This window comes from Ovis canadensis, chromosome 8 (assembly GCF_042477335.2).
Source record: "Ovis canadensis isolate MfBH-ARS-UI-01 breed Bighorn chromosome 8, ARS-UI_OviCan_v2, whole genome shotgun sequence".
NCBI classification, from domain to species: Eukaryota; Metazoa; Chordata; class Mammalia; order Artiodactyla; family Bovidae; genus Ovis; species Ovis canadensis.
The window spans coordinates 95,259,840-95,400,553 of NC_091252.1; the positions used below are offsets into that span (position 1 = coordinate 95,259,840).

General features: G+C 45.3%; 6 protein-coding genes, 1 long non-coding RNA gene and 2 other non-coding genes across 15 annotated transcripts in view; 5 read left to right on the forward strand and 4 right to left on the reverse strand.

Moving 5' to 3' along the window:
* Window positions 1-11,197, reverse strand: part of SOD2 (superoxide dismutase 2) — a 12,540-nt gene extending 1,343 nt beyond the window's left edge. Inside the window, exons 1-5 of the mRNA XM_069598846.1 lie at window positions 10,852-11,197; window positions 10,285-10,487; window positions 5,356-5,472; window positions 3,467-3,646; window positions 1-1,485 (exon numbers count right to left, since the gene is read on the reverse strand). The exon at window positions 1-1,485 is cut by the window's left edge and continues 1,343 nt beyond it. Of these exons, the coding sequence (XP_069454947.1) occupies window positions 1,340-1,485; window positions 3,467-3,646; window positions 5,356-5,472; window positions 10,285-10,487; window positions 10,852-10,874 (669 nt within the window). The 5' untranslated portion in view covers window positions 10,875-11,197 and the 3' untranslated portion in view covers window positions 1-1,339. The remainder of the gene's footprint in view (window positions 1,486-3,466; window positions 3,647-5,355; window positions 5,473-10,284; window positions 10,488-10,851) is intronic.
* A 30,778-nt stretch (window positions 11,198-41,975) lies between these two features.
* Window positions 41,976-69,023, forward strand: WTAP (WT1 associated protein). Of its 6 annotated transcripts, none has more exons than XM_069598852.1 (9): window positions 41,976-42,889; window positions 49,115-49,277; window positions 51,029-51,066; window positions 52,831-52,886; window positions 56,204-56,262; window positions 57,539-57,666; window positions 61,154-61,332; window positions 66,242-66,396; window positions 67,765-69,023. In XM_069598852.1, the coding sequence occupies exons 2-9, from the start codon at window positions 49,157-49,159 to the stop codon at window positions 68,346-68,348; spliced, it is 1,320 nt and encodes a 439-aa protein (XP_069454953.1). In that variant the 5' UTR covers window positions 41,976-42,889; window positions 49,115-49,156; the 3' UTR covers window positions 68,349-69,023. The 6 variants fall into 6 exon arrangements, 5 of the variants coding, with proteins under 5 accessions (XP_069454953.1, XP_069454951.1, XP_069454950.1 ...); XR_011258719.1 differs by lacking the exons at window positions 41,976-42,889; window positions 49,115-49,277 and adding exons at window positions 42,952-43,188; window positions 61,550-61,891; XM_069598851.1 differs by lacking the exon at window positions 41,976-42,889 and adding an exon at window positions 42,966-43,188.
* A 4,945-nt stretch (window positions 69,024-73,968) lies between these two features.
* ACAT2 (acetyl-CoA acetyltransferase 2) lies at window positions 73,969-84,607 on the forward strand. Its single transcript, XM_069598848.1, has 9 exons — window positions 73,969-74,897; window positions 75,612-75,746; window positions 77,893-78,074; window positions 79,501-79,618; window positions 81,068-81,211; window positions 82,004-82,126; window positions 82,781-82,935; window positions 83,377-83,487; window positions 84,206-84,607. Exons 1-9 carry the CDS (start codon window positions 74,843-74,845, stop codon window positions 84,374-84,376), a joined length of 1,194 nt encoding a protein of 397 aa, XP_069454949.1. The 5' UTR covers window positions 73,969-74,842; the 3' UTR covers window positions 84,377-84,607.
* On the reverse strand, window positions 84,526-95,315 carry TCP1 (t-complex 1). The gene is made up of 12 exons (XM_069598847.1): window positions 94,868-95,315; window positions 93,452-93,537; window positions 93,120-93,248; window positions 91,960-92,057; window positions 91,474-91,584; window positions 90,993-91,174; window positions 90,479-90,605; window positions 86,435-86,610; window positions 85,985-86,108; window positions 85,511-85,703; window positions 85,253-85,416; window positions 84,526-84,810 (listed from the first exon to the last, which is right to left on the reverse strand). The coding sequence occupies exons 1-12, from the start codon at window positions 94,929-94,931 to the stop codon at window positions 84,594-84,596; spliced, it is 1,671 nt and encodes a 556-aa protein (XP_069454948.1). The 5' UTR covers window positions 94,932-95,315; the 3' UTR covers window positions 84,526-84,593.
* Window positions 85,792-85,921, reverse strand: LOC138445442 (small nucleolar RNA SNORA20). The gene has a single exon (XR_011258882.1). It is a non-coding gene; the product is annotated as a small nucleolar RNA SNORA20 (small nucleolar RNA).
* On the reverse strand, window positions 91,663-91,799 carry LOC138445443 (small nucleolar RNA SNORA29). Its single transcript, XR_011258883.1, has one exon. It is a non-coding gene; the product is annotated as a small nucleolar RNA SNORA29 (small nucleolar RNA).
* MRPL18 (mitochondrial ribosomal protein L18) lies at window positions 95,236-101,391 on the forward strand. Of its 2 annotated transcripts, none has more exons than XM_069598855.1 (4): window positions 95,236-96,161; window positions 96,689-96,875; window positions 100,246-100,477; window positions 101,027-101,391. In XM_069598855.1, the coding sequence occupies exons 1-4, from the start codon at window positions 96,110-96,112 to the stop codon at window positions 101,096-101,098; spliced, it is 543 nt and encodes a 180-aa protein (XP_069454956.1). In that variant the 5' UTR covers window positions 95,236-96,109; the 3' UTR covers window positions 101,099-101,391. The 2 variants fall into 2 exon arrangements, with proteins under 2 accessions (XP_069454956.1, XP_069454957.1); XM_069598856.1 differs by having other exon boundaries at window positions 96,019-96,161; window positions 100,246-100,328; window positions 101,027-101,195.
* Window positions 101,392-103,073: 1,682 nt separating this feature from the next.
* Window positions 103,074-125,037, forward strand: PNLDC1 (PARN like ribonuclease domain containing exonuclease 1). The gene is made up of 19 exons (XM_069598857.1): window positions 103,074-103,416; window positions 103,824-103,881; window positions 104,158-104,231; window positions 106,071-106,110; window positions 106,859-106,982; window positions 107,160-107,248; window positions 108,393-108,493; window positions 110,108-110,184; window positions 110,431-110,574; window positions 111,090-111,159; window positions 114,281-114,366; window positions 116,619-116,674; window positions 118,990-119,054; window positions 119,450-119,503; window positions 119,661-119,703; window positions 121,399-121,498; window positions 122,033-122,208; window positions 122,294-122,392; window positions 124,564-125,037. Exons 1-19 carry the CDS (start codon window positions 103,137-103,139, stop codon window positions 124,625-124,627), a joined length of 1,800 nt encoding a protein of 599 aa, XP_069454958.1. The 5' UTR covers window positions 103,074-103,136; the 3' UTR covers window positions 124,628-125,037.
* A 4,657-nt stretch (window positions 125,038-129,694) lies between these two features.
* LOC138445053 (uncharacterized) lies at window positions 129,695-133,391 on the forward strand. The gene is made up of 2 exons (XR_011258720.1): window positions 129,695-129,778; window positions 130,859-133,391. It is a non-coding gene; the product is annotated as an uncharacterized lncRNA (long non-coding RNA).
* The last annotated feature ends 7,323 nt before the right edge of the window (window positions 133,392-140,714 follow it).

Here is a 140,714-nt window from a genome sequence, read left to right on the forward strand (position 1 = left end):
TGTTACTAAATAGTTTAAGAAAAGAAACCTACAGAGAGAAAATATTCCAATAGAAAGGTAAAAGCCATGTGGACTGCCACAAATAATGGCATTATTTGTAATAACAATTAGAAATAAATCAAATCTTCAGTAACCGGACTGTAAAATATATTAGGAAGTGTCCAACTGATAAAGTATCATACAGCCATTAGTGATAAGGAGCGATATGATGGACATGGAGCACCTGAAGCCAAATACAGAAAGGACCCTGCTGCACTGAACAGCTCCAGTTGAAAAAACTAAGCAGGAATGTCATTTGCAGTGTCACTGAATTAGGGGTAGTCTTCCTTTTATTGGAAAAACCAATAAAGCAATATAAAGCTTCTATATTGATTATACCTTTTCCAAAAGGAAAAAAAAACTCAAAATGGATGAAATTACTGAAAAACAAGCCTTTGCAAATAAATGTTCTGGAGGGGGGCATGCGTCTGACTGCGTCCAGAAACCAACATGTCTTTCATCACTTGGGAGGCAGGACCTGAGCCAGCCTGGTTCTCTCGAGAGGGAGGCGTCGTGAACAGACCCAGAAGAGGGGTGAGTGCCCAGCCAGAAGTTCTGTGGCCACAGCTCTATCATTGATTTTATTAACCAGGCCATAATTTGTCCCTTTTGAGTGCTTAGACAACACACATTTCTATGTTTCAAGACAAAATTTCACAAAAGTCTTTATTTTTCTTGCTATAGAAAAATTCAGAGGCACTACTATTTCCTTCTCATAATAAAGCAATACTCAGCAATCAAGTCATATATATTTTTAATGACAAAATGGTTAATGTTAACCCTATGTAGCATGTGATCAGAAAATAATTAAAGACCACGGGGTGGTAACTATCAGAAATAATACTGGACAGAGAATTACTAACAGAGCAATTTTCAATAGAAAACTGAGCATTTCCCTTGGGAAATAAATTTAATATTCTATTATTAAGCAACTGGGGCAACAAAGATTAGATTTTCTGTAACTGCGATTGAACAGGATTGGAAAGGCTTCATGGGGATGAAGTGTTTTTTTTTGATGGTTTTATGATGACAACTACCACCTCCTAGCTAGTTTAGCTCTCCGAAAAAAATGTTCAATCAAAAGGCTAAATCATACAAAGCACTTAACATTTTCAAACAGTTGCCTAATAACAAACTTTCAAAAGAGATTATCCATAGCAGTGGATTATTTTTATCAAATTTTTGAACAAGCCACGCTCAGAAACACTACAACAGAGCAGCGTACTGGTTTATCTGGTTCTCTGCACTATTACAAAAACAGTCAGAAAGAGCTTGGTGTACTCAGTGTAAGGCTGACGGTTTACTTGCTGCAAGCCGTGTATCGTGCAGTTACATTCTCCCAGTTGATCACATTCCAAATGGCCTTCAGATAATCGGGCCTGACATTTTTATACTGAAGGTAATAAGCATGCTCCCACACGTCAATCCCCAGCAGGGGGATAAGACCTGTTGGAAAGAAACAAAAGCCACGAGATTCAATCTAAAACACTGCATCTCCTCGCTTGAACCGTCCTACGCACACACAGTTACCCTGGACCCCATCCTTGTCCACTTTCCAGTTTCTCGTATATGATACACATAGGAAATCTGCACAAGAATAAATACCCTAAAAGACTTTAAACTTTACTCTTTGGAAGAAGAAAATGTGATAAATGGGAAAAATAATTGAAATAGACTTGGGAAAAACCAACTAACCACAGTATTTAACAGGTGTTCTTAAAATCAACAGATTTATCCAAGAGCCAATTCTCAGTGGTCCTTACTAGAGGTCTCAAAAAAGGTGTGATTTGTTTGCAGGGGTGGCTATGTGCATGCTAAGTCACTCAGTTGTGTTTGACTCTTTGCGACCCCATGGACTGCAGCCCACCAGGCTCCTTTGTCCATGGGGATTCGCCCAGCGAGATTACTGGAGGGGGTTGCCATGCCCTCCTCCAGAGGATCTTCCCAACCCAGGGATCAAACCCAGGTCTCCAGCGTGTCTGAGTACCTTCCAAAGGTGCTGTGCATTTGTAGGGGGCTATGTAAAACCTGCTCTGCTCCCCTGGGCTAAGGTTGGTCACAGAGAGCACAAAGCATTTATGATGTATATGCATGTAATAATTAATAAAAGTTCTGGTACAACAGAAATTAACACAACATTGTAAACCAACTATATTTCAATAAAATGAATAAAGCAAAGTGTTTATATGAGACGTTAGTATAAGAATAAGTTAACAAGGAAAACTGAGTAAGACTTAAGGAAAAGAGGCACATTTCAGAAATTAAGTAATTCAAATGAAGACTTAGTTAAATCTACAAAACATTCATTTAAGAAACCTCTCTAGGGACTTCCCTGGAGGTCCAGTGGTTAAGAATCCACACTTCCACTGCAGAAGGCATGGGTTTGATTCCTGGTCAGGGAACTAAAATCCCACAGACCACACTGTACAGCCAAAAAAAAAAAAAGAAACCTCTCCAACTGTAAGCACTCCCCTAAGAAAACAGTCATAAACCAACGTGTCTAAATCCGTCGTGAGGTATGCCACTAATCATTTACAATTAAGGCAACAAAATTCATACATGACTTTTCCCATAAATAAACTGCGGTGACTTTCATTTATCTTTATTCCTATTGGCTTTCTTCAAGCAGGGAGAAGGCAGTGTCGCTAGGACTCACCAATCACAGCCTTCTGGGTCAGGTACCTGACTCTAGAGCACTCAGGGCTCACACATCTTTGCTTTTCCCAATTCTGTGGCTCCCAAAAGAGCAGCTTAGATTCTGGCTAAATCTGGACAGATCCGGGGCAGTGAGTCACGTAAGGAAGTCTCCTGACATGTGCAGAGGCAGAAAATATGGCTGAGACCCACTGCTAACCGATTCGATCACCTTTCATCAGAGTTCCAGCTGACCGCTGGATCCTTAGGACTACTCCCTAAAGAGCTACTAGTTCCATCTGGCTCAACATGTAAAGGAATTCATAAGCCCAGCTTTGAAGCCCAGCCTCTTCCTGCGCCAAAGCCCTTGGCAAGGCAGACTGGAAACCTGAGCTCTGGTCCCAGTTTAGCCACAGGTGCTCAGCAGAGGGGATGAGAGTCCAAGGTTTGAAGTCAGACCCAGCCTGTGTCTCTTTTCCTCCTTCATGCTATTTATCTAGTCTTAGGTTTTTAGTCTAGTGCATATAATTATTCTGTAGCCTGATATGAATTCTCTATCAAATGAAGCAGAGCTTATGTTTAAAATCTTTTTTGTTAATATATCTGTAAAATTACACATGCTAATTTTATAAAATATCAAGGACCTGGAAAGCATTTTTGCTCACACAAGACTCTGGGTATCGGCTTCTAAGATCTGCTCAAAATGTATTCAGGAAGGTTTAAACACTGCTAGTCTTCCGTTCATGATAAATGCTTTATAACAAACCATCTATCCAGAATAAAGAATTCTAACCTGTTGTTCCTTGCAGGGGATCCTGGTTAGAACAAGCAGCAATCTGTAAGCGTCCCTGCTCCTTATTGAAGCCAAGCCAACCCCAACCGGAACCTTGGACACCAACAGATACAGCAGTCAGCTTTTCCTTAAATTTGGCAAAGGAACCAAAGTCACGTTTGATGGCTTCCAGCAATTCCCCTATTAAAAACAGAAACAAAAAAAAAAGGTTACAAAAACCACCCATGAAAGAAGAGATTAGAACAATTACAATAAAATATTTTAGTACATATATCAAGTATTATTGCCATATGGCCCAAGACACAACTAGACAAAGACACAGAAGACACTCCGTAACCCAGTGAGCCTACAAAACAGTGTCATTCCTGCCCCGACACGATAGTCATCAGGTCTCAGAATTTTAATTCACGTGTGTGTTACTGAAACACGTTAGAGGGATTTTTTTCACTCACAGTGCTATTTCCACAAGGAAAGAAATAGTATTTTCCATTCGCTTTCTTTTTTCCCCTCAACAGAAGACTTTACTTTGAATCCTACCCTACCTACTCTGTCTCAATTTGGGAATGAAATGTTACGGCTGAGATTTGTATCTTCTCCAAGGCAGCCTAGATCTTTCCTATCTTAATCACTACATCATTTTAAAAAGAGTGATGTTGCCTCTTAAAGTGAACTAGGGGTACACGTTAAGGTTATCACCCTTTTTATTCCGTAGCAATACAGAACACAATTCTAGACTGAGCACATCAACCAAATCACCTAGGCCCAAAATATTACTTCTCTTATTTGAATGGTCTAAAAGTCATCATCTAGGGGCTTCCCTGGTGGTCCAGTGGCTAAGACTCCGTGCTCCCAATGCCCCGAGGCCAAGGTTTGCTGCCTGGCAGGGAACTAGATCCCACCTGCCACAGCCAAAAAGATAAATACTCAACTTCTTTTTAATTTTTAAAGTAATCATCTATTATAAGCACAAGTGATGAGATAAAGGGGCACAGATAATACAAACACGACAGACTGCCAAAACCTGTTGGATGAACATAGGTGTATCTGATAATCTGGTAACTCTCAACACCTCAAAAGTATTAAGTCATGGTCTAAAGATCTACGTCAGAAAAAATAAATTCTCCAGCTCCCCATACTTACTCCTCCAATCATCTTTACTTCCAAATGAAACTGCTTATATCAAGTGCATAAGGTGCCTTCTAGAATATGATTAAAAATGCCTCCGAAAATTAAGGGAGATGCCAGAAGACCAGAGACAAAGGTGGAGAGCTCTGTTTATGCCCCATACCTGCCCTGGGGTGGGAAGGATAAAGTTACGGGACTCCATGCACCATACAGGAAGTCAAGTGAACAAGCAGAGCGAACAAGTCCATCGGCTGTGGACTCCCTTGTTACCTGCAGCTGTCCTGGAAAATCTATCTTTCTGGGACAATTTAATTTTTTATCAGTTAGACAGAGTAAAAGAGTGAAATAATAGCAAAGAGTACTATTCTATAATGGCCTAATTTTTAAAACAACCCTATAATTATTCCCGTATCATACAGATGAAGAAAACTAAGATATGAAATGGTTAATATCTTATCCCAGGGCCTAGAGCCAGTAAATGAAAATTCATCTCTCCTAAAAACTCAGTCTTCCCCTGATGCACAGTGCATTTCAACCAGGAGATGACACCGTATGTGGTATTATGTGTGTGCGTGTGTGCATAATTCCCTGGATGTATTCTGCACTCTCACACGAGCCCCTCTGAAAGTTACAACTCTGTCATACTCTCTGCTATGAGAGAGATGCCATCATGATACCTCAGGGAGAATGAAGGCAACTTAAGGAAATCAAGTCTTTCCTACTGTGCGCAAAATGAAGCCAAGGTTGCCCCAGTTTAAACCAACCTTTGGGTTCTCCACCACCGTTGGGGCTCAGATTTGTCCAGAAGATGCTGTGATTGATATGGCCCCCACCGTTGAACTTTAACGCAGGCTGCAGAGCTATCTGAGCTGTGACATCACCTGAAAGGTTAAAATACGAACACATTTTCTTTAAATTCTTGCTCTTTATGGCAACCCACTCCAGTATTCTTGCCTGGAGAATCCCACGGACAAAGGAGCCTGGTGGGCTACAATCCATGGGGTCGCAAAGAGGTGGACATGACTGAGTGACTGAACAAGGAGTCCCAAAACTTCACCATTTCGATATTTTACCAAAAAAAAAAAGCCCTCCCCAAAGTGTGTGTCCCAGTGGATTTTCAGTTCAATCAATAATGTAGCAAACAGCTAGTGAGCAAGAGTGGCAAAGCTAGCAGAAAATTCACTCCTGGGCTTCAAAGAACTCGGTTTTCTCGGATAGAAAAGATTTCAGTAAATGACCTAACAAAGAAAACAAGGACAGAAGATAGTGGAGTGCTATAAAATAGATGGCTCCATATACAGGCTATATGGAAAATGTTCAACGCTCATTCTCTAGATACACAACCACCTACCAGCATGGTTATACTCCCAAAAAGCTCAACTTATTCAGAACTGAACCGCTGATCTTCAACCCCAAACTCATTCGTCCAAAGGCCTCCCCCATCTCAGCGTTTGCTCAGGGCATTTTTGATGACTTGGTGATTTGTAATTCCTTTCCTCTCACACCCCACATCCAACCCAGCAGCAAAGCCAGAGACCGTCCAGAGAACATCCAGCGCCCCATCCCTTCCTCCAGCCTCCATGTCTCCCACTGTCTGCTGCCTCCACACCCACCCCTATGGTCTATTCTCAACACAGTGGTCAGAGGGCTTCTCTAAACCTCAAACTGATCATGGTACACCTGGGGTCAAACCCCTCCGCAGGCTGCTCTTCTCAGAGTGAACCCCAAGTCCTCACAATCGGTACAGGGGTCCGCGTCATACAGCCCTCTGTATCTCCCTGCTGGCCCAGCTCAGGCCACAAGGGGCCCTCCTGGCACTTAGATAGCCGGCCTGGCATGCAGCCAGCTTAGGGCTTCCACTGACCGCTGCAGCCTTTGCTGGAACACTCTTCCTGGAGACAGCCTCTGGGTTCACCCCCGCCCCATTCCCTCTCAAGTCTCCACTGAAGCATCAACCACATTAGAAGGCTTCTCTAACCACAATATGAAATGGGCAACGCCCACCCGCCTCCAGACCACTTCCCCTACTCTCTCTTCCTCGACAGGACTTCAGCCCCGACATACTGCACATTTTCTTATCCCCATCTCTCCATGCGAGGAAAGCTCCAATGAAGACATGGACTTCTGTGCACTGCTGCGTCTGAGGCTCAGTGTATCACCTTACAACATATCAGGCACTCATGACACTAAATGGAGTTTCTACAGAAAAAGAATTCTGACCTCTGTACTTTAAAAAGAATGGCATATGTGGAGCTGTGTTTTTCTGCCTTGCCAAACATGGAGGCAAAATATTTTTTTCTATGCCTTGAAGAAGGTACAGACTAACAAAACTATTATGAAACATGGGAATTTCAAGTTCTTATGACTCATAAGATCCCCAAGTGAAGGACACAGAGAACCAAGCAGAACTCTGCCCTTGAGGAGCTTACATAACAAAGTTTTCTATTTCTGTTGTTAGTTCATTCACTCAGTCGTGTCCGACTCTTTGCAACCCCATGAACCGCAGCACACCAGGCCTCCCTGTCCATCACCAACTCCCGGAGTTCACCCAAACCCATGTTCATCGAGTCGGTGATGCCATCCAACCATCTCATCCTCTGTCATCCCCTTCTCCTCCTGCCCTCAGTCTTTCCCAGCATGAGGGCCTTTTCCAACGAGACAGTTCTTTGCATCAGGCGGCCAAAATATTGGAGTTTCAGCTTCAAAATCAGTCCTATCAATGAATACCCAGGACTGAACGCCTTTAGGATGGACTGGTTGGATCTCCTTGCAGTCCAAAGGACTCTTAAGAGTCTTCACCAACACCACAGTTCAAAAGCATCAATTCTTCGGTGCTCAGCTTTCTTTATAGTCCAACTCTCACATCCATACATGACCGCTAGAAAAACCATAGCCTTGACTAGACAGACCTTTGTTGGCAAAGTAATGTCTCTGCTTTTCAATATGCTATCTAGGTTGGTCATTTCTGTTGTTAGGATGCATGCTAAGAACACACATAAGAAATGGCGCTGTCTGAAACAATAAAGCCTCCCGTTTTTAGCAATTCAGAAAGGAGAAGGCCAATGATATCTAAATACACAGATAATCTTTGAGAGTTCTGTTTAAGATACCAACTTTTGTCGCTACGTTTACAAAATAATTTTCTGACAGATCAGTGTTTCCCTTACTAATTTTTCTTGGAGAATCACTCTAAAAATAAATACAGAATTTATATTGTTTTTTTAATGCCAACAGTAACTATTTCTAATGGAAAAGAAACTTGCTTACTGAGAACTAGTTTCATCACAATCTCCTAAAGTTTACATAAGCATTTTTTAAATTTTAATAGAAATTTGGGGGACTTGATATCTGCTTTTGAGAACATTTTCCTGCTGCTCAACGTTTTCTTTGGCTTCACAGTAGTTTTTTTTTCCCCTCTGTTTAATACAAGTATATACTTTTGTTTGAAAAGTATTTATGATACTTACCTGTGATAAAATTGGTGATGTTATTTTCCTGCACTTTTTTCCCCAGATTTTCAAACATGAAAATGTAACTTCTTAATGGTTTTTAAAATATAATTGTTTAAATAAACAAAAGTGCCACAGATACTTATAGGCAACACAGTAGAATATATTGTGATAAAGTAGAGCTTTTTCCCCAGAAGCTTTCATTAAACAAGCAAAGCTTCTATTGCACAAGGACTGACATTTAAGCTGCTTTTAATCACTGCTGGGCATACACACCGAGGAAACCAGAACTGAAAGAGACGTGTATCCCAATGTTCATCGCAGCACTGTTTATAATAGCCAGGACATGGAAGCAACCTAGATGTCCATCAGCAGATGAATGGATAAGAAAGCTGTGGTACATATACACAATGGAGTATTACTCAGCCATTAAAAAGAATACATTTGAATCAGTTCTAATGAGGTGGGTGAAACTGGAGCCGATTATACAGAGTGAAGTAAGCCAGAAAGAAAAACACCAATACGGTATACTAACGCATATATGTGGAATTTAGAAAGAAGGTAACGATAACCTTGTATGCGAGACAGCAAAAGAGACACAAATGTATAGAACGGTCTTTTGGACTCTGTGGGAGAGGGTGAGGGTGGGATGATTTGGGAGAATGGCATTGAAACATGTATAATATCATATAAGAAATGAATCGCCAGTCTAGGTTCGATGCAGGATACAGGATGTTTGGGGCTGTTGCCCTGGGATGACCCAGAGGGATGGTACAAGGAGGGAGGTGGGAGGGGGGGTTCGGGATTGGGAACACGTGTAAACCCGTGGCGGATTCATGTTGATGTGTGGCAGAACCAATACACTATTGTAAAGTAAAAAAAAATAATAATAAATAATAAAATAAAAAATAAAAATGGAAAAAATAAAATAAAAAATAAATAAAATAAAACATTGAGGCATTCATAGGTGTCATGTGTTGTCTTGCAGGAAATAAGTTTCACAACTGGGATTTACCCCAGCCTCTCCCCATTACCACATTCTTCCCGAAGTTGTTTTTTCCCTAAATCGTAGAACCTCTTTCTTTCCTCAGACCATCCCTCTGATGTCACAAGTAAATCTTCCAGAATGTGGTAACTTCCTCCTTTTTGTTTACCTAATAAACTCACACATGACCAGACTGAAATGCTGCCTTTTCCCACTAGATGTCCCCAGTCAACAAGCAGTCACTGCCTAAAATACAATCAACCAATTTCTCAGGACTGAAATTAAATTCGCAGATATATGAAATCTAGAAAACTGGTACTGATGAACCATGTGCAGGGCAAGAATAGAGACGCAGATGTAAAGAAGGAATGGACTCGTGGGCAGGGCGGGTGGGAAGGAGAGCGGGGGAGGAATTGAGAGAGGAGCACTGAGGTACATACGCTCCCATATCTGCAATAGCTAGCTAGTGGGAAGCTCCCTGTATCGCACAAGGAGCTCAGCTGGGTGCTCTGTGAGGACCTACAGGGGTGGGTTGAGAGGGAGGGTGGGGAGGGCTCAAGAGGGAGGGGATATATGTATACCCATAGCTGATTCATGGAGAAGGAAATGGCAACCCACTCCAGTATTCTTGCCTGGAGAATCCCATGGACAGAGGAGCCTGGGGGGCTACAGTCCAGGGGTTTGCAAAGAGTCGGACACGACCGAGCGACTAACAACAACATAGCTGATTCATGTCCTTGCACAGCAGAAACTAACACAACATTGTAGCAATTATACTCCAAATTAAAATAAGACATTTAGGGAAAAAAAGACATTTAGAAAAAAATGCACTTTTAACTGTGTTGCTTCAGCCACACGTACAGCGTAGTTTCCCTCATGCAAAAATGTAATAACTATTCTGTATAGAAACGTTAAGACATCGTACTCCCATAGACAGCCCCAGACGCAAAACACAAAATAAAGTTCACGCATTACGGGTTTTGTCAGCTGAGCTCCTCTAAAAAAAGAAAAATACCAACTCCGTACTACATTTTCACTCAAAAGAGTGGCATATAAAAGAAAACAAAGAGTGGCAAACAAATGCAAGCCTGGGTTCCCCACGAAACGGCTGTTCTCCCTGTGAATTCCGCCCCCAGGTCCACGCGCGACCGCGCGCATTGGTTCTGCGCGACGCCGGGGGGCACCGGTCTTTACCAGGCACGCCTCGCAGCGTAGCGCCTCGCCACCCGCTTCCCAGAGCCCGGCCGCCCGGCACCCACCCTTCTCCAGCGCCTCCCGGTACTTCTCCTCGGCGACGTTGAGGTTGTTCACGTAGGCCGCGTGGTGCTTGCTGTGGTGCAGCTGCATGATCTGCGCGTTGATGTGCGGCTCCAGGGCGCCGTAGTCGTACGGCAGGTCGGGGAGGCTGTGCTTCTGCCGGGAGCCCAGCAGGCCCAGGGCCGGCACCAGTTTCCTGCTCGTGCTGCAGAGAGAGCACACCCAGCGCGATCGGGCCCCGCGCGCAGCCACCTTTCCCCCGCGAGCGCGTCTCCGCAGCCCGGAGAGAGGACCCGAGCGCCGGGGAGGAGGAGCGGGGGGGTGGGGGGGTGTGCTGGCCCTTGGGACCGTCGGCCAGCCGGCCGTCCAGTCTCCAGCCTGAAACTCAAGCTGCAGTGCAGCGGACCCGGCGGCACCTAGATGCGCTCGGCCCACCACCTGCCCGCAGGCCGGTGTCCTGGAGCCCGCGGGGCCGGCGCGAGCGGGCCAGTGGGGGGCAGCAGCGCCAAGCCACCGAGGCCCCCGCCGGGGCCTTGACTGGCAGCCGCGCCCGCCGTCCGGAGCCTCACCTGCACGCCGCCCGGGACAACATGGTGGACGCTGCCCGTGGGCCTCTCAGAGCTCGAGTAGCCACGCCGCGCTGACCTGCGACGATGCGCTCGTGTCCCGGGCTGCGCCGCAAGGACACCACGGCCGCGGCCCCGCCCCCTGCGCGCCCCGCGGCCCCGCCCCTCGCGCGCCCCGCGGCCCCGCCCTCCTGCGCCCGCCGCTCCCAACTCCGGGGAAGTGGGGTGCGGGGCTCTGGGGTCGGCCCCGCCCGTGCTCCGGGCCTAGCGCAGGCGAGAAAGAGAGGCCCGGCAGTCTCCCCGGCGGGTGCGCGAGCCGCGGGGTCCGCACTGCGACTGCGCGCCTCCGTGCGCGTCGCCAAAGGGAGGGCCGCTGTTTTCCCTCCCCCCGGCCCCCGAAAGAGATGGTACGGCTCTGGGTTCCGCCCCCGTGAAGGCACCGCCCAGCGCGGCCCGCGGATGGGGGACCTAGCCCCCGCGGGTGTGCCCGGGAATTGCCCGCGGCTCCGTTCCTGCTCCTTCCCGGACGCCGCCGGGGTGGGGTCGGGTCGGGTCAGGGTAGCCTCGGGGTCCCGGGCCCTTCGCCCAGAGGGAAGAGTAGTGTTTCTGGGAGCCGCTTCGGAGCGCAGCCGGGAGCCGACGCGGCCTCGCAGGAAAGCGGGCCCTGGCCCTGGGACGGTGTAGGGCCGGTGCCTCTCCAACTACTGCCGGGAGTGAGCGTTCTTTCCGAGTGAACCGACCTTGGGACCTCCGCCAGGCCTGATAATAGTGTTACTGTGTACCCGCCACGTGCCAGGGACTGCGCTGCAGAGTTTACATACATTTATCTTTGTTTCACCCCTAGGATAGGCATCATTGATTCCCGCTTAATGAACCGCTTGCCCCGGTCACACCGTTAATAAGTGAAAGATCAGGATTAGAACCCAAAGTTCATACATTGATTACCAGGCCTTAGCAGTCAAGTCTTGAGTGTTTGCTGGGAGAATATAAAAGACGTACAACAGAGGAGTCTTTCCTGCTGTGTCCTATTTCTAATGAGCTGTAAGTATCAGGTACTTTCTCAACAACTGGGGGGAAAAAAAAATCCTGAATTCTGTAAAGAAATTCAAAAGTTTTACACTTACTGGCCTGAGTTGGGCCTTTCCTGAATAGAATAATACAGTAATAAACAGACAAATAATAGGTGCTGAATAGTGTTTCAGTTACTTTCCTCCACCTCCTTCACAATTTCCACCCCACCTCTGTGCCGAGGATGACTAGGGGAACCGAAAGGGGAACCACTGAGCACGGCTTCACAGAAAGGGTAGGGCTTGCTGGCAGTCAAGGTGAATGTAAGGGCATGCTACCAGATGGAGGAAATTCAAGTTGGAACCAGGTGATGAATGTCCTTAAAACTCAGACACGTAATTGGTAACCGGAAACTGAAAAGCATTTTAGCTGACATGAGGCATATTTAAAGTAGTTTTCCAGGCAAAGGAGTCTGCCATTGATTTAAGGCGCAGGCTAGTTAAAAAACTGTTGTATAAATTCTAGCATGAGATACTAAGAACTGCTTTTAAGGTACTAGCTATGGGAACTGGAATAAAAGCATTTGGAAGAATGAAATAACAATTCAGTGATAGGTCAGTGGCTAATAAAAAGGCTTGTTCTAGTGAGAACAAAATATCTCTAGAAGGAGATTGAGCCCAGTCAAACCAAATCGATGTACTTCTTTTTTGTACAAGCGATGCTTTGATATTTAAATTGAATTCCCACCCCATCCCCTCAGCAGGGCATGCCCCTTTGAGCAAGCAACAAAGGCTGGGGTGTGGGGAAATGAGATTAGTATCTCTAACATCATATCTGCCATCAGCTACACCCTTCCAGAAGACACCCCAACTCCGAGAGTGACCAGGATTGAGACCAGGGCTTGGGGGCTGCAGGAGGTAATGAGAATGTCTTACATCCAGTAAGCAGGCCTCTTTTTCTTTTATAGTTGACCATTATCAGTTCAGTTCAGTTCAGTGGCTCAGTCCTGTCCAACTGTTTGTGACCCCATGGAATGCAGCATGCTAGGCCTCCCTGTCCATCACCAACTCCCAGAGCTTGCTCAAGCTCATATCCATCCAGTCGGTGATGCCATCCAACCATCTCATCCTCTGTCATCCCCTTCTCCCGCCTTCAGTCTTTCCCAGCATCAGGGAATGAGTCAGTTCCAATGAGTCAGTTCTTCGCATCAGGTGGCCAAAGTATTGGAGTTTCAGCTTCAGCATCAGTCCTTCCAATGAATCTTCAGGACTGGTTTCCTTTAGGATGGCCTGGTTGGATCTCCTTGCTGTCCAAGGGACTCTCAAGAGTCTTCTCCAACACCACAGTTCAAAAGCATCGATTCTTCAGTGCTCAGTTTTCTTTATAGTCCAACTCTCACATCCACACATGACTACTGGAAAAAACATAGCTTTGACTAGATGGGCCTTTGTCAGCAAAGTAATGTCTCTGCTTTTTAATATGCCATCTAGGTGGGTCACAGCTTTTCTTCCAAGGAGCAAGTGTCTTTAATTTCACAGCAGCAATCACCACTATAAGACGTACTCATTCAACTGTCCCAGGGAGTTAGATTACAGTTGACTGGAGTCTGTCCCAAATTCCTCCAGCCAGCTCAGGATGTCATCTGCCACATCAGGGCACCATAATTGTGGATTTCCCATCAACAAACTTCGCGAGGCTACTTCACAGACATCTCAGACCCACCAGAGTCTAGATCAACATATTGGCTGAAGAAGGAAAAATGTAGGTTGAGATGAAATCCTTTGGAGTCAGTTATTAAACAGATCCAGCCACAGTGTCTCAAACCCAGAAGTGTGTATTCCCTCCTGTAAAAGAGATCTGGAGTGGGTAGTCCAGGGCTGGGATGACAGTGGCATGAAGTCCTCAAGGAACCAGGTTCCTCTGTCCTCAGAGTTGCCTCATGATCCATGATAGCTTCTAGAACACCAGCCATCTCACCCCCTCTCCATGAAGAGGGAGGGACAAAAGTTTGGCCCCAGCTGTCTCCTTTCAAGGATTCTCCATGGTAGGTTCACCCAACAAATTCCAATCTGAATTTCAGTAGAAGCCTGCACCTAACTATAGAGGAGTCTGGGAAACATTCATTTAGCTATGGCCATTCCCAGTGTTAAAAAATGTGGAATTCCTTAACAACAGAGAAAATGCTACAATCCTTCTGCTGCTGCTCCTAAGTCGCTTCAGTCGTGTCCAGCTCTGTGCGACCCCATAGACGGCAGCCCACCAGGCTTCCCCGTCCCTGGGATTCTCCAGGCAAGAACACTGGAGTGGGTCGCCATTTCCTTCTCCAACTACAAGACATATTTTCACATGCTGAGTAATGAACTCGGACTATTTATGGAATGTCTTTAGCTACATTCTCTCCTTTGTCTCTCTCACTCTTCCTTTTCACCCCTTGTACCACAAACGTTACCCAGACAGGAATCTCAGTGAGAACTGCTCCACCAGCTTTCCTTTTGCATAAATGAGATTGCTAACAGGATCAAGTTGTTGCTGTTTTATTGTTGTTTAGTCGCTCGGTCGTGTCCGACTCTTTGCGACGCCATGGACTGTAGCCCACCAGGCTCCTCTGTCCCTGGGATTCTCCAGGCAAGAATACTGGGAGTGGGTTGCCATTTCCTTCTCCAGGAATAGGACCAAGAGTAGTACTTAAACTGTTAAAATGAAACCAGTGATCTAGGCAAAGAGAGAAAATGATGGGAAAGATAGAATATCATTAACAAAAGTTTCAAAGTGAGCTCCCCACCCCACAACATCAGGCTGATTATAATTAAATTGGATCCTCCATGAATGCATTATCTCCTGGAAAGGAAAGGGGAAGGTTGGCTCAGAACAGAAGTGTTTTATTGAACAAGACAGGTAGCCAGAGACCCCAGTTCAATTCCTGGGTCGGGAGGCTCCCCTGGAGAAGGGATAGGCTACCCACTCAGTATTCTTGGGCTTCTCTTGTAGCTCAGCTGGTAAAGAATCCACCTGCAATGCAGGAGACCTGGGTTCGATCCCTGGGTCAGGAAGATCCCCTGGAGAAGGGAAGGGCAACCCACTCCAGTATTCTTGCCTGGGAAATCCCATAGACAGAGGAGCCTGGTGGGCTACAGTCCAGGGGGTCTCAAAGAGTTGGACACGACTGCGCAACCAACATAAAGGAAGAAAGGAACTGACGTAATTGAGCAGATCCTCGGTTCTGGTACTGTCAGACCCTGTTCTGGTGCTGGGTCTGATGCTCCACATCATGTCTTAATTCACAGCATCTCTGTAAAGTGGCTTAGTATTTCTCTTTTGCACAAAGGTAGTAAGTGACTTCGGCTTCCCTGGTGGCTCAGCGGTAAAGACTCTGCCTGCAATACAGGAGACCCAGGTTCGATCCCTGGGTTGGGAAGATCCCTTGGAGGAGGGCATGCAACCCACTTCAGTAATCGTGTCTGGAGAATCCCCACGGACAGAGGAGCCTGGCGGGCTACAGTCCATAGGGTCGCACAGAGTCGGATACGACTGAAGCCACTTAGCACACACACAGTAAGTGACTTGACCAAGGTCACACAGAGCCAGTCAATAGTAGAGCTCAGCTTTGAGTGTACCACTCTCCCTGTTAACCCTAACATCACTGTGCCTTTAAACAGCCGCCACACCCCCTGCCCACCACATTCCTTGCACCCAGTAAAACAGCTCAACCCTATTTTGTTTGTAGTTCACTGTTTGAAACTTGCCCCTCCTATGCTGTGTCCCAGCTTATTCCTGTCTTCTCAACTCCTGATTGATCTCCAGCCTCTTCTCTTGCATATGATTCAGGTCCTAGCTCTTGAACCTGAAGCTTGAACTGGTCCTCTCTTCTCCCTTGCCCCCTCTCATTTGCCCCTTCGACCACATTTGCCCCTTAGTCTCAGTGAAGACCCAGCTTCCTGGAGCTTCCCTTGACCCTGACCCACCTGGCTGACTTTCCTACCCTTGTCTATGGAATTAGACTCACTAGCCATGAACCTGGGAAACCAGAACAGAATGGGGGAAGGGTGAAGAGAAAAGTGGTCCCATATTTAGAATCCAGGTGATGCCTCCGTAAGATCCCTCTGTAAAAACTAGGCAACATCTGCCCCTTTAGGGGAATCAACAGTCCACCATCATCACCACTCCTGGTGTGTACGCCAGAGAAACAAGGCTACTAAGATGTGTACATGCAGAGAAAGAGATGTATTATAAGGAAGTGGCTCATGCGATTACGGAGGCTGGATATCCAAAATCTATAGTGTGAACTGGCAGGCTTGAGACCCAGGCAAGCCAGTGGTGCAGTTCCAGTGTGAAGGCAATCTGATAGAGGATTCTCTCTCACTTAACGGAAGGCAGTTTCTGTTTTACTTAGAACTTCAACTGATTGGATGAAGCCCACAAACATTATAGAGGAAAATCTGCTTTACCCAGAAATTCACCAACTTAAATGTTAATCTCATCCAAAACATCTTCCAGGTTAACACCTAAAACTAACCACCACACAGGTAAAACACAGGGAGGGCAACGCATTCGATGTGAGCGGTGGGGAGATTTGTTAGTCATTACACCGCAGAATTCCATTTAACAGCCCAGGATTTATCATGGAGTGAGGCTGAGTTCATGGCATTGTTCTAAGAATAACTCTCAAGAGCTGCTCACAATGAATTGACCCTGACCACAGAGGGCAATGACCACGCAGAAGGAGCTCAGGCTGGCTATGTCTCCTGGTCAGCATTTGTTAGGAGCTGCCCTCCCACCAGAGAAGGCAATGGCACCCCACTCCAGTACTCTTGCCTGGAAAATCCATGGATGGAGGAGCCTGGTGGGCTGCAGTCCACAGGGTCGCTAAGAGTCAGACATGACTGAGCGACTCCACTTTCACTTTTCACTTTCATGCATTGGAAAAGGAAATGGCAACCCACTCCAGTATTCTTGCCTGGAGAATCCCAGGGACAGCAGAGGCTGGTGGGCTGCTGTCTATGGGGTCACACAGAGTTGGACATGACTGAAGCAACTTAGCAGCAGCAGCAGCAGCCCTCCCACCAGAGGTCCACTCTAGAGAACCAGAGTGGATACACAGGAGGCGTGGCCTCTTATACCAGGGAGGTTCATTCCAGAACTTGGTCCATGAGAAGAGGATGGACCCTGGGTCCCATCTCAGGCGTGTCCCAGAATATTCTCCATCCTGGTCTGCATCACCCTATCCTAGGGCCCGCTTACATCTGCACTGGCCCTTTGGTGGGAAACTGGATAAAATCCTGTCAAATAAGCCTAGAGGAATCTTTAACCTTTGATTTAGTGTCAGGAACTAGTCAGCTATGTGTTGGGATAAGATGCTCTGTTTATGAAAGACGGCTGATCAGTTCCTCTTGTAAGGAGTTTGAAGAATAGCCTCTCAGTGATGGACAAACCAGCAGCTCCCTTATGCTCCACATTCAGCCTAAACATTCCAGTCCCCCCGAGCAGACATCTTAGTCCTGTTCCAGACGAGTTTAACACTTAATCCAGTTGTCGAGGACTGTGTTTGTCCCCCAGATTCATACGATGAAATCCTGACCCCCAGTACCTTAGAATGTGACTGTATCCAGAGACAGAGCTTTTTTTTTTTTTAGTATCAGACACTTTTACTTTTTTTTTTAATTAACTTATTTCCCTTTTTATTTTCTTTTGGAGTATGGTTGATTGAGATGGCATCACCGACTCAATGGACATGAGTTTGAGCAAACTCCAGGAGCGAGTGAAGGACAGGGAAGCCTGGCGTGCTGCAGTCCATGGGGTCACAAAGAGTCGGACGCGACTTGGCAACTAAACAACAGCAACGATGGTCGCTTTACAGTATTGGATTAGTTTCAGGGGTACAGTAAAGTGATTCAGTTATACATATATGTTTATCCATTCTTTTTCAGATTCTTTTTCCATATGGCTTATTGCTGAAAATTGAGTAGAGTTCCCTGTGCTATCCAGTACACCCTTGTTGTTTAGTTTACATACAGTAGTGTGTATATATTAACCCCAAACTCCTAATTTATCCCTCCCCGCACCATAGTACGTCAGACGAGCAAAGACAAATATCATATGATTCCGCTTATATGTGGAATTTTTAAAAATGAGAAAAATGAACTTATTGACAAAAATTAGAAGCAGACTCACAGAATCTAAGAAAACAAACTTATGGAGACAGAGCCTTTTAAAAGGTAATTAAGTGAAAAAGTTGGCTTAAAGATCAACATTCAGAAAACGAAGATCATGGCATCTGGTCCCATCACTTCATGGGAAATAGATGGGGAAACAGTGGAAACAGTGTCAGACTTTATTTTGGGGCTCCAAAATCACTGCAGATGGTGACTGCAGCCATGAAATTAAAAGACACTTACTCCTTGGAAGAAAAGTTATGACCAACCTAGATAGTATATTCAAAAGCAGAGACATTACTTTGCCGACTAAGGTCCGTCTAGTCAAAGCTACGGTTTTTCCTGTGGTCATGTATGGATGTGAGAGTTGGACTGTGAAGAAGGCTGAGCACCGAAGAATTGATGCTTTTGAACTGTGGTGTTGGAGAAGACCCTTGAGAGTCCCCTGGACTGCAAGGAGATCCAACCAGTCCATTCTGAAGGAGATCAGCCCTGGGATTTCTTTGGAAGGAGTGATGCTGAAGGTGAAACTCCAGTACTTTGGCCACCTCATGCGAAGAATTGACTCATTGGAAAAGACTCTGATGCTGGGAGGGATTGGGGGCAGGAGGAGAAGGGGACGACAGAGGATGAAATGGCTGGATGGCATCACTGACTCGATGGACGTGGGTCTGAGTGAACTCCGGGAGTTGGTGATGGACAGGGAGGCCTGGCGTGCTGCGATTCATGGGCTCGCAAAGAGTCAGACATGACTGAGCTACTGAACTGAACTGAAGGTACAATGAGAGCACTAACCCCCCCTTATAAAAAGGGGGCAAGGCCAGGGACACACAGGCCAAGGGGTGACCATGTGAGGACATGGGGCATCGAAGAGCCCGGGAGACAGACCTAAGAAGAGGCCAGCCTCACCCACAGCTTGCTCTCAGACTCCTAGGGGTGAGGGGCAAGCAGAATGGAGAAGAGTCAACCCCAACACTCTGTTAAAGCCCGAGACAGCTCTTTTATATCTCTCCAGTGCCACCCCACTGCGCCCTCCCCCCACCACCACCATTTCCTGATGGGAAAAGCTGCCAAATCTGTGCAGCCTGCCCAGAACAGTAGCATCCCCACCTCTGGTCCAGGCTCGGAGATCTCATAACCTTGCTTTGAGTAACAGCTGACTCCATTAGCTGGGGTTGGAGGGTGGATGAGAAAGCATTTCCGTGGGTGCTTGAAGCTTCAGGTTCTACTCCCTGCATGGACCGCCCTCTGGTGCTAAGCCCGCTACGAGCTGGGATGGAACCAGCCATGTCCCCACCCTCAGGTGCCTTGTCATAGTCCTGCAGAGCCTGTTACCCTGGAAGATCCGCGGCTCTGGGGGTGCGGCAGCAAAGGCCTGAGGCTACCCAGAGACTGGAGTCTGGGGTCAAAGGCCGGAACCCAGAGAGCTGGGGCTTCAATCTCAACCTCCACACTGCTGACAATTCAGACCAGGCAACTCTCCCGCTAGGGGGCTGTCCTGTGTATGCAGGATGTTCAGCTGCCTCCCTGGCCACTACCCACTTGATGCTGGTGGTCCTCACCCACCTACAGCCGTGACAACCAAAGATGCCTCAGTCTGCTCATTGCCCATGTTCAAGTCTTCTCAGCCTCCATACCGTCCTGGCCTGAAGCTTGGTTGCATGAGCTTACAATTAGTAGCAAGACAAATAACCTCTAAGAGAGATGAAAGTTCTTGGTAACTGTTATGAAGAAACAAACAAAAAAACAACTGGAGAAAACCTATACATTGGAACAAAGTTATGCTGAATGATGACAACTATCTGGAAAAATCAGTACCTGCAAAAAAAGAAAAAGATGCTAACATCATCATCCACAAGTTTCTCCATTTAAAGGGTAAACACAGTTGTGGAAGATTACTAATGTCCTTTGGGAGGTATGATTTGAGCAGCTGTGAGCAAAACACTGAGGCATTGGGCAAACTGGTAAACAGGACAGTGAATCAGAGTTTCTTTTCCTTTTTTGAGACATCAGTGGTTTGATGAAAGAGGGAGCTTGCACACACCCCCACCACCCCTTCAATAAGAACAATCACTAGCTGGGGCCTGGGGCAGCTACAGAGGACAGTCAGTCATGTGAGTTGGTGTATGTGAAGCAGGCCCTGGTCCCACAGGGGACAGACAGAGAGCCAGAGAACAGCCATCTTGAGTGGCCTGGTCATACATGCCACCCTGACATACCCTGCATGACCCTACACTCTTGATCCACCCCTCTTCCGGAACCTTCCTGGGGTCAGGTATGTAGGGGGCACTGCAACCACATACAACAAATACAGCACAGACAGACGCAACCAAAGAGAACTAAGGAGTAAGAGACCAAGCGTGCTCAGAACTCACGTGCCAGGATGTGCGCAGATTTTGGAGCCAAGCGCTTACTGGGTCAATGGAAAGGGAGTCAATAGCAGCAATATCCTGTCCAGTTATAAGGAAGGTAAGGGCCACCTGTGGTTTTCACCAACCCCCATGTAGAGGGGCAGGCCGGCTTGAAAAGAAACATTCTGGGACTGCCCTGGTGGTACAGTGGCTAAGACCCTTCACTCCCAAAGACAGGGGGCCCGGGTTCAATCCCTGATCAGGGAACTAGTTCCCACATGCCATGCTAAAGATTCCACATGCCACAGTGAAGGTCCTGCATGATGCTACTAAGACCTGGTACAGCCAAGTAAATATTTTTTAAAGGACAAATAAAAAAAAAAGAAACCTTCTGCTGTGAGGCACAGCCAAAATAAATCGATAAAGAAACCTCTGGTGGTCCAGCAGGAGTCAGCACAGTACCGTTCTACCACCCTAGCTGTGTTGTGTGCCGCTAGAGGTGGACCCCCCAGCAGGTCTTTCCAAACGAGAAGCAGTGAATCCCACCAGTTGGACACATGTGTCCAGAAGCCAGCCTGCTGCACTCCACATAGCACAGCCTGGGGGCTCATGGGCATCAGTTATACAGTAAGCCTTACCCACGGGATTCCTTCCGATGTATTGGCGTGAAGGACAGGAAGATGGGGAGAGTCTTTCCCCTCCATAGGGAAAATGTATATATATTATATTTATATTTTATATATTATATAAAATAATATATATTATAAAATATTATATAATATAATATATTATTATAAATTATATAATAGATATATTTCGGTAATATATTAATATTATTATATATTGTATGTTATTAATATATAATATATTATATGTTATTATTATATAATTATACTGTACAATATACAGTATATATTATTATATATTATATAAAATATGTATAATATATTTGTTATATATATATAATTCTTTCCTATTATAGGTGGGCCCAAGATATTGAATATAGTTCCTTGTGCCATACAGTAGGTCCTTGTTGTTTATCTATTTCATTTATAGTAATGTATATCTGTTAATCCCAAACTCCTAATTCATCCCCCCTCCCAACTTTGTCCTTTAGTAACCATAAGTTTTCTTCTATGTCTGTGTGTCTCCAACTTTTCATTTTTTTCAGTTCGTCTCCAACTTTTCATTTTTTTCAGTTCAGTTCAGTTTAGTCGCTCAGTCGTGTCCAACTCTTTGAGACCCCATGGAGTGCAGCACGCCAGGCCTCCCTGTCCATCACCAACTCCTGGAGCTTGCTCAAACTCATGTCCATTGAGCTGGTGATGCCATCCAACCGTCTCATTTGTCGTCCCCTTCTCCTGCCTTCAATCTTTCCCAGCATCAGGGTCTTTTCTGGTGAGTCAGTTCTTCGCATCAGGTGGCCAAAGTACTGGAGTTTCAGCTTCATTTTTTTTACATATGTATTTACTTGGCTGCATCAGGTTTTAGCTGTAGCAAAGGGAATCTTTGCTGTATCATGCAGGATCCTTAGATTGAATGCATGGACTCTCTAATTGCAGCAGGTGGGTTTAGTTGCTCCAAGGCATGTGGGATCTTGGTTCCCCAACCAGAGACAGAACCCGGGTCCCCATGCATTGTAAGGCACATTCTTAATCACTGGATCACCAGGGAAGTCCCATGACTCTAGCTTTTTAGGTCTCATGGAGTAAGAAGACATTTACCTCTTAGTGCTAAACGAAGAACACATTATCTCTGTGATCACACTTTGGAAGTTGTTTTTAAAGATTCCGGTCTTTGGAACATAATATCCATGCTGTTGAAATTGGACTTTCCATTGGCCTGGTTTCCTCGCAGGTTCAAGCCTAAACTTTTCAAGTTCAAGACAGAGATTTGTGTTTCTTTTCTCATTTCCCTGGAACAGGATGCCATCCCTCAGGTTTCAGACCGAATTCCAGGGGAGAAATCCTCAGCAACAGGATGGTCTCCAAAACCAGGAGAGAAAAGAGTCTGCTTTAAACAACTGCCAGGCAAGACAGTGGTGGTCAGGTAGCAGCCTCACCCCCACCAGCACGAATCTCCCACACCACCACCACGAACAGTACCAGAACCTCCACACTCCTGCAGCTCAGTCCCTGGAGAAGTCAGAAGCCGCAAAGAGCTTACTGGAAGAGGAGGAACACAAGAACAAGGCTGGAAACTTAACCTCCAGCAACTTCCCACCTCTTTCTCCCACTGCAGGCTTGCTAGCTTCCTACAGGTTTGTGCTGAAAGAATAGAGTTCCAACCTTAAACCAGAGTTTTGTAACATAGGCCTGGACACTTAAAGGTTGTGCCTGTGTAAGAGAACCCTCCTGCACTGTTGGTGGGAATATAGATTGACACGACCTCTATGGAGTACAATATGGAGGGTCCTTAAAAAACTAAAAATAGAACTGCCATATGACCCAGCAATCCCACTACTGGGCATATACACCGAGAAAGCTGTAATTCAAAAAGACACGTATACCCCCGTGTTCACTGCAGCACTGTTTGCAATAGCCAGGACACGGAAGCAACCTAGATGTCTATCAACAGAAGCATGGATAAAGAAGATGTGGTCCAAATATATACAATGGAATTTTACTCAGCTAGAAAGAGGAATGAAATTGGATCACTTGTAGTGATGTGGATGTACCTAGAGTCTGTCATACAGAGGAAAGTAAGTCAGAAAGAGAAACACAAAATATCGTACGGTAACGTATAAGGAATCTAGAAAGATGGTATGGATAAGCTTATTTGCAGATCAGGAAAAGAGACACAGACGTACAGAATGGATATGTGGACACAGAGGGGGAAGAGGAGGGTGAGAGAGATTGGGAGAGTAAGACTGACAATATATACACTGCTGCTGCTGCTGCTGCTGAGTCGCGTCAGTCGTGTCCGACTCTGTGCGATCCCATAGATGGAAGCCCACCAGGCTCCTCTGTCCCTGAGATTCTCCAGGCAAGAACACTGGAGTGGGTTGCCATTTCCTTCTCCAATGCATGAAAGTGAAAATTAAAAGTGAAGTCGCTCAGTCGTGTCTGACTCTTAGCGACCCCATGGACTGTAGCCCACCAGGCTCCTCCGTCCATGGGATTTCCCAGGCAAGAGTACTGGAGTGGGGTGCCATTGCCTTCTCCGAATATATATACTACTGTGTGTAAAATAGATAGCTGATGGGAAGCTGCTGTATACCATAGGGAGCTTAGCTCGTGCTCTGTGATGACGTAGGGGTGGATGGAGCGGGTGGAAGGGAGGTTCATGAGGGAGGAGACGTATGTATACATACAATGATCCACTTCATTGTAGAGCAGAAACTAACACAACATTATAAAGCAATTATACTCCAATAAAGAAGGGAGAGAAAGATTGTGCCTGTGTTCTGACTTAAAATGATTATATGACTTTTTATTATCTAAGAAGTTTAAAAAAAAAATGGCAATGGGGCCGGCATTTTGGTCCAGGGGCAGAGAAAAGATCAAGCCCCCAGGCCGATGTAATGACACAGCTGGGGACAAAAAGAAAGTCACTTTATTGTCACATCCCATGAGTCATTGTTACTCAATGTTTTGAGTAGTCAAACAGTGAGCAGCACTCAATGTACTGCTACATTGACCAGAAATCCTCCCATGTTTCTAGAGGATCTTCGAGTGATTTCCAGCTCTAATTTGGATATTTTTCCCATGAATCATTTTGGTGGGGATTTTAGAGAAGAAACTTTGCTCATGCCAGCATTTTGCCTAAGAGTATCCATCCCAGGGATTTCCCCAGCAGTCTAGTGGTTAAGACTCCACCTTGCAATGCAGAAAGCATGGGTTTGATTCCCTGGTTAGGGAAATAAGATTCAACATGGTGCACAATAAAAAAGGAAAAAAAAAAAAAGACTATCCATATCCAATCAGTCCAAATGTGACCTTAGAATTTAGAAAGGAGAATGGTGGCTCGGATGGTAAAGAATCTGCCTGCAATGCAGGAGATCTGCATTCTGATCACTAGGTCTGGAAGATCCTCTGGAGAAGGGAATGACAAACCACTCCAGTATCCTTGCCTGAATTATTCCATGGACAGAAGAGCCAGGCAGGCTACAGCCCATGGGATTGCAAAGAGTCGGACACAACTGAGCAACTTTCACTTTGTGCAAAATTACAACTTAGATTCTTCTAGACATTTAATGACTTCCCGAGTTGTTTTCAAACTTTTCACCAATTCCTTTAGAAAAGTATTAGTAAGAGTAGCTGCTCTGACAGATAAGCTCCCACTTCCCCAGGGCTGACGTTATATATTGCAGCATTGGTGTATATATTCCAGGGTTCGTGTCCCCAGCCTCCTCTCCATTGGTGGGCAGGTGAGAAAGAGAATGACAAAGGTGTTAACCGGCCCAGCCTGGAAATGCCATACACCCCCTGCCCACAAACCATTTTCTGGAATTCAGTCTTGCAGCTGCGTCTGACTGTAAGAGAAGCAGAACCAAGTAGCTGACTTCCGTGATGAGGAAGAGGAGGAAATGGGCTTGATGAGTGTCTAACAGGTGACTGTCACACACACAAATATACATATTAAGGTGTAATAAATGTGAAGATGTCAGTTAAGGAACTTCTCTGGTGGTCCCATGGGTAAGACTTCCCACGTAGGGGACACAGTTTCGATCCCTGGTCGAGGACCGAAGATCCCACATGCCTCGCAGCTAAAAAACCAAAACATCAAGCAGAAGCGATAATGTAACAAATTCAATAAAGACTTTAAAAACATATATTTGATAAATAAAAAGGATGCAGTTAATATTCACAGGATACCAAGAAATATGATGATAATTCTACTAGTCACATTCTAAAGATCTGAGTACTGCAACCAGCACACACTTCAGTTGAATGCCTAAATTAGCCAATTGTTATTGTCAAAGTTTGATCGAAGACAAACAGCACCCTCACAGAATGAACCTTTGAAATTCAAGAATAAATCCGAAGTTTCATTAAAAGTAAATAAAATTATCCTCTTATTAAGACAAGCAGGATTTCCCTGGTGGTACAGTGGATGGATTTCCCTGGTGGTACAGTGGATAAGAATCTGCCCGCCAACACAGGGGACAACACAGTTCGATCCCTGGCTCGGGGAAGATTCCACATGCCTCAGAGCAACTAAGCCTCTGAACCACAGTTACTGAGCCTCTGCTCTAGAGCTGGTGCTCCGAAACAAGAGAAGACATCACAAGGAAGAGTAGCCCCGCTCACCAAAACTAGAGGAAAGCCTACACGGCAACGAAGACCCAGTGCAGCCAAAAATAAATAAATAAATCTTTAAAAAAAAAAAAAGAATATTGAGTATGAAGTAGGTAACTTTAGGAAGACAATTATATTCTCTTGAGTCACTAAATGTTTATTAGAATTTAAGTAATGATAGTAAATAAGGGAGTTGTATTTAGCTCCTGTAACATTTTTATATAATGAATATACGTTTATACAACTGACTGATAAAATTTCAGTGAACACAGAACCTAGGATGATTGTCAGCCCACGCCACATCTAGGCACTCGCTAGAGTTTGAAATTAATCTGAAAAACACGCCTTGGTAATATGACCGACGTCATTACTGCAGTTGAATATGGCGGTAATCTAAGCTCTTACACAATCACTCCTCCAGCATGAGGTCAGGGATGGCCCAAATGACCCTGTAGACAGCTCTTGACTCCAGTTTTCCAAAGGCCAAGGATGAAGCCAAGTACATAGTGGAGTGTAGATAAATACCTAGGTCAAAGTCATACCATGGTTTATCCCTTAAAAACTTATTAAATTCTTGCCTCTCTCTAATGCCTTCTAGTAAGATTCCTATTCGGAGCAAGCACATGGATCTGCAGGCTTTGATCATGTACGTATTGTTCATTCGCTGTTTCCAGTGTCAGAGGCCTGTAAACGCTTCTTACCCTCACCCGTCCCCTTCATCTAGAGGCTCGGTCCTCTTCTCAGCATCGGCACTTCTGCCTGGGCCCTACTTGGATGTAACTAGCGGGTACCACCACTTGTCTCCCCCTCAGCTCTGGGCCTCTGACAACACTTGTTCATCTAAACACATCTCCGTTTCCCATGCTTTCTGGACATGACCTTGGACAGCCTAGTGTTCCTCATTAATAAAGACTCTGGGGGACTCTCCTGGTGGTCCAGTGGTTAAGAATCTGGCTGCTGATGCAGCGGACATGGGTTCGATCCCTGGTCTGGGAAGATCCCACATGCCGCGGAGCAACTGAGCCTGTGCCCCACAACCACTGAGGCTGCACTCTGTCCTCCACAACAAGGGAAGCCACCGCAATGCAAAGCCCACGCACCACAACTAGAGAAAGCCTGCGTGCAGCAACCAAGACCCAGTGTAGCCGAAAATTAAATAAATAAGTAAATACTTAAAGAAAAAAAAAGACTGGGGCCACTGCAACCCCTCTTACCTTGCCTCATACCCAAACCTGCTCTCACTACCACGCGGCTATTCCTCCAGTGGGACAGAAGCACGACTCAAACTTACTGGATTGTTTGGCTATATTCAGCGTTTATTTCCTAGGGAGCAAAAAGAAAACCTTCCTCTGTATCTAAGGTTTCTCCTACTGAGAGGGAGGCTTATTATTCGGCTCAAGGGTTTACAGGCAGAACATAAGGAATTTCCAAGTTTGGGGCCCTTCATCATAATATCCACCAGATGAAGTTAAACATCCAACACAGGTCTGTCTAGTGAAGGCTATGGTTTTCCAGTAGTCATGTATGGATGTGAGAGTTGGACTATAAAGAAAGCTGAGCACAGAAGAACTGATGCTTTTGAACTGTGGTGTTGGAGAAGACTCTTGAGAGTCCTTCGGACTGCAAGGAGATCCAAGCAGTCCATCCTAAAGGAAATCAGTCCTGAATGTTCATTGAAAGGACTGATGCTGAAGCTGAAACTCCAATACTTTGGCTGCCTAATGCGAAGAGCTGACTACTTAAAAAAGACCCTGATGCTGGGAAAGATTGAGGCCGAGAAGAGAAGGGGACGACAGAGGATGAGATGGTTGGATGGTATCACCAACTCAATGGACATGAGTTTGAGTAAACTCTGGGAGGCCTGGTGTGCTGCAGTCCATGGGATCGCAAAGAGTTGGACACGACTGAGAAACTGAACTGAACTGAGTTACATGCTTTGCAGTAGCTGGGCTATTACTTTGCTAATGGTTTCTATTTTTGCATATGTCCCTAAAGGGAAGCCTGTTGCGTAGGTTTGGGTGGACTCTGAAATCAACTTAAATTCATCCAAGCTGGTCACCCCTCGATATCGGTGTTAATTATTGACTCTCTGTGCCTTAGCTGTCCCACCTGTGAAATGGGACAAGCACAGGCCCTTACCTCACTAGATGTCTGGCTGTGAGGAATAGAGAAACGCCATGTGGAAACATCCAGCAGAGCATTAGGAAGTTTCCCAGCTCTCTTTCTACCTATACCCTCCCCCCACCCCCGTATTCTTTTTCTCTCCAGAAACCCAGCCAGACCTTGAGCTTCCCTGAGTCCCCCACCGGGTGACGAGTCCCATTCAGACTTTCCCCATCCTAAGAAGGATGAGCCTGGCTTTGAACTGGAACATTCTAGCACATTCCATCTGGGCTTCACCAGTCCCTTCTCCTGACTGCACACACTCAACTGCGCCTGCCCTGGCTGGGCCTGGGTAGTGATTTGGCCTTGACTTGACTTTGACCAGAGGGCTTGGAGGCACAGTATTTCCATTCTTGCTTTTGGTTCCTCACTAGGTGGTGTTCTTTCCCAGAAAACTCTGAAGCATTTCCTGTTCTGCAGTCTGTTGAAAAATTGTATCAGATGACTGATTCCAGTGCCCAGGTGGTGGGGTAAGCCAGCCCTGGTGCGACTCCAGTTAACCACGTCCAGGCTTGTTGGGGTTCAGATCAGAAGCCTGTGCAGGAGTGAATGGAAGAGAGAGTGGTTGCTGTCCACAGGGTCTCTGTCTTGCTGGGCTGCCCCTTCCCAGGTCCTGGTTACAGGGAACAGGCTTTTGTTGGGGGTTGAGGGGGGCATGTTTTGTCTATACTTTCCAGAGTGCCTGCTTCTGGGGTTTATGTGTATTTCTGTGTACTCAGTCAAGTCCGATTCTTTGCAACCCCATGGACTGTAGCCCACCAGGATCCTCTGCCCAAGGGGATTCTCCAGGCAAGAATATTGGTGTGGGTTGCCATTTCCCTCTCCAGGGGAATCTTCCTGACCCAGGGATCAAACCCCCATCTCTTGCATCTCCTGCATTGGCAGGTGGATTCTTTACCACTAGCGCCACCTGGGAAGCCCCTGGGGTTTATGAAGTCAGAGCAAAGCCAAGGGTCCTGAGATCCCCAACCAATGTGTCTGACTGTGGTTGATTCACATGCAACATCTGGGATTTTTAGTTGTGCTTACTGAGAGTAACATGGAAATGTGTGTCTACTCTATTTCCCCAGGGATGGAACTCTCCTGGAATTGTAGACCAAATCTCCCGAAAACTGACTTCTCTTGCTGAGTTCATGATTAACCTCTATCCAAACCTTGATTGCCTTGCTTGTCTCCTCTAATTTCAATCCTGTGCTGACTGAATGCTAACCAACCAGAGTCAGATGGCTGAGTTGGTTGTGTCGATGACATCACTAAAATGGTAGCGTGTCTGCTGTTGTAGATCTTGTCACTGATGGACACACTCGGGTTGTCTCTCTGGGGCAAGGTGAGTTCACAGACCCTGGAGCCATGGACCACCTAGTCAGAGAATGGTAAACTGGAGACATTCTGATCTCCAAAACCACGATTTAGAAATGTCACAAGAGGGACGTCCCTGGTGGTCCAATGGTTAAGATTCCGTGCAGCACAAGGGGTGCAGGGTCCATCCCAGGTCAGGGGGGCTAAGATCCCAAATGCCTCACAAAAAAAAGGGCAGAGAAAAAGGGCATTTGCATGATAAACAAGTTAGAGAAAATGGAAAGTTACCAACAAAGTAGGTTTTTCTCAGGATAAAAATATGTATGTGTGTATATGTATATACATACATATATGTATATAATTCCTTTGTATATATAATATATATAAGGTGATACAGGAATTCATCAAATGTGACCAAAAAAAAAAAAGAGAGAGAGAGAGAGAAATGTCGCAAGAGGACGATTAACCCGGGTTTCTTTAAAACACCCCTAACTCACAGACCAAGGTGGAGTGGATCTGAGACTTGTCTCCCATGATTCCCTGCAAATTAACCCTTACATTGCTGCAAACACCCTCTGCTAGAGTTTGGCTTTCTGCACTGTGGCCACATGAACCCTTGCTCAATTATATTAGAAGAGCAAGATGGTTTTGATGGGTGTCCGGGAACCAACTAGGAGAAAATGTGAAGGTCTGGACTTGACTGGCAGACACAGATGAGTGGGATGCAGGAGAATAGTTCGGAGGTTAATAAAGGCAGGAAAGAGCAATGAAAATAAATCTGATATTGGTCCTAACAGACCTCTGTAGCAGGTGGTCAGCACGGTCAGTATTAGAACAACTGCCCAGAGTCCAGCACGATTGTCTTGACAGAAGAACAGACTGGCGGTTTGTCCTGGGGAATCAGGCATATGGTTTCCACGTGGACTGTCTCCTGAGCTGGTAGGTCTTTAATCTAAAAAGGAAATAAATCTTTCCTTTTAAAAAACTGGGGTTCTGTGGTAGCTCAGTTGGCAAAGAATCTTCGAAGAGGTTTCACTGAGTGTTTGACCCAACAGAATTTATCTATTGCTCCCATGGGTTAAACCCAGTTGGTGAGACTAAACAGAATACTATTTTGAAAAGTTCTGGAAATAAGGTTCTCCAAGCCTCTTATATTTTTAATGTACTGAGGTCTGTATGAGTTTGATTTTTTGAAAGTGAATAATGGGATTTAAACGTCTGCTTTACCACACTGCTGAACAATGAGGACTTGTAGTCATGCTGTCAAAACAATAATAATAAAGCAAAATGCCACTGGAAGGTCAATTATTTTGATGTGTGGGTAAAGGAAACACAGTTCATATCTTAAGACTTTGAATAGTCAGCTCTCTACAGGTGAATTCCTGTATCACCTTATATATATTATATATATAAAGGAATTATTATATACATATACGTATGTATATACATATACACACATACATATTTTTATCCTGAGAAAAACCTACTTTGTTGGTAACTTTCCATTTTCTTTAACTTGTTTATCATGCAAATGCCCTTTTTCTCTGTGTAAGCCAGCATGTGTTTTGCAATGGGTAACAGGAATCCTGACGGACAGTGGTTTAAAGCATTCAGGAGATTTTCATTTTACTTCATGGAAAGCCCGTCGGCTGGCAGTCCCTGCTTTAGTTTGGAAGCTTACCAACGTCATCCAGGATCCAGGGACTTTCCACCCTGTTTTCCCACTTGGCCCTCAGGCTCAGGGTCATAAGACGGTTTCTACAGAGGCGGGCATCGCGGCCCCTCCCAGCCTGTCGTGAGAAGGGGCGGGGGTGGAGAGGGGGAACGGACACTTTTTCTCCTCAGACTCGTCTCTCTTGTCAGAGGGCAAAGTCTTTCTCAGAAGCCCCAGAAGACATCCTCTGGTCTTGGCCAGAACTGGTCAACTGGCCACGTTGCCTGCAAGAAAGCGGGTGTCACTGTGTTATGAAGACCACAATGCCCACAACTGATGGGTTCTTAGCAGGGGCACCCTGCTCCTCTGGAGGTACTGGAAATATAGAAGGGGCACTTTTGGTCATCACAGTAAAAAAAAGAGGTGCTACTGGCATGTCATGGATTAGTTTAAGGATGCTAAATGTTCTAAAATGCACAGACCCCTTCTACACATCAAACAAGATTTGTCTTACTCAAAATACCAATAGCAGTGCTATTAAGAAACACTGGGCTCATACCAATGATCATTCACCCCATGGGCTGAAGGTATCACGACTCAAACACAGTCTGGGGGCCGAGAGCAAGAAGGAGAACACGGCTCCCCGCAGAGGTGCCCTGGTACCCTCGTGGGGGTCAGGAGGAGGGTGTTTAATCATGCTGGCATGTTGAATCCTTTTCAGAAAGTACTGTTACTTACAACGAACGGAGAGCAAGGCAGGGAAATCAACTCCAAGGGCCGCCTTTATTTTTCCTAATGAAGAGATTTCCCCGTAACTGGACAAGCCTGTTTCCAAGAACAAGTGAGTCTGAGTTTCCCCTGCCTCTAATATCTCTGCTCCTTGCTCCCACCAAGGATTCAGAATGACTAAAACCCAACTGTATAGCCACTATTTCAAAGATAAAAATCTCCTTTGAAGACTGTGTACCTAGTACAATAGTGGCAGGTATCTAATAAATATTTCTAGGGTATATGACAAAATAAAGTGAAAGTGTTAGTCGCTCAGTCATGTCCAATTCTTTGCGACCCTGTGGATTGTAGCTCACCAGGCCCCTCTGTCCATGAAATTCTCCAGGCAAGGATACTGGACTGGGTTACTGTTTCTTTCTGATTGGGATCTTCCCAACCCAGGGATCAGAACCTGGACCTCCTGCATTGCAGGCAGATTCTTTACCATCTAAGCCACTAGGGAAGCCCTATATGACAAATATGTTGATTCAAATCAATACAAGGAAGCAAAGCCTGGAAAAGCATTCAGCATTATGTTCAAGGAGATAGATACAATGAAATAGAATTTGAAAAATTGTACTAGTAAAAAAATATGATAGAAACCTAATTATTATTTTATTTATATATATATATATATATATGTATATATATATATATATGAATACCAGCGGAGTTCTTTGTGGTCTGCAAAGACAATGAAGACTAAATATCATTAGCTTTAATGGTGGTTACAAAATGTGTCGACTAAGACTGAAGGATTAGATTGGGTTGGCATACTGCAATGCGGCTCACAGAAAAATTGTGAGCAAGTCAATGTAGAACCCACTAGCTTAGAAAATTCATCTACAAAGCTTCATTTAGCTCCTCTAGGTGTAAAACCTCAAACCTCTATATTTGAGCCCACAATTAGTTAAAGTAAATAATGTGTTTAAAGCTGATTGCTAGTGAGGAATGGCAGATAATCTGCTAAAGAGGAGTGGAAAGAGCACTGAAGACAGAAAGGATGGGCGAAGCTAAGGAACTGACTCACAGAAGAGCATGATGTGCTCATGGTGAAGGCCACATGAGCTCTGAGCTCAGGAGTGCTTCTGCGAATCGCTGCTGCTACTTCTCCAAGGACTAACTCTGCTACATCTCCAGGCTCCCTAGACTTCTTGGGTGCAAAGATAAAAAGCCACACTTACTGCAAATACCTCTTTCCATATAATATTGATTTATTTATTTGGCTGCACCGGGTCTCAGTTGTAGAAGAAGGGATCTTTTATTTGAGGCAAGCAGCACGTGGGATCTAGTTCTCTGACCAGGGATGGAACCCTGGCCATGTGCATCGGGACTGCAGAGTCTTAGCTAGTGGACCACCAGGGAAGTCCCACAAATACCTTTTCCATTTCTTCTTCTGGTTTCCCTATTAATACTTTATTAGGTGGCTCCTAAATCAAAGTATTGTTTTTGCTTTGTCTCCATCCCTTCATTATTTCTGGAGTTATTTCTTCACTGATCTTCAGTAGCATATTGGGCACCTACTGACCTGGGGAGTTCCTCTTTCAGTATCCTATCATTTTGCCTTTTCATACTGTTCATGGGGTTCTCAAGGCAAGAATACTGAAGTGGCTTGCCAGTCCCTTCTCCAGTGGACCACACTTTGTCAGACCTCTCCACCATGACCCTCCCGACTTGGGTGGCCCTACGGGCATGGCTTAGTTTCATTGAGTTAGACAAGGCTGTGGTCCTAGTGTGATTAGATTGACTAGTTTTCTGTGAGTATGGTTTCAATGTGTCTGCCCTCTGATGCCCTCTTGCAACACCTACCGTCTTACTTGGGTTTCTCTTACCTTGGGCATGGGGTATCTCTTCAAGGCTGCTCCAGCAAAGCGCAGCCGCTGCTCCTTACCTTGGACAGGGGTATCTCCTCGCCGCCACCCCACCTGACCTTGAACATGGAATAGCTCCTCTCAGCCCTCCTGCACCCGCGCAGCCACCGCTCCTTGGACGTGGGGTAGCTCCTCCCGGCCACCGCCCCTGGCCTCGGGCGTGGGGCAAATTGGAAGTGGTCAAACGAGAGATGGCAAGAGTGAACGTCGACATTCTAGGAATCAGCGAACTAAAATGGACTGGAATGGATGAATTTAACTCAGATGACCATTATATCTACTACTGTGGGCAGGAATCCTTCAGAAGAAATGAGTAGCCATCATGGTCAACAAAAGAGTCCGAAATGCAGTACTTGGATGCAATCCTATTCGTTTCCAAGGCAAACCATTCAATATCACAGTAATCCAAGTCTATGCCCCAACTAGTAATGCTGAAGAAGCTGAAGTGGAATGGTTCTGTGAAGACCTACAAGACCTTTTAGAACTAACACCCAAAAAAGATGTCCTTTTCATTATAGGGGACTGGAGTGCAAAAGAAGGAAGTCAAGAAACACCTGGAGTAACAGGCAAATTTGGCCTTGGAATACGGAATGAAGCAGGGCAAAGACTAATAGAGTTTTGCCAAGAAAATGCGCTGGTCATAGCAAACACCCTCTTCCAACAACACAAGAGAAGACTCTACACATGGACATCACCAGATAGTCAACACCGAAATCAGATTGGTTATATTCTTTGCAGCCAAAGATGAAGAAGCTCTATACAGTCAACAAAAACAAGACCAGGAGCTGACTGTGGCTCAGATCATGAACTCCTTATTGCCAAATTCAGACTGAAATTGAAGAAAGTATGGAAAACCACTAGACCATTCAGATATGACCTAAATCAAATCCCTTATGATTATACAGTAGAAGTGGGAAATAGATTTAAGAGACTAGATCTGATAGATAGAGTGCCTGATGAACTATGGAATGAGGTTCGTGACATTGTACAGGAGACAGGGATCAAGACCATCCCCAGGGAAAAGAAATGCAAAAAAGCAAAATGGCTGTCTGGGGAGGCCTTACAAATAGCTGTGAAAAGAAGAGAAGTGAAAAGCAAAGGAGAAAAGGAAAGATATAAGCATCCGAATGCAGAGTTCCAAAGAATAGCAAGAAGAGATAAGAAAGCCTTTCTCAGTGATCAATGCAAAGAAAACAACAGAAGGGGAAAGACTAGAGATCTCTTCAAGAAAATTAGAGATACCAAGGGAATATTTCATGCAAAGATGGGCTCGATAAAGGACAGAAATGGTCTGGACCTAACAGAAGCAGAAGATATTAAGAAGAGGTGGCAAGAATACACGGAAGAACTGTACAAAAAAGATCTTCACAACCCAGATAATCACGATGGTGTGATCACTCACCTAGAGCCAGACATCCTGGAATGTGAAGGCAAGTGGGTCTTAGAAAGCATCACTATGAACAAAGCTAGTGGAGGGGATGGAATTCCAGTTGAGCTGTTTCAAATCCTGAAAGATGATGCTGTGAAAGTGCTGCAGTCAATATGCCAGCAAATTTGGAAAACTCAGCAGTGGCCACAGGACTGGAAAAGGTCAGTTTTCATTCCAATCCCAAAGAAAGGCAATGCCAAAGAATGCTCAAAATACTGCACAATTGCACTCATCTCACATGCTAGTAAAGTAATGCTCAAAATTCTCCAAGCCAGGCTTCAGCAATACATGAACCGTGAACTTCCTGATGTTCAAGCTGGTTTTAGAAAAGGCAGAGGAACCAGAGATCAAATTGCCAACATCCGCTGGATCATGGAAAAAGCAAGAGAGTTCCAGAAAAACATCTCCTTCTGCTTTACTGACTATGCCAAAGCCTTTGACTGTGTGGATCACAATAAACTGTGGAAAATTCTGAAAGAGATGGGAATACCAGACCACCAGCCCTGCCTCTTGAGAAATCTATATGTAGGTCAGGAAGCAGCAGTTAGAACTGGACATGGAACAACAGACTGGTTCCAAATAGGAAAAGGAGTACGTCAACACTGTATATTGTCACCGGCTTATTTAACCTATACGCAGAGTACATCATGAGAAACACTGGGCTGCAAGAAACACAAGCTGGAATCAAGATTGCCAGGAGAAATATCAATATCCTGAGATATGCAGATGACACCACCCTTATGGCAGAAAGTGAAGAGGAACTAAAAAGCCTCTTGATGAAAGTGAAAGTGGAGAGTGAAAAAGTTGGCTTAAAGCTCAACATTCAGAAAATGAAGATCATGGCTTCTGGTCCTATCACTTCATGGGAAATAGATGGGGGAAACAGTGGAAACAGTGTCAGACTTTATTGTTTTGGGCTTCAAAATCACTGCAGATGGTGACTGCAGCCATGAAATTAAGACACTTACTCCTTGGAAGAAAAGTTATGACCAACCTAGACAGCATATTCAAAAGCAGAGACATTACTTTGCCAACAAAGGTCTGTCTAGTCAAGGCTGGTTTTTCCAGTAGTCATTTATGGATGTGAGAGTTGGACTGTGAAGAAAGCTGAGCGCCAAAGAATTGACCCTTTTGAACTGTGGTGTTGGAGAAGACTCTTGAGAGTCCCTTGGACTGCAAGGAGATCCAACCAGTCCATTCTGAAGGAGATCAGCCCTGGGGTTTCTTTGGAAGGAATGATACTAAAGCTGAAACTCCAGTACTTTGGCCACCTCAAGAGAAAAGTTGACTCATTGGAAAAGACTCTGATGCTGGGAGGGATTGGGGGCAGGAGAAGGGGCTGACAGAGGATGAGATGGCTGGATGCCATCACTGACTCGATGGACGTGAGTCTGAGTGAACTCCGGGAGTTGATGATGGACAGGGAGGCCTGGCGTGCTGCGATTCATGGAGTTGCAGAGAATTGGGCACAACTGAGCGACTGAACTGAAGTGAGCTAAAATCAAAGTAGCAGGGTTCTAGGTTATGGGCTGAGTAGTAGGCTGATGGGAAAGAAGTGACCACTTTACTTTAACCAATCTAAATCGATCACATGTGCCATTTAAAACAATAATATGTAAGTAACTTTCTTCATGGATTTCCCTTGTGGCTCAGTAGGTAAAGAATCTGCCTGCAACCCAGGAGACCTGGGTCCAATCCCTGGGATGGGAAGATCTGCTGGAGAAGGGAAAGGCTACCCGTGCCAGTCTTCTGGCCTGGAGAATTCCATAGATTGCATAGTCCACGGGGTCGCAGAGAGTCGGACACGACTAAGCGGCTTTCACTCACTTACTCAACCTTCTTCATTCTTTGACATCTCATTTGAAATTGCAGCTTGAAGCTGGCTGCATAGTGACACTTTACTAGGTTAACTCGGGTGCTCAATAAAAAATTTATTGTTTATAGTTTCACAAAGGTTTTTTTGGGGAATAATTAATTTGGTAGCACCGTTAAACTTGTACTACCACTACTCTTTCTCCTGTGTTTCCTGTAAATTGGAGCTTGTCCCACCATTTCAGATTCAGAATTTGACCAGTTCAGGCGGTGACCACCAGGTGGCACCACTATACAAGCGCATTCCTTTTGCAACTAGATCACCTGTGAGGTGATCCTTCCGTGCCACATGAATCCTCCTATTTCCCAGCAATCTGTCGTCTAAAGGCTTTATTTTCTTTTAATATCTTACCGTTTTATCTGTCAGTTATATATCTCATTAAGGCTGAGTGTGGGAGGAAATTTTTCAGCTGGTTTTAAAGGCACAAGATTCAAATTCTTATTCCATGAATGCAAGTGCTTTATCTTCAGAAAAATTCAAATTTTATTTTTTCCTGGGACCTCCTTGGTGGTCCAATGGTTAAGACTCTGCACTTCAGGCTCAATCCCTGGTCAGGGAACTAAGATCCTGCATGCTACTTGGCATGACCAAAAAAATTTTTTTTTAATTTGGACCTTTTTTTTTTTTTTGGTCCACTGGGTCTTCATTGCTTTGTGTGGGCTCTTCATTGTGGTTCTCAGACCTCCAGCTGTGACGCACAGGCTGGGTTGCTCTGCAGCACGTGGGATCTTAGTTCCCTGACCAGGGATCAAACCTGCATCCTCTGCCTTGGCAGGTAGATGCTTAAGCCCTCGACCGCCGGGGAAGGCTCAGATCCTGCTGTTCTTGATCTAGACTTTGAGAGATGCCACCAAAGTAACACAAGAGAAGATTGTTTTAATAACATGCAGTTTCATTCAGTCAACAAAAGTACACCTAAGCATCAATAATGCAGCAGGCCCTGACCTGGGCAGTTGAGCTCTAACTTCACAGAAGAAATGGTCCCCTGTTTAAAGCGGGAATGCACCTGCCTCATCTGACTGGAATATGGCCAGGAATTAGCCATGATTTGCAGAGGGAAGTCCTGTCAACACATAAAGGTTTTAAAGTCCATTGATAAACTTTCCTGAATCATTTCTTTTTTTAACACTTATATTTGGCTGTGCCAGGTCTTAGTTGCGGCATATGGGATCCAGTTTCCTGACCAGGGATGGAGCCTGAGCCCCCTACATCGGGAGTGCAAAATCTTAGCCACTGGACCACCAGGGAAGTCCCCAAAGATTTCTTAATTGCATAACAGTTATCTCCTGATTACCTCATTTATTCTTTATTTATTTGCTAGTACCCTATTGTAAGGAAGAGTTTCTTCTCATCCACCCAGAGTGAACCACACTAGTCCTTAAAAAAAAAAAAAAGGCAGGGCAAATACTATTTTTACTTTTAATAACTAATTTTCATAAGAAGCTGGTGTAAGTCATTTCCAATGATGGAAAACCAGCCCCTACCCCCTTTGTCTCTTATCAAGTGTAACTGCAGAGTCATAGATTTTTATTTGTTCAGTACTTACAATCAATTCCAGTCATTTTCTTTTATTGTTCATTCATTCATCTGGCTACATAGGGTCTTGGGTATGGCAGGCAGGATCTTTGTTCGATCTTCGTCCTGGCATCAGGGATCTTCAGCTGTGGCATGTGGGGTTTAGCTCCCTGACCTGGGCTCTAAACTGGCTCCCCCAGCATCGGGAGTGCAGTCTTAGCCACTGGACCACCAGAGAAGTCCCTGTAGTCTTCCCCTGATGCTAAATTTGCCTTAAACTTGGCCTGTGGGAGATCCATCAAGCTAGTTCGTGTCTTTTAAAAATTTAATTCTGAAGATTGAATATACCAAAGGCCATGGCCTGACCAAATATGAAAAAAGAAACTCTGACCCACAACCTGCAGCCGCCTGCCCCGGGAAACCAATCCCCTTATCTCTGATAACCAGCCCCAGAAGCCAGCCAGCTGTAAGTCACAATTGGAGGAAGTCAGGCTGCTATCACAGGTAACAATCCAGGAAGGTAAATAATAATGTATGACAATCAGCTCAAAATGGCCCTGACCTACTTAAAAACCGATAGCTTCTCTAATATTTGTCCCCACTTCCAACTTGGAACCAACCAGAGAAAGCCAAATAAGCACCCCTCAACAATCAGACAGGTAACCTTGCTTCCGGATACCTGCTTCCAGCTTCTCTGTGCCAACAGCCTCCAGCAGGGCATACCTGAAGCCATTCTTTCTTTGCACTATGAAGCCCTCTGCCTGCCTCTGCCAAAATGCAAGAGATGGTGGTTGACTTGACTCTGACTCTGGAGAAATAAGACTTTGCTTTTCTCATTTGGCTGGTCTTCATTTATTTCCACACATCACTGAAGGACAATTTACATACGCATGAGGATAAAGTTTCTATCAGGTATGGTTTACATTCAGTGCACCCATCTTAGCTGTACTGTTGGATGAATATTGACAAACTTGCATACTTAGCTGTGCATGCACACTCAGTCACTCAGCACGTCTGACTCTTTGCGACCCCATGGACTGAAGCCTGCTAGGCTTTCCAGTGCTTGGAATTTTTCCAGGCAAGAATACTGGAATGGGTTGCCATTTCCTTCTCTAGGGGATCTTCCCAACCCAAGGATCAAACTTGCATCTCCTTCGTTTCCTGTATCACAGGCAGGTTATTTACCACTGTGCCACCAGGGAAGCCCTATGTATTGAATTATCACCACTGTAATCATGATTTAGAATATTTTCATCACCCCCAAAATTCCCCCGTGTTCCTTTCCAACCAATTCCTGCTCTGTTCCACTCGGAGCCAAGCATGGATTTGACGTCTGTCCCTATCAGTTAGTTTTGCCTGTTCTCCTAAGTCCTGTTGACATCTTTATTAGCCTAAGCAACACCTTTACTAAGCAACACCTTTTCATGCAGGCATAATGTAATGTCTCATTCATCTTGCACTTTCCCTGCTCCATCAGGCATTAGCCAATTCTCCAAGGAGTTCTGGTTCTATTTAGTGGAAATGGAATTTAGAAGCCACGAGAGGAAGTTCCCTCAGCGTTACTCTGAAGTGGCCTGTGCTTGCCTGGGACACTTTCTGCTTTAACACAAAGTGCAACATCCTGGCAAATCCCCTCAGTCTCTGGGAAACTGGGACAGTTGGTCATGGACCAGTGCTCCTAGGCCCTTTGGGGGCACAAAAGTAGTAAATCTATTTTTTAAATCATGTGCTCAAGTTGATATATCCAATTTAAATATATGTGTTGTGTGTTTAGTGTGTTTAGTCACTAAGTCGTGTCCAATTCTTTGCGAGCCCATGGACTGTAATCTGTCAGGCTCCTCGGTCAGTGGGATTCTCCAGGCCAGAAAACTGGAGTGGGCTGACCATTCCCTTCTCCAGGGGATCTTCCCAACCCAGGGATCGAACCTGAGTCTCCTGCATTGTAGGCAGGTGGGTCTCCTGCATTGTAGGTGGATGAGTCTCCTGCATTGTAGGTAGATTCATTACCACTGAGCCACCAGGGAAGACCCTTACAGGTTTTTTCCGAACTTCTTTGATCTTATATTTGTATCTCATTTTCTCTTACAAAGTCTTATACATGAGAACATTAAAATATTTGTATTATCCAATATACGTAGTTTCAAAACCACAGAAACAATATTACTGTTAATTATAAACATCTGATTGAAACTGAAGATTCCTTTGCAGTTTTTTTTCTTATCCTAAGCATCCCACCACAGATAATTCTCTTAAAGTACTGTGTCCAGAAGATCTGTGCAGTTCTTTTCTCCGTGTAACAACATAGTTACGTTATCAATATGACTTAGAGTTAAGCTTATTTTAATGTGCTATCAACTTTGGGTTCTTTTTAATGTTTATGGGACAAGCTTCCAATTTTCCAAATAGCCTGGCACATATTTCAAGGTAACAGATATCACCCTCATTCTGTTTTTCTGGCGGCATTGTATTCCATGATATGGATATATCATGTCTAACCAGTTCCCTATTAATGGACATTTATTTCCAAACTTTTGTGATGACACTGTCACAAGTAACCTTGCCCACATGTTCTTTCTGTATGTGAAGGTGTCTTTTCAGAGTAAGGTTAGGGTTAGACTTGAAACTGCAAGACCTAAGAATGAGTGCATACATAATTTTGGCACTCCATAGGGCTTGAATCATTTTCCCATTCCCACCAGAAAACGCATAAGCACTGTTTCTCCACAGCCTTGTCATTTCAGTGGGCATTTCCATTATAAGTGAGCATGAACAGTTCTTTCCTGTTTACCAGTCATTGCTGTTCTTCTGCGGGAAATGTCTACTCATGTCTTTGCCCATTTTTCCCTTCAAATTTTGGTCTTTGACCATCTAGAGTATACTTTGTTGTCTCTCAGTTGCTAAATCGTGTCCTACTCTTAGCAACCCCATGGACGGCAGCACGCCAGGCTTCCCTATCCTTTCACTCTCTCTCAGAGTTTGCTCAAACTCTTGTCCATTGGGTCAGTGATGCCATCCAACTGTCTCATCCTCTGTTGTCGCCTTCTCCTCCTGCCCTCAATCGTTCCCAGCCACAGGGTCTTTTCCAAAGAGTCGGTTCTTTGCATCAGGTGGCCAAAATACTGGAGCTTCAGTTATCAGTCCTTCCTGTGACCATTTGGTTGATTCCTTGTAGGATTGACTGGTTTGATCTCCTTATTGTCTAAGGGACTCTTAAGAGACTTCTCCAGCACCACAATTCAAAAGCATCTAAGCGTATACTGTACTTTTATCCTTATAAATCACCTCATTCCAGAACACCTCCTTTGGGGATAAACGGTTTTGGTGAAGCTGGATAAGGGGAGCCCAATGCAAAGACTATCTGACTCCTCCAGTAAGTTTAAGAGTCTAACATCCGCCAGACAACACTATGGTTCTGTGATAGACCAGTTGATCGTGTAAGGGAGGGTATCCGAATTAAAATTTGTATTATAGGGTTCTTTAGGGGCTATTTATTGTCTCTCATCTCTTACTCAACTATCCTGTATGATGACAGGGAGGCCGGTGACTTAAATGCAGCGTCTCTGGACCAAAAGGAGCCCCCACCGTGCCCTGATACACATAATACCTTAACGTTTCAGACAGTGAGCCTGTTGCTAGGCCTGGAATGAAGTGGACTTTGTAGTCTCTTGCAGTGAGGGAGCGAAGGCAATGGTACCCCATTCCAGTACTCTAGCCTGGAAAATCCCATGGACGGAGGAGCCTGGTAGGCTGCAGTCCATAACGTCACTAAGAGTCGGACACGACTGAGCGACTTCACTTTCACTTTTCACTTTCATGCATTGGAGAAAGAAACGGCAACCCACTCAAATGTTCTTGCCTGGAGAATCCCAGAGCCTGGTGGGCTGTTGTCTATGGGGTCGCACAGAGTCGGACACGACTGAAGCGACTTACCCGCAGCAGCAGCAGCAGCAGAGGGTAGAGTAAGCCATGGAACATAAGTCATGTTAAGAAAAATTGTTTATTATTGCTCGCCACTCATGGCAAGATACTTTCTGAAACAAACGAAACAAGACAAAAAGAACTCAGGAGGTTGAGTTAGCAAGGTGCCCCCAGAGCAGCAGACAGAAGTACAATCTCCACCTCCCAGACAATAGCTCCCAGGTTTCGCCTCGAGATTTCAAGGAGCAGTCGAACCAAGCGTCCACTTCCAGAATGAAGAGAGGGCATCGGTTTCTAAAGTATCAAAACCTAGAGCAGCGACGGTTCGCGACATCTAGACTGACCGCATTCGCTGCCTAAAGCCGTCCTCAGGAGACTTGCACCTGGCCCGCCAGCACGCGGAAGCATCATCGCTGGGCGCTGCACCAAAGGGCAGCCAATCACGCACTGCCTTCGTCCAGATTCCTCCGCCGGAGGCCGCGCCGCAGCCGCAGGTGGCCCTGCGAGCGCGTCCACCCAGCGCCGCCAATCGCGACCCCCGCCGCCCTTCCCGTGATGCCCCGCGGCTGACCTGCGACCTCGCGGCTCGCCTTTCCCTGAGGCCGGTTTTTCTCCCCGCCCCCCTCCCCTCCCCTCCGGCGAGCTTGCAAGGGCTCTAGCGGCCGCGGGGCGTGCCGCCGGGCGCAGCTCCTCCCTGAGCGACTGCAGGCCTCCCGGCAGGCGCCTTCCCTTAGCCTCTCCTCCTCGCGGCGGGGCCCAGCGGGCGGGTAGCCGCGACTGCGTCCGGGAAGCACTACCCGTCGGTGAGTGGGCCGGGCGCGAACTCCGCGGGGCGGAGAAGCGGGCGGGCGCCAGCGGCGGCGCGGGGCGGGGCGGCGGGAGGAGCGGGAAGGGGGTGGGGCGTCGGGGCCTCGCTTCCTCCCTCAGCGCCATTTTGTGGTAGCGAGACCCGCAAATAAAGGGGAGCGCCGGGGTTGCGGCGCGGAGGAGGAGCGCGGGGGCCGGCGGCGGCAGCGCGGTCGGGCGGCCTGGGCGGCGAGAGGACAGCGCGGGGTCGGCCTATGTGACTGGGCGGGCGCCGGCGCGGCCTCCGTTTGGAGAGGTAGGTGCGGGCCGCCGCCGGCTGCAGCGGAGGCGAGGACCTCCGAGTCCCCAGGCGGCTGAGGTGCGGCCGCCCGGCCCCGGAAGGGGCCAACTGAGCGCAGGAGGCGGACTCGGGGTTCCCGGGCCCCCCGGCCTCCCGTTAGCCCCGCCGTCTGCCCGCTGGCAGGGACGACACTTCCGCCGTCTCGAGGCCATTTTACCTCGGTTCTCAGGGAGCCGGGGGCGAGGTGGGCGCTCCCGCGGGGCCGGCAACGCCGGGAGGCCGTCCCCTCGGAGCGCGCGTCCCGTCACCCTCTTGGCGTCGCGGGCTCCCCCACCTCCCTCGGCAGGATCGTGAGGACCGGCGGCACCGACGAGCCGAAGGGAGGAAAGCCGCGTCCGTGAAGCACATTTCACGTCGCGCAGTAGCTTCCTACTGCAGCTGCGTTGTCTTGTAGGCTTCCATTTTTAAATGAGTGCATGCCTTCTAACTAAAATAAATACTGACTGAATTCAAGGTTTTCGTGAAATTTTAAAATCTCGCCTTGGATCTCTCTAAACCGCATTTCTCTAGTCAGTGGGGAACACGTAGTGGAAAAATGTCCACGTTTGTTTTGATGAAGTCAGGTTGGATATTTGATCCCAAAGGACTAGGTTAAAATCCGTAATAACCGTGTTCATAAGGGAAGCAATGATTCTTTTGCCGAGATTAGAGAAAGGTAGAAAAATATTTCCAGGAGCATGTTATGGTCCTGAGTTCATATAGTTTTCTACTTAAGAATTTGGTTCCATCACTAAGGAGGATAAGTGGAAGTCACAGGTCTGTCACCACAAATTTCTTCAAAAAGAAAAGTATTGTGAAAATCTTTCCACGATGCCTGTTACACATTTACATATGTCATTTATTTATTTTTTATATATGTCATTTAGTATCATCTGATTAGGCAAGTTGGGGAAAGAAAATGCGGCGTGTGATAAAGATGAGGTTAAATTTCAATGATTTGTTTCGCTGTATTCCTACAGTTCTTTCATATCTTACATTATCTTCAGTAGTTAGCTATAGCTAAGTGATCAGTATTTTCACTTCCCAGTAGCAGAACTTAGGCAAACTACCTAAATTTCTAAGTCCCAACTGACAAAAGTAATGATGATCAAGTGTATCCCAGGCACAGCTAGTTTTTTTACTTAACTCATCTAACTTATAGAACTTCACCGGTTTGAATTTTGAGTATTTGTCAGAAATGAGTTGGTATACAGAAAATTCATAGCCTTGTGGCATGGAGAGGAGAGTTGTAATAATTATATTTGTCCAGTCCGTTACAGCACTCAGAGTCCCTTACGTTCATCTAAGTATGTATATATGTAATACACAGTTCCCCTGGAAATATTGTTTATTTTAGAGTCTCGATCATTTTCATACAATAGAACATTATCTTGCTGTTGAAAAAGATTTTTCTTAAAAATTTTCTGTGGGATCCTTTAGCAAAACAAGACCTAAACAGTATTTGGTTTTATTTTTGTTTTTATTAATTATCTCCCATTATTCTGCCTCTAAAAGTCCTGTCTGGCTCTTCTGCTACCCGGTGGGCTGTAACCCACCAGGCTTCTCTGTCCATGGAGTTTCCCAAGCAAGAATACTGGAGTGGCTTACCATTTCCTTCTCCAGGGAATCTTCCTGACCCAGGGGTTGAACCCGTGTCTCCAGCTTTGCAGGTAGATGAGCCACCTGGGGCTTAAATATATTCTAGTACTAAGCTTACTAGAACAAAACTTCTCAATATTCCTCTAACACTATATCCCATTAGATATAAAGGTGGTGCATCAGGCTAGAACTCCGTGCTATAAAGAAACGGTCTTAAGTCTTGAAATGTAGTTGGTGGAATTTAATTTTTTCTAAGTGCTCTTATGCTAATATTAGTATTTTATTTGAAATATATTTGTTTGTAAAGCATCTTTATGGTACTTAAAGCACTGAGATTTGTAGCATTTGGTGAGGCAGGCAAAATTGGCATCCTCTTTGCTGATTTAGAGGCTGCAATCTAAAGAAAATGACTTGCTCAATATCACATGACTGATTATTACGAAGTTAAGAAAAGCTGGTCTTCCAATTCCTAGCTAGTACCCTTTCTGCTGTTGTGCCTTGATTAGTACAGTGTCAGATTATTAGTTTCTTGCATTTAGTTACGATTAGTTTCAGCAAGGTACTGGTTTGTTACTGAAGTTGTGTCATCTGGTACGTGCTAAGTCGCTTCAGTCTTGTCTGACTTCTTGCGACCCTATGAACTGCAGCCTGCCAGGTTCCTCTGTCCATGGGATTCTCCAGACAAGAATACTGGAGTGGGTTGCCATGCCCTCCTCCAGGGGATCTTCCCCACCCAGGGATGGAACCTGTGTCTCTTCTGTCTACCTGCATTGGCAGGCGGGTTCTTTACCACTATCGCCACCTTGGAAGCCCACACCATCTAGTGAAAGTCGCTTAGTCCTGTCCGACTCTTTGCAGCCGCATGGACTGTACAGACCATGGAATTCTCCAGGCCAGGATACTGGAATGGGTAGCCTTTCCCTTCTCCAGGGGATCTTCCCAGCCTACAGATTGAAGTCAGGTATCCCACATTGCAGGCAGATTCTTTACCAGCTGAGCTACAAGGGAAGCCCAAGAATACTGGAGTGGGTAGCCCCTCTCTTCTCCAGTGGATCTTCCTGATACAGGATTTCATGACTTAGGATCATAATGCTAAAAGCTGGGAAGCCCTGGGATATGGGATGCTAGGCACCTAACCAACCAGAACTGAACTTAACATCATAATGTCATTTCTCAGTGTAAAGGCATCAAGAGTAGAAGGTACTTTTGACATTCTACACTTTAACTGTATTATCTGTGTTATCCACATGGATAACAAACCTTTACATAAAACTTAAAACCATGTTTTAGCCAGTCTTTTTCAACTTGCTAAGGGCAGCTAAATTGGTTTTTTCTGTTTTGCTTTTCTGCATTCTCCAGTTTGCAAAGCTTGATCATCATTAAGGATGGAGGAATGGAAGAATTACCTGTCCTCATTGGTACCAACTTTTAAGAAGCACTAAATTTGGGATCCTAACCCCCTAGTTTTTAAATTAATAGCTGTTATAATCTGAGCTGATTAGCTAGTGATTCATAGCTTTAGGTATATATTCTTTTTTTTTTCCCCTTCAAGATTCAACCCCAAATAATATTTCCAGTCATTCTGTTTTTCTGATAGATTGTTCTGAGAACCTGGTATATCCATTGTCTTTATGAATCTAGAATTAACTTTAGGTTAATTTAGGTGGTTATTGTGCTTGTCACTTGTGCTAAAAAAAAGTGCCTTGGGGAGTAATAAGTTTTATAGTGCATGTAATGTGAAAAGTTGTAATTGAGAATCATGGTCTGTTTTGATTAAATAGTTGAATGTTGATTCTTTTAAATTTTAAGCCTGTTTCTAATTTGCCTTTTGTCACACTGTCCATTTAACTATTGTGGTATATCATGGAATCTCAAGCCAAGATTAACTTTTCATCAGCTAAAGATAAGGAAGCAATTTCTTACTAAATGCTAATGCTTTGATTTCCCAAGTCATTTATTCCGTAACATGTGAAATGATAGGTGATTGAGAGTCAACATACAAAACACAAACATACGTACGAACTTTTATTTATCCCTGACTTATATTACAAATTTAGATATTTATTTTTATAAAGAAAATCTAGATATCCTTTAAACAATGTGTAATTAAATTCTACTGAGTGTCAAACTTTTTAAAAAAGAACATAAGCTAGTGTTAGAAGTGTAAATTATTGTTTAGAATTCTAAAAATCGGAGGTCACCAAGTAGGGGCTGCAGTGGGGCTTAGAAACAGGAGTGTGATCCTTGTCGATTTTCTCCTCAGAATCTTTAAGAAGGAGTTGAGTCTTTTTTGTGGTGACTTTTCTTTCTCCAGTGGGAAGAAGGAAACTAACAAAATGCTTACTTTGTGTGTGTTACTATACTAAAGACTAATGTATGTCTTCAAAAATAGCACAGTAATTCTGAGCTTTGGCAGTGGTAATCCTTTTTGAGATGGGGAAAGTGAGGCTCAGAGGTTCTGCTGTTTTTTGTTTTCAAAGTTTGTACCCTCTTCAAAAAAGTGGAGTTACTAGAACTTTCTTGATGTGTTTACCAGCCCTTTAAATATCCTTTAAAAAACAGATTAGCTTATTTGTTGCTAATTAAGCTCATGGTTTTAAGAAAAGAATGAACAAATAAACCTGGGGGAAGTGTCAGGTTGTACAAGCATATACTAGTTTATTAAACTGTAATTTATATTGAATATCATCCATGAAACTTTGTTTTATAACCAAAATTCTGAGTAGCTAGGGTGCCTAGTAACCAGATAGGTAAACTACCTGTCCATAGTGGTAAATTAAGCTGTTTTCAAGCTGTCAGTCATAGAACTCACAGTACGTGTTATATTGAGTTTATTCTCAAAATTTTACAGTATGGTCATCTTGGGTAATTTGGGGGGAAAATTAGGTTGTCTTATTTAGTTCACTTTTACCATTTAAATAGTAAATGAAGCTGATTCATTTGTTCATATTTACATTTACCATATATTTGAGTGCATACTATGTATTGAGACATCAGCAGTGAATGAAACAGTTCTTTCATGGAACTTATTCTATTCCTGGGATAGACAGATAAGTATACAAAATGTCAGCTTGTGATAAGAGTTGAGAAGAAAAATAAAGCCTGATATGAGGAGATAGCAAGGGATTGGTATGCACAATTTTTGGTTTTTGTCTTTTATTGGAGTATAGTTAATTTACAATGCTGTGTTTCTGCTGTACAGTAAAAAGGATCAGTTACACATATACCACTTTTTAAAAGTGCTTTTCCCATGTAGGTTATTACAGAGTATTGAGTTGAGTTCCCTGTCCTATATGGTAGTTTCTTACACCTGTTTTATATATAGTACTGTGTATATTACTATATATACAGAATAGGGACATATAAATAAGTACACATTTATATACTGTTGTTGTTCAGTCCCTAAGTCATGTGCAGCTCTTTGTGACTCCATGAACTGCAGCATGCCAGGCTTCCCTGTCCTTCACTATTTCCCTGAGTTTGTTCAAACTCATGTCCATTGAGTCTGTGATGCCATCCAATCATTTCATCCTCTTTCCCTCCCTTCTTCTCTTGCCCTCAATCTTTCCCAGCATCAGGGTCATTTCCAGTGAGGCAGCTTTTTGCATCAGGTGGCCAAAGTATTGGAGCTTCAGTATCAGTCCTTCCTATGAATATTCAGTTAATTTCTTTTAGGATTGATTGGTTTGATCTCCTTGTTGTCCAAGGGACTCTCAAGAGTCTTCTCCAGTGCCACAGTTCGAAAGCATCAATTCATCGGTGCTCAACCTTAAGTTCAGTCCAGTCACTCAGTCGTGTCTGACTCTTTGCGACCCGATGGACTGCAGTACGCCAGGCTTTCCTGTCTATCACCAACTCCTGGAGGTTACTCAAACTCATGCCCATTGAGTTGGTGATGCCATCCAATCATCTCATCCTCTGTCATCTCATTCTCTTCCTGCCTTCAGTCTTTCCCAGCATCAGGGTCTTTTCCAGTGAGTCAGTTCTTCGCATCAGGTGGCCAAAGTATTGGAGTTTCAGCTTCAGCATCAGTCCTTCCAATGAATATTCAGGACTGATATCCTTTATGATGGACTGGGTTTATCTCTTTGCAGCCCAAGGGACTCTCAAGAGTATTCTCCAATACCACAGTTCAAAAGCATCAATTCTTCGGTGCTCAGCTTTCTTTATGGTCCAACTCTCAGATCTGTACATGACTACTGGAAAAACCATAGCTTTGACTATATACTAGTGAAGTTCAAATGGCACAATTTTTCTTGAATTTTTAAATTAAATGTGTTATTGATATTTACCTACTGTTTAGCTCTGGACGAATGGGGAGTTCCAAGGAAATGTTCAACTTGACATGTGGATTCCAAGAGATTGCAGTCTAGTGAGTGAAGTGAAGTTGCTCAGTCGTGCCCGACTCTTTGCGACCCCATGGACAGTGGCCTGCACCAAGCTCCTCCGTCCATGGGATTTTCCAGGCAAGAGTACTGGAGTGGATTGCCATTTCCTTCTCCAGGGAATCTTCCTGACCTAGGGATCGAACCCAGGTCTCCCGCATTGTAGACAGACACTTTACCATCTGAGCCACCAGGGAAGTCTAGTAATTGCACATTAAAGTCAGGCCTCTGGAGTTAAACACAGTGAGGGTTTATTTCTCAGATGATTGGATTTATTAGAATCATATTAGGATAGTCCCTAAGCAGCTATCTATAACTTGCAACAGAGACTATAAACTGGGTGATAAGGGGCCTAAAGTAGGCAGAGGCCAGTTTAAAGAGGAAAAAGTACTGATTTTTAAAAAGTAGAAATACAGCCATGTCTTCAGTAGATATTAGTTGGTCAGAGAGACCTGATCAGCTACATCAGCTCAGAAGCAAATGATACATACTCAGGTTTTTGTTCATTACATCCAATGACAAGATCATCAAAGAGGGAAGAATTAAACCAGTTAATTGAAGGCATAATCAATATATAGTTGTTTTTTATTTTCCTCTAAAATGTACTGATTTCTTCAACTCAGTGTGCTGAGTTGAAGATCAGGGTTCTGAAAATCAGGGTTTAATGACAGTATGATTAAAATATTTGATGTTTGAGTTGGGATTGTATGTAATATAAAAAATGGTATTAAAGATCATCTACTTTTGAGGAATCTCAGATATTCACTAAAAGTCACGTAGCTTTTAAAACTCAGTTTTATACTCTAGATTCTTCGGTTATTTTTTATTCAGGTACTGACATGTGACGTATTGTTGACGTACATTATTTTCAGGTGTACAACATAATGATTTGATGTTTATATACATTGCAAGAGAAGCACTCATAAATCTAGATACCATCCGTCACCATGCATAGTTACAAAATTTTTTTCTTGCGATGAAGCCTTTCAAGTTGACTCTTAGCAGCTTTCAAATACATAAGATGTTACTGACTATAGTCCCTGTGCTGTACATCACATCGCTGTAACTTGCTTATTTCTCTTTGGTTAACTTTTTAATAGTTACAGAGTTTGTAATAAGTATGGGTAAGTAAAATAAACTAAAAAGAAAGTTTAAGATATAAGGAGACATAAATGACTTTGCTACTAGAAGGGATATCTAGGAATAACAAAGAAGCTAATTTTGAGATACAGATTATTCTGTGACATAAAGTTAAATAATGTCTGTAATGTAGGAATATTTTATTAAGGTGTAAATACCTTCATTCCTGCATTGTATAGTGGTGAATCATGACAGTGATAAACTTGACCTTAACTGTAACAATATTAATTCTGTAAAAGGCAAGGCTTAGCAACTGGTGTTACTACCTGAGGCCAGTATCTGACTTCAGCACAGATCTGTCCTTTCTGCTGCGAGATAATGTCTTTCACAGGGCAGTTGTAAGAATGCATTGAAAAATTGTATTTCTTTCAATCCTTTGTGGGAGTATTACAAAGAATGATCAACTTTTTTATGAGAGAATTCTTAAAAAAAAAAAAAAACCTAATGACAATCATAATGTAAGATGTTCACAAAGGAGAACCTGGGTGCGCAGTATACTGGAACCCTGCGATACCTTTGTAACTTTTCTGTAAATCTAAAACTAGTCTGAAAGGTGTGTTTTAATTAGAATAACCTAATGAATTGGTCATACCTGAGTTCAGTAATAAATTCTTTTGCAAAAGCCAGTATATTTTGTTCTACCTTAACTGGAGGAAAATCAGTTGACGTTCTTCTCTTTATTCCTTTTCTAGGATTCAAGATGACCAACGAAGAACCTCTTCCCAAAAAGGTTTGCTTTCTTAGCACTTTTTAAGCACTTTATTTGAATAATAGAGTTGAAGGGACTGTCCATATTGTTTGCTTGTTTTCCCGCTTGCTATCAGTTACATAGCATTGTGGGTATATAATGTGTGAGACATCATATCTATTATGTAATGTAGATTAAGAACATTTTCAGCCTTTGGAAAACTTGTAGTATCCCCATGATCTACTTGTAATCTTTATCATATGACTGTCTCCAGCTACGTAGCTACAAATAATGTCAAAATAGGAAAGTATTTTATAAGGTCCTCTAAGTTACTTATTTTCTTTTTCTTCCTAACTTAAATCCCTTTGGTTTTAATGCAGAACCACTTTTATATTTAAAAAAAAATACAGCTAAATTCTACCTTTTCTGGTGAAGTTTTATTTTCTACTATCACTTTCTTTGTTTTGTTTTCCTATGTTAATTCAGTTTAGGCACTGTGACACACACAAAAGGGGTTACAAAAGGAATAACATTTTCTCAGAGGAATTTATAATGCATTTGGGAAAACAGGAATATGTGCTTTCTAACCAGTGAGTATTTAAGTGAACTATTTATTGGATAGTAAACGTTATGGAAATTTTTATCCTAAAAAGTCAAGTGCTTTAATAATCTGAGAGTTACTGGGTGCTTTCAGTTAGGCTTAGTAATATATTCTGCTGCTACAGTGTTTTTCCCTCTTTTGTTTCTGATAGTAACACTTACATTGTGGCAAATGCTACTATTTGAACCGTTTTTATCAAGAAAAATGTTTTAATAAGGAAAATTAATAAGAATTTTATATTAGGATTGGTTCTTCAGTTTTATAGTCTTCTTTACTTACAGAAAACAATATTTCTCAATTTACAAAGCAGTTTCATCTTATTAGAATATCCTCATCTTTAAAAACTTCACTTTGAAATAATTGTTAATTCATAGTAAGCGGCAAAGACAGGCACAGGGAGGTCTTGTGTACTCTTCACCCAGCCTCCTTTGACGTTAACATCCTGTGTAACATCAAAACCAGCAGGCACAGTCTACATGCTCACATTTCATCAGTTACCTGTACATTCTGTGTGTGTATAGTTCTGTGCAAGTTTATCATTTGTAACTTACTGTAAATACCAGTGCAACCAAAACAGTTACCTGAACCATCACCACAAGCCTCTCTATGCCACTCCTTTCTTTATAGCCACATCCATCCTCTCCCACTCTATCCTCAACTCCTGGCAACCACTAATCATTTCTTCATTTACGTAATTATGCTACTTCACAGATGTTGTATACATGCAATTATGCTGTATTAAGTGTCCTTTCAGTTTTCTCTCAGCATCATTTCCTTGCGCTTTCTCCAAGTTGTATTTGCTGGCGGTCTGTTTCTTTTTATTGCTGAATCATACTTCATGGTATCATAGTCTACCATTCACCTGTTGAAGGACATTTGGGTGGTTTCCAGTTTCTGGCTATTATAAGTAAAGCTGCTGTTAACATTTTTATACAACTTTCTGTGTGAAAATAAATTTCCATTTCTTTGGAATATGTGCTTAAGAGTACAAATGTTGGGTTGTGTAGAACATCCATTTTTAGTTTTAAAAGAAACCACCAAATTACCTCCAGAGCAGCTGTATCATTTTACATTCTCAGCAGCAACATATGAACACTGTTTCTCTGCATCTTCACTCCATATTTGGTATTGCCACTATTTTTTTATTTACTTATTTTAAAACTTTTAGAAAGAGCACTTAGTTTATATCTTAATTCTCTTCGTAGGTTCGACTGAGTGAAACAGACTTCAAAGTTATGGCACGAGATGAATTAATTCTAAGGTAAAATATTCTTTTATCAAAAATATAAAATCTTTCTATAGAGCATTACGTTGTGATTTTATACTATACTGTTTATATCAGATACTGTTGCATTTTTAATGTTAACACATCTTCAAATCATTTAATGTACTTTTTTCTATGGCCTGTTTCTTCGTTGTGTAAACATTGGGGAAAGCATAACACTTGAAAGAACTAAAGCACTAGCTTGGGTAACTTGTAGGCTGACAAGTAACCTGAATTTTTTTCCTGTAGAGGGCACATATTCAGAACTCTAACTAGAGAAGCATTTGTACTTCATGTATATAACTTGGTATGGGGAAAGACACTGCTCTCAGAAAGCTTTCAGTTTAACAAATGAATAGACTTGTTTTGATGTTTCTGTTTTTTTTTTTTCCCCCTTTTCCATGTAACATGTGGAAAAGTTGTAGCCTTCAAGGATATTTTTCTCATGAAAGAAATACATTATTAAAAAAAAAAAAGAAATACATTATTTACTGATGAAGCGAAGTTACTGTCTTGTGACTGTGACTTTAGACACCATTATATCCTTCATTTTTTTATCTGCAAGTTTAAAGAGTTGGATTTAATTACTTTTAAAGACGACATCCAGCTCCGAATTTCTATGGTTGTCTTAAAAATGTCTTACTAAAGCAGACAGTCAGGTACAGCATTATATTACTCATTTTTTAAATGTGAGAAATCAGAAAATGGGATCACACATTTGTGTTTTACAACTTAAATGTATTCTTTCTGCATTTTATCACTGTCGTAAGTTTTTTATGAAATAACTTTTAGATACAAATTAATGCTTTTCAGGGTAGGCTGCAAGTTTATTGAGCTTTTTCCTCTAGAAATTTCAGGGAATGTTTACTTGCTGAACTGAGTAAATGTAACGGGTTAGAAGTGGGGGGAGAGTAAAGGTGGTTTGGGCTCAGTGGTAGAAAATCTGCCTGCCAGGGCGGGAGGTGTGGGGTCGATCCCCAGGTCGGGAGCATCCGCAGAGGAGGAAATGGCAGCCTACTGTAGTACTTTTTCCTGGGAAATCCCATGGACAGAGGAGTCTGGCAGCCTACAGTCGATGGGGTTGCGAAGAGTCAGACGCAACTTAGTGACCTAGCACACACGCATACACAACAGGGAGACACAGATGGCGTGCTCCATTGTTAGTTAAGAGTCTGGTACGTGCTCCATTGTTAGTTAAGAGTCTGGTAGCTAGTTCTGCTTAGCGCCTCTATTGTGGACGTGCTCTTTCTCTTTCTTTGCCATCGTCTCATGCATAGGATAGTTTTCCTATTGCATACCTTTATATTCCTGCACATAAAATTTAAATACTTAGCATTTTAAATCACTCTCGCCGTTTTTGCTGATGTAGATGCTTGTGACACACTGCTCATGACACACTGCTCGTGTGTTGGTGTTCTCTTTCTGTCTCTGGTATGGTTATGACTTTTAAGTAGTTTTTTTCCTATCTTCTCGATAAGGATGTTTGAGGTTGAGCTTTTGTATTTGTCTTTTCTTCTAAAATCTTTAACCTTCATAGAACATCTTTTTTCATCCCGAAACGTTGAATGAACTCCTGTTTGTGACCTTTGTTGTAGATGCCATAAAAATAAGCATGCCCTTGGCTTTGTCTTTATATAGAATGGATTAGTTTGATATTATGGAATGTTTTTGTTCATTATGTTATAATGTTTATGAATCTCGTAACTCGTCAAAGGTTTTAAAAATTATAAAAATATTTTCTAAAATCTAAATTTTGATTAGGTGTAACTGAAGAGCAGCTTGAAAACATATTTCTTCAGCAAGCAAGGTAGCAGACAGCTTACTGTCCGGAGCAATTGCTTAAACATAAGATTAGGGAAGGTTTGTTATCTGCAGTAGTTGCCTAGATCAACTAGTTGTGTGTGTGTGTGTGTATGTATGTGTGTGTGTGCATGCACGCTCAGTCGTATCCGACCCCATAGATTGTAGTCCACCAGGCTCCTCTTTCCATGGGATTATCCCGGCAAGAATACTGGATGGGTTGCCATTTCCTTCGCCAGAAGATCTTCAGATCTTCCTGACCCAGGGATGGAACTTCAAACTCCTGCATTTGCAGGCGGATTCTTCACCACTGAGCTACCTGGGAAGCCCTGAGAGGTTGTTTTTTTTTTTTTAATGGCTACACTGGGTCTTTGTTGCTTCATGCAGGCTTTCTCTAGTTGAGGAGAGCGGGGGCTACTCGCTGTTTTGGTACACAGGCTTCTCATTGCAGTGTCTTCTGTCATGTAGAGCACGGGCTCTAGGCGAGTGCAGCACGTGGGTTCTAGAGCGTGAGCTCAGTAGTTGCGGCCCATGGGCTTAGTTGCTCTGAGGTGGTGGGATCTTCATGGATCTGGAATCAAACTCGTGTCCCCTGCATTGGTAGGCAGATTCTTACCCACTGCGCCACCAAGGAAGTCCTAAAGCCTATATATTGAAGGTAGAGGAATGCAATGAAGAAAGATCCAGATAGCGTATGGCACTTAATGCAAGTTGTTTCTGCCAGTTAGATATGCTTTTGAAAAACAGTATGTTCTGTTTTTTATAATGTACAAAAAGGACAGACCCCCTTTTTTATTACTTTGAGAGAAATCACATACTACTTTCATGTAAGAGCTGAGATCACCTTCAGTCCCTTAGAATTAGGCACATTTTTAAAATGCCTTTTGTTTGAGGTGGACAGCATATCTGAAAAGTGGTGGTAAGTTTTTCGTTTACCTTTTATCATCCAGGCATCATGCTGAACATCAGTGATACACTGTCCTGTATGGTGTGTGATCTGACTCATGGGAACACCTCTTGTTATATACTCAGCAGAGAACACTTTTCTCTATATTTCCATTTATCTAACGCCTATAAGGTCAAGAAGGAATAATTTTAAAGTGACTAATTTATTATGGTTTATTATGGGTTAAACTAGATTTATAATTATCTTAAAATAATATGTGTGCATGTACACTCATTCATGTCTGATTCTTTGCAGCCCCATGGACTGTAAGTCTGCCAGGCTTCTCTGTCCCTGAGATTTCCCAGGCAAAAATACTGAAATGGGTTGCCATTTCCCACGGCAAGGGATCTTCCTGACCGAGGGATTGAACAGGAGTCTCTTGTGTCTCCTACATTGACAGGCGGGTTGTTTACACTAGTGCCACCTGGGAAGCCCCTGTTAAAATGAGAGAGACATTAAAATCCGCACAGTGGAGTTCTTCATAAAATATAAAGTTAATGGATGTGATTTTCTAGTGTATTTAGTAAAAGCAGTTTAAACGTAACTAATGTGGCTTTATTTTTATTAGGTGGAAACAGTATGAAGCATATGTGCAAGCTTTGGAGGGCAAGTACACAGATCTCAACTGTAAGTTAGAGCTTCAGCTTCCTAAGGACTATGTGAATATTCCCTTTTAGATTGTTGTTATAAGCACAGGATAGTTGGTTTTGCTAAGTAATTTTTATTCGAGGATTTTATTAAGGACCTATGTCCAGGCACTGAGTTTGGTGCTAGGAAGTAGAATGATGAAGGAGACGTGATCTCTCTTTTAGTTAACAGTCATTGGAGAAGACTGACATATAGTAACATCACTTAACAGTAGCATGACTTCAAACTGAACGACAAGGTTCTGAGAGTGCACAGATAGGGAAATTCACAACTACTTGACACTTTGCTTAATGTAGCCCTTCCACAGAAAAATTTGAAGTGAAGCATGAGTTATTACTCTAGCAGGGGGGAATGTAGAAGCAACCGGTATTACATTTATGATAGCTTAAATTGTAACAATAGGATATAGCTGTGTATTTATGGATTTTTCAAAAATCTACTGAAAATAATAAAGTTTATAATTTTAGACCATTTTAGTCTTTGTCACTTTTCACTGAGTTTTAGAGTAACATATTATTTGCGAGTGTAAAAACCAGTACAGTTTTCCAAGTTCAGAAAGATTAATATTTTAAGATCTCAATTATTGTATAATTACAGTATAATCCATAGAAGTTGTGAATGGTGTTGTTTAATGGCTGAGTCATGTCTGATTCGTTTGTGACTGCATGGACTGTAGCCCTCCAGGCGCTTTCTGTCAGTGAGATTTCCCAGGCAAGAATACTGGAGTGGGTTGCCATTTCCTACTCCAGGAAATCTTCCCAACCCAGGGATTGAACCCGCATCGCCTGCATTGGCAGGTGGATTCTTTACCAGTGAGCCAACCAGGGAAACCCCTGTGAAAGCTTAAAATTAATAATTAGCTGTGCAGTTATGGGCATGTTTATATTGATTAGGTTAAACAATACTAATCAGGACTTTGTGAATACTTGGTAGTGTAAACAAACGCAAATAATGGAATTTCCTGTCTTTTTTGGGAACAGATTAGACTGTAACAGCATAATTCCATCTAGCGTTAAGTGGTTGTGGACCCGTTTAACACCACTAACTCTTGAAAAAACACTCATGATCAAGAACGAAGTTTGTTGTCATAAAAGTTTAGGATAGAAACTAAAGACTTGAACTTCTTTGCCTTGACAGTTTTTTAACCTTATTTTCCTTGACAAAGGGAGTCAGAACTTTAATTTGGTTAATTCAGTTTGATCTTCAAATTATGTTTCATGATGTTTGGGATTTTTTTTTTCCTTTTAATCATCAGCTAATGATGTAACTGGCTTAAGGGAATCTGAAGAAAAACTAAAGCAGCAGCAGCAAGAATCTGCACGCAGGGAAAACATTCTTGTAATGCGACTAGCAACCAAGGAGCAAGAAATGCAAGAGTGTACTGTAAGTGTTTCAGATGTTTCAAGCCTTTATCAGGGTTTGGGTTTTGGTTCACATTATTTTATGTGTTAACTCACATTAATTTTAATAATTAATACTAATTATACATGCACATTTTGTTAAGGTAGATATGTTTTGAGCTTCAATGTGCTAAATGTAAAATTCTGATAGATAACTTCTCATCATTGGATTTAAAGTAGTTTTTGTGGCCAAGAAGTCAGAAGTTTAAGTTATTCTCTGAAATCTCTATGAGAATTAGTATATTGGTTCATATATCTTGAAGTAACATAATACCTGAGGGTATAAGCACCATTTACTCATTTTACTTGGCAGGCTTTCTTGTTAATTTCTCCTTTTCTGTCTTTACCTCTTTCTACAGAAAACTAAGTATCAACTTCTACTGTGTCTTCTTTTAATTGTTAACACCTTTCATTTGTACTGTTTGCCATGTCTACATATATCTGAAACCTAGTGACATATTTGATCCTTTAACCCTGGTTGAATTTAGACTCAGTTTTGTCTTCAATAGCCTTAGCCCTTGTTTTAGTGTTTGTATATGTAAGTTACATAAGATAGAGGCAGCTCTATCCCTGTTGTTTTTTATTACTTTTTTTTTTTTCCCCCATTTTCGGGCCATGCCACGCAGCTTGTGGAATCAGACTTCCCTGATAGCTCAGTTGCTAGAGAATCTGCCTGCAGTGCAGGAGTCCCCGGTTTGATTCCTGGGTTGGGAAGATCCCCTGGAGAAGGGATGGGCTACCCCCTCGAGTATTCTTGGGCTTCACTGGTGGCTCAGCTGGTAAAGAATCCGCCTGCAATGTGGGAGACCTGGGTTCAATCCCTGGGTTTGGAAGATCCCCTGGAGAAGGGAAAGGCTACCCACTCCAATATTCTGGCCTGAAGAAGTCCATGGACTATATAGTCCATGGGGTCACAAAGAGTTGGACACAACTGAGCAACTTTCACTTTAAACCAGGAACTGAACCCAGGCCTCTGCAGTGAAAACGTTGAGTCTTAACCTCTGTGCCACAAAGGAATTCCCTGTTGTTTCTTATCTTAAAAGCTGTAGTTTTCTTGAATAATTTTGTGTAATCTCCATTTGATAGATAGTTATTAAAATATAATGCATAAGGCAGTATTCTGGTCATTGGAGGTTAATAATCTATGGGGCACACTTCTATTTCTTTTCCTTCTCTCACCAATAAAATGTTCTTTAGGACTTAGTCACAGTCTTTATTCTTCCTGTGTCCACATTTGCACAAGTCTTCAGTCCTTTCTTCACTTTTTCGAAATGACTTTACCTGTTACTTTGCTAAAGAAAAGAGTAGCCTCTTTTATTGTCTGTATCTTCTCAGTGCTTCTTTTGTTTCTACCAGTTACTTTCCACCTTCACTGCCACTACATTTTTTCTGTAAGGTCATTGTATTAAGAAAATTCTCTTTCTCATCACTTTAATGTCTTCACTTTCCCCAGCTTTGGCTTTTGGCATTCCTTCTTTTGATTTTTTTTTTTAACTTGGGTACTTGGTTCAAAGAAGTCTTAACAACATTCTTGTATAAGGGGTTTTGTTTTGTTTTCTGTAACACCCCTCCAATTTTTTTCCTCTTGGGATTTTCATATCTAGTGGTATGAGTAGTACTACTCAAGTGCTGAGTCCCAAAACCAGTTAATTCTTTCTTTTCATGATATTTAGGATTCTAGGTTCAACCCTTCACTCACTGTTAGTTTTAGGTTTCCCTGTTGACATGGCACTGTGCTAGATGCTAACACATGTAAAGGATGGATCTTAACTTCCAGATGCAGGCACCTGGTAGGTAATGTGAGTGGGTGGTGCCAATGATAGTGTCTCACAAAACCAGTGTGTCTTGATTTCTGCCTCTTGAGTCCTCCCTACTCTTGACATCCTAGTCCAGGCACTTCTGAACCACTTAACCTGGACAGTATGTGCTGTTGATTCACCTCAGCGATTCTACAGCCATCCCACATACACTGGCGGTTTTGATCATTTTATTCCTAATCTAAGCCTTTGGTGCTGCCTCTTCACCCTTCTGTCATCTCAACAGAGATTTAAGATTTTTTTTCCAAGTAGAACCTAACTTACCAGCCACATTTTTTTTTTAATAACTCTTCTCTGCACATCTCAGCCGAAGCACTTACTGATCTTTCAGTTAGAACACAGTGAGGTTTTGCAGAAAGGGCAGCAGGAGCAAAAATCACAAGGAAGTGGCAAGCTTATAGTAGCAGATGAGGGCATTTCATTTTGTGAACTTTTAAAATTCCTTAAGCTAAAAGAAAGAAAATTAGTTCTGTTTGCTTGATGAAGTAGTAATTAAATATAGCCTAATCCTCTTAGTATATTTGTATCTTTTACTAAATTCATATTAGACATTAATAGCTGTTTTGGAAATGTTATTTTTAATCCTATTTAAGGTTTAGAATGGAGTAGGATCTTGAACCTGATCTACTTGGGTGCGAAGAAAGTGATGCATTTAATGCTAATAAACTGTATTTCCTATTTTAAAACTGTGCTGACAGTACAACCAGAGTTGAAATTGAAGGTTTCATATATAAGTAGACGGATTTGGTGTGGTGGGAAAAGCCTTAGACTGGGAGTCAGGAAGCTTGAGAATAAGAATTCTAGTTCCAGTACTGGCATTGAACTAACTGTGTCCTTGAACAATTGGCTTCTTTAATCTCTCAAAACTAAGCAGTTTGGACCAGGTCAGTCACCTTTCAGCTTTACAATGCTGTGATTCAAATCTGCTTGGAGGGAAAAAAGTGAATATATGCTTAATTTTGGGTTAAGGTGCTATTTATAAAGCTGTAATGCCAGCTCATGTAAATATGTAAGTACTATGTATTTTTAAATTTAGAAATGCAAATATGTTTTAAGTTGTAATCTTGTACTTGGTATAATGTTAGGGAATAGTTTCCCAAAAGCACAGATTTGTATGAGTAAATCACTATACTCTTATTAAATAATTAATATTTTAAACTTTGCCCTTTTTTTCCCCCAGTGGGCATCAGCATTTTAAATAAATACAGCAGCGGGGTTTTTTTGCTTGTTTTTTTGTACTGTTTTGATTGCCAACATGTAGTCTCCTTATATTTAAAGTTTCCAAATATGGAATGCAGTCAAATGGCCTTTTTTCCTACGTGGATAACTTTAAATAGTTTTGTGAGTGTTCTTTTTTGTGTTTTTTTTTGCTGTGTTTTGGGAGGTTTTTTTTGCTGCAAGTCTTCTGGTATATTACTTCCCTGACCAGGTATTGAAATCAAGCGCTGGCAGTGAGAGCAACTGAGTCCTAACCGCTAGATTGCCAGGGAATTCCTAAATAGTTCTTTGTACTTTTTTTTAGAGGATTTTTAGATAGAAGGGAGAGGGGCTTAGTAAGCAAGTTGGTAAACCAGTGAAAAAGGGATTTTATCTCATCATCTTAGGTATGTTTCCTTTGATTTGGTAGTAATGGGGTCTTTTTGCTTTGCACAGACTCAGATCCAGTACCTCAAGCAAGTCCAGCAGCCTAGCGTTGCACAACTGAGATCAACAATGGTGGACCCAGCGATCAACTTGTTATTCCTAAAAATGAAAAGTGAACTGGAACAGACTAAAGACAAACTGGAACAAGCCCAAAATGAACTGAGTGCCTGGAAGTTTACGCCTGATAGGTAAACAAATCATACTCCCCAGTCAAGACTTCCCTGACAGTCCCACTGCGAGAAAGCTGTGGTGGGACAGCCACGTACTCGTTTCCACACCAAGACTCAGACTTTTTGAGCCAAAAAGCCACATTCTTATACTATCCAGCTTGTAAAGGTTAATGTAAAACTTACCAGATGAACCTTGTGTTTCAGCTTTTTTCTCTTCCCCTTCCCCTTGCTTCAGAGGCTGATGGCGTCGGACTATTCCGAAGAAGTGGCCACCTCCGAAAAATTCCCCTTCTAGAACATGTAGACACTTGAGAAATGTTTCTGTTTGAAGAAAATACAGGGAGAAACAGAAGTCTTAAGTCTGTGGCACACTGTGTCTTCAGACAGTTTGGAGGAATGAAAACCTAGAGATTTAAAACCATGAATTGAACATGTAAAATTCCAGTAAATGTAAAGATGGAATATGCATCGCTCTTAACCTTGAGCATAGTGACTTAGAGACACTGTATATCAGTTTTGCCAATAAGACCGTGGACTTCGTGATTGTTGTTGAACTTCTGGGTCACACTCAAATGAGGTGAATTTTGCCTTTAAAGGGTTTATTTGCTAAGAACCAACTTAATAGTCATGAGTGAATCAAATAATAGATGTCAGTACAAGTAGTTCATCTATTTAACCATTTCGTTTGGGGCTCTATATTACTTGATTGAGCCTTAAATCAGTGTGGTTTTACTCAATGATTTGTTCTTTGAATGGTTGCTAATACTGTAGATAATCTTACCGAGGACTGTACAAACATGAAGGTGTGGTGTCAAACTTCAGGTTTTAAACTGTTTGAAGCGTTATAAACATTCATTTCACAACTAGATTGTATAAGGATATTGGCTGTGATGAGACTCACTGCGTTATTTTTTTCAGTAGTGAAATTGATTAAATCCCCATTCCATTCAACAGGCACATGTTGAAAGAGCATTGTCGTTGGTGTTAATGGGGGAATGTGTTCCTTCATTGTATTTGGGCCTTTTGTATTGCACTTTTGATATTAAATTAAATGTGCCTTGAAATAGTTGTTTTTTTTTTTTTTTTTTAAGTTCAAGGATTACTATGATGATTTTGTTGTACTTTTAACATTTTGATTGGGGGGCGCTGTGGAGAGCAGATTGATTCGAAAAAATTGTTGGTGTGCTCTTCAAAGTGAAGGAGAAAGCTCTGTGTCTCATTTTTTAAAGACCTACTTTTTTCCAGCTGGTATCATAAAAAAACAAAGAGACTTGACACTTGTTGCTTTTTGACACCTTGTCCCAGGATATTGCAGTAGAAATTAATGTGGGACAGCTTTACAGGGTGCCTGCCAGAAGATTGGGGACAGAATATATTGGAACTGTGGGCTGGCCTAAGTGAGACATTTTATGAATTGAAAAAAAAAGTATAGTGATCATTTCTAGCAAATTCATTTGCTCATTTAGATAAATGAGGCATTATTTTCTTCATGCTTCCATCCAATCCTGGAGGTGAATTTTTCCGTCAGATCATTCTATAAGTCACCAGTTCGAATTTTCACTTGGTGATAATGGAGTCTAAGATGAGTGAAGATAAAATGTTCCAGATTTTCCCAGCGTTTAAGTGCAGTTTTAACAAGGGTGACTTAAGTTCTCTCTTAAATCATTCCAATCAATTGTAAGTATCTCGTATGTCTGTACTTGAGGGAACTGATTGTGGGGCAGAGGGCGGGTTGAAGAAGTGGTTTGTGTGACTTCACAGCAAGAAATCCGCTTCTAAGATTCTCACTGTGGGGGTTGGAGGGTAAGTAACCACATCTATTTGAAATTAGCTTATTGTACCCGAATTAAGGCTTTTGTATATATTTTATGCCATTAAAGATCACAGTAGAAATGGGCTACATATTTTCAGTAGGTCGAGATAATTCATAAAAGGCATTATGTACTCAGATTTAGCCAAGCATTTTTCTTTTGCCACTTAAGTAACAGTCACATTGAGGTGGGTTTTTTTCTTCTTATTGTTAAAAAATGTTTAATAAGATAACACATGCTCATGTATAAGATTGAAACAGCGAAAAGTCGAGGTGTAAAATAAGGTTTATTCCTGGGTGACCTTCCCCTTCCCCTTTCTGTTCCCCAGGAATAGTGACCATTTTTAAATTTCTTGGGTATCAAGATAATTTGTATGCATTTACAGTAATCATATGTGTATTGGTTTTAAACAAATGCGGACATGCATATGTATATACAGATGATTTGTAGCATGACTTTCCCCAGGCCCCCTTTATCCTTGGACTTTTTCTCCATTTCTTAGTATATTTAGGTTACTTACCATTTTTAATGGTTGTATAATATTTTCATTGTATTATTTTAACCACCTATAAATGGAATTTTGTAAAAAGTGAATTATAAGCTAGAGTTCATTGGGTGGTACAACTGCATCATTAATTTGAAACAAACAGTGCTCCGTCAATACTCTGTCTGCAATAATTCAAATAGAATGGGTTGTGTGGGTTTTGTTTTTCACTTTTTCATTGTTTAAATTTTGAGAGAATGATCCCCTGAATTATGTTGTCCACTTTAGTTAAAATATTTCATACCCTGATAGTGTGTATATTTTAGAATAGTTACAGGGAGATGTTGCAGAATTTTGATAGTTTTCAGCTTGCATTTATAAACAGTTGTGTGTGTATACTTTCAGAATACCCTCATCCCTTCCCCTTGATAACAAAGCAGTGTACAGTATCTGTTCCTTCTCTTAAATTACTTGCTACTTTTTTCTTTGTGAGTTATTTGATTTTTAGCAATAGGTTAGAATATTTTTTAATTAAAAAAAAATTACTCCAGAGCCGAGTTCCTTGAAATTGGATTCTTACCATTTTTTGTGATACAATGAACACAACACAAATTTTATACAACAGTAAAGTGGCATAAAATTAAAGAATGTTTAAAGAAAAGATTCAGTGAAGATTTGTTTTAATTATTTTAGAAGTGATAGGATTCTTTTAGAACATTTATTAAAAGGCGTGACTTCATAAATGAAATATTTTTTCATTAGTATTTGGTACTTTCTATGAGGTTAAGTCAGGTCACAAATTGCTGTATTGATTTTGCAATTGTTCGTGTTTGAAAAATTGACATAAAAGACTTCTCAGGGTAGTTGGTAAACTGGCGTCTTCACAAGAAAGCCGAGTTGGGGGAAGCATAGGCAGTGACGTGGAGGGAGGGCCCCTGCCTGTGATGACAGTGCCTGTCTCTCAGTTCCTCATTCGGTTTCTAAGCTCTTACTCAGCAGAGGCCGAAGTCTGAGGATGCTAATAGGAAATACAGGAAATCTGGAGCTGTGATGACAGCAGACAGATACCAGCTGATAAAGTTGCCATGTCGAGAGAGAACCCTTCCCACATGCTAACTCATTTTCATATGAGGCTTCTTTGTGCAATAGTAAGCCAGGTTTTGGGCTTCCCTGGTGGCTCAATGGTAAAGAATCCCCTGCCAATGCAAGAGATGCGGATTCGATCCCTGGGTGGGGAAGATCCCCTGAAGAAGGAAATGGCAACCCACTCCAGCTTTCTCGCCTGGAAAACCCCATGGACAGGGGAGCCTCGTGGGCTACAGTCCATGGGGTCACAAAAGAGTCAGATACGGCTTAGTGACTAAACACCACCAACAACCACCACCAGGTTTTACTTCAGATTTGTGTAAGGAAAATATATCACAAACGTTCACTTGAATCACATTGGGTTAAAACGTGCTATTGATAAAAGAACCTTCCATCACAAACCCCAATAACAGTGTCTCAGTAAAACTTTACTGCTTTTGTTTAGTGTCAGCATTAACAATAGAAATGATCACTTTTTTAAAGAGTTCTGATTTAAGCATACAATTGTGATGTTACCTTAGAGACTTGGAAAGGGACAGTTTGATATTCTTACCATAAAGTTGAGAATGATCTTACTGATTAAAATTTTTTTTGCTGACACTGTTCTTTTAATGGGCTTTGATTTGGCCGATACATTACTTCACAATACATCTTCTCCTTATTAGTAATATATAGAGGATGAACCTTGATTGATTTTTGCAATTGCTGTATATATGTATGTAGAAAGTATGGCAGTCCTAATTTGGCAGATATTCACATATTTGCATTATTTATGCTAAGTAACCCCAATCTTATTTTTGTGTCCTAATTAAGGATAATCTTTTCAACATGAATAAAATCTTCACCGTATATCAGCATTAAAATTTCAAAAACATATCCCAGTTTAAGACAGCTCAAATATATATATATATACATATATATATCATATAAAGTTAATTGCGGGATTGATAAATAAAAATAGTCTTGAGTCTTTTTAAAAACAATTACTGAACAGGCCTCTCTTAATGCGATAAACATTCTTGTGGGAACTGCCTATTAACAGGTATCCTTACAATGGTCTAGCAAGAATTTACTCTCATCTGTGTATTTATAGGTACTGATTTTATATATTAGGTAGAAGTTTACATTTGGGGTTGATGTTGCATTTACCCTTTCAAGAACTTTTCTGTTTCATAAAACTAAGTACCTTAGAGTTGTATTAATATTGATATATTTGAAATGTGTGTCAAATAACTGGCCTGTTTCTATTTCAAATTATAATTTGGGATAAAAGTAGATTTCAGAATCAATTATAATGTAATAGAAACAGAAAGTAGTCACTTAGGTACTTTTTCTTCAGGTTTTATCTTTGCCGCTGTATTGGCAAAATACTGAAATGTACAAGATGGATGTGTCCGGAAAAGAAGATGGTAACTGTAGGCAGGCGTCTGCTGTGACATAGAGTTATGTTCTGTATGTGTTTTATCTGTTGCTGTGATAATTTCAAACAAAGAAGGTTGTCAAGAATTTGTCTTCATTTTGTGATGAATGGCTCTTTCCCTTGCAGCCAAACAGGCAAAAAGTTAATGGCGAAGTGTCGAATGCTTATCCAGGAGAATCAAGAGCTTGGAAGGCAGCTGTCCCAGGGACGTATTGCGCAACTTGAAGCAGAGTTGGCTTTACAGAAGAAATATAGTGAGGAGCTTAAAAGCAGTCAGGATGGTAAGGGGTTTTTTGAAAAGTTTGGTTAACTTTGCCCTGGCTTTAAAATACTGCCAGGCATGAGTATTATAGATTAGAGTCTGTATGTGCTAATCTCTACCAATGGTTCTATGAAATTATAAGTGAAATATTTCCAGTTGAGTCAACAAACGAAGCCATTTAATTTAGTGGTGGTTCCCCCCTCCCCCCCAGTTGTTTGTTGTGCAAATTTTGTAAGTTTTTTATTTTTTAGGGGTGGGGTTTGGAAAGACAGGAGGGCTTTTGTATTAATAAGGCATTACGTAGCTATGTAAATTTATATTCAGTGCTTAAAAGGATATATTCAGTGCTTAATATCTTCACTTAACTGATTTCTCTAAGTGTAGATCTTGGAAATATTTGGCCATGTCCAGGGATTTAAAAATATATGATTGATTACGGAAGAATTCCCTAGTGGTCCAGTGGTGTGGAGTCAGTGCTTTCAGCTCCTGGGCCAGGTTCCATCCCTGGTCAAGTAACTCAAATTCCTGCAAGCTGCGAGGCATGGCCAAAAATAAGAAATAACTACAGAGTCTCTGTTTAGTGAATAAGATGTAATATTTATTTGCCCAAAGAAATGGAACTTATCAGCCACCATGCTGGCTAGTATAGCTGCATACATGCTCTTTCTCCTTTGTGAAGAAAATTAGTAAGAAAAACACCCAGTCTCTCTAAAGATTAAATTAATTGCAACTTTGTAGTTAACTGCAAAGAAGGTCCGCCATAGTCAGTATCTTTAAAACTGCCTCTTCAAAGTGGTGGTTTTTAGCTCTTACTATTTGTAAATACAGTAAATAGGAGTCTTTTTGTATAGTAGTGAAGGAACTCCCTCACCCCAAGCCCTTTTTAGAACATAGACATCTGTATTTTTATCAGTTTCAAGAGTTACTTTTTTCTGAATTTTGTTCTTGAATGTGAAATAATCTTTGCTGACAGCATGGCTTCTTTGGAGTGTTGGAATCAAGGGCTTCCCCAGGGACTACACCTGCTGTGGAGCTGAACATTGGCTAGGAGGGTGAGGAGTAAGGGGCCAGGCTTGTAGGCCCATAGGCAAACAAACATGGAACACATTTTGTGGGCTGAAACCAGTTTTATGTGGCCAGATAGCTTGGATCATTGTAAACTTGCTTGCTTTTATATATTCAGGCTTTTGCTTTCTCTCACAAATGAACTTGTTGAATGGCTAATTTAAAATTCCAAGCAAAATTTTGAAATAGTCTTTTGTGATTTTAGAATTGTATTTGTTTACTTAGACATTTATTGACTGCCTAGCTTTGTGCAGGCACTAAGAAGTATTTTTAAATATATTGTAAGAGATATTAAAAGTAGGTTTGACTCTCCTTTGCACAGAACTGAATGACTTCATCATTCAACTTGACGAAGAAGTAGAGGGTATGCAGAGTACCATACTAGTTCTTCAGCAACAACTGAAGGAGACGCGCCAGCAGTTGGCTCAGTACCAACAGCAGCAGTCTCAAGCCCCAGGCCCGAGTACGAGCAGGACTACATCTTCTGAGCCTGTAGGACAGGCAGAGGCCACAGGTAAAGACTGCAGTCGTCTGGCCAACGGACCAAGTAATGGCAGTTCCTCCCGGCAGAGGACGTCTGGGTCTGGATTTCACAGGGAGGGGGACACAGCCGAAGATGACTTTGCTCCTTCTCCAGGGAATGGGAATAAGGCCTCCAGCAGCTCAGAGGAGAGAACTGGCAGAGGAGGTAGTAGTTACGTAAACCAACTCAGTGCGGGGTATGAAAGTGTAGACTCTCCCACGGGCAGTGAAAACTCTCTCACACACCACTCAAATGACACAGACTCCAGTCATGACCCGCAAGAGGAGAAAAGCGTGAGTGGGAAAGGCAACCGAACTGCGGCTTCCCGCCACGTGCAGAATGGCCTGGACTCGAGTGTAAGTGTACAGGGCTCCGTTTTGTAAAACAAAAAAATTTCCAGCAAATTTTTATACAGTGTCATTTAATTTGGAAGAGGATACTGTCCAGTTAATTAACGCATTCTTTTGTCACAATTTGCCTTTTTTTGTGGGTGGTTTTTTTTTTTCCTTTTTCCTTTTTTCTTTGCTTCAATACCTCTGCCACTTTGGAAATTGTAACAGTTAATTACTTTGAATGTTGCTAAAAGGACATTTTGTGTAGGGTCAGGTTATTTTTATATGAGTTAATGTGAAGTTGTAAATGGAACTCTTTCCTTAAAGTATAACACAGTGCTGTCTGTGTGAATCTGTGTCTACCCTAGAACCTGTGCTGTGTGAGGGCATTCTTACTCATGCTGTTACTATGCTTATACACCATTCAGACTTGTCAGAGTAGATGTGGGTTTATGACTGCCGTTTGCCCAGTACAGTAGTTTTATCACTAAAAGTTGGACTTGTTGAAGGAGTCCTATAGTAGTTTCAGTGTTAGATACAGTTTTTCCCACCATACATCTGTGCATTTTCTCTTTAGGTGATTGAATGTTTAAGAAATTTGTGTGCATAGTTACTCAGTTTTTATGAATTGTTGTATCCTGTTAATGCATATTGCTCTGTGACTCCAGTATATCTTACCTGTACTGACCAAACTTAAAAAATAAAGATTTTTATTGTAACTCCTTACATTAGTTGTTTTTCTTGTTTGTGCGTGTTTAGCATTTGTCATTTATTCTCATTGAATAGCTGACTGTCTACTCCATTTTTCCACAAACCACAAAGGTGGAACTTAAGTCCATGCATAAATTTAATTGTGCAGTTTGTTTTTTTCCTGCCTTATACAAACAATTGTTAAAATATTTGAAAATTTAGAAAAGTGTAAAGAAGGAAATGGTCACCTAAGTATTTGTTAGGTTATAATTGAAAAAGTAGGCTTTGTGAAACAATATCAGGTAATAAGTTATCGTGTAGTCAGTGATGTTTTAAAATCTTGTCCACTTATGTGGATTTGTACTAATAACATCTGCTAATATTATGTAATAACTGTGTGGAGTGTTAGAATGAAGGCGAAATGTTTTAAAGAGGTAAGACAGTTTGCTTCATTTCCTGTCACATTTTGAACACTAAATATCAAGGTCCAGTTGGGGGTGGGAGGTAATCTCAAGAGGGAGGGGATATATGTATACTTGGGATGTATGTATACTTAATAGCTAATTCATGTACACCAGAAACCAATACAAATTGTAAAGCAATTATCCTCCAATTAAAGTATCAAGGTCTGTGGAATGGAATGGCTCTAAAATAGCTTTTCATATGTGTGGTTAAGATGAAGTATGATTTTTGCTAAAAGCTAAATATTTTGTTTTATATTTTATCTGTAATATAATCAGGGAACCTCAGACGGAGAGTTAATGGCATTTGAAACTGAGGAACAACTTGAAAATCACTCCTTTGGTTTTGCTTAACTGGCATACAAATACATCTGGTCTTCATGGTATAGTAAAATACTGAACTTGTCTTTTGATTAACCTTTTGTGCAGTCTTCAAGTGTTGAAAAAGATCCTACACAATTTTAAATGAATTTGCTTATACACATTTTGGTATGTACTGAAATAACTGTTTCCTTGGTGTATTAAGTACTGTGGACTTTGGCTTTAATTGTATATACTTTTAACTTGCTGAATTTAAACAAACGGAATTTCTCTTTTCTTTTTGTGGTGTGTAATCATTGGTGTGTGCAGGAAATAGAATTGTATGACTAAATTTAATAGGCCTATTATGTATCATTACCAATTTTCAGATTTCTGTTGAATCTGCGTTAATGGATGAATGACTTGGCCAGAGAGAACTCAAGGTTGTTCAGTTGGTATTTTTCATTTCTGGAGTTGGATGCTTTATTTGCCTGGTGTGCCTGATTAAAGAGATGGTAAATCATAATGGAGGTTGAGAGTGACCTAGATTTTAATGGGTTCGAATCCTGGCTTTACCATTTATCTACTTCATGACTTAAGTGAACTACTTTATCTCTGTGGCTCCAGTGTTTCCCGGTAAAGAGCAATAAATGAGTTAATACATGTAAAATGCTCACAACAGCACCAAGCATCTAGTGACTGCACACTAAATGTTCACATGACTATTACCTTGAAGTTCCAGTCTTGATAACAGACCATCTCCTTTGGTCATACTCCACATAGAAATTTTTATTGTTTGGGTAGTTTCCACTGATGAAACAGGACAATAGCTTTAATGTATTGTTGTATCTTGGAGGGAAAAGTCAAAAGCCGCCTGTGTTTATTATTTCATTCCTGAGTTTCAAGTGTCTTACTTAATGCTGGACAAGTGCAGGTGCCTAAGCATTCTTGAAAATGGAGAACCCAGCTTTTGACAAAAAGCTTGCCGAGTACTGCCAAAGAAGGGTAATTTATGGGCAGACAACTTAGTTAAAGCCCAAGACGATGATAAAGTTTCTGTGTCTCTACTTGAACATTATTTTCAGTGTGTTTACTATGAAGGTAGCAAAAAAAAAGGTCTTAACATTTTTTGACATGTTTTAAGTACTTACATGCCAGAAACTCCACAGGTATTTTATATGCATTATAATTTTTATCATCACTCCATGAGACAGGCACTTGTTATCCCCACCTACACAGTAGTAAATGTGCTTAAAAGGATCCTGTAAAAAGCAAAGGGATGGCAAACGTTCGGGCTGCCCTTCAGGTGCTGTTATTAAAGCTGTCTGGACATACCAACCTCAAAATTCGCCGCTGACCCAGGTCTGATGCCAAGAGCTGATTCTTGACACTGCCATTCTGCTTCCCTTCATCCTTTAGAGTAAGGAGAACAGTGTACCTGAGCTTCTAAGGAGGACACTTGACCAGCCGCCTGGATGGTCACTGTGGTAAACGGGTCGGAAACAGTCCCCAAAAGGCAATGCAGTATGGCAAAAATGCAAACCATGATTCTGAGTATATAGTTCAAGATGCTAGCTAAGGTGAGAGGATTTAGTTAATCTCAGAAGTAGTTAATTTTAGCCCTTGAAGGAAATGATACTAGTTTGTGGACCAAAGGATTGAGACTGTTTCACAGCATCTGAAATTACTAGGGGATATACCAGTTGCCATCTCTTCACAGAAGATGTAGTGGGTACCACTGCTGGGACGATTTTAATGAGAAAAAAATGTAGAAGTGCTTGTTACATAGGGCTCACTAGACTAGTTCTCTTGACCTCTCAGCTATGTTTGATGCAACAGAGCACTCAGGTTTCTGGGACACTTTTGCAAACATAATGTAAAGTCATTCTGGCAGTTTTCGCTCAGATGTTTCTTACTGCTCACTAATAGCAGTTTGTTCCCTGTGCCCAACCGTAGCCTACTGCTCTTCTCTGCTGCCACTTCCCTATTTGGCCCATATATAGCTTTAGGGACAGAACTGTGAGGACTTCCCTGAGGATAGATGCTGAGTGGCCACTCAACAAAATGTCTTCTCAACTTTTGCTGTTAGGTTGGTGGGTTCTGAATAGAGCCTCCAGGTGGGAAACAAGTGAATACATTCCTTGCATTCAGAAGAATATAGTCATTCCGATGTATAAGGCCCTGGGCTTAAAGAATGTATTAGTATTCATTTATATTTAATTATATGTGCCGGGGCTGCGCATAAGGCAGTACAGCAAGATCTTGCGAAGACAGAAGTAGAAAGTTTAATACAGTAAGTAGAAAGACAAAGATAGAACATGCTCAGAGGTACTAAATAGGAAGTCTTCCTGGAGGAAGAGATGTCTAGGTGGAGTACTACATGGTAGGCTGGTAAACAGAAACTCAGATTTGAATAGAGAGAAGACTTGAAGAGGTGGGTAAAATGGGTTTGGTTTAGGCATGTTAAATTTGATGTGCTTATGGCAAATTTTCACAGGGTCTGTCGGCTCAGAAGACAAATTAGAGATTTCCAAGCAGTCAGTAAAGGGGCAAAGTAAGCCTGGCTGAGAGTGGCCAGAGATGTAAGGGGACGCTGGTATAGAACAGAGCGTGAAATCGAAGGACAGGTTCCTTAAATTCCTTAGAGACTCATGTTTCAGGACAGAACACATTCCAGTCAGAAGACTGCTGATTCCATCAGGATTCCAGACGCTGAGGATTCTCCTGACCACCGTTATCCAAGCATTTCCTTCTCCACAGGGCCTGTGCTTTAGTGCATATCTCTGCAACGTCTTAATGTGGGTTCCCAGGAGCTAATGAATTTTCAATCTACTTGAAAGCTCTTCAGGAGGATTCCCCCCTGTCTTGTCAACAGTTTTCCCTCCACTACCTGTAACTAAATTTTCTTCCTCCAATGTTCTCAACAAGTTGCACTGCCTGCCTGGAAACTCTATGCTTCCTAGTATATTAGGCATTTCTCTCTGATTTACCGCACAGAGTAACTTCCTTCTAGGGAGTTAGCCTGGATGAATCAGGATGCTTTCAGTCACATTTAACAGAACAGCTTACCTAAGACGGGCTTAAACAATAGTATGCGTTAGTCGTTCAGTCGTGTCTGACTTTGCGACCAAATGGACTATAGTCTGCCAGGCTCCTCTGTCCATGGGATTTCCCAGGCAAGAATACTGGAGTAGGGTTGTCATCCCATTCTCCAGGGGATCTTCCCAACGCAGGGACTGAACCCAGGTCTCTTGCATTGCAGGCAGATTCTTTACCAGCTGAGCCATTAGGGAAGCCAGGACTTAAACAATAAGGAAAACTTTTCTCACACGGTTGGAAGATCAGAGGTTGAGTGAAGTCTGGAGTTGCTCTCAAAGATGTCCTCCAAAGGCCATAGTTCTGTTCATCTCTGCTCAGATCTTCAGAGAGTTGGCCTTGCAATCACGCTGGCTCTTCTCGTGATCAAAATGTGGGTGCAGTTCCAGGCTTCACACCCAGACACCATAATGTCCACAGGGAAAAAGGATCCATCTCAATCTCTCAGAAGTGAGAATACCTTTCCCAGAGCGACCCAGCAAGTTTCCTTTCACATTTTTGTGGCTGAGATTAGGCCACTATACATTCCAAAACCACTGGCCAGGGCTAAGACTATTTAGAGTAAAATGAATGCTTAGGATCTAATCCCTATGAAACTGGGCTCATGGGAAAAAGGTGAAAAATATCATCTTTTTTAATAGTTTAAACAGGATAAGTCTATTCAGCTTGGAAATCCCAGCCATCACTGATTACCCCACCAGTACCCTTTACTCAAATACCTTGTTAATACAGAAAATTAATGGTGGTTTAGTGTTAATTATTACACAAATACTTGTAAAACTCCGTGTCTATTGCCAACTCTAACCTCTTTGTATGCGACCCTTGGGCATGGGTAAAGCTCTCGGATAATACCATGAAAAAGCATTAATATCTATTTGACAAGCATTAAGTAAGCCCTTATCGTGTGTCCAACACTGTTCTATTGCTAGAGAGAATAAGACAAAGCAAGACTTCTCTCGGGAGACTAAATTTTTGGAGTGAGTCCAGGGCAAAATCGCCAGAGCTGAGGCTGGAAAGTGGGGCCAGGTACTGAGGTTCCTAGAACTCTGAAGGATTTTGAACTTTGCCCAACAACGGATAGGAAGTTGGAAAGGGTTTAAAACAGATGTCATCCAACTGTTGTTATTGTACATGCTCCTTGCCTTTCAGACTGTCTACACGGTCAACTAGGGGAAATCCTTTTGATCTCTAGGGCAGAAATACTTTGCTCACACACTCGCTGCTATGGTTGATCCTCCAGGATAAGAAAGGCAAGGGGGCCAACCCCACAGAAGGGCATGGAGTCCTCCCACTGTTTGCAGAGAGGAGCCAAGCTAACCCCCTACGTAAATGAATGATGGATTATGGATGCCCAGACAAAAACAAAGAGGAACTTGAGAAGCCCAGAGAGCAAAAACCACGCATCAGAGAGGTCCGCAGGCCTGCAGCTGGTTGGATTCGCACCGAATTCTCACTGCAGAGATCCAGAGCGTGGGCTGAACGCGGGATACGCCTGCCGCCTCACTTGTCAGTGACTCCAAAAAACCCTTAAATTCAAAAAAAGACAACCTTCCTGAGTCGGGACGATCCCCTGGAGAAGGAAATGGCAATCCACCCAGGTATTCTTGCGAGGGAAATCCCACGGACAGAGGAGCCTGGCAGTCTACAGTCCACGGGGTCGGAAGAGTCGGACACGGCTTGCGACTAAACCACCACCACCATCCCCCAAGACAAAAATGGTCAAGGCAGAAACGACAGCTCTGTGGGTATCCAGATAAAAGGTGGTCGGCTGCTTCCGGGCCCAGAGGCTCCGCCCTCCGGTCCAGGCCCGGCCGCCAGCAACCCTCAGCCCCACCCCACCCCCGCCTCGCGCATGCGCACCGGCGGCCGCCGAGGCAGTGGGCGGGGCTTCCAGAGGCCCCGCCCCGCAGCGCGTTATATCTGCGGCGGGGCTGGGCCTCTTCGCTCACTAAGCTTTGGGGCCCACAGGAGCTGCTCGAGAGGCCGTAGTGCGGCAGGATGAGTGCAGACTCGGACCCGGTAGTCATCGTCTCGGCGGCGCGCACCATCATAGGTGAGTGGAAAGACGAACCTGGCGTGGGGTTTGAGCCGTGAGCTAGGCCTGGGGACCCCCGCCCCCCCCAACCCACCCACCACAGGACCTCCCGGGCGCTCAGAACCCCGCGCCTCGCGCCTCTGAGGCCGGCCTGCCTTCCCCGTCCATTCCTCGCTCTCTCTCACCTGAGTGTTCTGATTGGCGTCTTGGGTAGAGCCACCGCGCCTCCCTGGCTTCCTATTCGTTGGCGGGGAGAGACGCTTTGCCGCGAGCACCCTGATTGGCCAGCCTTGGAAGGCACCACCTCAGCCTTGTGGCTACCGGGGGTGGGGTCGCTGGGTGGTCTGAGTTGCAGGGTAGGGGCACGCCGGGCGAGGGGGTCGCGTAGCTTAAAAGGAGAGTTAGAGAGAATTGCTCGAATGTCCTTAGCGGTATATAGATTTCAGAGGCCCTGGGCACGCTGGAGTCGGCACCCTCTTTTGTTAGGGAAGCTTTTGGCCGCGCCCATCAAGCTCGGATTTGGGGGAGTGAATGTATAGGTTTCCTGCGGGTCCGCAGTCGCCCCGCACACAATGGGGACTGCCTGCCTGGGGTTCGACTGCTGCACGTCCCCTGCGCTCCTCTCTGTGCCCGTAGTGGGGCGTCTTTTCCGGGGGAAAGAGCACCGGCCCGCCGGCTTCTCCACCGCCCCGGGCTCCCTCTCCATTGACCTCGTCTTCCCTTCTGTTCTAGGCTCCTTCAATGGTGCCTTATCCACCGTTCCTGTCCATGACCTGGGTTCAACTGTCATCAGAGAGGTCCTGAAAAGGGCCGCTGTGGCTCCCGAAGAGGTCTCGGAGGTCATATTTGGACACGTTTTGGCAGCAGGTAACTCCACAGTGACCCCCAGCCTAGATCAGGATTATTGGAAGCAATAACCTCTCCTACCCCTGCTCCCCACTTCACACACAGAAACATGTGTTCTTGCCTCCCTGCATTTCCCCATCAGTAGCTTCTCTCCAACTTAACCGTGAGCGCCTTTAATATACGTTTCCTGATCGATCCTACATCTCCGTCCTCCGCTGCCTTTTCATTCTTTAGAGGCAGGACCAGCCTGAGGTATGGGAGAGGATGCAGAGCCTTCTGTATTTCCCTAAAGTTTCTCACGTTCAATAAAAATGCATTGAGTTCTTCTGTGTCCCGCTCTGTTCTGGGTGCTGGGACAGGGCTTCACCAACACAAGTCAGTCCTTGGCCTGCACTGGGCTCACTTCTGTGCTGGCATGGTGGGTGGCTCCCAGAGAAGGGCGCATCACCCCTGGAGGGGCTGCTGTAGATGAATCTCAGGAGTGTTCCAACTCACTTCTGATTCCCACTAGGTTTACAGGCCCACACCCACTGACAGTTCCAAGTTAGTTATCCATAACTAGTTTCAAGATCATTCAGGAGCATGATAAACCCTAATTATCCCTAGTGATAATGGTGTCACACTCACTTACTGCCACCTTTTGTCTTTACTGTATCTGAGACCCGACCCATTTTTCTGTACATTGACTTTGTAGTTTTGTAGTTCCTCTTCCTAGTTCTCCTTTTTCACTTTGTCCTCATGGGCTTCAAGGTTGAAGCACATTACTTTTCTCCTAACTGTCCAAGGCTTTGAAGTGTTTGAGTCATACCCTCAGGTGTTAACTAATCTTTTGGAACACTCCCTCCTTTCTTCCCAGACCCAAGGCTCAGACTTGCGGGAGGATCCTCCACTCTGGGTTTCCCTGTTACCTCTTCCACATCACTGTTCTCCTCTTGAGAGGCTGAGTGACGAATACAGGATCACAGCCTTGAACCCACATCTGTCCTACTCTTTAAGCCCTGTCCCCTCCACGATTGTGTAACTAATAAATATTTACTGAGCAACTGCTGCACCCCAGACATTTTTCTATCAGCTGACAAACAATGTTCATGTTAGATGGAAATCCTCAATTCTCATTGAGTTCACTTTCTGCTAAATGCAGACCATTAATTAATTTTGTTTGGCACTCATTTCTTAACTCTAAGTCAGCAAGATCCCCTGGAGTAGGAAAGAGCTAGCCATTCCAGTATTCTTGCATGGAAAATCCCATGGACAGAGCCTGGTGGGCTACAGTCCACGGGATTGGAAAGAGTCAGACACCGCTGAGCAACTGAGCATGCATGCACCTGAAGATGGGGATTATGAATAAATGCATACTTATTTATACATACTTATGTATGAACAAATAGTGCCCACAATTGAATTATGGAAAAGTATTTGTCAGTTCTGATTTTGTACGTCTTGTTATATAACCAGCATGGTGTGATCAATATTAAGCAAGGAAAGAGGGCTTCATAGCAGAGGTTTCCTCTTTGAATTAACCGTCTTAATCCTCCCAGGCTTCCCAGGAGGCTCAGTGGGTAAAGAATTCGCCTGCAATGCAGGAGACGCAAGTTCAATTCCTGGGTTGGGAAGATCCCCTGGTAGAGGGTAGGTGGGTTACTCTAGTATTCTTGTCTGGAGAATCCTATGGACAGAGGAGCCTGGTGGGCTACAGGCCATAGGCTCGGAAAGAGCTGGACACAACTGACGCAACTGAGCATGCATGCACGCTTATCCTCCCAGGTATCTTAAGCCATGATCAAGAAAGCAAATAGTCCTAGTGAAAAACAGGAATAATGGCAAATTTCTGCCCTATTTTTTTTTCATGTGTGCTCATTCAAGTACACACTTGATCAAAAGATCAAGCAAAAGATCAAGAAGACAGTTCCTTCTTACAGTATTAATAACTTCTTTGTGGAGGAGAAAGCGTATATTCATGAAGTTTCTATGGAACAGCACAAGATAATATGTATTCAAGGGTCAGGCCAGGACAGGTCCACACAATTCTCTGCCTGTTTCAGGAACTTGACTTGACTGGGAAGTGGCGGGAGACGCAGTTGGCAGCCTCTTGAACTTTGCATGCACTTTCATCCCAACATGCTATCTTTCTCTTTGGCTGCTGAGAGGCCTCTGATTCTTCTTCCAGGCTGTGGGCAGAACCCTGTTCGACAGGCCAGTGTGGGTGCAGGAATCCCCTACTCTGTTCCTGCGTGGAGCTGCCAAATGATCTGCGGGTCAGGCCTGAAAGCCGTGTGCCTCGCAGCCCAGTCGATAAGGATAGGAGACTCCAGCATTGTTGTTGCAGGAGGCATGGAAAATATGAGCAAGGTAAGGCCTCTGAAGAGATGGCGCTCCCTGACCACTCCTGTCCATTGCCACAGCAGGGTTGACTGATGGTCAACCTGAGAGCTGGAACCAAACAGGGAACAAGGAAAATTTGGATCGAACCTTGATCCCTGCGTGCATGTTAATTATTCACAGTGATTGGGAAGTTCAAGTTAAAGAAAAAGCCGGTCAACCAGTGTGATGTCCTTAGTTTTACATTTCTTTCTCATTGTGAGGAAAAGTCAAAAACCAGATGTTGCACTCACCTTCCTGCACGGGACAAAGGGTATTCCTGGGGACCACAGCCTGTCGACCTTTTGTAGGTACACAGTGTGGAAGAGAGGACCCACTGAGCGGTGCCCATCTCCAGTGGGCTTGCCAGGTGGGATTGGCTTCGTCAGGTTCCATCCCTCCCGCTGACACAGTAGGGAAAAAGGAAAACGTGTAACCCCTGCTTCCTGCAGCAATTCAAGGTCTCCCCTGGGGAACCCCTGGGCAGAGGCCGGTTCAGCCCTCCTTGCTCAGGCTTGGGAGGAGACAGGGCGAGAGTAGCAAGCACAGAGATTCCAGTGGGGCCGTAGCACCACCTGTGTGGTGCTTGATGGGGTGCTTTCACACAGGCAGTCATAACAGCCCTGGGTTTGGGTTTTATTCCCAATTTACAGGTAGGGAAACTGAGGCCCAGAGCCAGGATTCAAAATAGAGATCTTCAGGCTCTTCAGTCTTTCCTTTCTAGCTGCTGTTGAGTTGGTAGGAGTTGAGAGGGGGCTTCCCTGATAGTTGAGTTTGCAAAGAATCCCCCTGCAGTGCAAGAGACCCCGGTTTGATTCCTAGGTTGGGAAGATTCCCTGGAGAAGGGATAGGCTACCCACTCCAGTATTCTAGCCTAGAGAATTCCATGGACTGTATAGTCCATGAGGTTGCAAAGAGTCAGACACGACTGAGCGACTTTCACTTTCAAGAGGAAATCCCTCCACTGAGAAATCTCTTCCCATCGGTTAATCAGGCAACCTGATTATTCTCACTCTAGGCATTGTACGTCCCATTAAAATAAGGAACACATTGTTAGCATCACTTAGGCCCATTGATGAGCCCTTTGTGTAACAGATTGCTGGTTGCTTTGGAAAGAATAAATGAGCTTTTTAAAGAAATAGGACAAAATTCACAGGATTATTTGATGGAAAGCTGCAAGTGCATAGGGAAGAGTTACAGGTGGGTTTCCAAGGGCAGGTAGGGTGCAGTAGCCTATTAATTCCAGGGGTCTTCAGGCCCTGGGCCCTGGTGATGAGGAAGATGAGCTGGGATGGAGGAGAAGGGTCACAAGGGGGACTCAGTGAAGACTGAGGAACCACTGGATGGTTTTGAGTGGGAGCCTAAGCAGAGGACTAGTTGCAACCACGCCTGGTCCATCTGTATTTCTTGTTTCCAGGCTCCTCATTTGGTTCACTTGAGGACGGGAGTCAAGGTTGGGGAAAAGCCCCTGGCTGACAGTATACTCTGCGACGGGCTCACTGACGCATTCCACAACTACCACATGGGCATTACAGGTGAGGCGGACATGGCTGAGAACATACCGACTGTGAAAAGGTTAGAAGGTCTGTAACAGCTGGTTTTGCAGGTGCTTTTCCTCTTTAAGGGTAGGGACTGAGTCCTCATCACTTTGTATCCGTGATGACGGGGATAGTTCCCATTTGATGAAGCCAAGTTGAGAAAATATTCCCTTTCTCCTTTGTGACTCCTTGATTGTCAGGGAAGTTGGTGGTGGGAGGAACCTCAGAGTTCCTCTGGGTCAATCTCTCATTTCATCATATGAAGAAACAGGGCTCACAAATAGTGGCTTTTGTGGCAAAGGCAAGATCAGAGATAAGCTAGTACTTCTGGTATCGAACTCTATTCGTTACACTACACAATCAGGTTTTCATCCACCCACAAGGCTTGCAGTATTTCAACTGCCTTTTCATTATTGTATTCATTATGGTGATCTGAATAACCATTTGACCTAGAATAAGCCAAAACAATTTCGACAAAGCAAGAAACAGAGGGAGCTTTGATCTTTGGTATTACCACTGTAGCTTGCTCCGAGGCTCAGATGATGGTTAGCATGTTTTTCGCAATAAGGTATTTTTAAATTAAGGTATGTACATTGTTTTTTTAGATATAGTGCTACTGCACACTTAATACACTGCACATACTTTACAGTGTACAAATATAGTGGATATCACTTTAATTAAGTGAGCAAAGTTGACATAACCTGAGATAAACTCCAACATGTATCCTGATAAGATTCAGTGAAAAATTATCATCATCAACATCCGATGCTTTCCCACATTATACTCTAATGCATTAGAAGGATTGGTGACATCTGACAAAGGAACTGGCCCCTACCCTTCAAAAATACCAAGGTTAAGAAACATGGACCTAGGCTAAGGACTAGTTGCAAATAAAAACTGAAGAGATTGACAGTGAAATGCAGTGTGTGGTCATGGATTGGATGATACTGAACAAACAAATTAGCTATAAAGGGCATCCCTGGGACAACAGGTGGACCTTGACTGTTGACTGAACGTGGAGATAACAGTATTTTATCAGTGTTGCATTTCCTGATTTTGGTAGCTGTGGTTATGTAAGAAGCTGGCCTTTCTTGCGGGAAATATACACTGACATTAAAATTTAGAGATAAAGGGGCATGATACCTACAACTTTCCAAAAATGGTTCAGAAACCGAATGAGAAAGCAGATGGGGCCAAAAAATAGGAACAATTGGTGGAGCAGCGGAAAGGAAATTTCTGAGAGGTATTTTGTAGAAGGGAAAAGAGAAGGAAGGCAGCAAAGAAAGAAAACGGCTCCTTAAGAATCCTTGCAACCTTTCCACACCCGGTGGGAGGCAGGAGTGCCACAAACAACTGTCGCGGGCCCGCCGGTGTTGGCCATCAGCGCTTGAGCCACCTCCAGAAGCCATCTGAAAATGTTTGGGTTTTGTTTTTTTTCTTTCACAGCTGAAAATGTGGCCAAACAATGGCAAGTGAGTCGAGAAGACCAGGACAAGGTTGCAGTTCTGTCCCAAAACAGGACAGAGAATGCACAGAAGGCGGGTCATTTTGACAAAGAGATCGTACCAGTTTTTGTATCTTCTAAAAAAGGTGGGTGTGTCAGTTGTAAAGGTTTAAAGGTCAACAGGGCTGTCTATAAGGCAGTCATTACTAGTCTATAAGGATATCATTAATAGTCCAAAGGACACCATACAGGAATGTTTGTGCGTTGTCATCTTAGTTATCTCTCTCGGGATGCAAAGAAAAGCTGTGTTCAGGGTCGATCTGAACATGAGGTGGGGAGGAGGCTCTCCTGGCCCGCGGTCTCCAGCGGCTGTGTAGGTACAGCGTTTAGTGAGACAGGCGTGCTGGCCCCCGGGTGTTGGAAGGCAGCAAGCCCACCTTTCTGCCCCTACCAGTTCTCTCTTCAGAAGCGACTGTCCGTTCATTTCTGTTGCTTCTGTGTGCGCTTCATATTTCTTGAGGGTGTCATCTTTTGGGGTTACTTAGCTCTTCTCCAGTATGGAACACAACGGTCAAGTTCTTTTACTGACTGACATCAATTATGTCCGGCCTTTGTGAGAGATTGGCTTTGACACCCTGGACCCAATCAGCTGTAACCAGTCAAGACCTATACCCCAAACCTTAGCAACCTCTTACACGAATTCCCTGTGACTGCCTTCCTCGGAAAGGGCTGTACTGAGATGGAAAATACTGAAGATGGTGCTAATATAATGTCACAATAATTTGTATTACTGTGGACTTTCCTCCTATTACAAGTATTTCATAATAAATTTTTCTTCCAAATGTGAACTTTCTGTATCACATTTGAGGAATCCATCGTTTCTAGTACCCTGACTGCCATTTCTGTACTAACCTTGGGTCATTTATTTTCCTTTTCAGGTCTTACTGAAGTTAAAACAGACGAGTTTCCTCGCCATGGGAGCAACATGGAGGCTGTGTCTAAGCTAAAGCCTTGCTTCCTTATGGATGGAACGGGGACTGTCACCCCAGCTAATGCTTCAGGTTAGATCATCTGAAGGGCAGTTTGGGGAATACCATCTTCTGCAAGGACTACCATGTACTGAGATGATTCTTCTTTTTTTTGGGTGGGGGTGGGAAGGCTGTGCCTGTGGCCCGTGGGATCTTAGTTCCCTAAGCAGGGATCAAACCCATGCCCCCTGCATTGGGAGCACCGAGTCCTGACTACTGGACCACCAAGGTTTCTGTACAGGTTATTCTAAAAACTTGTTTCAGTTGCTTTAGGGAAAAATATAGTCTTGACCATTTGTTTCTTTATATTAGACTCATGTAATATACCAAAAAATGGATTTGGCTTCCCTGAAGTATCCTAACGGGACATACAAGTGAAAAGAGCCAGTCAGATTTTATCTACTACCTTTGTGCTTTTCCAAAACCAGAAACTCCGATTACCTTCTGTGATGTCGGGGCTACTTCTTCCAATGCATTGATGTCCTCCACTGCTTTCATCTTCCTGTTCTCTCATAGAAATGTTCTGTAGTCGGTTATATCAGATTGTCAAACCTACTGTCTCTAATTACACTGTAAAGCCTAAACACTAAATGACTTTGCCAGGATGTATTAAGGTTTACTTAACTCATGTCTGCTGGTGGTAAAGTAGACACAGGTACTTAACGAAGACGGTTTCCTATTTTACAGGAATGAATGACGGTGCTGCAGCAGTGGTTCTCATGAAGAAGTCGGAAGCTGGCAACCGTGGGCTCACACCCTTAGCACAGATAGTTTCCTGGGCACAAGCAGGTGTGGAGCCTTCCATTATGGGAATAGGACCAATTCCAGCAATAAAGCAAGCTGTGAGTTTAATTTTGAATGTTGGTACCTGTCCTTTGTCGCCAAAACCTCTATGGGAGCACACCCATAACTTGTAAATGCTTTATTTCTGCCTTCAAACCTTTGCTCAGATCCTTCCCACTCCAAAACACTAAGATGAGGCTTGATTTTGTTTTCATCTTTATTCCTATCAGGTTTCACCTGCGTGTCTCTGAGCCTTTCCATTAGCCTTAAATGAGCTTATTCATCTAGTTTTCGCTGTTCTTTACTAAAAGAGCAGGCAACATTTGGATCACATGCTCTATAACTTCATGTGGATCTAATAAATGTAACTGGTTCAGATTGTGGGCGGTTTTTAAGAGATCCTTCAACATCATACAGTATCTATCCTGCTTTTACATCTACAACAAAGAATGGTTCCGCCTGAGTTCTTAAACCTCTGTTCCATTTCACCTTTCCTTTAGGTGGCAAAAGCAGGGTGGTCACTGGAGGATGTTGATGTATTTGAAATCAATGAAGCCTTTGCAGCCCTCTCTGTTGCAATAGCTAAAGAACTTGGATTAAACCCAGACAAGGTAAGCGTAAGCAAGCCATCCTGAGAACTTGCAAATGAATGTTCACAGTGCAAGGAACTGCATGTGACTGTGTGAACATGCATGCTCAGTTGGGTCTGATTTTTTGTGACCCCATGGACTGTAGCCCACTAGACTCCTCTGGCCATGGGATTCCCCAGGCAGGAATACTGGAGTGGTTGCCACACCCTCTTCCAGGGGATCTTCCCCAGGTCTCTGGCATTCTACTGCAGTGCAGGTGGATTCTTTACCACCACCTGGGAAGCCCCAGTTTTAAGGCTGTCAATACCAAAATACAGGCTATGCCCCAAGTCTTGGCCATACAGTAATGGGTGGGCACTGGGTGGGTTCCTACTGGGACTCTCAGGGAAGGTGACATTTTTTTGTTTCCTAAGGCAAAAGACTTCATCTGCGTTAGTTCACTTCCCTCAGAAACAAGTGCATTTTAAATCTTTGTTGCGGGATCTTAAGTCCTTCACCAGGGACTGAAACCAGCAACCCCCTGCAGTGAAAGGGGAAGTCTTAACCACTGGAGTGCCAAAGAAATCCCATATTTTAAATCCTTTAAACTAGTCAGAATGGATGTTACGAGGGTAAAATCACTTCCTAAGCAACTGAAGTAAAAACAGATTTTGAGAAGGTAGTTTATGATACGACATTAATGATTTTAACTCTATGTCCAGAGAAAACTGTAAATGATACAAATCTTTCTGCCCCTCAGGTCAACACTGAAGGAGGAGCCATAGCCCTGGGCCATCCTCTTGGGGCATCTGGCTGTCGGATCCTCGTCACCCTGTTACACACACTGGAGCGCAAGGGTGGACATCGTGGTGTTGCTGCCCTATGCATTGGGGGTGGGATGGGAATAGCAATGTGTATTCAGAGAGGGTGAAACTGCTGCCCAACAGCGAATTAGGCTGAGTTAAACTAAGCCACAACTGCATTATTTACTAATAATACTAAGTCATGTGAAACCAGAGGACCAAAGTGAAGGTGGGAACGATCTCCCCCTTCACAAGAAACACAAGACTGGGCAGCCTGTTGCACTTTAATGTGTAATATTCGAGGTACAAGCAAGCTGCATCTAACATTGTTATAAATAAAACAGCTCAGTCATCAAGGGCTCCAGAGTGAACAGCATCTTCATAACCTCCATGCTTATCATCTTTGCTTTCTGGGTGTAATTTAATAAGATCATCAATTCGAAGAATGGTAATTGCAGCTTCAGTTGCAAATTTCAAGCTCTTAACTTTAACTATGGTTGGTTCAAACACCCCTGCTTGTTTGTTGTCACGGGGTTTACCATTGACCAAGTCAAGACCAATCCTGCAATTTAGGAAAAAAACAATTAAATGGCCTCTTCTGTAATTCATATCCATCCCATTTTACCCCTCTAAAAGCTGGCTTACAAATGCCAGCTATTCCATTAAAATGTTAACCTTGGGAAACCTGAGGGCAGATCCCTTTAAGTAACTTAATTATGGATATACAAATTCATCACTGAAAGAGGTATAGAAAGCCTGGGTGTAGTAAAATATTTCTAAATGCCACTTAGTATCTTAAAGGGAGGTTGCTTAAAAATAGGCATGGACCACCCAAAAGTAATATCCTCTCTCTGGGGAACCTTCCAACTATACGTAAATGACTACCTAGAGAGAGACACACCAATGCTAGTAATCACTAGTCATCCCCTTAATGAGTTAAGAAGAAAAACCAAACTACCGTACGTGATACACAAATGACAGTGAAAAGGGGAACATATGCTTACCATTTTAGATTTTTTCGTTCTGGGTTAACCTGAGCCTCATTATGAAAAGCTCTTAATTTTGCAACCAGATCTGTGGAGTCTTGGGCAGCATTAACTGCCAGAGTATTAGGAATGACAAGAAGAGATCTTGCAAACTCCGCAATAGCGAGCTGTTCCCGGGAGCCCTACGGAGAAAGACAGTGAGGTGCCTTCACAAAACAAGAAAGAAAACCCAGAGCAGCAGCTTATGAACCAGAACAGGCTTCAGGGTGCTCTCACCATGCTGGTGGCGTAGTTCTCAAGGTAAATGGAAAGGGCCGCCTCGACAGCACCCCCACCTGGGACCACAGACTTTGACTCCAAAACTCTCTTCACCACACAAAGGGCATCGTGTAAGGAGCGCTCCATCTCGTCACACATGAAATCATTTGCCCCACGTAAGATGACCGATGCAGAGGTACGAGCCTTAGTGCTATTTAAAACAATAGCGATTGTCTTTAACAGTAGAAAGTCCATGAAGAAATTCACTTCTACTTACACAGGACATTTAGACAGGGAAGCAATGTCTAGACCATGGAGAAGAGATGAAATGGCAACTTCACCTCCATTTACAAGGGCCCAGTATTGTTTTATCCCATGCGTATAACTGCTCATATCACCGAAGGACTATAGCAGCAAATAAATGGGAAGGTGGTCTGTTTTTACTCAATAATAAAATCTGTACAGCCTTATAATTTAGAAAGTAGCTCTTACTTTTTAATCAAGATCAGTTCATCATCACAAATTCTCTCCTGTACCACTTCTTCTGCTTGTCCCAACATTGAAGCTTCAAAAGTTTCTTCGCCTTCTAAGTTGGCCAGCGTTGACAGAATAGTTGCTATTAAAAATAATTATAAACATCTGTAAGCACTGTTCTCTCATGAATATTTTCAACCCTGCTTTAAACATTCAGAAACATGGAATTTACCATAGAAGTGACACATAATCTCAAGTTTAAGGCTTACAGTTGGACATTCAAGGAACCGCCCTATCCTAACTGAACTATGTTACTTCGAGGTGAAGAACGCTGAAGAACTGTCCCAGTTACAAATGCACAAAAAGGATTTCACACAGGTATTTGTACACAAAACATTAAGGAAGTTTTCCGGATCTGCTTATTTTACCATCCAACATAAGGAACGTGACAGCTGGCAGGAGACATACCTCCGGAAGCTTTAGCAATGCGTTTAAGGTCCCTTTTTAAAACTCTTCGAACTGCCATAGCACCAGCCTCCACAAAATACTTCAGACACATGTCGTCAATTCCACCAGTGGTTAGGATAACGTTGGCACCAGTTGCCAGGATCTTCTGGATTCGCTCCTTGGTGATGTCAGATTCTCTACAAAAATGCAGTACTTGAGTAGTAACCCAAAGTTATCTTCTGTATTTTTACTATTACACAGAGCTTGAACTTCCATTAAGTATTTTTCATAAAATAACCACAGATTAAATGATACTAACAAGTCTTTCCTTTCTATGAGCAGAACTTACATCAGTCCAGTTTACAGAAAAGTTCAAGGAATTAAATACCAGTTAGCTCTCCCGACCCCAACTTTAGTTTCTAACCAAGAATGGCGCCTAAGAAGGAAGCTTGACGGAGCTGGTGGCGAGACAGACCGTTAACCAAACTCGAAGGCGAGTGTCACCACAGTGCAGTGCAGAGGGGACGAGCACATGAGGCCACGGGTCCAGGCTGGCAGGTGGGGCAAGGAAAGCCTGAAGGTCTGGAGTTGAGAGAGGGGCCCAGAGTTGGAACTCCAGGTATAAACAGAAAATGAAGAACCCTGTAGCAATGTCAGAGTCTGAATAGAGAAGTTTTTTTTTTCTTTTTAATATTTTAAAGTGAGAGTAGTATTAATCTGTGTTTTCAAAGGATCAAAGAATGAAGACACTCTGAGGCAATAACTGGAGATGAGTCTATCTGATGTGAACAGATGGCCTTAACAGAGAAGGCAAAGCTTATGGCTTGGGTGACTGGGAGATTCAGCAATTGATTTCTGGAGTGAAATAAATACTAACAGGTTGGGGGCAAGATGAGAAATAAAAGAGCTCCGTTTTCAACAAGGTGAATCTGAAGCCCCCATGATATCCAGGTGAAGCTGCACGTGAATTACAGGCAACCTACGGGATACACAGATCTGAAAAAGAGTCTATTTACTTATTCAAAGAACAGTAGATAAGATCAAAGAATCTTTTTTTTTTTTCTTCTGCCACACCGTGCAGCATGTGGACTTTTAGTTCACTGACCAGGGATCAAACCCGAGTCCCCTGTATTAGAGGCTTGGAGTCTTAATCACCGGACCACTCCAAGTCTCAAGATCAAAGAATCTTTATAAATTGAAATGAGTTAAAGATGAACCTCACAAAAAACCTCTCTACATACTAGACAAATACTGTATGTATGTCAAAGCCATGAAACTAAGTCATTCAGCCTCTACCTTTATAGAGCTTACACTTAGTATTAATACGTAGTTAGAAAATGTGGTAAGCCCCAGAAGACAAACTGCAGTAACTCAAGGGACAGCATAATTCAGACTGAGGGGGAAAGAGAAGCATCTCTGAAAGTTACCAACTGAAAAACAAGTAAAAAAATTAGCCAGTCAAAACAAGCAGGCAGAGAATGCTCTGGGCAGAGGAAGGAACATTCTACTCTTAGGCACTGAAGCTCTTCGAGAAGGAGCTTGATGGATTCTGGTTTCGGCTGTGCTAGACCACAGTGCAGAGCAGGTAAGGAATTGAACTAACCCAGAGTGATGGGAAATCTCCAAAAGGCTCTGGCCTTGCAAGGGGTGAGATTAACTTGGCTGCTGTGTAGAAAACAGCCTTGGAGGTGATGAGACTGGAACCAAGATGACCAGCTTGACGCCCCTGCAACAGCTTGGGCAAGAAAATGGAAACGAAAAGTGGGTGAGTCTGAGATTTTATTTATAGAGAGATATCAAGTGGTCTTGCAGAGAAAAGAAAAAAAAGGAGTTAAGGACATTTCCTAGTTGTCTTCCTCAGTAGAGAGGTACTAAAGCAGCAGAGAGCAGATTTGTGGGTATCATCACAAGTTCAATTTTAGACATAATGACTTTGAGATGCTTAAGAAGCATTCAATCAATTCAAGCTCCAAGACAAGACTCCAAGTCTCCAGCACAGAGGATGCCGTGGCCCAGGCACAGGAGGACAGATGGTGCAGAAGCAAAAGCTGCTCCATCCTCCAAGTCTTTCAAAAAGTAGCCAAAGGCTTGATAAAGGTCAAGTGAAACTGGATGTGTGTAATGAGCTTCACAGTGGTGGTCACCAGTGACCTTAGCAAGAGGTTCTCCACTGGAGGAGCTGAAGAGGGCATAAGGAATAAAACACCAAAAAGTTTTTGTGCCAACCACTCTTCTAACATCTGGCTATACAGAAATGAGGAAGGACAGGGAGTACCTGCAACAGGATGTGTACACAAGAGGCTTTTTATTGTATTTAAGGATAAAAGAGCTACAAATGAAGTAAAAGTGTTAGTTGCTCAGTCATGTCCAACTCTTTGCGACCCCATGGACTATATGTAGCCCATCAGGCTCCTCTGTCCATGAGATTCTCCAGGCAAGAAAACTGGAGAGAGTAACCAATCCCTTCTCTAGGGGATCTTCCCAATCTGGGTATTGAATCCAGGTTTCCTGCACTGCAGGCAGATTCAAGAGGCTTTTATAATATTTAAGGATAAGAGAGCTACAAGAGGAATCTAGAAAGGAATGAAGAGTAGTCAGTATTGAACATGCAATTGAGCAAGAATCATCAATGAAGCAAGACTGCAAAAGCAGAAGGGAACAGGATCTCACACACTTATTCCAAAGGGACTTGCCTTTCAAGGAAAAAAGGACACCTTTGGTTATTAAAAGGAAGGAAAGAGCACACGTGCAGATACCAGAGGAGAAACCATCGCAATGTCGGGGCACTGCAATGAAGACCCAGCACAGCAAAAAAATTTTAAAAAAAGGTACACCTTCACAACTAGCTCTCTAGCATGTCAACCAGTAGTTTAGGCCATATGCACTGCCTAGTACCTGGCAGTCAATACTATATGCTTGGTTCTTACACTGTTTGAGGAAATGCATTCCTGGACATATCTCAAAGACCTAATTACTATACTCATAAAACGAAAATTTCACAAAATGTCAGTTTTCATGTATTACCCCAATCTCTCTTAAGACAGTCACATTTTCTAATTTTCCTGGCAGTTTAGGTAACATAATTAGACTTTGGTTAGAAATGTTAATTTTTAAAGTCCTCTAAGACACTCAGATATGCAGATGACACGACCCTTATGGCAGAAAGTGAAGAGGAACTAAAAAGCCTCTTGAGGAAAGTGAAAGAGGAGAGTGAAAAAGTTGGCTTAAAGCTCAACATTCAGAAAACGAAGATCATGGCATCTGGTCCCATCACTTCATGGGAAATAGATGGGGAAACAGTGGAAACAGTGTCAGACTTTATTTTTTGGGGCTCCAAAATCACTGCAGATGGTGATTACAGCCATGAAATTAAAAGACGCTTACTCCTTGGAAGAAAAGTTATGACCAACCTAGATAGCATAGTCAAAAGCAGAGACATTACTTTGCCGACGAAGGTCCGTCTAGTCAAGGCTATGGTTTTTCCCGTGGTCATGTATGGATGTGAGAGTTGGACTGTGAAGAAGGCTGAGTGCCAAAGAATTGATGCTTTTGAGCTGTGGCGTTGGAGAAGACTCTTGAGAGTCCCTCGGACTGCAAGGAGATCCAACCAGTCCATTCTGAAGGAGATCAGCCCTGGGATTTCTTTGGAAGGAATGATGCTAAAACTGAAGCTCCAGTACTTTGACCACTTCATGTGAAGAGTTGACTCATTGGAAAAGACTGATGCTGGGAGGGATTGGGGGCAGGAGGAGAAGGGGCTGACAGAGGATGAGATGGCTGGATGGCATCACTGACTCGATGGACGTGAGTCTGAGTGAACTCTGGGAGTTGGTGATGGACAGGGAGGCCTGGTGTGCTGTGATTCTTGGGGTCGCAAAGAGGTGGACACGACTGAGTGACTAAACTGAACTGAAGACACTCACAGTTGGGAATAAAAAAGTCCAATTGCATAATCCATCACACCCTGCTACCCATTAGACTTTTTAGCTTACTGTCACCTGCTCTAAAAAAGGGCAATTTACAAACTCGCCTTTCCCAAGGTCAAATATGAATCTCTCAACATACCTCTGTCTAATCTGGTCCAGTTTTTCAGGGTCTGTAATAATCACTTGTACACCAAGCTTCATTTTTGTTTTCTGCAGGCTGAAGTCAAGGCAAGCAATTTTTGCATTAACTATTCTCTTGGGCATGCCTAAAATTGAACATAGCATTAAGTACCTTTACAATTAACAATGCTATATTTTATAAAACATACCTATCCTTATAAAGAATTGCACAGAGATTTAAAATTATCGGTAAACACACAAATTTAGATTTTATTGCTTTTAACATTATAAACTAACACTCATGGCATTAGACACATGTGCTTTCTTTTAATTTGTCTGTCTTAATCATATGCAATTACATTACAAAGAAACTGGCAACACGATGTACCATTTCCTTTATCTCTGGACTTCACTAAAGAACAAAAGTGCACATGTTGGATAGTTCATCTGAAGATGGAGTAGATAATCCACAAATAGCTAGCTATATCCTTTAGCACTCTGGTTATATGACCAAGTGAAATCACAAGCCTTACCCTGGGATCCCACCACACAGTTGAGAGCATAGCCATTGATGAGCATACTCTCCATCTGACTTCTCCCGTGGGCTTTCAGAACGTTAATGGAGTTGACTGGATAGCGAGGCTGGCCTCTGATATCTGTGTATTTAATAGCAAGCACTGCATCTACCACCAGGTTAGCGAAGAAATCACCATTTCTAAGCCAGCAGATAAGGAAAACAGGCGACTTGGGATGGAGAGCGGGTGCACATGAAAATCAAGGGTAACACAGAGGCACTTCCCTTTAGCAATCTCACCAAAGAAACACGCATTACATATGCCACTGAATGTTAGAAAACTGTTTATCACTATCTGCACACTACTTTCACAATACTTTGTATTACCCTTCCCTGCGGAAAAAGGAAAATAGGCAACTTCAATACAGTATCATCTGGCACAAAAACACAGGGTTCTACTTTTGAAAAGCCTAAACTTTACTGGACCATCACAAGGATACATTCCAATGATTTTGGAAGACATCGATGTCTTAGCAGCATTAATCAGGCAATCCCTTCCAAGCTCATCGGTGTTAATAATCAGATTTTCACTGATGTAACGCACTGCTTCCCTGTTAGAAGTGTGGGGGAGGAAACAACTGACCACTCAGAATCTTGTTTTATCAGTGTGTCACGATATTTAGGGCATCGATGCTCTGTTCAGCCATTTCATATAGGAGGAGGACACGAGCAAACCCTCCCTCTTCAGATCACGGCAGTTCTCATCTATCCCATAAGCATAGCCACTAAAATCTATCAGGAGATAATGTGGTAGTCAAATGGGAAAAAAGGGATACTGGCCCTAGTTCTTATTTCAAGTGTTATTACATATACACTAAAACACAGCTTTATCAAAGTATAGTCATCAACTGGAAAATTTAAAGAATACAGACTCAACTATTACATCAAACAGCAAATAAAATTTTTTCTGAATGTAACGATCTTACTTGCAAGCAAGTCGATAGCCACTAATAACTGATGTGGGATGAATTTTCTGTTTGACTAGTTCATCTGCATTTTTTAGAAGTTCTGCTGCAATAATAACCTGCAGAGAAAACATCCATTGCTCTCATGTTAGCCTGACATTATGGGCAACACATATGTACAAATACAAACACGCATCAGATAACAATAATCAGAATGATAAGGGTGATGAGATTAACTCCTTACTAGAAATCAGAAAAAGACAACCCTACACAATATTTCATATGGAAATGGATCAAGCCAGATAGGAGTCAGCAAAGTGTTCTGGCTCTTAACTAGAATAAGCTAGTTCTGCAGTAGAACAGTAGAGACGATACATTCACTCCTTTTGAAGATGAAGTGCTCACCAAGCTTTCAACATAAGCTAAATGAAGAGCCTGATGATTCAATGATCTGTACTGTTTTATTATTTATTTATTTTGGACACTCCACTCAGCATCTGGGATCTTAGTTTTCGGACCAGGGACTGAACTCAGGCTCTCAGCAGCGAAAGCTTGGAGTCCTAAACACTAGAATACCAGGGAATGCCTGATCTGTACTATTTTAGATTGTTATTTAGAAAACCATCCTTTTACAGAGACCAAAAATTATATCAAAAAGACTTTAAAATTCTTGCCTGCATCTTTGGGGGGAAAATTAATTGTATTTAAAAAACTTTGCTTTCATGAACAAGTGACTTAGCAAAGATCATTCTTTCAGAAGAGGTGGATTCTATTCTTCCATGGCTTAGAGATTAAACATTTCCCCACAAACCACTGCTTTTTTTTTTTAAGAGAGCAAATTATTTTTTCCCCTCATCAAATAATAAGTATTTCTACCACATCAGTGTGCTGGGTGATCTTCGAGTTTATATCATGTTACCGATCATGTTTACCAACTCTCTCAAACTCCCATTTGAACTCATGAGTTCACTTGTCAGCATTTAAAATATAGAAATATCTTGTTGTTTTTTTTAACACTTGGTAAGGTTTTAGGAATTTCTTCTGAGCCTCAGGTTGTGAGAGAAAAAGAAAACATTTTCTTTTTCCTTTAAATGACTTACTTATGGTTAGGGCTTCATTTTCCAAAACCTTGATTTTAGGGGGGAAGAAACACTAGTTCTCAGCTAGCAGTCTTTACCTACCACGGAGGTGGTCCCATCTCCCACTTCTTTGTCTTGCAGATCCGCTAGCTCACAGAGAACTTTGGCTGCAGGATGTTCTACCTCCAGCAGCTTCAGGATGGTTGCACCATCATTAGTAATGGTTACATCCTAAGAAATTTCCAGGGGAGAAAAAAATGACATAATCACCCACAGAAACAGACTATCCCCTAAATTAGCCCAACCCTGTTATGATACATTCACCTTCTATATACCTTCCAATACCAGCACTCTGACAAACAGAATTTACAAAGTGAGATTTATGAATTTTAATTCTTTAAAGTAACGAACATTACGTGCAAACATATACTTACACCAATGTCATCCACCAACATCTTATCCAAGCCAACTGGACCAAGAGAACTTTTCACAATATTGGCAATTGAAGCTGCAGCCATGACTGTAGACACAAAAAAATTTTGAAAACTCAAGATCCCAAGAGACAATCATTTCAGTTCAAAAGAAGTAAATGACAGCCTCTGGATTTTCAAATTTATCTAATCTGTCCTAATCTGAAAAGTCAACCAAAAGTCCAACGTAAGGAGAGAGTGCACCTAGTAATATACAGTTTTAATTAAACTGCAGACAGACACCAAGTGTTATTAAGAGTACTCACTTCATTGCTTTAAAGAAAAAACAATCACCTACTAGTCCTCATCTGGTCCCATCACTTCCTGGCAAACAGATGAGGAACAATGGAAACAGTGACAAACTTTATTCTTTGGGGCTCCCAGATCACTGCAGGTGGTGACTGCAGCCATGAAATTAAAAGACGCTTGCTCCTTAGAAGAAAAGCTATAACCAACCTAGACAGCATCTTAAAAAGCAGAGATATTACTTTGCCGACAAAAGTCTGTCTAGTCAAAGCTATGGTTTTTCCAGTAGTCATGTATAGATGTGAGAGTTGGACTATAAAGAAAGCTGAGCGGCAGAATTCATGCTTTTGAGGTGTGGTGCTGGAGAAGACTCTTAAGAGTCCCTTGGACTGCAAGGAGATTAAACTAGTCAATCCTAAAGAAAATCAGTCCTGAATATTCACTGGAAGAACTGATGTTGAAACTAAAGCTCCAATACTTGGGCCACCTGACGCGAAGAACTGACTCACTGGAAAAGACCCTAATGCTGGGAAAGATTGAAGGCAAAAGGGGACGACAGAGGATGAGATGGTTGGATGGCATCACCAAATCGATGGACATGAGTTTGAGCAAGCTCCGAGAGTTGGTGATGGAGAGGGAAGCCTGGCGTCTGCAATCCATGGGGTTGCAAAGAGTTGGGCCACGACTGAGCGACCGAACAGAACAATGTGCAAGTCATCTGAATAGCGGTCTATGGTCACGCACTCATCAATAATACAAAAAAAAAGAGGCAATTAGAGATAGTTCTGTCTGGTTAACGGCCGTAAAACGAGGCCCAGAGACGCCTTTCTGGACTAGAACCGAAACAAAAGGGCGAGCACAGGAGCCCCCGGCCGGCAGGGACTGGAGGTGCGGCGGCACGTGCCGGTGCGCGGAACTCGCTCTCCCAGGCCCCGGCCTCCGCAGCATCCGGTCAAACCGCGCTGCGCCCTCGGCCGAGACCCGCCGAGGGACGGAGAGGCCACCCATCACTCCCAAGGGTCCCTGTCGGCGGGGACAGAAGGGAAGCCGCGAAAACGGCCGCCAAGGCCGAGGCGGGGGTGAGGGGGACGCGCACTGCCGCGGGCCCGCCCTAGGCCTCGCTCAGACCCTCACCGTTTTGGGAGCGGATCGCCTCCCCAGTGCTGCGGTCCCCGAACACTGACAAAGGACCCTCCATCCTGGCGGCGGGGCGCACGTCGAATTTCCCTCACACCGCGGGCAACCAGCGTCTCACGGTCCCCGGGCCGGGCGGTGGCCACTGCAGCCGCGACGGCGTAGAAAGGACCCGAGAGCCGTCTCTCGCGGGGGCTGCTGGGAACGCCACTCCCAGCCTCTCCCCTCCCCAGACACAGACCTTCCCAGGCCGCGCCGCGGGGCAGGACGGGGAAAAGGATGGAGAAGCGAGAGCGCGCCGGAAGTGAACAGACGGAAGGGGCGGTCCCAACACGTTCGCCCAATTAGAGAGCTAATGAGAAGGGCGCGAAGGTAGGAGAGCGGAAGTCAGTATCTTGGACCGCTAGAGGAGGAGGTGCTCGACTGACGCTTTCTCCCCCCTAGGTACAAGTTGCGCGTGCGCTTCTGCACATTCTGGTACCTTCTAGAAAAGGTGGGCGGTAGGGCGGAGCTTGGAGTGTGACGGAAAGCGGGCGGGTAGCGTAAGGTGGTGTGTCTGAGGTAGGACGGAGGTTCTGTACGGTTTTTGGTGATTTATAAATCGGCGTCCTTGTTTTCCTTAAGTGTATGAGCTCGAGCGGAGAGCGCGCAAAACAAGCGCTCTATTCCCGGCCTCAGCTCGAGCGGAGAGCGCGCAAAACAAGCGCTCTATTCCCGGCCTCAAGCGTTTAGACTTGGGAGCCTGAGTGGGACCGCGTAAGGGTTCTCCATGAGTCATTAGGGAAAACAACCATAACGTCTGAAGAGAAAACCGCCTCGCGCTGCCGCTTCCTCGCAGAGACCAACGTGTATGTGTGTGCGCGTGCCCGACAACTATCGAGCCCAAGTAAGGTACCAAAACGCCTTGCGGGCCAGCGAAGCGGGATGCGGCAGACAAGCGTGGACCGACTTAACGGACCATGCCCAACCCGTCTCCTGGCTCCCTGCGAGGTGGTTGGCTGGCTCCGGCGTCTCCGTGCGCCACAGCGTATGCGCTGATTGGAGGAACGGAGATGACGGATTGCACTCTCCGCCACTCAGCTGCAGGGGCTTGTTAGCGCGGCGAACTAGTCATCTATGAGCTTACGTCATTCGAAGGCTTTTCCCTGAGTTGGTATGGCTGCGGCTGGCGGCTCTCTGGGACGCCGTTGAGGAGAGGAGGGCGAGGTCTGTCCGAGGCTTTGGCTGCGATTCTCCTCAGCGATGGCGCTTCGGTCGCGGTTCTGGGAGTTGTTGCCGGTTTGCAGAAACCCCGGTAATTCGTCTTACCACTTCTCTCAGGTTACACCCCAGGGTCTGCACTGGCAAGTGGTCGTTATATATGCAGCATGCGTTATGCGTGCTCAGTCGAGTCCAACTCTGTCGACCCCGTGGACAGTAGCCACCCAGGCTCCTCTATCCATGGAATTCTCCAGGCAAGAATACTGGAGTGGGTTGCCATTCCCTTCTCGAGGGGAATCTTCCCCACCCAGGGATCGAACCTGCCTCTCTGGCGTCTCCTGCCAGGGCAGGAGGATTCTTTAGGCACCTGGGAAGCCATCATTTCCGACGGAAAAGTAAAGGAGCTAACGGTAGCGTGATGACGACACTAATAGAAAATTAAGGACCAGGTTCTGTGGTGACGACACCCTGTTACCGAACATACCTCTTGTACTTCTTCCAGGGCGCGAGGCCCAAGGGGGGGAAGATGGGCGCAAGTTATATAATCATATATAATCATATTCCTGATTTGTCTGTATTCGTCATTCTTTTAAGATCCATGTGGTGGTTCTTGTTCTTTAGGGTGTCTGGTGGCAGCGTTCTCGACCAGTGCTAAGCCAACGGTGAAGCCTGAGGCGGACCCCGTGGGAAATGAAGCCGTTGCCCCAGAGTTCACCAACCGGAACCCCCGGAATCTGGAGCTCTTAGCTGTAGCCAGGAAAGAGCGGGGTTGGGGGACCGTGTGGCCCTCCCGTGAGTTCTGGCACAGGTAATTAAGTTGCTCTGTGTTGACCACACAGCCCTGCACGGTGAACTTCAAATTGTTTTCATCAGTTTGTTTAAGGAGCGGGCCAGGTAACTGCTGGCGATTCTCCTCTCAGACTTGTGGTGGGTCTAGGAGGGGAAGAGGGAGGGAAACGGTAAATAAATAGGTGTCGTGGAGAAAATGTAAAGAATAGGAGACTGGTTGCGAAACCCTCCGAAAATAGAATAAAAGCCAAACTATCAGCCAAGAAGAGGGTTCCCAACAGAGGAAAACAGCTAGGGTGAGAGTGAGCTTGGTGTGTTTGAGGAACCAAAAGGCTTGTGTACCTAGAGCTCTGGGCCGAGAGGTGAATGGAGAAGTAGGTAGGACACACATTGTTGGCTTTGTAAATCAAGGAAGGGCTTGAGGCTTTATTTTTATTGTAGCCGGAACTGACTGGATTTCCTTTAGTTTAAGCCTGAATGGAACATCATTCTGGTTCCTTTGAGGAGATCAGGTTTTTAAGGGGGCAGCGGTAAAGGTAGGAGAGCAGTTAGGGGTTTATTCTTTGTTATAAAGATGGCTAATTATTGAATACTTTCTATTTGCCAGGAACCTGATGCTAGGCACTTTATATGCATTTTCTCATTTACTCCTTAAAAGTACTTTTTGAGGCAAGTGCAGTAAATTCCCCCATTTTATAGAGCAGGGGAATTGAGGCTTGGGATGGAAACAGGAGGGTTCAAAGAAGGAGGGCAGGGCAGTTCATATTGAAATAATCTGACTCTTAAGTCTAGAATTTTTTTTGAAACACTCAAACTATTACTTTCTGTTGATATTTGGGTATGTAAATAATTGGAGACCTACCTCCCCCTTCCCCCCATTTGTCCTGTTCACAGTACTACCAGTAGAAAATTGGAAGTGACCTTGGAGATAATGAGTCCCACTCTTTTATTGCACAGATGGTTTAAGACAAGGATCAGCAGACTTTTGCTCCTGGGCCAAAGCTGGTTTGGTAGCTAAATGTTTTTACATTTTTGAAAGGTTCAAATAAAACACAAAGAATATTTTATGACATGAAAACTGTAAAAATCAAATTTCTTTATCCACAAAGAAAGTTTTATTGGCACACAGCCACCACCCATTCCAGAATGGGTGGTGGAAAAAAACCAGAATGTTATAAAATAAAAACCAGAACCTGGCTGTTCTGGTATTATACTGTGGCTGAGTTGAGCAGTTGATCTATATTGTTACCTGAAAACTAGGTTCGCCTCTTGGTGGGTGTCAGGCCAGAAGGCACAACCAAGATCAGGAGAGGGAGGGGTTTATTACTTGCAGCAAGTAAAGAGAACAGTTTTGTCTTCTCAAAGCAGTGTTTCCCCAAACAGCATAACTGGGGAAGTTTTAAGTTAAGGTTACAGACACATTCATGAAGGGGCTTGAGCAAAGGAGCACTCAGTATAGAATCAGGACCAAGGTCTACAGAGCCCTAGGTTTAGTTTGTTGAAGTCACAGGGTCTACATTGTCATTTCCATCCTCCACCTGAGTGCAGAACTCAAAGGCGGTGTCAGATTGTTCTCTGTGTGCCTTGAGGAGGAATCAAGACTCTTACTCTTGGTTCTTGACTGTTTTTCCTTTGTTCCTTCATTCCCTTACTTCCCTTAAGGTCATTAATTACTGAGACCTGTTCAAGAGCAGGTACAGTGGCCAATCTTAGATCACAAAATGGCTTAGGTCAAAAATGTATTCTCTTAGGTCAAGAAAGCCACGCCTGGTTCTCTTTCTCCAGGGACCCACTACCCTTTCTGCTTTCAGTCTGATCCCTTATAGAAAAAGTGTGTTGACCACTGGATTAAGAGTTTGTGATTTTTCACTAAGACTAACAGCAAAACCAGGAGTAGAAACCACATTTCTAAATCTAGTGCTTAATGCTGTTTCATACTAAGAACCTAAGTATAGTCTAATTTCAGCGTTTTCTTTCCTCCCCCCCCCCAGCGTTTTCTTTATCATGAACTTTATTTCTAAATGTGTAATGTATGCAAATGTTATAAAATCCAAAAAGGAATAGTTTTTCATACACCCTTCTATAGGTAGTCTGTGCATATAAGTATAAACTTGTATTTTTTTTAAAATATAAATCTTACCTTATCATATATGTTTTTCTGCATTTCCCCACCCATTCCTTCACCACTACCCCCACCTCCACCACAGAATACGTCTTGGAAGTTTTGTGTTGGTTGGGAACATTGGCTCTGGAGCCAGTCTCCTGGACTTAAATCCTGCCTATGACCATTTCTTACCATTAGTTGTAATATTGCTAAAGTTATTTAACCTTTCTGTGTCATTTTCTGCAGCCCAAAAGGAAAGAAAGGATAATGGGATTAGTTTGAGACATGAGCTATACCTGTAAACAGTTAAGACTCTCTGGTACAGTCAGTGTTCAATAAATGTTTGCAGCAGCAATAGCAGCATAAAGTGCTACTTTGTTCTTAACTGTGTAAAATAACTGTTTAAAGTTACTGTAAAGTACCACTGCATGACTATTTTAATTCACTGATTCTGGATTGATGATTATCTTTTATCATTTCAGCCAGTGTTGCAGTTAATTGTCTCATGCATGCAGTTTAGCACTGAGATTGGGCATATATTCATGGGTTTTAAGAGTCATTAATAGTTTCCTTCTCTGTGAACAGTCTGTCCAAATCCTTTGCCTAGTAAGTTACTGGTCATTTTCGTATTGATTATAGGAGGATTTTTATATATTATGGAAATTAGCCCTTTGAACAATATATGATTTTAAAATATTTTTTGTTTCTTTGTTTGCCTGTTGACTTTACTGTTTTTTGTTTGTTTTTCTTAGCATGCAGAAAACTGTCACTGTTTCTTTTTTATAAAAACCATATGATATAGTTTGATGTTAGGTTAACTCGCTTGATACAGTTAAATAGGTTTATCTTACTTTGAGATTGTTTAAAAATATGTTGTCTTCTAGTACTCACATGACTTCTTTTTTCATATTTAAATGTTTGATCCATCTTACATTTATTTTGGAAAATATAGAGTAAGTATATCTTGATCCAGTGAAGAGTCAGCAAGTTAGCTCTGCCTCCTCAGTTCCTTTTTTGAAGTAGATACTGTGTAAATCTCAGCTCTAAAGAAAGGCCAACTTTCTTCCAGATATTTGAGGCTAAGTAGAAATGTTTGGTTTACTATTGAGGATATCCTCATAAAGGCAGAGGAAAAACACCTCTCCCAAGTGAAAACCAGGTTGGGTATGTTGACATAAATGAACCAGACATTGCGTTCTTGAGAAATACTTTTGCACTTATTCACCTGAAGTCATTTGTCTTTAGAATTCTTCTGTGATTTTTGTTCTCCTCTCACCTTGTTTAGGTTGCGAGTTATAAGGAGTCAGCATCACATAGAAGCAATTGTTGAGCATCGCAATGGCCAGGTTGTGGTTTCGGCATCCACTCATGAATGGGCCATTAAGAAGCACCTGTATAGCACCAGAAGTGTGGTGGCTTGTGAGAGTGTTGGACGAGTGCTGGCACAGCGGTGCTTGGAAGCAGGAATCAACTTCATGGTCTACCAACCCACTCCTTGGGAGGCAACATCAGACTCGGTATTTTTGTTCTCACTACTTAGTTAAAAGGTGTCATGTTAATTCTTGACATTAGATACTTACATAATTGTAGTTTGTTTATAAAGTTCTTTCCAAGTGTCTGACCCTGAGTTGAGTGTCCTGATGCGTGGTACCTCACTTCAGCTTCACAGCAGCCTTGGCGTCAGGACTCATGGTCTCTCTTCTGTAAGGTAGCTGAGGTTGGCTGACTGGCTCAGTGTGGCGCTGGGCAGGGTTCAAACCCACACGACCAATTCTATAGCTGTAATGTTGACTTCTCTGCCATTCATATAGTATCATTTTGTCTACAGAATATTTTCAAATACTGCTAATCCTTAACATCTCTACACCTTCTTTTATCTGTGTCATTATTAAGATCACTTTCTGAAAAAACCATTGTAGGCTGGGAAGTTAGCAAGAAGCAGATTGGTGGTTTATTTCTCTTCCTCTTATGAAGTGAGCTGTTGATGGTCAGCTTGTTGTTCGGTCGCTTAGTCAGCTTGTAGTGTTAACTTCATCTTTTCCTTCTTTCTTAATCTTCAAAACCAGATGAAACGACTACAGATTGCCATGATAGAGGGTGGTGTGGTGCTGCAGGAGCCTCGGAGAATCTATGAATGAAGCAGAAGCATTGTTTGGAGCTTGTAAATGAAAGCTGTCAGCTCTTCATTCTTCAGAAGAGAGCCTCTGGAAGAACTGCCAGCTTGGACGTTTTATACAAAAATCTAAGAGCAGAATGTTATTAGTTAAGGTCGTCTCCTTCTCCCCTTCAGTATGTTTGTCTTAAATCCAGGGCTGAATTCTTCCCCTCCTGGACATGAGAGAAGTATCTGAGAAAAACTGTTGCCGATTGTAATGGACAAATTAAATTGTTGTTTATAAGTTAAAGAATAAAGGTATATTATTGGCTGTTATTTTCTAGTTATATGACCTTTTCTCCACCTGTGAACTCCATGTGGCAAGGATACACATTAAAGGTTTGTGCACTTGTCACCGTGGCTAGGTCATAGCAGGTGGTCTCAGTAAATGAGAGCTGTTGCTGCTCAGGTGTGGAGGCTTTTTTAAAAATAGATGTCAGTATCAGTTTATTATAAACAGTAATGCGAAGATAAGAGCAAATCCTAACCTTATTGGGCTCCTGGATCCCAACAGAACCCGATCTGAAGAAAGGAATGCAGTGAGAAAAGGAAACGGTGTCTATACCATCTAGGGAAGCTGTTGGGAGATGGAGCCTGAAGTGCACTTGCGTTAGTTTAAAGTTGAAGTAGGGTAGATGGGAATCATGGCAGGTCTCTTAAATGAGTGATTAAATCAGAGTAAGTTGTTAACTGGCTATTTAAGAAACGTGGTGAGGAAGAGCAAGTAAACAGAGTGGCTTCTAGCATATTCCCCCCGCATTTTAAATGTGTGCTCTAATTCTGTATTTATATAGAAGTGAAATAATGCTATCATCAATCTGAGTATTCAGGGTACTATTTTAAAAGGGAAAACGTATGCAATCAGCGTTTTTTAAAAGTTTGATTCATTCTAAGAGGCCTTCAGAATGCAATGCTTAGTAGTTTCCCTTTTGATCTGTAGATATTACGGTAAAGACGTTGATAGGTATATATTAATAGTTCTGGGCTTCCCTGGTGGTTCAGATGGTAAAGAATCTGCCTGCAATGCAGGAGACCTGGGTTTGAACCCTGGGTTGGGAAGACCCGCTGGAGAAGGGAATGGCAACCCACTCCAGTATTCTTGCCTGGAGATTCCCATGGGCAGAGGATCCTTGCAAGGTCCATGGAGTCAGTCACAGAGAGTCAGGCACGACTGTCTAACACCACCACGATGATTTTAATATTTTCTTCCCTCATCTTAAAGACCACAGTTCTAGAAGGCTGTTGAACGAGTCTAGAATTCAAGGGAGGACACAAGAGCATGGACTGGGGTAGTGTGGCTTTGGAAATTGACAAAAACAGGGTTCACCTGTGAGTGGTAGTGGTTCAGTTGCTTAGTGGAGTCTGACTCTGCCACCCCATGGACTATAGCTGGACAGGCTCCTCTGTCCGTGGAATTTCCCAAGCAAGAATATTGGAATGGGTTGTGATTTCCTTCTCCAGGGGATCTTGGGCATCTAGAGATCAAACCCACCTCTCTGGCACTGACAGGTGGATTCTTTACCACTGCACCACCTGGTGGGGATTTTTTTCTACGAGGCATAGGATGTAGATCATCTCAGTATCAAGAATTCCTTCAGTTTGGGCAATTTTTGAGACTTGGTATAGCAGGTTTGATAAATGGTGTTACAAAGGCAACAGCGATGCCAAGTAGGGAAAAGAGGGGCGGGGAGGAGAGGAGGGTACAGGGTAGACGTATGTTAACAGTGACGGCCAAGGTGGGAAAAAGTGCGGATTTAAAAACCAGAGGCGATGCGGGCCCCCATCCCTGCACCTTGGCTGCAGTACCTGCTTTATTGCAGTTCTTCAGGCGCTGTTGACTGGTCTATTTTTACTCTTTTGGACTCTACTTTGTCCTACCTTGCCTCTTAATATTCCAGGTCTACGTAAATGACATTCTCCTCTTATAGGGATTGCAAAGGAATTGCTGCGGAGCATAAACGACCTCTGATTGCTAGGGCGGGGGTCTAAGCGATTCTTAACCCTAGGGGATCAAATACAAGATGAAACACCTGTGGGCAGACAGGTGGCCGCGCCGCCCGCTGCGCATCCGGGGCTGGTGGGCGCACGCGGGGGCTGTGCGTTTCTTCACTCCCCCACCCGCTCTCCGAGAGCCCTTTAAGGCGCCGGCGCGGCGCTTGCGTGTAATAGCGAGGCGACACGTGGCCGCACTCACTGGGCGCCCTCCGCCGAGCTGCTGCGTGGCCATGGACATAGGCGCCGATGAGTTTGAGCAGAGCCTCCCTCTGCTGCAGGAGCTCGTCCTGGGCGCGGACTTCGTGGGTAAGGCCCCGGGATCCCAGGCTTTGGCGCGGGAGCCGGCTGGCTGGTGCGCCTGGGGAAGGTATGGTTCGCTGGCGGACCCGGTGAGAGAGGTGAGGCCCAGTGGGGTGGTCTCCAGGCCGCAGGAGACTCAAGCAGGGCCCCTCGGAAGGACAGTGGGACTCCTCAAGTTTGGGCAGTGGGATGTTGGTCAGCAGTTCACTCGTAGCCCCCGTGTAGTCCAGGTGGAATGGGGTGGCCTGGCATCCTCGCTTTGGCTCCCTCTGTTTTTCTTTCTCAACCTCACCTGGCTTCTCGAGAGCCAAGAAGGTGAGCCGGTACTTTTGCCACCTGCAGCGTTCATAGCATGAAGAGCCTTGCGATATTCTGTGCCTGGGGACTCTTGTCTTTTTTTGCCTCCCCTGCAGGTCTGGACATAGAGTTCACGGGCCTTCGTTCTAACCTGTCCGGGCCCCAGCAGATCAGGTAAAGCTAAAGCTGCCTTAGAGCTGGGCTGGAAAGCCTCTTCTGTGCCCTGGTTGGCCAGTGTTACTTATTAGCAGGCACCCTGTTGGCAGCGGGTGGGCAGGACAGCTTTTTGTGTGGGGATTTGCGGACCTGGCTGGCTTTCCACAAAAGGCAGATTCCCTAGTTGCAACAAGGAAAGCGCTGCCCTGGTTGAGAGCTGCTAACCCAGCGTGGAGGCTGCTGCCTTGATAGCATCTCCTTGCCTCTGGACTGAGACGTCTGTTTTTTTCACAGTCTGTTTGACTTGCCATCAGAGTGGTATCTAAAGACCCGTCAGAGTATTCAGCAATTCACCATCTGTCAGATCGGTGAGTTTAATCTTCAGCTGTTTGTTACGAGTTATTGAAAGAAAACTTTTTTTTAATTGTCTCTGTTTCCTACTGGTAAAACCTCTTTGGCACCGTTCTTAGATACTGGCTATCATTTTGCATGCTCGTTTGGTTTTTGTCCATGTCGTGCCTGTGAGACTTAACTCTTCAGAATAAGCAGAAACTTGATCTCCATGCCGGAATCAACATTAAGGCACTGGGACCACCTTCAAGGGGAAAATGTGTATGTTTCCTTTAAGCAAAAATCATACATAGCAAGATCATACTATAAATATGTTGTTCTGCATCTCCCCACCACCGCCCCCCCCCAACAAAGGGATTTAGAGCTCTTTCTATATCAACTTATACAGACTTCTGGTTCAGTTAAAAAAAAATTTTTTTTAATTTTTTTAATTGGAGGAAATTAAATATTGTATCGGTGTCTGCCATACATCAACATGAATCAGCCATAGGTATACGAATGTCCCCTCCGTATTGAACCTCCCACCCCATCCCTCTAGGTTTTCACGGAGCACCTGATTTCCGCTCCCTGTATCATGCAGCAAATTTCCATTGGCTGTCTACTTTACATGTGGTAGCTTATTTGTTTAGCACTCCTAACTGTGTATCTTTTGGCTCTCTCTCCTAATGATGAGTGCTTTGGTTGCCATTTGTATGTGATGAAACAAGGTTTCGTTGCCTGTCTTAGCTCTTATATATTCCTGTGCACTCCTGAGTGTATGTGTTTGGTATACTTGTAAAGGACCAAAGTAAATATTTTAGGTTTTGTGGGTGATGATATGGTCTACCTATGAAGTTACAACAAGTCAGTGCTGCCCTTGTTAATAGGGAATCAGCTGTAGTTAATACGTAAATGAATGAGCATGGCTGTATTTCAGTAAAACTTTGTTTAAAAAAAAAAAAAGGTCCTGAGCTATTTTACTGATTGCTGCTTTTCCTGTGAATGAGTAACACCTGTGTGTGTTTGCTGTCTGTCTGCTGTTTTCTTATTTACTTGTCCTTTGCTGTTTTCTTATTTATTTTTGGATGCGCTGGATCTTCGTTGTGCTGGAGGGCTTTCTCTAGTTGCAGTGCCCTGGGCTGTTCTTTGTGCATCCCTTGGAGCATAGGATGCTCTTGTTGCAGAGCACAGACTTTTAGTTGCCCGAGGCGTGTGGAATCTTCCAAGACCAGGGACCAAACCCATGACCCCTGCATCGGCCCGCACTTTCTTATCCACTGTACCACGAGGGAAGTCCTGCTGTTTTTCTGCTGCGATATGTTTCTTAATTGTGAGGCCTCTTTGAAAGTATGGGAAATAGCACTTGAATACGTTCGTATTGTTTTCCCCCTTCTTCAAAGTCTTTTACTTTGTGATTTTTTTAACAACACAAACATTTAAAAATTATTCACTGTATAAATCTTCATAGATTTTAGTGTTTCTTCTTGTTTTAAAACTATAAAAAGTGTCTTGTAAAGTAACTATACTGCAATAAAAATTAATAAACTAAATAATAAAACTGTAAGTGTCAATATTCTGTTTGAACAGCCATTTACAATTATTTCAGGAATTTGTGTGAATTACAGTTCGACGGTTCTCCTGTTTTGACTCTTTCCCTTCCTCCCTTCATTCCGTTCTTCCTTCCTTTGTTTCTTTTTGAGAAGTTATCCTAAAGCCTGTGTAGTAACTTTGGGTGTAAAGAACTGACTCTTAATTTGATACTCAGAGAGGCAAGAACCCCATTCCAGTGCTAGAGGGAATATGTTCAGAATGTTTTTTGAGTTAGCTTCCGGTAGCTTTTCTCTTGGTATTCATTCTGTCCACCATTACTCTTCTAGGATTGTCTGTGTTCTCCAGTATTGAAGGCGAGTCGAACAAGTATGTATAAAGACCTTTGGCAAAACACCTGGCTCTCGCCTGTTTCTCTTCTCTACCTGTTCCCCCTTCAAATTCTACTTCAGGCCCTGAACCCCTTTGGCCCTGGATGCTCCATAGTCTCTCCTGCTTCCGGGCCCTCCACCCCGCGTCCCCTGCCGGCTGGTCCTTCAAGTCTCTCAAAGCAGCACCATCCCTGGGGGCCTCTCCCAACACCCCCAGACCTTCAGTGCCCCTTGCCATCCGTCCTTCCCTCCTGTGTATATCTTCAGGCTTGCAGTCAGCAGTGTTACAACGAGGGTGACGTAGCTCCTAGGCCCCAGTGGTCAGAAAGGATGTGAATGGCAGCCCCTCTCTCTCAGATGGGGGTCAGACTGTCTGCCTTTTTTCACTGGCCCCCTGCACCAGCCATAGTACTTGAAACACAGCTGGCATTCAAGTATAGCGAACCCTTGAATAACGCAGGGTTTGAACTGCATGAGTCTGCTTATATTAAATACACACTGTGGTACTCTATGATCCACAGTGGAGTCTGTGGGTGCAGAGGGCCTGTGGCTAGACCCAGGGCAGGCTCTAAGTTATATTCAGATTTCTGGCTGTAAGAACAGCTGGTGCCCCTAACCTCTGTGCTGTTCAGGGGTCAGTTGGACTTCTCAAGGGCAAGGAGGAGCCCACTCGGAAGCCTGCTCTGTGAGCCAGAATTTTAGAAGTGTTTTCTGTCTTTTTCTCTGTCTTTTGTTTTTGTTTCTAGGTATATAGCTCATTCTTGTAACTTCTTCCTCTTCCCTACAACATTTGGGGTTTTGGACTCAGAGTTCTCTTTCCAGGCTTCCAGTGTTCAGTTTTTGAATCAGTATGGCTTCGACTATAACAAGGTATGGCCTGGGAGGAGGGGGCCCGGAGGGTTGAGGGGCCAGGTGTCCACCTGGTCCGAGTCCGCTTCCTGTCGCCCTTCTGACTTGGTCACATACAAGTGGACAACAAAGGTTTCTTTCTCTCCTGTCGCACAGAGGATGCCACTGACTTGTTTCCTGGTCTCTCCCTGTCTTTAGTTTCTCAAAAATGGAATCCCCTATATGAACGAAGAACAGGAGAAGAAAATTAAGCACAACATCCTGACTGGGAACTGGAAAGTTCGCAGGTAAAGCCCGCTTCTCCGGGTGCTCTGTGGGGTTCTTTGTTGCTGGTGTGTTTCTTGCATTGCTGGACATGGTGACCTCATACTGTCCCCTTAAGCTGAGCTCAGCCACACATGACAGCCCAGAGTGCTAGTATGCCATTCCTAAGCCTGAGATCAGAAACCTCTCACTGCATAGCGTGGGATGAAGGGGCAAAAGAACTGACTCTTAATTTGGTCCTCAAAGAGGCAGGAACTCGAGGGGGAAAATGGCTCTATGGGACTTCCTGTGAGAGCCTTAGGGTTTTTCAAGGCAAGTCACAGGTGACCTTGACCATGTGGCCATGTGGCTCAGCTCGGGCACGCTGCCCCATGAGTTTGATCTGTTGTGCTCCCCGAGGGTAGGGTCTCTGCCTTTTCTCTTTGGCCTCCAGTGCCTGTTGTTGTGTGTTAACCCGGTCATGCTGTGGGGCTTGGGCCAGGCCTGCTCAGTGGCCTTGTGCGCTGGAAGGAGCCGGCCACCAGGGCCCAGGTCTGCTGAGCGTTGTGTGGTTCTGAACCAGTCCTTTAAGCTCCTTGGGCTTTCGATTCTTTGCCTTTATCGGTGAGAGGGTTAAAATAGACAGCTTTTAATTCTGGAATGTTATGATTGTCTAGTCCAAATCATTATGTAACGTTGGAATTTTATCCTTGTTCTTGGTTTTATATAAAAATACTGCTTTGGAAGAGAAAAGCAACTTGAATTTTTAATCTTCTGTTACGTTCAAACGTTGGAGAAAAGGCTTTCCTTTTCTCCACATGACACAGTGTTCTTGTATTTCTAACGCAGGAGAAGATGTACTTACCAAAGTTCCTTTCTTTTCCGTTCTTCACCAGATGGTGCTTTTCCACCTCTGAGAGGGGTACTGAGGAGACAGACCTGATAGGGCCCCTTAGTGTTGGCTGTCTCCCAGCCCCTTCCCCCCACAGGCCTGTCAGCGGGAGGGGGACGTGCCCCTGTGGACGGACCCGAGGGTGGAGGCCAGGCGTTTGGTTTCCTCTTGCGACACAAGACTCAGAAAAGAAATGGTCGTTCTGGGGTCCGTTTTCTTGCCAGGATCACAGGGTGAACACGGGCGCCTTCTGGATCCCCTCCCGCATTAGTGTTGTCTGATGTGCCCATTTTCAGCTCTCTGGACAAAGACCAGATCAAGGTGGTGATTGACGAGGTGACACGCTGGCTGGACCTGGCGGAGGAAGGGGACTGGATGACCCTCCCTGGTATCGCTGGTAGGCAGGGGGTAGCCCCCCAAGTGGGAGCTGGGAGCCGACACTGTCACCTGTGGGGAGCATCCCTTCTCCTCCGGTGGACCCTGGGCATCGGCTCAGCAGACACGTGGTCCCTGTGATTAGATGGAGCTCTGACCTTGAGTGGGAGGTTGGAAGGCTGTCCGCCTGTTCTGAATTTTAAGGTTGAGGAAGTCAGGTTCCACTCAGCACCATCCTTTTCATCCCAATCCTTAGTGCCCCTTGGACTCTTCCTTTATTTACTTCCGTTAATCTCTGAATGTCCCTCCCACAGTACAGTGTGGGATTGCTGCCCTACATTAGCAGTTCTCAGCCTTGGTCATTGGACCCCAGGGGTCTCTGAGACCCTTTCCACGGGGTCATGAGGTCAGAATGGTTATGAAAACATCGCTTGGCTGCCGCTTGCCGCTGTCCTTGTGCCGTCTGTACTGGTGGTCCCGCAGCCCCTGTGAGTGATGCCCCTGGTGCCTCCGCACAGGTGGGCATGGGAGCATCTAGCCACACAGCACTCATGTTCTTTGTTTCCATGTCCAGTTTAAAAAAAATTGTGACTTAAGCACCTTGTGAGTGAAATAATAATTCTTAGTTTTACTAAATTACAACATTTCATTGCTCATCTTTTACAACATTCCGTGTATCAGTAGAAGTATGGAAGAAATACATGTGCATGAAATATGGCTGCTGTTTCCTGAAGTACAGTGGTTACCTCGAGGAAAAGCGCTTGGGCAAGATTTTGTGTTGAGAGCTGAGTTAGCTGCCTTCTATTTTTCTAATTTTTTTTTTAAAGAAAGTAATTTTTTTTTCTCTTGGCCATGCTGTGAGGCTTGTAGGATCTTAGTCACCTGAGCAGGAATCGAACCTGAGCCCTTGGCATTGAGAGCAAGGAACCCTAATCGCTGGACTGCCAGGGAATTCCCTGAAGAAATATAATTTTTACTTGAAGGAACTGACTGGTTATTTCAGTGTGGGTATTTTCAGTCATCTTCTCAAGTGAAAAAAGTGAGCCTTGTTTTCAGGGACACTAATCCCTAGTGTTTAGTAGAGATGAAATTTGAGCTTTCAGTCAGAAACTGAAATTTGAGAAGACTTCATCTCTCACGATTAGCTCGACAGCTTTATGGGACCTTTCTGATGAGATCAGTGGCCACATGTACAAGGGTCTCTTGATGGGATCATATGATATGTGAGCCTTTGGAAGGTGGTGTGCATAACTCAGGAAACCAACGTTCCCCAGATAACCAGTGCATCGTGTCACGCAATCATAGGCAAAAGTGTACGGGGTTTATTATTTTTCAAACCTTACAGTTTTTAGTTTCATGTGTATGGTTTTAATTTCTGACATGGTAGACATCAAGACCTGTAACCCACACACACAAAGGCTCTTTGGGGTCCTCCGTTTGAGAGCGGCCCTGAGATCAGAGACTCAGAGAAAGCTGCCCTGGTTCATGCCAGGCCGCCCCTGTCACTCGGCCTAGGGACAGTGAAGAGCTGTCTCCCCACGTGCTCCCTCCATCTCTCTGCTGCTGCTGTCTGCTAGGCTTCTCCCCCTGCCGGGGTCTCTCGTGGTTCTGTGCAAGCCTTGATTCCTTGCTGCAGGCTTCCAGGCCTTCGAGGTCCAGCTCGTACTGAGGAAGGCCCTCCCTGAGATCTGGACAGTGCTGAGAGACCAAGGGGTGAGTTCCCACCTGGGGGGGCCAGCCCCCATCATTTCTGTCTCATGTGGCCGAATCTGACCTCTCTGAGAGGCTTCTTCCCCTACTCCTTCCCGTGTGGCTGAACCTGGCCTCTGTGAGAGGCTTCTTCCCCTACTCCTTCCCGTGTGGCCGGGTCTGGCCTCTGTGAAAGGCTTCTTCTCCCTACTCCTTCCCGTTCGACACGAGGGGCCACTTCTTTGACCCCATTCCTCCTCTTGCTCTCAGGTGATTGTGAAGAAGGTGAGTACGCAGCACCGCTGGTATCTTGAGAACACCTCCTGTGACCGAGAGAGCTGCTGGAAGGAGAAGATCCTTCTCTCTGCGAGGGGCTTTTCTGTGTTTTTCCAGATGCTGGTGAAAGCCCGGAAGGTAGGGAGAGAATTCTCTTTCCTTGATTTTTTTCGCAGTGTTTTGTATCTTTCTGTAGAGACAGATGAGTCCTTCAACAGTAAACTTAGATTCCTTAAAATGAGTGGTTTCTTTTTGTTAGCTAACTCTGTGGATCTAACCTTGCTTTTACAAAGTCATGATAGACTAATTTGGAGAAAGACTGTCCCTGTGAAATATTACCATTCCCTTGCCCCTTTCGGGCACACAGGCATTTCAATACAAATTGACCTAAAACTGCTTGGGGACCGTGTGTGTTGCTTCACAGCTTAGATCCCAGTGTGGCTGGGGCCTCAAGTTGCTCTGACCCACTGGTTTGCCTTTCTAGCATTTAAGCAGTCAGGCTGCCTTTCATGGGAGTGGCGATCGAATTACCATGTCATCAGAATCCAGTGGGTTTTAAAGCTACACCCTTTGCCAGAGACAGCAGTTAGTCTACGGCATTTGTTTTATTTTTAAAATTTCCTTTCTCTTACCTGTCTATTTCCTCCAAGTAGCCCTTAGTGGGACATAACATGATGATGGACCTGCTGCATCTCCACGAGAAGTTCTTCAGGCCTCTCCCAGGTAGGGCCGACCCGTCCTTCTCCTTCCTCTGACCTCAGCTTGCCATTGGGCAGGGGGATCGGCCCGGCTTTGTGCTCCTGAGGCAGCCCTTACAGGCATCGGGTTTCCAGAGAGGTTAGGCGCATCTGTGCCTGTTACTGTTTTCCTGGAACTAGGTGACTTTCTCGGAGAAGGCAATGGCGACCCCCTTCAGTACTCTTGCCTGGAAAATCCCATGGACGGAGGAGCCTGGTAGGCTGCAGTCCATGGGGTCGCTGAGTCGGACACGACGGAGCGACTTCACTCTCACTTTTTACTTTCATGCATCGGAGAAGGAAATGGCAACCCACTCCAGTGTTCTTGACTGGAGAATCCCAGGGACGGGGGAGCCTGGTGGGCTGCTGTCTATGGGGTCATGCAGAGTTGGACACGACTGAAGTGACTCAGCAGCAGCAGCAGGTGACTTTCTCAGGGAGAAAAACTTATATTTGATTGATACTCCCCCCTCCCCCCCCCCCCCCCCCCCCCGCATTACAGAAGTTGTTCAGTCTCATTGTAAAACTTAGTGAAATCAGAGATGTGCAGGGAAAACAAACTTAGCTTTAATCACGGCTGTAATTCTGACACTTTTTGCTTTTTCTTCTGTTTTGGCTTTTCCATGGGCTTCCCAAGTGTCGAATCGGTAAAGAGCCTGCCAGCCAGTGCAGGAGATGTAAGAGACCTGGGTTTCATTGCCATGGACAGAGGGCCCTGGCAGGCTATAGTCCACAGGGTCGCAAAGAGTCAGTCGCACACACACATACTAATCTTAACACTTATTGCTTTTTCCTTTGTTTTGGCTTTTGCATATTTGACTACACGATGTATTTTATTCCGTTTGGCTTTTTTCCCACATACCCAAAGCATTTATTTATGTCCTTAACCAGAGCTTCCCTGGTGGCTCAGAGGTTAAAGTGTCTGCCTGCAATGCGGGAGACCTGGGTTCGATCCCTGGGTTGGGAAGATCCCCTGGAGAAGGAAATGGCACCCCACTCCAGTATTCTTGCCTGGAGAATCCTATGGACAGAAGAGCCTGGTGGGCTTCAGTCTACAGAGTCGCAAAGAGTCGGACACGACTGAGTGACTTCACTTTGACTTTCACCTGAAATATCTTTTTGGGCTCCAAAATCACTGCAGATGTTGACTGCAGCCATGAAATTAAAAGACGCTTACTCCTTGGAAGAAAAGTTATGACTAACGTAGATAGCATATTGAAAAGCAGAGACATTACTTTGCCAACAAAGGTCTGTTTAGTCAAGGCTGTGGTTTTTCCAGTGGTCATGTATGGATGCGAGAGTTGGACTGTGAAGAAAGCTGAGTGCTGAAGAATTGATGCTTTTGAGGTGTGGTGTTGGAGAAGACTCTTGAGAGTCCCTTGGACTGCAAGGAGATCCAACCAGTCCATTCTGAAGGAGATCAGCCCTGGGAGTTCTTTGGAAGGAATGATGCTAAAGCTGAAACTCCAGTACTTTGGCCACCTCATGTGAAGAGTTGACTCATTGGAAAAGACCCTGATGCTGGGAGGGATTGGGGGCAGGAGGAGAAGGGGCTGACAGAGGATGAGATGGCTGGATGGCATCACTGACTCGATGGACGTGAGTCTGAGTGAACTCTGGGAGTTGGTGATGGACAGGGAGGCCTGGTGTGCTGTGATTCATGGGGTCGCAAAGAGTCGGACACGACTGAGCAACTGAACTGAACCTGAAATCATTTCAGTGGCCATACCGTACTGTCTAATGGCTGTCCCGGTCTTTTCCATGACGGATGCCATTGGACACACTGCAGTGTGATGGAGTGTTACCAGCATGCATTCAAGAGTCATGCTTGAATCCTCATTCCATCCCTTGTTACACATGATCTTGAGCAAGTTACTTTAATGTAGCTGTTCTGTTTCCTTGTCTAATAAGGGTGATAATAGTATTAATATCAGAATTGGGGATTAAATGAACTGCCAATGCACAGAGAACACTGTTGTTCAGTCGCTCAGTCATATCGCACTCTTTGCAACTCCGTGGGCTGTGGCACACCAGGCTTGCCTGTCCTCCACTATCTCCCAGAGTTTGCTCAAGCTCATGTCCATTGAGTCAATGATGCCGTCCAACCATCTCATCCTCTGTCACCCCCTTCTCCCGCCCTCAGTCTTTCCAGCATCCAAGGTCTTTTCCAGTGAGTCGGCTTTTCACATCAGGTGGCCAAGGTATTAGGAAACACTAGCAAAGCTGAAAAGGGGTGAATAGTTTCCCTAAGATTTTTCTAGGAAATGAATTAATAAAACACCTCAGTTTGAGCATCTTGAGAGATCTGGGGAAGAATTAAGGGTCAAATAATCACTCCCCCCAAACTAAGCAGACAGGCAAACAAAAAGAAATTGCTGAAACAAAAGCTGTGGCAGAAAGGCCCCTGGAGGCGACCACCTGGCCCCGTGGAGAGTGATGTGCAGATGCTGGGGGTGATGAGTGGCCCAGGGTGGGGCAGGCGATCCTCTTACCTTGTGGGGGTCCAGAGTTAATGCCCCAAACTGGGAGACCACTGAGCAGTATAAGCTTTGTTTAGCAATGGTGGGAATACACACCAAAGGAAAAAATTGAAGATCACTGCCTTCAGCGAATAGGAAATGGGAGGTTAGCGAGGAGAGGGTGAGCAGAGAGATTTCAGTTTGTTGGTTTTGCAGTGAGTCTCTTTAAAAGGTATGCGGTATAATTTTGACAAATATGCAAATTAATAGGTGATTTTTATCAAGACACAATTTTTAACTTACTGGATTTTTCTCTGAACAGTTATTTACAGATTTCACATTTGTCTTTTCAGTAATATCTCTTTCTCCCTTTTGCCATTGACTACAGCTTTGCAAACTGCATTAACTAAGGTTGGTCATAGACAATAGTCTGAATTTAATGGAAAACTGTTCGACTTCTGCTGTAACAAAGGGTAATGTCGGGTTGGTTTAAGATTCAGAAATCCTTAATGATGAGCAAGGATGTTTTCAATTCCTGTTTGGTTTTATTTGCTTTACTAACCAGTGTTGGTGACAAGCTAGATTGGAGAATTTCTTCCCATTTTTACCAGTGATCTCACTTCTGACTACCTGGGTCTTTCCCTTCAGAAAGCTACGATGAATTTAAGCTGAATATCCACAACCTATTTCCTGTTCTCATTGACACCAAGAATGTGACAAAGGATATCTGGAAGGTAATTAAACTCCTTTGGGAAAGGAACACTTCATTAGTCCCAGGAACATTTAGCTTTCTCACTGTTTTCAGAAATTGTTCCATGAACCCTTTTCTCAAATTTTATAGCCAATATTGGTTTTTTTATTGACTACCTGTGAGTAAACTCCAGTACTTTGGCCACCTCATGCGAAGAGTTGATTCATTGGAAAAGACTCTGATGCTGGGAGGGATTGGGGGCGGGAGGAGAAGGGGATGACAGAGGATGAGATGGCTGGATGGCATCACTGACTCGATGGACATGAGTCTGAGTGAACTCTGGGAGTTGGTGATGGACAGGGAGGCCTGGCGTGCTGCAATCATGGGGTCGCAAAGAGTCAGACATGACTAAGGTTGGTCGTAGACAATAGTCTGAATTTAATGGAAAACTGTTTGACTTCTGCTGTAACAAAGGGTAATGTCGGGTTGGTTTAAGATTCAGAAATCCTTAATGATGAGGAGCAAGGATGTTTTCAATTCCTGTTTCGTTTTATTGCGATCATGGGGTCGCAAAGAGTCGGACACGAGTCGCAAAGAGCAACTGAACTGAACTGAGTTCAGTTGGCTTATGTGTGATCTTTTTTTCTTTCCCTCATTCAAGTTCTCATGCTTTGACTTACTGCTGTCTAGTTCATGGGTCAACAGAACAACTTATTCTAGAGCTTGGTAGATACCTCATGCGTGTTTTCAATGTGCTTAAAAGTTGCCAGGGTTGGGGAGCAGGGACCCCACTTGAAAATTTTTACAGAGCATTCGGGTCAAGGAATTTCAGCCCAGATAACAGAATCACCTGAGAAGGTGAATACTGATACCTGGGCTGCACCTTTAGCTCCTCTAGTGTGGAGGGGCTGGGAGCGGCGTTTCTCCAGCTGCCAGGTGATTTCTGTTGTGCAGCTGGGGTGGTGCACTGCCTATGGAGAAGAGAAGCACCAGCTAGTTAAGATCCTGCTTAAAAGTTAAACCGAGTGTTTTAAATAGAGCCTTACGCTGACACCACAGAACTAGGACTGGGTTACTTGGTACATCTTTGCCCAGGGACACACTTAACTGCTCGTACCTATATTTGCAGCTCTGACAGTGTGCTGTGACGCTGCCCATCTCTACGTAACCGAGTCAGAGGGCAAAGTGGGGAGGATGTGGGGGCTGATCTGAGGGAGTGAAGATAAGGTGAACTCTAGGGACTTGGTGACCTGCCAGGTCCTTAGACAGCCCAGCGACCATGAGTCCTTGGCCACAATCTGATGCCTTGGAGTCCTTAAACACTTGTCTTTGGTATGAGTTGTGTTTGTGGCAGGTTTTTTTTTTTTTTTTTTTACTGGAGGACAATTGCTTTACAATATTGTGTTAGTATCCGCCATACATCAACATAAATCAGCCACAGGTATGCATATGTCCCCTCCTCTTGAATCTTCTTTCCACCTCTTACCCCATCTCACCCCTCTAGGTTGTCAGAGGGCACTGGGTTGAGCCCCCTGGTCCACAGCACACTCCCACTGGCTATCTGTTTTACACACGGTGATGCATCTGTCTCCATGCTACTCTCCCGATCTGTTGTACCCTCTCCTTCCCACACTGTGTGCACCAGCTGTTTTCTCAGTCTGCATCTCCTTTGCTGCCCTGAGTATAGGTTCATCAGTACCATCCTTCTAGATTCCACGTGTATGTGCTAATATACAGTATTTGTCTTTCTCTTGCTGACTTCACTCTGTGCAGTAGGCTCTAGATTCATCTCCCTCCTTAGGACTGACTCATGCATTTGTTTTTTTATAGCTGAGTAATATTCCATTGTATATATGTATGTGGCAGTTTTTTTCTAGGCTGGGTTATTGGGTCCCAAGCAGGTATGCTAGGTACTCTGTCATCAGAATTAAGGAATAAGGACCAGGTGTGCGTGAAGAGAGAGGAGCTACAGGATGACCTAGAGTTTTCAAGGTCTTTTTAGTGGCCACTTGGTAATACCTGAGGTGCTTGCATGCTCAGTCGTGTTCGACTCTTTGTGATCTTATGGACTGTAGCCCACCAGGCTCTTCTGTCCATGGGATTCTCCAGGCAAGAATACTGGAGTGTGGGTAGCCATATCCTTCTTCAGGGGATCTTCCCAAACCAGGGACTGAACCCTCGTTTCCCGCACTGTAGGCGGACTCTACCACTGAGCCACCTGGGAAGTCCATTAAGCAGAGAGAAAACAAAACCTCAACTGTCTTACTCTACCTCATTTGTTTTCCATAATTACAGGAACTCAATTTCCCAAGGGTTTCAAATCTCTCAGAAGTTTATGAAGTCCTGAACAGGTAAGGAGGCTGTTTTTGGGGGGTGCTTAGAGAGCAGGGGTTCCCGGCTGGGCCAGTTTTGTTCCCCAGGGCACCTTTGGCAGCACCGAGACATTTTGGTTGTTTCAGCTCAGGGCACTTCTGGCACCCCGTGAGCAGAGGCCAGGATGCACAGGAGAACCTTCAACACAAAGAATTCTCCAGTCCCATATGTCACTGGTGCTGAGCCGAGGAACCCTGTTCTAGAGGGGAGAGGGCCTGGGCGGGAACTTAGAGCGGTTTGATTTCAGTTCAGTTGCTCAGTCATGTCTAACTCTCTGCGACCCCATGAACCATGGTGTTTTCTGTTGGTCAGGGTTTTATTTCTCCTGTGATCTGTTTGATTGTTGGAGTGATAAGCTCCATGGGAACAGGTTTTATTCTTCCTTTGCACTCTTTCTCTTGGGCCTAAACAGTGCAAGGCACAGTAGGTGCACATTAAACTCCTGGCGTCTGACACAGTGGGCCCCACTCCCCCTTCCCTTTTGTCAAGACCTTTCCTGCATCACTCTTATTTTCTCGTGAGGGTTTTCCTCTCTTCTCTGCGCGCTCCCCTGTCATCCCTTCATCTCTCGAGAGCCCCTCCGCAGCTCTCTTCTTCCTCCTAACCATGCCCCGGGTGACCGAGTCCACCTCGTCAGCCTCAGCGACCGCTTCTGTCCCACCAGGGCTCCAGCCTCCTGCCCTTTGTTGTTCATGCCCCACGAGGCCTGCAGGCACCTTCTGCTTGGCCCCCCTGTCCCCTTGTCCGTCTGTCAAGCCTGCTGCTGTGTCTGCAGCAATTTTTGCCACCCCAGTGCCGGGCTGACGGCATCTTTGCAGGAGCTGAATCTAGACCTCTTGGGCTTAAACCTCAGCTTCGTGGCTCACTGGCTTTGTGCGTGACCTTGAGAGAACGGCTTAACCTCTGCGTGCCTCAGTGTTACCACCTGAAGAGAGGGAGTCATTGCACGGAACGCCCACGCTGGCCCTGAGGGTTACACGAGCTCGCAGGTGGGAGGGGAGCTGGGGCTGTGCCCTGCGTGTCGTCCACACTTAGCGGGACGTCCACTGCCGGGGCAGCTCCACAGCCACCTTGCGCCCCAGGCACATGCTGCTTGGCAGATGAGGAAACTGGGCTTCACAGCTGCTAAGCGAATAGAGAGGCGCCAGTAGATTTTGTTGGGAATCAAATGAAAGGAAGATTTCCCTGTTGAGTGCTGCCCTCGTTCACCCACATGCCAGGACCGGGCCCTGGAACGTGTCCTGGAGCCGGACTTCCTGTATCTTCTAGTCTAGTCCTGTGAGTTTTACTCCCTGAATGTCCTACACTCTGTTTCTTTTTTGGCATCCTCAAGAGTCATTGCCTTCACTGAGGCCTTTGCCTCTCATTTCTGTGGTGTTGGGGGCCCTACCTGGTAGCTGGGTGCCCCTGACCTACTTTATTTCGTGTGCTGAGTGATCGCCACTGCAGTGATCTACAACATGAATTTGACTGGACCATGTCTCTGGTCTGTCTTCTGTGGTTCCTGATGCCCCCACGCATCACCCCAGCTCTTTCCCGATCCCCTGCTTTCACTGCGGGCTGCGGCCATGCTCAGCGTCTCGACATATCATGGGTCAGGGCCCGCCCTTTCTTTCGCGTCACCGCCTGCTCTTCTCTCGGCCCCAACACCTGATGCTGTCCACTCTCCACTCAGCCCCACCGAGTTCCTGGGGTTCAAGGCTCTCCTGTAAGACCAGCACCTTGGGCACTGCATTCCTAGGGTGCGCTGGACAGTAAGGCCCCGAGGGCAGAGCTGGCCTGGAGTTGGTCCTGGCGCCTTGGCTGGGTCACATGTCTGATAGATGCTCAGAAGGATGTAGGTGCAGCTTCTCGGTCGCTGTTCTTTCATCTGTCCTGTTGCTGGGTTACCGAGACCCATCTGCCCAGGCCTAGATCCCTGGTTTTTGTTTGCTTAAATTTTACTTTCTATTAGAAGCGCAGTTTGTTGTGATTTAAAAGGAGTCCTGGTACTTACTGTGTGTGTGTACACACGTGTGCGCAGTCGTATCTGACTCATTATGACCCCATGGACTGTAGCCCACGAGGCTCCTCCATCCATGGGATTCTCCAGGCAAGAATACTTGAGTGGGTGGCCATTTATTTCTCCAGGGGATCTTCCCGACCCAGGGACTGAGCCCACGTGTCTGTGTCTCCTGCACAGGCAGGCAGGTTCTTTCCCAACTTCTCCCCCTAGTCCCAGTACAGAGGGCACTTTTGGTTAACTCGAGAGGGTGAGGGGAGCACACAGAGGGACCATTTTCTTCTCTCCTAGTGACTTGAACCCCACCAAGAACTCCGGCCCGGTGATCATTCACGCCAGCAGGTGTGAGAAGTACGGTAGGTCCCCTTGGCCGGGCTCCCACGTGGTTGGCACAGCTTTGAGATGCTGGCGCTCAGGCTGGTCCCCACGCAGAAGTGGGGGGGGGTCCGGGTGGGGCTTCTCCAGCGCCCTGTCCACGTTGTAACCCCTCCCTCGAAAGGAGCAGTCCTGGGGGCCATGGGTCTGTCGGGAAGCCCTCTGCTTCCTGCTTCTGTGGGCACTCTTGCCACCGTGTGTGTGGGGGTATCTAGGTCAGGGTGGCGTGAGGCTGGGATAAGGGTCATGGTCTCTGGAGGAATAGCCGTGTGTGGGTTGTGTGTGCACGGCCGACGTGGGTGTGGGCCTGGGGGCGTGCCCTCTCCCAGGCTGCGTTGTAACCGCTGTCCCTCGTGCTTCTGGGGAAACCCTGCAGTGGAGACCAAGTACCCCCACGAAGCAGCATACGACGCCTTCCTGTGCGGGTCAGGTGAGCACCGCCACCCCCTTCCAAAGTTGGGGGGGGGCTCCCCGCCATTTACTTCCAGGTGGGCGGCCCCTTGGAGGTAAAGCCTGACTTTGTGTATCAAGCAAGGCGGGCGGGCGTGCCTTGGTGTGGGTCACGTTGCTAGCTTCTTCTCTTCCAGTTCTGTTGAAGGTGGCGCACCTGCTCCTATGGAAGGTACACAGGTGAGTGTTGCTCTCATCCCGTGGCCGGTTCGTGGTCGGGGATAAGCCGGGGCCTCGGGGCGCTCACGCTCTCCCAGAGCAGGAGGACACGTGTTGTGTAAACAACATGTTCATGAGCGGCGGGCAGCTCGCCTCCATGGGCGGCCTTTCCCCCCAACCCCTGGGCTGGCCCCTGCCCTCCTGCCTCTTGTCCCGGCCTTGGGAAAAGCCCCTGTCAGGCCAGGCCGTGGGCGAGGCTCGGGTTCCAGCCCCTGCCCCAGCGCTCCCAGCACTGTGTGCCTGCTCCATCGATTACCTGCCTATTTCCTCATACCATGTGAATCACAGTGAGCTGAGAAAACAGAGCCGATCCGGGGGACAGATAATCCATGCCTGGTTCACAGTCAGGCTGCAGGAGAGGCCAGGGACTTGGGATAAGGCACCTGCAGGGGAGGTTCTTAAAACCCCAAACTGGAATCGGAGCTGTGTGTTCTCAGGGCCTCAGCCTCCCGGACGCCTGCAGGGCTCAGCTCATGGGCACCAGCTGCACACGTGTGCCTCATGCTCAGCAGCATCACCCTTGCTGCACACGTGTGCTCGGTAGGATAGAGCACACCCAGGGCAGGAGCCAAACAAAGTTGTGTTCTCTGGGGCTGACCTAAACGTTTTCAGACTGCACCCTGTTCATCTGGGTACTCCCTGCACTTGTCCATTTTGGTAGAGACCACTGGCAGCAGCTGGTGGTGTGGAGGTTAAAGCGTCTGCCTGCAATGTGGGAGACCTGGGTTTGATCCCTGGGTTGGGAAGATCCCCTGGAGAAGGAAATGGCAACCCACTCCAGTATTCTTGCCTGGAGAATACCATGGACGGAGGAGCTTGGTGGGCTACAGTCCACGGTTTGCAAAGAGTTGGACAAGACTGAGTGACTTCACTTTCACCATACTGGCAACCTACTCCAGTATTCTCGCCTGGAGAATCCCATGGGCAGAGGAGCCTGGCGTGCCATGGTCCATAGGGTCACAGAGAGCTGGACACGACTGAAGCGGCTAAGCACGCATGCACTATACATAAACTAGCCCATGACACGCCGGTGTGAAGCTTGTAGCTTAAGTGAGATGTTGATAGCTTAAGAAATCCACCCCCTCCCTGCCCCCATCTCTGTCTTCCCTGCACCCTGACAGCGGGGAGCAGTGGAGCCTTTTGGTGCCCTGGTACCTGGGCCTTGCTTCCTTCATTTCTTATACTCCTTACCACCTAACCACCCTCCTTGGTGTAGAGGGGTTCTGTGGCAGCCCAGGCCTGCCTGACCCCACGACCCGTGCTTTCTCGGGCGTGTGGTGGGGGCTGGTGACGGAACCAGGCCGTGGGGGGAGGGACAGCCCTTTGAACAAAGTGGGGGGTGATGCCCTCTTGAGGGGCAACAGGGGACCTGCCTCTCATTCTCTGACCTGTGGCTGGTGTTCGTCAGCCCAGAGGTGTTCACCGAAGTGTTGCCTGCAGATGCTGACCCCTGGTTGCTCCCCCTGGGCTGGGGCTATGCTGAGAGCTTGCTGGTCATGGGGGGAACATCCAGCAACAGAAGCCCTAGGGCTTACGAGGAGGGGTAGGAGGGTGGTGTCGGGCAGCGCCTTCCCGCTGTCCCCAGGCCCCAGCTGCGGCTGAGGGCCAGGCACGGCACCAGTAGGCTGAGTGCCGCAGTGTTTTCCGCCCTCGCAGCTCTGTTCCCATCCCCGAGCCCAGCTTCCCGCTCTACCTGGACGTCCTGGCGCCCTATGTGAACCAGGTGAATCTTATCCGAGCCGGGGTCCCCAAAATCGTAAGTAGACTTCACTCTGCTCTTTGTGGGGGAGGGAGACAGGCTCGTGCTAGGACGCAGCATGCTCCTCTGGGCTCTTTAGGGCTTCTGACAGCAGCCAGACTCAGAGTCGAGAAGGGTGTTCACACTGAGCCTGTTATTTTTTTTCTCGTGTTTCCCTGCTATAGAAGCAAGGTGACCTCGCTTGTTCCTTCTTTCTCTCCCACCACCACCACCCCCGGCAAACAGGCCCTTTCCTAGTTTCTCTTTCAGGATGTTCAAGCTGGGTGGGTGGTCAGTCCATAGGAGCTGTGGGAAATCTCTTCTCCTCCCTGCCTTCTAGAACAAGCTGGGTGGGTAGTCCTTCCTTCCATAGGAGCTGTGGGAAATCTCTTCTCCTCCCTGCCTTCTAGAACAAGCTGAGTGGGTGATCCTTCCTTCAGTAGGAGCTGTGGGAAATCTCTTCTCCTCCCTGCCTTCTAGAACAAGCTGGGTGGGTGGTCCTTCCCTAGGAGCTGTGGGAAATCTCTTCTGCTTCTCCTCCCTGTCTTCTAGAACTTTGCGGGCCCAGACTCCCCTAGCATCCGCCCCCCCATCCTCATCCTCACCGTCAGGAAGTGGCCAGGGGTCAGCGAGCAGCAGGTCTACCGCGAGTTTCAGAACTTCTGCAAATTCGACGTCAGGAGGCTCACGCGGAGCCAGTTCCTGCTCATGACCAATAAGTTCAAGGAGTAGGTGCCTGGGCTCTCGGCCCGCCCCAGCCCCCAGGGAGCAGGCCCGGCCCCCATGTCCCTGACCGCGCCCTTCCCTTGGCAGCACTCGGAGCATCCTGAAGGAGTACAAGTGCCACCCGACGCTGCGGATCTCCCTGTACCACTACTGGAGACACTCCCCGAATGTCAACTGCCTGCTACAGTAAGTGGCCAGCACGGAGCCTGCCTCACGGCGCTGGTGATCCCCAATGAGTCGACACAGCTTGCTGGCTGGGGTGTGTCGTGAAGGCGTCGTAGACGAGCACGGTGGACCTCTTTGTGACCCCCATGGACTGTAGCCCACCAGCCGCCTCTGTCCATGGGATTTTCCAGGCAAGGGCACTGGAGTGGGTTGCCATTTCCTTCTCCAGGGGATCTTCCTGACCCAGGGATCGAACTCAGGTCTCCTGCATTGCAGGCAGATGCTTTACCATCTGAGCCACTAGGGAAGCCCCTTCTGTAGGGAATAGCAGATAATTGCTCAAACATCTGCAATGCAGTGGCAACCCACTCCAGTATTCTTGCCTAGAGAATCCTCTGGGCAAAGAAGCCTGGTGGGCTGCTGTCCATGGGGTCTCACAGAGTCGGACATGACTGAAGCGACTTAACATGCATGTATGCATTGGAGAAGGAAGTGTCAACCCACTCCAGTATTCTTGCCTGGAGAATCCCAGGGACGGAGGAGCCTGGTGGGCTGCCATCTATGGGATCGTACAGAGTCGGACACGACTGAAGCGACTTAGCAGCAGCAGTAACAGTCCTAGGTTCTAGGGCTTCATCGGTGAATGAAACCCAAGCCCCTGTTCTCATGGAGCTCAAGATTTAGTGGGAGGTAGCAGACAATGAACAGATGAATTGCGTGGTCTGGTAGGTGATGAAAGAGAAATGAGCAGGGTCAGGAGGCAGGAGGGGTGGCCTTGGGGGGGAGGTTGCTCTTCGAAGGGGAAGATGGGGGCCCTCGTGGAAGACTGGTGAGGAGGGGAAGGGAGTGAGCCAAGCCCACGGACAGTGGAGGGACCAGCGTCCGTCCAGGCAGAGGGGGTGGTGGGGAGGGGCGAGGGGGGCCCTTGAGTGGGGTCTCCTAGTGTTGTCGAGGGGTAGCGAGAAGCCACTGAGACAGGGCGGAAGGAGCAGGAGGCGAGGCCACAAAGGCTGGCAGGTCCCGATGGAGCAGAGGGCGCTGGGTGAGGACCTGGGGAAGCTGGGTCTCCATCGACGGTCCTGGCAGAGCAGTGGTGCATTGCTCCTCACTAAGACACTGGGGGACCCAGGGCAGGAGTCTTCAGGAAGCCAGGCCACCAGGACACATGGTTCCGTTGCAGCTTGGGCCCCTTGGTGACAGAGGAGTGATGGGAGTGGTGGAAGTGGGAGCCGACAGACAGGAGCAAGGTCAAGTTTAAATCCAGGGTGTGGTGCCTGAGCAACTGGGAAGATGGGACTGCTCTTAACTGAGCTTCAAAGGTTTCAGATTCCTGTTAGGGGCCAGATCCACTGAAAACCATGTCGTCGTCGTCTGGTTGGCATAAAAACTCCTTCTGTGTCAACCGCGTGGTGATGGTGGTGGTGGAGTCGCTCAGTTATCTCCGACTCTTGCGACCCCATAGACTGTAGCCTTCCAGGCTCTTCTGCCCATGGGATTTTCCAGGCAAGAATACTGCTGTGGATTGACATTCCCTTCTCCATGCAAGCCGCACCATCGGTGTATAAGTAGTTCTTTATGTTATAATCCCAAGAAACTATTCGCTGTGGCTTGTGTATGCATTGATACTACTTGTTTGTTTATAAATTAAACCTTTCTTATTTTGAAATAAGATGTCTTTTTTTTGTAGATGTCATAGATGTCATATGAAAAAGATATCATATTTGTAGATGTTCCTTTTGAGCATCTACGCATATGAAATTAAAGATATGTTAAATAATATAACCATGGGAAAATAATAAAATCTGAAGAGATGGAAGCCTGGGCAAATGTTTCGATAATAGCAATGAAACTAGCAAAACAGGCAAGATATTTTGTTGACAACTAAGTTTAAATGAAATCTTCACACAAAGTCCCATTAAAATAAATGCTGAAAATTCTGGAGAGAGAAAAAATGCTTGGCTGCTCAGCAGCCTCTTTGCCTTTCCTCCTCCAACGTAAGCCACCAGGGAAGATGCCCTCTGCGTCCCAGGGCCGTTCCAGCCTCGAAAGAACGTGGGCGGCGGAGGCGCACATGGCATCTGGGCAGCGGAGGTGGGAGGGGAGAGGGGCCGAAGCCCGCGCCAGCCTCTCCCGCCGGGCCGGTCGGGGCCTCTGCGCGGGCCAGGCCACTGAGCCGGGTCCTTGTCTTGCAGAGTCTGCGGTGTCATTACCACCTGGGCCTTCATCGCATTTCTCCTGGGAGGAGCTGGCCCCTGAGGGCAGCGAGGCCACCTGCAGCTCCGTCCTGTCTGCACGCGACCCCCTGTTTGTTTGCCTCACATCATCCGTGCAGATGGATCGGTACCGTCCTCACAGGGAACTGTGTTCTGTTTTCAACGTGAAAAAGTCTGTAAATATTATCACCTATAAGTCCTTTCTTTGTGGCCCAAACGTTTCTTTCTATAAATGACTGAGGAGAAGTCATGTCTCCTGGGCGTTTAAGCTCACGTTCCAGAATGTCTTCTGAACAGACAGCTAGGCATCCAGTGGAGCTGGCCCCTGAGCGAGCCAAAGGCTCTGTTATCTCTGGGAGAGAAATCATTAGCCAATCAGCTAACAGGGATTTAGGCCTAAGAAATAGCCTCAGTTTTAGTAAACGGGAAAAGTAAAGCCAAGTGTCCACTGCACAGGTGTTGATCTGTTTTTATTTTGGGGTTTTGCTTTGGGTTTTTGTTTGTTTGTTTGTTTGCTGGGTCAAAAATAGCTTTTACTGAGGAGAAAAGACTCCAGCCTACAAATGTGCTACTTGTAGTTAAAATTTTATATGTTTAAGTTGCAGAATATAGTATTTCATAGGTTAGAAAAGAGAACAGTTAATATCAGAATCATGGAAAATACTATGTAGAATAAGTAAATAGGACATCGTATCATTAGATTTGTGTAGTTCAGCTCCAGTGAGTGGAAAGGCAGGTTGATTTTCCTTCTCATTCATTTGTTCACTAATTCAGCAAATGTTTATTGAACTTCTATGATGCCTAAGATGTTAGAACGTGTCTTTCGGATGTTTATGGTGATAGTCCTTTAGTTTTTGTTTTCTAATTGGATTGCCATTTATAAAATTACACATGGCCCCTGATGTTTTGCTAAGAAGTTTCCCCTCAGATAAATTGGGGTAGAGCAGACTAAGGTTTTATGGTCCACGTTTGAGATAAACGTTATAAACCCTAAAGCATTAATATTCACTTTGGAAACAAAGTGACCTGTAGCGCAGGTGTGTGTCCCGAGACAGGTAGGATCAGATTCTTTTCTTGCCTCAGCAGTGCCGTGCACTTCACTTGGCTTTATCGGGAGCTGTTCCAGAGAACAGGGTTGAACTTGGCTGTGTTGTGTGCTCAGCCTTGAACTTGACTTCATTATTCAGCAAAGCCTTGAGCTCTGTGCGAAAGAGGTCTTTTCCTCTGTAAAAGCAGAAGTCTTAGAGATGGCGGTCACCCAGAAGAAGAGTTTGGAAGCTGCCATTCCAGAAGACCCTTGTCGTCCTGGGGTGTGAGTGACCCGCTGACCGATGGGCTGCTGTCCCTACAGCCTTCTGGGCAGCTCTTGTGTTCAGACCAGTGAAACGCTTCCCTCGGTCGGTCGGGGGAAGGGGGCTTTGTCCATCTGTCCACACAGCATCCTAGGGGAATTTTTTTCTTTTTTTAATTTATTTGGCTGCACCAGGTCTTAACTGTGGCATGCAGGGAGTCTTAGTTGGCAGCACGTAGGATCTAGTTCCCTGACCAGGGGTCGAACCCGGGCCTGCTGCATTGATAGCACTGAGTCTTAGCCACTGGATCACCATGGAAGTCCCGGGGGATTTTTGTTTTGTTTTTGTCTTCCTGTTGGATATTCCTTTGTGTATGCTACGGAAAATTCCCACTGTTTATGAGCTCTTGGGACCCCGTCTCATGGATGTGAGCCGTGTAGGCAATAAGCAAACCTGAGAAGTGAAAACAGATTTCTCAGCTGAGCCTGTGCAGTTGACCTCCTGGCGTCAGGGCACTGAGCTGTCTTAGCTCTGGAGCAAGAGACCCTGTAGTGGTTTTATCAGATGTTACTCATTTGCTCTTTAACTCTTGGTCTCTTTGCGAGTTTTTGCGGAGTCCATGCTTTGGACACCCTCAGCAGGGCCTCCGTGCTGCGGTCAGCGTCCTGCCGTCCGTCTGTCCATGGGGACCCCGGCTGGCTGCATGGTCTGCTGTCCCTCCTGGAGGAGGCTTCGGTGGTGGGATCTGAGCTGCTCAACCCATGACCTCGATCAGCTTCCCTTTACTAACTTCCCTGAGGCTTCTCCACGGGTGCCACGCTGGAGGTGCCGAGTCCAGGAAGTGTCCTGCTCATACCACCTCCCAGCCTGTGTCCCCAGACAGAGCCTTGGGGCACTGGGGGGCAGCTCTCAGGCTCCTGCCTCCGCCCTCTCCTCAGCTCAGCTAGTTCTTCACGTCAGTGCATCTTGTGCCGCGCCTTCCCCATCATCAAAGGAAAGAACCAAAGCGAGAAACAGATAAACCAGACTCTCCCCTCCAGTCTGTGTGTACATACGAGTGTGTGTGTATCTCACGTCTTCCTTACCCACTCGTTTGCTGATAGACTTCCACTGTTTCCGTGTCTTGGCTGCGGGGAATAATGCTGCAGGAACGGCGGGTGTGCATATCTTTTTTTCTTGTGTGTGTGTGTGTATCTTTTTTTTTTTTGGTGCGCATATCTTTTTTGATAATCTGTTTTCGTTTCCTTTGGATATATACCCAGAAGTGGGACTACTGGATCATACGGTAGTTTCGTTTTTAATTTTTTGAGAAACCTCGACGTTGTCCTCCATAGTGACTGAACCGGTTTACAGTCCCACCAATAATGTACACGGGTTCCCTTTTCCCCTCATCCTTGCCAATACAACCTGTTGTCTTCTTGATAATAGCCATTCTTACAGATGTGAGTTTATCTCGTTGTCTCATTGTGGGTTGGTTGGTTTGTTTTTTGGCTGTGCCACTCACTGGCCTGGAAAATCTTCGTTCACTGATCAGGGATTGAACCCAGGCCCTGGCAGTGAAAGCGTCAAGTTCTGAATGCCAACCCCTGGACCGACAAGGGGATTCTCTCATTGTGAGTGGTTTTGATTTGCATTTCTCTGATGTGGCTCAGTGGTAAAGAACCCACCTGCCATGCGGAAGGTGTAGGTTCAATCCCTGGGTCAGGAAAATCCTATGGAGAAGGAAATAGCAACCCACTGCCTGTATTCTTGCCTAGGAAATCCCGTGGACAGAGGACAGAGGTGGGCCATGGTCCACGGGGTCGCAAAAGAGTCCGTCACAACTTGGCGACTGAACAACAAACAGCGATCGGTGGCGCTGAGCACTTCTCATGTACCTGTTGGTCATTTGAAAGTCTTCGTTGCAAAAATGTCTATTTGGTTTCTCTGCCTGTTTTAAAATTAGACTGTTTGTTTTTTTCTTCACTGAGTTATGTCAGTTCTTTATATATTTTTGGGTGTTAACCCCTTATCTGATACAGATTTCCCTCACTCTCTGAAAGCAGAGCTTTCCTATGAAACCTTCTGAAAGCCCCAATGGAGCAAAGTGAAGAAGCAGTTACCTGAGGACACATGTTGCTGGTAAAACGTCTAGATAGATAGGGATAAAGCGCAGGTGCTCAGAGACGGTGTGAACCATAGAGTGGGGTGCTGAGGTGCTAGAGTGTAGCTCCTGGGGGAGGAGCCTGGTGACGCCAGTCTTGCTCTTGAGGTGACGTTGCCCCTAGGACGTCTTGCTGCAAAACAATACTGAATGCTGTCTCTGCTTTTTATCTTTTTCCATAAAAATGAAAAACTTGATTCCTTTCAGCTAGGAAAATCAGGTACTAATGTAGGCCTTTTGTAAAAGCAAAGTGGCTTAAAACCTAAAGTGAGGGAGATCTGTCCGTGGTTGTACAGGTATTTCTGCCATTCTGTAGGTTGCCTTTTCGTTTTGTTGATTGTCCGTTTTGCTGCGCAGAAATGTTTAAATGTGATGTAGCCCCACGTGTTGGTTTTTTTTTTCCTCTTTGTTTGTGCTTTTGGTGTCATATGCTAAAATCATTGCCAAGAACAATGTTGAGAGGCTTCCTCCTTATATTTTTCTCCTAGGAATTTGATAGTTTCAGGTCTTAGGTTTAAGTCTGACCCCCTTTGAGTTGCTTTTTGTGTGTGGTGGAAGATAAGGGGTTCATTTCATTTTTCTGCCGTATTCAGTTTTCCTAACACCTTTTGTTGAGACAGCCCTTTCCCCATTATATGTTCTTGGCTCCCTTAACAAATACTAGTGGACCATATTAGAAGATCTTAATTTTATATTTATCATTCGTTATGAGAATTCACGCAAGTCCTCTAGAATGTTTTATGTAATTAAGAACAGTAAGGAACTTTCCTGGCGGTACAGTGGTTGAAACTCTGTGCTTCTGCTGCAGGGGGCCCAGGTTCGATCCCTGATCAGACCACTAAGATCCCACATGGCACAGCCCCAAAAAAGGGGAAAAAAAACAAAGTAGTAAATATTTATGGATGGACATTTCTTACAACTTCGTGTCTATAGGACTTCACTGGGTACCCTCCCTACTCCTTGCAGCAATATAACTGCTGTGGAAACAGGACTAATATTCTTACGGGTCTGAGCAGACAGGGATCCCCAGGAGAGCTGGGGATGAGAAGGCAGGGGACTGATGTACAACCAGAACTGTGGGCTTATTTGGCCATGTAGAGTCTTATTTACCTGAAGACCTGAAAACTCCACTTTCCACTCCTAGAGGAAATGAGCCAGTCTTACCTTTAAGATCGCCACGCGCTCGTTTGGAGCCAGATACTCTGGTTTTGCGTCTTCTGATAAATACAACGTGTGAAATTTCTGATCTGTTTTGTCCAGTATTTTGTTTAAGTCCTCTGGCATCCACATTTGCCTTGAAGATCATTCTGAACTTTTTGGTGGTTGCGGGCGTCAGCACTCCAATCTTTACTTGACCTTTGGAACAAGTTCAAGGGCAGAGACCCACAAGGCTGGAGGAGCAGTGTGGGTGGTGCCTAAATACTGTGATGTGATCTTGGGCAGAAAACAAAGGACTTCATTAAAATCCCTTTGAGTGCTGCCTCGTAGAAATTCAGAATGTCTGTCATGACTTTTAAAAACAGCCTGTTTAATTTGGGGTGATGGCTCAGTGGGTAAAGAATCCACTTGCAATGCAGGAGACACAGGAGACGTGGTGGGTTCGATCCCTGGGTCGGGAAGATCCCCTGGAGAAGGAAATGGCAACCCACGCTAGTATTCCTACCTGGAAAATCCCATGGACAGAGAAGCCTGGTGGGCCACAGTCGATGGGGCCACAAAGAGTCGGACACAACTGAGCAATTAAGTGCACACATACAAGGTAAAGGAATCTTCCCTTGTCTTTTGGGGAAAATTCCCTTAAAATAACTGTTGAAGAGAGAAAAATCCAACATCCTATAGAAACAGGGCAACAGAAGAATAAAAATGTTCATTAGAATGATCTCCATTTTGTAATAACCTGAATCACCACTTGATGGCACCAAAGAGTAAGAAGCCCAGAAGGGCTTCCCACTGCTGACCAAGGAGGCGTTTAAACGTCATTTCTCCCAGCGGGAGGGAGGAGGGATGCTATTGTTTGAAATAATGTTTGGATGTATTTTGTTCTCAGAAGCGCTTGTTACTGTGCCTCCCTCATCCCCTCCCTAGGACAGACACCGTTGTCCAGGCTGGAGTTAAAATCCGCTTAGAAAGGGACTGCTCAGACAGTGATGGGGGTGCTTCTGGGGAACTTGAAGGCGGGGCCGTGAACGCCCGCAGGTCTGGGGGACCATAGGCTAGAGGATTGGTTTTAAGACAGGCTGCAGACTCTCGGGGGCTAGTGCCGGCCAGGAAGTCCTAGCAGAGCTGGCCCAGGGTGTGGGAAGGTGGGGGGCAGCAGATTGGGAGACACTTGTCACGGACCCCAAGGGAGGGTCCCCCAGAGAGGTGGCCCCACGCTGCTTCCTCCCTGGCTGGGGGTGGGGGGGGCCGGCTGCGGTGGGGCGGGTGTCACGTGGCAGCCTGGGGATGACCTCCTGCTTTACTGTGCAGGGCGAGAACCAGCACTGGGGATGGAGGTGGGGTGCCGCAGGGAGACGTCCCAGAGCCAGGCCAGGAGGGGGCCCTGCGGAGCCAGCATTCAGGGGATGGCTGTGGGGAGGGCACTGTGCGGGGCCGGGGGTCCACCTCCGTGTGCGCCCCAGGCCCGCTTCCCTGGGGCTGCTCCTAGCTAAAGCTGAGCGGCTTCCTGGTGGGGGTCTCCCCTGGCAGCCAGCTGGCGCTGCAGGATGCGCCGCCGGGCCTTCTGCAGGCGGATCAGACGCGTCCGCCAGCCGTCCTCCCGCCCCTTCGCTCAGGGTGAGACTCGCCCGGGGTCTGGCGCCTCCCAGCGGCTGCTCTCTTCCCCTCTCGTCTCTTGCAGGCATCTCCCCTCACACCGTTCCTGCATGCGAATCCTACCTCGTTTGCCTCTCAGAGGCCGGAGAGGGGGGCGCTCACACCCGCTCCTGACACCCTGAGGTCCCAGAGCCGCCCTTACATGCAGCGCTGTGTCCACTCTGCAGAGCAGGAGGGAGGGAAGGACTCGGTGGGCATTGAAATGGCTGAGCTGAGCATCTTAACTGCCTCCATACCCGAAAGAAGCCATTTAAACCTGAAGCGATGAGTACCGTCGAGGCGCCAAAATTAAGGATGTTTCCAGAACAAAGCGGTTCCGGGAGTTCACGCTCGGCTCTGGAAAATTCGAAAGGGATGTAGTTCTCCAATCTGAGTCAGGGAATCAAGCTACACCTGATTCGTTGCTCACGCGGCCCTGTCCAGGTCGCTCCTGACTTGTGAATCTGGGGCGCCCCAGTGACCACTCACCTCAGCGGCTCCTTTGTGATGGGCTGGCTCTGTGTTGCTAGTGGGATGGAGCTTTGGGAGGGGAATTCCTTCTTAGAGTGTGTTGAACAGTGTCCCTCCCAAAGTCACGTCCACACAGAGCCTCGGGATGTGAACTTATTTGGAAATAAGGTCTTTGCAGATGTAACTGAGGGTCAAGCTGAGGTTACCCTGGATTAAAGTACAGCCCTGAATCCCTGAGGGTCTTCTCCTAAGAGACAGACACTGGAGGAGGCCACAAAGACAGGGGCAGGGAGCAGAGGGTGCTAGGGGCCCAGAAGCTGGAGGAGGCCTTTCTCTTAGAGCCTCCATGGGCCGCAGGCCCTGGGTACGCCTGGATCTCAAGCTTCTGGCCTCCAGGACTGTGTTGCTTTGCCGCTCAGTCCTGTCCGACTCTCTGCGACCCCATGGATTGCAGCACACCAGGCTTCCCTGTTCTTCGCCGTTTCCTGGAGCTTGCTCGAACTCATCCACCTGGGAACAACTGCCAAATGGTTAAACACCATGAGGGCTATCCATAGAATATGATTCAGCCTTGAAAAGGGCCTTCTAGGGGGCAAAAGAAGAAGAAAAGGACATTCCAACACATGGTACAGCCTGGATGGACCTGGAGAACATCAAGCTGGGACCTCCGTAGTGGTCAAGTGGTTAAAAATCCGCGCTTCTACTGCAGGGGAGCGGGTTCCATCCCTAGTCAGAGAACTCAGGTTCCACTTGCCACACAGTGGAAAGGCGAACAAGAACCAAGACATCATGCTAAGTGACATCAGCCAGCTCCAGACCAGTGTTGTGTGACTCACTTACATGAGGTCTCCAGAGCAGTGAGACTCGGCAGAGTAGAGGTTACAGGGCCCGGAGGAGGGAGCAGTGGGGACTTGGTGTGCAGTGGGTACAGACTGTCAGTTTGGGAAGATGAAAAAGCGCTGGGAACAGTGAAGTCTGCACAGTACTGTTGGTCGCAGTTAGTGCTGCTGAACTGTACGCTTAAATTCAAGTGTACATTTTCTGTCATGCATATTTAACCACATCAAAAAAACACAAGGTACCAAACTATCCAATATAATGTGTTCTATTGTTCGACCTTGACAAATATAGTTCAGTAACAACTGGAAGGCCAGCTGGGTTCAAGCTGAGACTTGGTGGACTCCTTGGAGTTCTGGGCTGGAACATGGCCACACTGGGGAGCTGGGCCCTGACCTGTGGTCAGCCTTCTCCTCTCTCCCTGCGTTGGGCCCCATCCCTGACCCTGAGGGGCCTCATGCACGGCCGTGTAGATGCCCTTCGCCCCACATGAGGGCTCCTGGCAGCACGGTTGACCCTCGTGGAGGTGGGGCCGGGCCCTGGAGGCAGGCTCAGAGCTGTTTGACCCGGAGCACCTGGGTCCTGGGCGCTTAGAGCACGGCCTATGGCTTCAGGCTGGCCCAGGGCCTGTGGCTGTGAACTTTGTTGGCTGGGACTTGATGGGGCGGGTCACTGGGGCCTTTAAAATGTGGAGCTTGGGGTAGGGGGCCCACTTCTCAGGCCTAGGGCAGTATAAGACAGTTGGGGATCACTGTTATCTGTGTTGAGATGGGGTAAGGGCTAGAGAAGCCATCAGCCTGATTTGAATCCCTGTTTCTCTTTTTGGCCCTGCAGAATCTGGGTGCCGGCCCCCCACCCCACCCCAGGAGGGTTCCCTGCCTCATGAGGCTGCCCCTTCCCAGCCTCCCTTCCAGTGGGCTGAGAGATTTGACCTTGGAGAGCAGTCAGCCAGATTCAGCCTGCCTAGGCTTTGCCTCAGCTGCTGGTGACAAGGAGGTTGGACACTGAGAGTCCCCTCTGGTGGGGGCAGGTGCCGAGGGGAGGACCCAGAGCCCAGGGCAGCAGCATCAGGGCTGTGAGGGCAAGGGAAGAACAGAATCGCCAGGGCTTGGCGGAGGCAGTGGCGCGTCTTGATGGAGCTAATTCTGCCGCACGATTTTAGCATCACGCAGTTGTTTTTGGCATCTTTAACTTAGCCTGGATTTTTCTGTCCTCCTGGAGATTCTGTGAGTTGGTGAATGTGCTTTTAATAAATCGCCTTTCTACTCAGATTAGCTGGAGTCTGTTTCTGTTGTTTGCCAGTTAAGAAACCAGACTGATAACAGCTCCCTGGGCACACGTGGAATTTAGGGGCTAGAAGTGCCTGCGAAGTAGCTTCTGTGTGGTTTTCTTTTTTGTTAAGTTTATTTTTATTTTTGGCCGTGGTGGGTCTTCGTTACTGCATATGGGCTTTCTCTAGTTGTGGCGAGCAGGGGCTCCTCTCTAGTTGTGGTCCATGGGCTTCTCTTTGTGGTGGCTTCTCTTCTTGTGGAACTCGGGCCCCAGGGCTCACGGGCTTCAGGAGTTGCAGCACGTGGGCTCGGTAGTTGCTTTCCCAGGCTCTGGAGGGCTGGCTCGGTCGTTGGGGCGCGTGGGCTTAGTTGTTCCACGGCATGTGGCATGTTCCCGGACCAGGGATTGAACCAGTGTCTCTTGCATTGCAAGGTGGATTCTCAACCAGTAGATCACCAGGGAAGGCCCCCTTTCTGTGTAGTTTTAAGTGAAGCCTTCCAGGTTATTGATTGCAGGTATGTGCCTGAGAACTGGGTGGGAAAAAAGGGTATTTGGGTTTTGATTTATAATGCAGCTTTCTTAAAAAGGACATTTTCCAAAGTGGAGAAATCAAACGTGCTGCACACACCTTCCCCTCCACACACAGAACACTATGCAGCCTTTAAAAGGAGTGGAATTCTGACACACACGACAACATGGATGCTCCTGAAGACCTCATGCCAGGATGGACATCGTGCAGACCCAGAAGGACACGTATTGTACGATTCCACATGTGTGAGGTCGCTAGAGCAGTGAAATCCATAGAAAGAGAAAGTAGAAGGATGGCAGCTGGGGCCTGAGGAAAAGGGCTAATGGGGAACCTTTGTGTAAGGGGCAGGGTTTCAGTCTGCGAAGATGAACATTCTGGAGATGGATGGTTGCACAACAAGGTGAATGTACTTAACGCCAATGACCTGTACACTCAAACATGGTTAAAATGGTACATTTCATGTTATGTATATTTTAGCATAAAAATTACCAAAATAGAGGTCTTCCAGAGAGAAGGTTTTGTGTATCAGTCTGTCTGATCGTGAAACTTGAACCCACATTAGATTTCCTAAGTCTTCAAGTAGGGCCCCTAGAAACTGCTTGCAAGAGGATGAGGATAGGGCCGTCTGTGGTAAGGACTGGCCGTGGTCCCCTCACATGACTGCTCACTGAAACCAAAGCAGATGCTGACGGTCTGAGGTGGGGGCTGTCTCTGTGTGCTCAGTCGTGTCCAACTCTGTGGCCCCATACGGACTGTAGCCCACCAGGCTCCTCTGTTCATAGAGTTCTCCAGGCAAGAATACTGGAGTGGGTTGCCATTCCCTTCTCCAGGGCAACACAGGAGACCTGGGATCAATCCCAAGTCTGAGCGACTAACACTGACACTCACACTCCTGCATTGCAGGCAGATTCTTAACTATCTGAGCCACCAGGGAGAGAGCCCCACTGCACCCTCCACGGCACCGGGCAGCTCTGGCCTGCTTCAGCCAGGGCAGGAGATGGAGGAGGATGTAGATGGGATGGTCCAGAGCTGAGGGCCTTAGGAAAGCTTGTGTCTCCGAGGAGCCTCAACATTTCACTGCAAACTAGAGTAGAATAGAAGGTGGTGTTGACCTAAGTGCTGCACAGCCCTGGTCCAGGGTGGCCTTTCCTCTTGATAAATGCTCATTGTTCTGGACGCATCAGTGATGATTGCAGACTGCTGAGAATTCTTGGTCCAAGAGGGCAGGATGTGGTCACGCTGAACGCCTCCAGACTGCTATATCCAGAGGGCGATATTGACTTTAGGGACACTTAGGAGTTGACGGTTCGAGACATCACGGCACAGGTATTGTCTGTCCACCCTGGTTATCGGAGGGACTTGGGAGCGTGAGCCTGGGCATGCACTGATGTGTCTGCCCAGGCCACGTGTCCCGTGTATGTTGGGCTCCCCCTGGGCCAGAATCCTAATATTTCAGGGTATGGGCCTCCTGTTAGAAGAATCCTCTCACACAGGAGTGATGCACGCAGCATGGTCCTCAGCCAGGGAAGGGTGGAGATCTAGAACCATCCACCAACTGCTCCCAAGGCGGCCTCGACTGGAGAGATTTAATGAAACTTCCCAGAGATGCTGGACGGTTGTGTGTCCTTAATGCCCCTGGGAGACATCTCACGTTGGGGGAACCTAGGTTGCCCATCTCCATCTGGAAGGAGTGGAGATGCGGAATCCTAACCCAGCGGCAACCACTTTCAGGGATAAACACAAGAACTGTGTGAGGAGCTGCTGATGCGTCCCGGGGCTGCTCAGAGGTGAACAGGTGAAGGCTGGGGGCCAGAGGGAGGGCTTGGGGGCTGTTGGGACACAGGGTGTTGCTGGGGAGCCAGGGCCTGCAGGACAGGATCAAGGTGGTCAGCTGCTGAAGCAACCCACCCCCCCACCCCTGCCCAGAGGCCTCTCCTGCGACAGTTTAGGGCCTTACCTGACTGGTCACTGTCGCGAGCTGAGTTTAGGGCCTTACCTGACTGGTCACTGTTGCGAGCTGAGTTACATCCCCCAGATTGATGTGTCGGAGCCCCAGCACCCCAGGATATGGCTGTATGTGAAGACAAGGCTCTTAAAGAGGTGGTTAAGTTACAATGAGGTCCTCAGGGTGGGCCCTGATCCAGATGACTGGGGTCCTGATGAGAAGAGATTAGGACGCAGACACATGCAGAGTGACGTGAGGAGGCAGAGAGAAGACGGCTGTCTGCATGCCAAGGAGAGAGGTCTCAGGAGGAACCGACCCTGCCAGCACCGTGACCTCAGACCTCTGGTGTGAGTTAGGCAAAATAAATAAAATCAGCCTTAATTTGTCCCGACTTTAAGCTGGACACTTGTGTTTTTGTCCGATACAATTTTTATAACCAAGCACAGGGCAGCTGAGTAGGTCTAACCCGGCCGTGGTTGCAGGAGACATTTAACTATTGTTTTCTTCTGGCTGCAGACACCGCAGAGTGTCCTACTTGGGAGCAACATACACATATTGACTTACCAATAATGAGCTTGTCGTATGGGTTGTTTTCAAACAATGGGAGCAAGGCTAGTTGGATCCATTTTCACCTTTGTGACCTGCCACCTAGATTGCCTGGCAGTTACACAGTGGCCACAATAAGGCACTCTGGTTTTGCAAAAGAGAGTCGCAAGCCCTTACCCTCTAAATTACCGCAGGCCTAATGCCCAAGGACCCCCTCAAAACCCTAAGGAAACAGAAGTCAGCAGCATGGCATCATGTTATATTCAGAGGCATTTGCTAGGTGCTCATTGTAATCAGTGGAGACAGATTAGTTCAGCAAACCATCACCCAAGAGCTTCAAAGTTTCCCTCTCAGTGACGTGAAGCCAGGTATTTGTCAAACCACCTGTCCGTGCTCAGCCCTGGTGTTCTCAGGGAATGTAGGTGTGGTTCCTTCTCCAAGTGGGGTAGAGTCCAGCTGGGGAAATTGGACTAACATTCAACAAAGAATTAGAAAACAAGCAGTATTTAAAATTGTGGTACCAGGCTTCCCTAGTGAGCTCAGTGGTAAAGAATCTGCGTGCAATGCACTGGGTTCAATCCCTGGGTCAGAAAGATCCCTTAGAGAAGGAAATGGCAACCCACTCCAATATTCCTGCCTGGAGAATCCCCATGGACAGAGGGGCCTGGCGGACTACAGTCCATGGGGTCACAAAGAGTCAGACACGAGACTGAGCGACTTCACTGTAAACTACCTGGATAACAATGAGTCTACTTACTATCTGATCATGATGCATGATCCTTTAAGAGACAATGAAGAATGACTGGCAAAACAACTGGTGCAATTGAGGAAGAGATATTTAAAGCTTCCTAACACTTAATAGGAAATCTTAAACATTTTATTTACAGCAAAAAAAATCTTGCCTGCCAGTGCAGGACACGCGGGTTCGATCCCTGGTCTGGGGAGATCTCCCATGCCTGGGAACAACAAAGCCTGTGCACCACAATTATTGAACCTGTGCTCTAGAACCTGAGAGCTGAAACTACTGAGCCCACGTGTCCTCGAGCCCAGGCTTCACAACGAGAGAAGCCACCACAAGAAGCCCGCACGCAGCGACTAGAGAGGAGTCTCCAAGACTAGATGAAAGCCCAGGCAGCAGTGAAGACCCAGCACAGCCCCAAATGAGGAAACGCATACAGTTATAAAAATGTAAATAAAAATAAAACCGTGGTACTAACTTTATACATAATTGATTTATTTAACTTATTCTTTCACTCAGCCTATGCCGGATGAGTAAGACTTTGTCTCTGCCTCCAGGGGCTAAGTGTTTGGAGGTAAACAGACACATAAACAAGTAACTCTAATAAAATAATTTAATAGGTACAATCACTGAGCACCAAAGAACTGATGCTTTTGAACTGTGGTGTTGGAGAGGACTCTTGAGAGTCCCTTGGACTTCAGGGAGATCCAACCAGTCCATCCTAAAGGAAGTCAGTCCTGAATATTCATTGGAAGGAGTGATGCTGAAGCTGAAGCTCCAGCATTTTAGCCACCTGATGCGAAGGGCCAACACATTGGAAAAGACTCTGATACTGGGAAAGATTGAAGGTAGGAGGAGCGGGAGCTGACAGAGGATGAGATGGTTTGGTAGCATCACTGACTCAATGGACATGAGTTTGAGCAAACTCCAGGAGATGGTGAAGGACAGGGAAGCCTGGTGTGCTGCAGTCCACGGGGTCGCAAAGAGTTGGACGTGACTTAGCAACTGAACAACAGCAACAACAAATCACAAGAGTTAGAGAACTCTTCTGCATGGGTCCGAAGTCCCAGCTATTCAGGTTAGCTGCTTGTGGTACTCTCAATATGTGAATTTTTGTCATTTGAAAATGACCGATATTTTCAGTCTCCTTGAAAAAATTGTAGGTGGAAAAACATTGTTTGCCCAAACCCACAGTCATTGGCAGAAAAAGGACAATGGGTAGAAGTTCAATGTGCCCAAATTTGACCTTGGACTAAATTTGTAATTTCAGACATTCTTTTAAGTAGCCCCGTGGGCCATTAGGAAAGGCAGGTCAAAGACGTGTCTTCAAGCTTCCTAGAAGGAAAAGAAAACCCCTAAGTGCACACTTTATGGTGTTCTATTGACATAAACAAATTGGCTGCTGCTCAGAAGGAAATCAGTCCCTCCGGATGCAGAAATCTCTGACAGGAGACTCAAGTTACGGTGGGAAGCCTGCTAGCCGGCTCCAACATGAACACAGTCTTCATCTTTTTATGTCTCTCTCTCTTTTTTTTTTATAGAGCCTCTAAATGTTAGCTGATGAATATCTCCAAAGGATAATTTAGAAAGTACAGTTTTATGAAGGGCCGAGACAATGCTGGCCAAGAATGCAGGGCTGAACCCAGGGTAATATTTAGAACATCCAGAGGGATGGACAAACTCCATGACCCCAGGCAATGCTCCAAAAATACTCTTTCTCACAAGTGGAGTTTTCATGATGTTTGGACAAGGGAGAGCACACGATTACAATCTAGGTAAGGAATCTAGAGGGCAAGTGTCTATGTTGCCGATTCGGTGCTGACTCAGAGCAGAAGGAGACAGGCCATCTGTTATCATGAAGGAAGATGCCCGGTGCTGCAGCTGTGTCTACACAGGTGACCGCCACACCACGACTGTCCCCACTGCCCCTCGGGGTCGAGAGCCGTCTTGCTTGAGGACTGCTGGCCTCGGTGTGGGTCACTTCACACTCTCCCTGCAAAGGCACTTCTTGCTGAGCTGGAAGAGTCTTTTCTGGCAGATTCTAAATACCGAGGGGAAACCGGGGGAGGCTCAGGGCTGGGGACCTAGTCCCCACGGCAGGGCCTAATCTGGGCTCCGGCTCCTCCCAGAGTCTACCCGGGAGGGCTGCTTCCCCCAGCGTGGCATCCTCCATGGGCTCCGCTCCACCATGTTCGCATGGTCCCCGCCACACCGGCCTGCCTGGTCAGAGGAAAACCAAGGGCAGGGTGTCGAACATGCATTTCTCTTTAAGATTCGATGTTTAAGAAATGTGCACTGAAAGTAAAGATCCTTACTTGGGAGAGACCCAACTGATGCCGGGCCAGGGCCGGCAAAGAGAAGCAGGGCAAAGATTCCCCGAGGCTGATGGGATTCGGAGCAGAGTTCTGTTCTCAGGGTTTTATCTTGGGCTTTTATCTGGCCAATGGGATCTGAGGTCCCTTTTGCAGGATTGGCGGGCAGAGGGCGGGGCCAGGCCCATTCTGAGATCCTGTCAATCAAACAGATGGGACAAAACTTCACTCATCACTCCAATCAAGCTTGCGAGTCCCAATTTCTAGCAGACCTGAAGTTGCTTAGCTGACAAATGATGAACCCAGACAACTGGGGCTAAATGACTCGCCTGCTGTTTTGAGGAGCTGCTGCTCGAGCATGGACTCTGGGTCCATCTTCCCCCGTGGACATTAGGGCTCACACCTGCCCCACCCGGGCCCTTTCTCTTGGTCTGAGCGGCCCACCCTCTTCCTCTGCTAGCCCTCACATCTTTCTAGCTCTCAAGGGGAGTGCTGGCCTTTGGGAAGTTCTAAGTTCTCTCACTTCTGTGATTCGTTGTTGCTGTTACTCAGTTGCTAAGTCATGTCCCACTCTTCATCTCCTGGAGTTTGCTTAGACTCTTGTCCATTGAGTTGATGAGCCCACCCAACCATCTCATCCTCTGTTGCCCCCTTATCCTCCTGCCCTTAACCTTTCCCAGCACTGTTTGGGAAGGGCTTTGGGAAGCACTGGATAGCTGTCTCCCCATAACCAAGGGCTTGACAGCCAAGGTTCAGTAGAGGTCCATCCAGATGAAGAGAACATCCTAGGATGTGACTGGAGTTCACTGGGCGCCCATGGGGTTGAAAAGTGAAGTCACTCAGTCATGTCTGACTCTTTGCGACCCCATGGACTGTAGCCTACCAAGCTCCTCCATCCATGGGATTCTCTAGGCAAGAATACTGCAGTGGGTTGCCATTTCCTTCTCCAGGGGATCTTCCCAACCCAGGGATTGAACCCAGGTCTCTCGCATTGGAGGCAGATGCTTTACCCTCTGAGCCACCAGGGCAGCCCATGGGGTTCACACAGAGCAAAGTCCACATGGCATTCAGAGGGTTTGGAACTTAAGCGTAAACTCTTGAGGAAATGGGGGGCTTCCATGGTGGCTCAGCAGGCAAGAATCTGCCTGCAGTACAGGAGCTCCAGGAGACTCAGGTTCGATCCCTGGGTCGGGAAGTTCCCCTGGAACAAGAAATGGCAAACCACTCCAGTATTCTTGTCTGGAGAATCCC

Excerpts from the sequence above, each read along its gene's own strand:
- PNLDC1 (XM_069598857.1), top strand. The coding sequence starts at position 103,137 with ATGAAACACCTGTGGGCAGACAGGTGGCCGCGCCGCCCGCTGCGCATC. Across the intron at positions 114,367-116,618 it reads TGACAAAGGATATCTGGAAG|GAACTCAATTTCCCAAGGGT; the intron begins GTAATTAAACTC and ends CCATAATTACAG. Across the intron at positions 119,055-119,449 it reads CAGCAGGTGTGAGAAGTACG|TGGAGACCAAGTACCCCCAC; the intron begins GTAGGTCCCCTT and ends GAAACCCTGCAG.
- TCP1 (XM_069598847.1), bottom strand. The coding sequence starts at position 94,931 with ATGGAGGGTCCTTTGTCAGTGTTCGGGGACCGCAGCACTGGGGAGGCG. Across the intron at positions 90,606-90,992 it reads CTGTGTGGTGGGATCCCAGG|GCATGCCCAAGAGAATAGTT; the intron begins GTAAGGCTTGTG and ends GTTCAATTTTAG. Across the intron at positions 86,611-90,478 it reads CTGGACCAGATTAGACAGAG|AGAATCTGACATCACCAAGG; the intron begins GTATGTTGAGAG and ends GCATTTTTGTAG.
- WTAP (XM_069598852.1), top strand. The coding sequence starts at position 49,157 with ATGTGGATTCCAAGAGATTGCAGTCTAGTGAGTGAAGTGAAGTTGCTC. Across the intron at positions 52,887-56,203 it reads CGAGATGAATTAATTCTAAG|GTGGAAACAGTATGAAGCAT; the intron begins GTAAAATATTCT and ends TATTTTTATTAG. Across the intron at positions 61,333-66,241 it reads TGGAAGTTTACGCCTGATAG|CCAAACAGGCAAAAAGTTAA; the intron begins GTAAACAAATCA and ends TTTCCCTTGCAG.
- ACAT2 (XM_069598848.1), top strand. The coding sequence starts at position 74,843 with ATGAGTGCAGACTCGGACCCGGTAGTCATCGTCTCGGCGGCGCGCACC. Across the intron at positions 74,898-75,611 it reads GGCGGCGCGCACCATCATAG|GCTCCTTCAATGGTGCCTTA; the intron begins GTGAGTGGAAAG and ends CTTCTGTTCTAG. Across the intron at positions 78,075-79,500 it reads GCATGGAAAATATGAGCAAG|GCTCCTCATTTGGTTCACTT; the intron begins GTAAGGCCTCTG and ends TCTTGTTTCCAG.
- MRPL18 (XM_069598855.1), top strand. The coding sequence starts at position 96,110 with ATGGCGCTTCGGTCGCGGTTCTGGGAGTTGTTGCCGGTTTGCAGAAAC. Across the intron at positions 96,162-96,688 it reads GCCGGTTTGCAGAAACCCCG|GGTGTCTGGTGGCAGCGTTC; the intron begins GTAATTCGTCTT and ends CTTGTTCTTTAG. Across the intron at positions 96,876-100,245 it reads TCCCGTGAGTTCTGGCACAG|GTTGCGAGTTATAAGGAGTC; the intron begins GTAATTAAGTTG and ends CACCTTGTTTAG.